This window comes from Cupressus sempervirens, chromosome 5, assembly GCF_028749045.1.
Source record: "Cupressus sempervirens isolate cs-2001-9-10 chromosome 5, ASM2874904v1, whole genome shotgun sequence".
Classification (NCBI taxonomy): Eukaryota; Viridiplantae; Streptophyta; class Pinopsida; order Cupressales; family Cupressaceae; genus Cupressus; species Cupressus sempervirens.
In genome coordinates, this window is record NC_143122.1 from 637232524 (window position 1) to 637376702 (window position 144179).

At 34.7% G+C, this 144179-nt stretch overlaps 2 protein-coding genes, 1 long non-coding RNA gene and 2 pseudogenes across 3 annotated transcripts; 4 read left to right on the top strand and 1 right to left on the bottom strand.

Annotated features, from left to right (window-relative positions):
• The first annotated feature begins 54626 nt into the window (after positions 1 to 54626).
• LOC149557514 (uncharacterized) lies at positions 54627 to 104344 on the top strand. The gene is made up of 3 exons (XM_089832173.1): positions 54627 to 55771; positions 76929 to 77107; positions 103701 to 104344. The coding sequence occupies exons 1-3, from the start codon at positions 55249 to 55251 to the stop codon at positions 104097 to 104099; spliced, it is 1101 nt and encodes a 366-aa protein (XP_089688299.1). The 5' UTR covers positions 54627 to 55248; the 3' UTR covers positions 104100 to 104344.
• On the top strand, positions 55786 to 76615 carry LOC149557515 (uncharacterized). The gene is made up of 2 exons (XM_089786053.1): positions 55786 to 57890; positions 76577 to 76615. The coding sequence occupies exon 1, from the start codon at positions 55786 to 55788 to the stop codon at positions 56440 to 56442; it is 657 nt and encodes a 218-aa protein (XP_089642179.1). The 3' UTR covers positions 56443 to 57890; positions 76577 to 76615.
• Positions 65169 to 68278, bottom strand: LOC149557516 (uncharacterized). The gene is made up of 2 exons (XR_016352399.1): positions 65832 to 68278; positions 65169 to 65665 (listed from the first exon to the last, which is right to left on the bottom strand). It is a non-coding gene; the product is annotated as an uncharacterized LOC149557516 (long non-coding RNA).
• An 11214-nt stretch (positions 104345 to 115558) lies between the features above and the next one.
• LOC149557517 (cysteine-rich receptor-like protein kinase 43 pseudogene) lies at positions 115559 to 117208 on the top strand (annotated as a pseudogene).
• Positions 117209 to 125850: 8642 nt separating this feature from the next.
• Positions 125851 to 127269, top strand: LOC149557518 (cysteine-rich receptor-like protein kinase 44 pseudogene; annotated as a pseudogene).
• Positions 127270 to 144179: the final 16910 nt, after the last annotated feature.

Below are 144179 nucleotides of genomic sequence, written 5' to 3' on the forward strand. Positions count from 1 at the left end.
ATGGTTTTTCTTCCTCTCTTTTTCATTTCATATCATGCTAGATAGTTTAATTGGGAATTGAAGGATAGATGTGTGTGAATCTATTAGTAACTTGCTGAATTCCATTTCATCCAAGCCTAATAGTCAAAGCAATTCCATTTTACCCTTATGTACATTTCTTCTTCTCTTCCTCTTTTGCATAAAGATGGTTAATATTGCATTTACAATCGAAGTAAGAGTCAAGAATCTCAAGATAGTCTATTACAGTCATTCCATTGGGTGTGATAGGTTGTCCAAATCTATTTTTCCTGAATTGTTTGTGCCTACAAACAAGTTGGTTATCCTTTACTACTCTCAGGTTAAGAGCTTATAATGTCAAGACTTCTGATCTCATAAAAACATATTCATTGCAAATCATAGGGAGTTGTACCTATTAATCCAGAGGGCAGTGATAGAATATATACATTGACCCATTTGTTGGTAAACACCCTTTTATCTCTCCAAAACATTAGGTATCAAAGAGTCAAGGCTATTAAATCTAATAGGAGAACAAATTGTTAACCAATAGGATTCGCAAACTAGAAATTGAGGGAGACTCACAAATGATCATTGAGGCTACTAACGGGTCCTATTTTGAGGGATGATCCCTTTATGGAATTATAAATGGCATCCAAGAAGATTTCAAATTGGAATACATCTACAGGGAAGGCAACTATATTGTTGACCACCTTGCCTTTTTTGGCACTGATTTGGATGGTATTAGATGTTGGAGGATGGATAATTCTCTCCCTTTGGGAACATTGACCCTGATGAGTAATGAAACACTACTTCCTTTATTATGTGTTTCACTTCAATTTTGTATTGGTTTATAATAGGGATCAAGCTTTTTGACAAGCTTTTAGTCACATGCCTATTAAAACCTTTTCCTAGGTTTTATTTGAATTGGATACATGGATGTACTTCAAGGATATGTGTAAAATGTAATCATCATTTCATAAAGAATTGGATTTATTATTTTTTGATTATCTTGGGGAAAATAACTTTCTAGGTAAGTTTGATATTTTCTCTAAAAATCATATATTTTGTAGGTTTTTTTGGGTCTTCTCACATGAGAAAAATGACACACTTGAGTTGGACAATGATTTTATTTGTAATTGTATTAATTACATTTTTAAGTCTCATATCACATACATTTTAAAAGTTAGCTTTTTGGTATTTTCTCTCCTCATTTCTCTGTGAATATGAAAGCCCTTCTCTATGTCTGGTTAATTTTCTACTTGTTTACCATGGGAAGTGATCGTGTTTGTGTTTAACCGCAAAAGATTAAAGAATAGAAAAATTATGAGACTGTCTAACACATTTGTTAAGCGGGCAGAGTTTCCTAGTTCATCAAATCCATGAATGGGCATGATGAAAGCTTTTGCAAATAATTGTCAGCTCCTAGAATGAATGGAGGGTCACTATAGTGGGTATCTCATTTGAAGTGAATTCAGATCTTATTGCTAAGGCAATGAGCCTTTGCATGGAGGGTCATAAATGGAAGAAAACGGTAACAGTCCTAGATACTACCAACATTAATCAATTCTTCCATGCTTGGGAGAATCCTGTGAAGCTTAGAGGTGGGTTCAATTATGACAAACTTCCTAAAACTTGGGACTATGTCTACCTCATCATTATGAGTTATTTCACGTTAGAAGGAAGGTTTCATGTTTATTACTATTATCAGCTCCTATTTCTTAATCATTTCTACAACCACATCTTTATTTCCTTTCCTTTTATCTATTGCACTCACTTGAAAGTAATACTCAAGGTGTCAAGGAGGTTACCAAGGTGAAAATTGGTGAGGGGGAGGGGAGATTTTCACAATTTTGCACCAGGGCCTAATGTTCTATCTTTACCACTTCCATCTAGTCTCATGTTCTCCTTGTCAAATTATTATTGAAGAAGTATTTATTTCCTCATCCTTGGCCTCTTGAAGCCCTTCCAACATCCATGGACCTAGTTGTAACATAGACATCCCTACCAGTAGTCGCATTACCAAACACCCACATCTTAAAATTAAGTTTGAATCCCCTAAGGATGACCCCAAGAGAAGAAAGAAAAAAGAAAAGAAAAAATTGACCCCTCCCAACAAACCCAAAAGCCTCAAAAAAGTCAAAATGATGAACCCCGATGTTCAATTTACTAAGGAAACTAAAACCCCTTGTCGCTCTAACAACCTCAAAGGAAAACCTAAACAAATAAATTGAGAGAGGCTTATGGCATGAGAATGCAAATTCTTAGAGTAGGGTGAGGAGGAGGCCTTTGACATGACCTTTGACAAGAGTTCCACTCATGTCTCCACTAGTATTAAGTCTAACCATGGCAAGATCGACCAAGATATGGTGTTTTCAGGGGTATCTCTATGCACTAATACCAAAGGTAAATGCCTAATTATAGAGGAACCAATGAATGAGACCCCACCTTTGGATGACTTGGAGGTTCTAAATAGATGTCTTGAGTGGTGAAGGATAGGATTGGGATAGTGAACATGAAGCTTGAAGAGCTGGATGTTAAATTGTACGATGTTTGTAAATTTTCCATAAAAGTGGTGTGTAGCTCAACTACTTCTCTCTGTTTAATGTAGGTTGCTAGAGAAAATAACTCAGAGGACACAAAGGAGTGCAAGGACATATTTGACTTCCTCATGGAGGACTGGAGCTCGAAGAAAAAGAAGATTTAGGGCCCTACCCTTTTTTGCGTCCTTTCTCATTGGGTTTTCAACATTGTCATGCTTAATTTTGTTACTTTTAATTATTGGACTTATATGGATTTTGGTGATGTCCTTGTGAGGACAGTGCTTAAAATTGGTATTCTATTGTTCTACTTTATTGCTTTTGTTACCATGATAAACTCTCTTCTTTTTTGGTAAGTTTATGATAAGTTAACTACTATTCTAATTTACATGTTTTCTACCAGTTATAGCTTAGTTGTTTATATTGTTGATAGTAATGCTTGGGTAAATAAAAATTGATTACTTTGGTGGTGGTTCCTTGTTGAGGTTGTCAATATGTTGACAATGTTACTTGACTCTTAGTTTGGTTATATGTTTTCTTGCCTTTGTGGCTTTCTATATAGGGCCAACACCCTTGTTTTGTTGCGTTACTTATCAAACACCCAAAGTAGATTGAGAGGCAATAGGATAGCTTTCCTCAAATAATGTCAACCACAAATTCTCACATCAAATGGGATCTTCATTTTCCCTTGATCTGTGTACTCACTTTATGTTAGGATCAACCACAAACATAAATAGCAGTTACATGCAAATGTATCAAGATTAACCATAGACAGAAATAAAAGTTACATGCAAATATATCCAATATCATAAAATAATATATCGCATAGAAGAGAACACAAGACACCAAGATTTAATGTGGTTCACCCAATCCCTGGGCTACGTCCACCAAACAGCAAGTCCAATATTATTATGATCCAGTGATTACAACTTGATTATAATCTATAATCCCTTATAGCTCAATACCACCGCAAGAACCAATTTTCACATCACACATTATGAAAATCCCTAACCTGAAGCCTTTTTATAAAAAAAATTTGCCACTTACAAAATTAGGGCTAGAATAATAGTAAACATAGTAGTCAACACCTTTTACAATATAAGGTCATTTTTGGCTAACCCCCGCAGAGGTGTTGCCCTTTGACCCCACCCTGTATTGTGATAGGGAGTGCACCTAGGGCGCTGCCCCTTGACCCTGTAGAAATAATCTGGAGAGAAATCATGCCCAATAAACCTTTGAGTCTGATTAGGCTCCACATCACAACAATCTCCCACTTGGAGACTGATCAGACTCCACAATAATAACCTCCCACTTGGAGACTAATCATAGCACTGCTAAACCTATAGCTCCCACTCGAATATCAAACCACCCGAGACTCTATTGTTCATTTATTCTGTTCAGTGTAGAAGACCAACTAAAGTTGACGAGGAATTTAGCTTCTTCCATGTCACTACCTTTGTAAACATATCTGTTGGATTGTCATCTGTATGTATCTTGTCCAGCTTTAACTGTCCATTATCCAAAACTAACTGAATGAAATGGTATCACAACTGTATATGTTTTGTCTTTGAATGTAGAGAAGAATTCTTCACAAGATGAATGGCACTCTAACTATCTGTAAACAAATAATTATCCTGCTATGGATGTCCCAATTCTTCCAAGAAGAACTAAACTCATATAATCTCCTTGACTGCCTCTATAGCAGCAACATACTTTGCCTCTGTAGTGGATAAAGCATTAACCTTCTCTAACCTAGAAATTGAGCTCACTATTGCCCCACCAATAGTAAATACATAACTTGTAGTAATCTGCCTGGTATCAATATCCCCTGCCAAATCTGAGTCGAGATAGCCTTGTAAGTTAGTAGTAGAGCCCCCAAAGTGTAAACACTTACTGGATGTTCCTCTCAAATATCTAAGAATCCATTTGACTGCATTTCAATGCTCAATTTCTGGATGACTCATATACCTGCTAACAACTCCCACTGCATGTGTAATATCTGGCCTAGTACATACCATAGCATACATCAAGCTTCCTACAGCTGAAGCATAAGGTACCTTGGATGTCGTATCCTCCTCTTCTTGTGTCATTGGACACATCTCCTTATTCAACTTCAAATGACCAAGTAAAGGTGTGCTGACAGCTTTAGCATTCTCCATAGAGAAATGTTGCAACACCTTCTCAATATAATCAGTCTGAGATAAAGTCAATTTCCTGTTCTTCCTATCTCTACAAATCTTCATACCAAGGATTTGTTTTGCTGCCCCCAAATCCTTCATAGAAAATGTATGTGCTAACTGGATGTTTTAAGGAAATAAACCCATACTTTTCACCTCTTAAAATAAACACAATGATCTGAATGACACCTATTATATCCATGCTCATGCATAAAACTATCAAATTTCATATACCATTGCCGAGGTGCTTCCTTCAATCCATATAAACTTTTCTTCAATCTACACACTAAGTTCTCCTTACCTTTGACCTCAAATCTTTGTGGTTGTGCCATATATATCTCTTCATCCAAATCACCATGAAGAAAGACAATTTTAACATCAAGCTACTCCAAACGCAAATCTTTAATAGCCACAATACTTAAAACAGTACGGATAAAAGTCATTTTAACAACATGAAAGAATATCTCATCAAAATCAATACCCTTTTTCTTTGCAAATCCTTTGACAACTAACCTAGATTTAAATCTTTTCTTACCTCCATCCTCTTCTTTCAACTTGTAAACCCATTTATTCTGTAAAGCCCTTTTACCTATAGGAAACTTGAATAAATCCCATGTCTAATTCTTTAGTAAAGAGTTTATTTCCTCTTTCATTGCAGACTCCCACTAAATCTTTGTATCCACCTGCACAACTTCATCATAACATTCAAGTTCACTGCATTAGTAAGCAAAATAGAATACAAAGAGGAAGAAAATCTTTTTAGAGGTTTACTTATCCTTGTTGATCATCTAACATTCACTGGAGTGTGTGAAATTTGTTGTTATGATTGTTGCACATCATGAGGAATTGTTGGAACATCATCTTTTGGGGTATCATCCAACACTACATAATCATTTTATTTCTTCTCATGTTGCTGCAATAGATCTTTGTACAACACTTTCTCATTGAATATGACATCCCTGCTTCTTACAATTTTATGATTTTCAAAATCCCAAAGCCTATTACCAAATTCATCAATGTCATATCCAACAAATACACATTTCTTTGACTTAGCTTCCATCTTAGTTCTATTTTCAAAATCAACATGTGCAAATGCTTCACAACTGAAAGTTTTGAGAAAAAAATAACTCACCTTCTTACCAGTCCATGCTTCCTCTGAAATACCATAGCCCAAAGGAGTAGAGGGACCTCTATTAATCAAATATATAGTAGTATTGAGAGTCTCCGCCCACATGTTTAAGGGCAACCCAACATGTAACCTCATGCTCCTTGCACGCTCCATTATTGTCCTGTTCATGTGTTCAACCACTCCATTTTCTTGTGGAGTCCTTAGAACAGTTTTCTATCTATTAATACCATTAGTGAAGCAATAATCTTCAAATTATTTTCTGCAATACTCACCACCATTATCAGATTTGAGACATTTTAATCTTTTACCAGTCTCATTTTCAACCAAGCATTTCCATTTCTTAAAAGTTTGAAATACATTAGATTTCTTTCTAAGAAAATAAACCCATAATTTTCTAGTTGCATCATTAATAAATGTAACATAATAATGAGAGCCACCAAGGGAAGATACCTGAGCTGGCCCCCATACATTTGTATGCACAAGCTCTAATTTCTCATTTTTCTTTTCCTTCCTAGCTGTCACAAAACTCACTCTCTTTTGTTTTCCATACATACAACTTTCACAAAAATTCATATTGACACATTTCAGACCTGGTAAAACTTTCTTTGAATGAAGTAATTTTATAGCTTTCTCACTTATGTGCCCAAGTCTATTGTGCCACAACTTTGTATCATAATCTACAACAGCTATTGTAGGATTTGAGCAAATAAGCCAATCAAATCCACAAAGCCTTCAAATCCCTGCATGCAAAAACCTGTCACAGAAGAAGAAAAAGACGAGAAGAGGCAAGGGTTTTGCTAAAAAATGGAGATAGAAGAAAAGTTGCTCTCAAATGAAAAATGCATAAGAGATAATGAAGAAAGTACAATGCTCATCCTTATAAAGGTGAGATAGAAACCCTAAACTAAAAAGCTAGGTTGCACAATATAATTAATAAAATATTAATTATATGCACCTACAAGATAGCTTAAGAAAACTAGAGTAATAGGCAAATTAATTAATTAAATCAAAGTGATTTAATTAATAAGTGCAAACAAATAATTACTCTAACAACTATTTGTTCTCCCTGCTCAACTGCAGTAATTGTTTCAGAACATTCATTTTTTTCTGAAACAATCAAAGTAGAAAGAACAATATAACATGTACAAAGATATAAGGTGCCTTCTTTCACACATTTTGCTACTACAAGTGAACCTTTTGAAACCTTCCAATTTTTATCATTAAAAGTAACTACACAACCCTCATCACCGAGTTGCCCTACTGAAATTAAATACCTACTCAGCCTTGGAACATGTCTTACCTCATGTAGTAGCCAATGATTCTCATTCTACAACTTAATCTTATTTTTTCCCTATCCAACAATCTGACAGGGCTCATTATCGTCCAAATAAACAAGCTCAAAATCCCCTTGGACATAATCAATGAAATAATCTCAATGAGATGTAGCATGAAATGAAGCACCAGAATCTAAAACCCATGAATCATCAACACTTTCTAAAGATAGAAGCAAAGCATCCTCTTCAAATTTGTTACTTACCACATTTCCTTCCTTGTTCCCATCTTGTTTATATCCTTCATTTTTCTTTCGAATCTAGCAATCTTTCTTCTTATGCCTTGGTTTCCCATAGTACCAACAATCTCTTGGTCCTCTGGATTGAGATCTCTTCCCCTTTGACTTTCCTCTTGATTTTCCACGATTTTTGGAATTACTTACTCTCTCAGTTGTTCTGCCTCTACTTTGTGCATTCAAAACACTTCTTGATGTAGATCCACCTGAAGAATTCCTACGAGTTTCCTCACTCAAAATAACACCAATCACATCATCATATTTTAAGGTATTAAATCTAGAAACAAAATTACTCACAACCATTACTAAGTCATTCCAACTTTCAAGCAAAGAACACAAAATCAAGAGAGCCCTAATTTCTTCATCAAAATTAATACCCACAGAAGATAACTGACTAGTAATAGTATTAAACCCATTTAAATGATCTGCAACATATCTACCTTCTGCCATCTTCATATTAAATAAACACTTCATGAGAAATACCTTGTTTGAAGCGTAGGGCTTTTCATTCAACGTTGCTAGGGTTTGCATCAACTCTTCTGTAGTCTTCACTTTTGTAATGTTAAATGTCACCGATGGTGTCAAGCACAATTGAATGCTTCCAAGTTCCTTTATATCTAAAATATCTCAGTCCTCATTTGCCATACTTCCCTGATTCTTATTTTTGTCCAATGGCTTCCATAAATCCTTCTGATAGAGATAGTCCTCCATTTGCATTTTTCATAACTGAAAATTCTGCCCATTAAACTTGTCAACCTTCAGCTTAACCTCATGTGTCAGTGCTCCTACTCAACTGTGAGATTCCCACTCAATTGTGAGACTTTCCTATAGAGGATTTCTATAAAAGAAAATGATGATGGTCTGGCTTAAAAAAAATGACGATAGTCTGGCTCTGATACCACTTGTTAGGATTCATCACAGACATAAATAACAATTACATGCAAATATATCCAATATCAAAAAATAATATATCGCATAGAAGAGAACACAAGACACCAATATTTAATGTGGTTCACTCAATCCCTGGGCTATGTCCAATATTATTATGATCCAGTGATTACAACTTGATTAGAATTTGTAATCCCTTACAGCTCAATATCGTCGCAAGAACCAATTTTCACATCACACATTATGAAAATCCCTAACCCTAAGCCTTTTTATACAAGCTTTTTGCCACTTACAAAATTAGGGCTAGAATAATAGAAAAAATAGTAGCCGACACCTTTTACAATATTAGGTCATTTTTGGCTTCAAGGGCACTGCCCCTGAAAACCCCCAAGGGGGCGTTGCCCTTTGACCGCACCCTATACTGCGATAGGGAGCACACCTGGGGCATTGCCCCAAGACCTCGTAGAAATAATATGGAGGGAAACTGTGCCCAATAAACCTCTGAGTCTGATTAGCTCCACATCACAACAATCTCCCACTTGGAGACTGATCAAACTCTACAACAATAACCTCCCACTTGGAGATTGATCATAGCATTGCTAAACCTACAGCTTCCACTGGAATATCAAACCACCTTGGACTCTATTGTTCATTTATTTTGTTCAGTCTAGAAGACCAACCAAAGCTGAAGAGGAATTCAACTTCTCCCATGTCACTACCTTTGTAAACATATCTGTTGGATTGTCATCTGTATGTGTCTTGTTCAGCTTTAACTGTCCATAATCCAAAACTGACCGAATGAAATGGTATCACAACTATATATGTTTTGTCTTTGAATGTAGAGAATAATTCTTTGCAAGATGAATGGCACTCTGACTATCTGTAAACAAATAATCATCTCGTTGTGGATGTCCCAATTCTTCCAAGAAGAACTAAAGCCATATCATCTCCTTGGCTACCTCTGTAGCAGCAACATACTTTGCCTATGTAGTGGATAAAGCATTAACCTTCTGTAACCTAGAAACTGAGGTCACTGTTGCCCCGCCAATAGTAAATAAATAACATTTAGTACTCTGCTTGGTACCAATATCCCCTACCAAATCTGAGTCAACATAGCGTTGCCTCAGGACCTCGCAAGGGCGCTGCCCCTTGACCTTTTCTTGGGGGTGTTGCCCCTAAACCCCCGTAGAAATAATCTAAATGGAAACCATGCCGAATAAACCTCTAAGTCTAATTAGGCTCCACATCATAACACTGTAGATATAGGCTCTTGTTGAACTTCCCATGAATTGATAAATCCCCTTTGATTAGAGTTCAAAAAGAAGCCTATATAATTTATTCCTCATCAGAACATTGACGAGTTCCTCTAAAATGGGACTGGAGCTAGGTGACAAAGGTAAAATATAGAGCTTTGCACTCCCCATTAGGCCTGGAATTCGACGGTCACCCCTACATGTCATATGATTTTTGTATGATGTTTTGATCATTTTAATGCCTATCATTTTATGTTTTATGAAAAATATTGATTGTCAAAAGAGACTCCCAATTTTTTTATTAAATTATTTTAAAATAAATTTTTTGTAAATTAATAATATATAATAAATCATATTGAAACTTTTAATTGCACTAAAAATAATCATAAATTATTAATATATACAAAATTCTCAAATCAACTAAACAAGTTGTATGTGGATGAAACATTATACTACATACTAAAATCAGAAATTAGTAATATATGTAAAAATCTCAATTTACTAAAAATAAATTAAAAATTTATATACTCTGAGAATCTGCGAGAAGTCAATAAGATTGCCAGATTAATGCTCGAATAACATTTAGCCGTAAAAAATCACCAGGATAATTGGTCTCGAAGGAATGGAAGGCCTGCCAAACTGTTAGGACAGCCTTCACTGGGGAGAAAGGTGTAATAACAGAGTTTTAATGTCGATTTGCACCAGCCAGGGGATAAACAGAGCACATTTGGGAACAATGAGAGAATGACAGTTCTTTTCATAAGAAAAGGGGCAAAATGAGTGGAGAAAAGGGTTTTTCCTTCACCAGTGCTCCCTGGAAATGTTTTTTATAGTCTCTAAAACTAACATCAAAATCCCATTCACTCACTAAATGATTGTAAGTTTTCACAGAACGAAGGGATAAGAAATCGTTCTCCAAACGAGAGGATTGCTTGCTGTTGCCAGGGAGCCAAAAGTTACCCAATTTTATTTATTTGTCAAAAATTTCCCTGATTTTTAAGATTCAATTATAGAATTATGAAGTCGAATCTACGAATCTCCCCATTATCGGGTTCAAAGTGGTGAGACTAATTTCCTGGGATGCACTCGCCTGCAGAATCAGTGCATCTTGAGAAGCAGACCTTCTGATTTGAACTCAATTAGGCTCCGTTTGGTTGCAGGCATAGGAATAGAAAATTAGAATAGAAAAATGTAATGGGAATGGAAATGAGGAATGAGAATAGAAATAGGCAATTCCAATCATGTTTGGTGCACTTGAAATTCGACAGAGAATATGTTAATCTATTGTTTGGTTGTACAAAAATAGAATAGGAATAAGGTTAAGTTTTGTATTTTAAAAAATATTTTTTCTAAATTTTATTTTAATTTATTATTTTTTTAGTTAATTCATTTTTATTTTTATTTTTTTAAACAAATAGATATAATTTTAAAAAATGTTATTAAAAAAAAATTTAAAAGTAAAAGTAAAAAAAAAAAAAAATTGAAAAAAAAAAAAAAAATTAAAATAATTTTTTTTTAAAAAAAAAAATTTAAATTTAAAAAAAAAAAAAATTAAAAATATTTTTCAAATGGAAAATCGGAATGGGAATGGAAATGGCCTACTCCAATAACAGATATTTTTTGGCATAAACATATGCTCATTTTAGGGGCAAAATTGGAATATGTCTTCCTATTCCCAATTCCGATTGAGCTTACCAAACAGCGAATATAAAACATATTCTAATTTCGTTTTCCTATTCCACTCATATTCCAGCAACCAAACGGGACCTTAGATTATGGGGAACTACCCACAACTTTAAGTCTTTTGCTAATATTTTTATTGCTAAAATATTATTCATTCTGAAATCATTGATGACTTTAATATTATTACAAAATGAATGAAAAATTGTACCCACAATATTGAAAATTGGAAACACAACAACATAATTTTACCAAATTGGTTTACGGTAAAAAAACAACAAAAATCTGCTATTATGTTTTAATAACCATATAAATTAAACATTAAAAAGGTAAAATCAGGTATTTCCTAGCTCTGGCTATTTTTGGAAGAACATTAGTAGCACTAGAGAAAACAACTTGAGGATCTACATGTGAAAAAACAGATCTACAGCACTTTCCCAACAATCGCCTGCCTTGCTATTTTCTTCTGTAGAAAGTCTCATTAGAAATAAGAATATAGAAAAATGTGATGGTGGATTTATCATCTGTTTGCTCTCTTTTATTCTCATGATAGATCATGAAGTAGGATCTTAAAACATTGGTAAAAAATCAAACTGAAACAAAATTTATGTGAATGAACATGTTCCTCTATGGCTTACACACTCGGGGAAGTGTATAGCTCATAGTTAAAATCACTCCTGAGATGAGTGTGCATATGAAGATGATGATGGCGTCTTTCCAATTCCAATGCCTCCTCAACCGAGAAAAAAATGAACTGACATTCTGAGAGAATGGCTCAGGCAGTGGTGGATATTGGGCTTGCCTTCTCAGCCCCATGAGCTGAACAATGTGTTTCAGATGCTCCCCCAAGCGAGAAAAATATAACCTCACATTTTGAGGGAAAGACTGAGGCCGGTGGTTCCCGATTCCCATGAGCAAACTACTGATTTTTCCTCCAATCAAGACAAACATTCCAACAAAGACAATGGTGGAAATAAGAAGAACTGCCCAGGCATATTGGCAGATGAGGGCGTTTTCATTCAAGCCTCCAGAGAGCATAGCCACCATCAGTAGCGTTTGCATAGCCAGGCAAACTTGAATGTATTCCCGCACAGATAAATCCATCGGATCTTACTCGGTCAAGAACCTCAAGCGTTTGGTTTTCAAGCTCAACGCCATTCGAATTTATAGAATTTGGATGACAGAAGAACACACACCGACATCTCAAATTTACAATCTTTTTGAACCCTGTCAACATCAAGCACCTTTGAATCCGCTCAATTTTACAATGTTTTATTTCTGAACAATATCAACATCAAGCACTTTTGAATCCTTTCAATTTTACAATCTTTTATTTCTGAACAATATCAACATCAAACACTCTTGAATCCTCTCAATTTTACAATCTATTCTTTTTGAACACCGTCAACATCAAGCACCTTTGAATCCTCTCAAATGTACAATCTTTTCTTTTTGAACCTATCTACATCAAGCCCCTTTAAACCCTCTCAAATTTACAATATTTTCTTTCTGAACAATATCAGCATCAGGCACCCTTTAGTTCTCTCAATTTTACAATCTTTTATTTCTGAACAATATCAACATCAAGCACCCTTGAACCTTCTCAAATTTGCAATCTTTTATTTCTGAACAATATCAACATCAAGCACCCTTGAATCCTCTCAATTTTACAATCTTTTCTTTCTGAACACCATCAACATCAAGCAGCTTTGAATCCTCTCAAATTTACAATCTTTTATTTCTGAACAATATCAACATCAAGGACCCTTGAATCCTCTCAATTTTACAATCTTTCTTTTCTGAACCCTGTCAACATCAAGCACCTTTGAATCCTCTCAAATTTACAATCTTTTATTTCCGAACAATATCAACATCAAGGGCCCTTGAATCCTATCAATTTTACAATCTTTTCTTTCTGAACACCATCAACATCAAGCACCTTTGAATCCTCTCAAATTTATAATCTTTTATTTCTGAACAATATCAACATCAAGCACTATTGAATCCTCTTAATTTTACTATCTTTTCTTTCTGAACACCGTCAACATCAAGCACCTTTGAATCCTCTCAAATTTACAATCTTTTCTTTTTGAACCTATCTACATCAAGCACCTTTAAACCCTTCTCAATTTTACAATATTTTCTTTCTGAACAATATCAACATCAGGCACTCTTTAGTTCTCTCAATTTTACAATCTTTTATTTCTGAACAATATCAACATCAAGCACCCTTGAACCTTCTCAAATTTGCAATCTTTTATTTCTGAACAATATCAACATCAAGCACCCTTGAATCCTCTCAATTTTACAATCTTTTCTTTCTGAACACCATCAACATCAAGCAGCTTTGAATCCTCTCAAATTTACAATCTTTTATTTCTGAACAATATCAACATCAAGGACCCTTGAATCCTCTCAATTTTACAATCTTTCTTTTCTGAACCCTGTCAACATCAAGCACCTTTGAATCCTCTCAAATTTACAATCTTTTATTTCTGAACAATATCAACATCAAGGGCCCTTGAATCCTCTCAATTTTACAATCTTTTCTTTCTGAACACCATCAACATCAAGCACCTTTGAATCCTCTCAAATTTACAATCTTTTATTTCTGAACAATATCAACATCAAGGACCCTTGAATCCTCTCAATTTTACAATCTTTCTTTTCTGAACCCCGTCAACATCAAGCACCTTTGAATCCTCTCAAATTTACAATCTTTTTTTTTTTGAACCCTGTCTACATCAAGCACCATTGAATCCTCTCAATTTTACAATCTTTTCTTTCTGAACAATATCAACATCAAGAACACTGGAATGTTTCTTAATATCTCTGACTCAGTAACCTCTCTTTTGTCAACACTAATTTTACATATTTTCATTAATAATGAATAAATTCCATGAAAGATTATAATTGTGCTGAATAGAGATGCCGCACTTAACTCTGCAATGTGCATGACGACTGCTGATCTATGGTTCCACCCTTTACGATAATGAAATGGCAATACAGGGCCAAAATGCACCTAATAAGACTATTTGTATTTATTAAATAAATTAAAATTTACAAAATAATTGTACTGCCATTTTTTTATTAAATTAATAAATATAAATTAAAGTGCAAATTTAAAAAGACTTCTTTAAAATTTAGAATGAGCTCTGTTATAATTTTGGATTTCATCTATAGGGTATTCAATACAAATATATATCCATTTTATCATAAATTTCATATATTTAAACAAGAGAATGCAAATACATCACGTGCATGCCATAATGTTGTTGTATTAAAGCTGAAATTATTGTAGATTGTAATAATAAATGGTAAATCATAAGGTGGTGTTCTTTGCATAATAAGTGTGATACTAAAATATTAATTATTTTGACAAATAGTAATGAGAAATGTTTGACTTTGAATCAATTAAATTTAAACATAAAATGTTTTCTTACTGAGTAAAAAAAGATGGGTTACATCTAATTCCTCTCAATTCATAAAATTTATAACATATTTCTTAGTTAAACATCATTGTAACAAAATTTCATAACATATTATTTAGTCAATTAGAGGTCAAATGTCATACACATAAAAGGTTGACATGCATCAATGAGTATAGACATTCCATCATGGAGGAAGTGATTTGGGAGACATGTGGGAAGGGGTTGTAGATGATGAGAAGGGGAGATGATCTAAGCAATGAAGAGATAAGGGTCATGGAGCGATAAGGAGTCAATGAGAGATAAGGAGGCGCTCAATTGACCAAAGTATTAAGGCTCACGAGGATATAGATATCAAAATGAGACAAGTCCAAGAGCTGTTAATGACTTAGCACTTGTCTATACCACCATGGGGATGGGATCCCCTAATATGACCTCATTGGTTCATGGCTCTTGTCAAGAGTATGCATCAAAAGTAAAAAATTGTCATATTCATTATTATTTGTCTATTATTTTAATTAATTATTATTTAATTTATAATTATATTGCTTCTTATACTATTAGTTATCCATGACACTTCTTATTATTCATGGTAATGATTCCACTATTTAATATAAATAACTACACTTTCAATAATAGGCATTTATTATGCAATTATATGTAATGTATATTTAAATAATAAATAATATTTATTTTATTAATATGTATAAAATATATTACATTCTTATTTATTAACAATTTAGATTTTTATCTCATAAATATATTTATTATATAATATTATATATAGGAAAATAATAATATTATTATTCATAAATGAGTTTATTAAAATAATTCATAATCTTTATAATTGTAGATATGTTAAATTGTCATTGTCAAAAATCAAGTGGCTTTATCATGGTAAAAAATAATAGAGCAAATAAATATTTGTTAAATTATAATCATAAAAAATAAATGACTTATCATCCACATATTGTGCAAAAAATAAAGGAGAAAATGGAAAAGGGAAATCACTATAGTATGCAAATGAAAAATAAATAAGAAAATGCACCAATTGATTTTAATTATTGTTTCTCATTGGTTGGTGGTTTGATAATTAAAATTTTGATGTCATCCCAATAAGACTGTAGTAATATTATTAACCAATAGAATTACAAATAAAATAATTTATATATTTCAAAATAAATTTGAAAATGTAAATTTAGAAAATCTTGTGAAATTTTTTTATTATTGTGGATGTTGATTGATTATTTGATTTTGAGTGAATACATTAGTATCCTGTCGATAAAAAAATTTAACAAGAGCTCCGTAGAGCTCAAGTCTCGCCTTATGATATTCTTATAGAAACATAATATTAAGTAGTTTTGATTAAAACCTAATATGAAAAACCATTCTAAGTAGTTTTGGTTAAAACCAAAAACCATACTACATAACTACATTACTCTAATTCAGTCACTATAATATGCCAAATTATTAGAAAATTTTATCTAGTCAACATAGAGGTGAAACTCTTCTCAGCAAATAACAATTAGAGATAGTATTAAGAGGATGACAGTGGACAAGACTTGTGACATTGATGGGCCTTAGGAAAAATAACTAAGATGAGAGCTAGAAGCTTTGGGTCATTTTGGTCTATACATGAAATGAGTATTCAGTGGTATCAATTAGCTGGATTCCCAAGAGAATGGGCAACTAGCCTAGTAGGAAGTTAACAAGCCCTCAAACTATATATCTAATAAGTAATATGCTCAATCTCCTCTATTTAAAATGATTTAGAGGCATAGTGCAAAATAGAATTATCAGTTGAACTCAAAATGGAAGTGGGAAAAAAGATAAACAACCTTTAGACCAAAACATTCGACCATTAAGTCACTCTTAGACATCTAATAGATAAATGAGATATATATTGTTGTTTTTTAAATTTTAAAAAGTCATGACATGGTTGGAAGAAGAAAAGTATAGAATACAATGGTAAAGTTGGGCATACCATATAAACGTATATCCTATATCCTAAACTTGAAGTAACATTATAGGATTTATTTGTAGGGCTTCACCAAAACCAAGATTAATAAAGCCAATAGGGTGCTCCTCAAGTGACATTGTCATCAAGCGAGGCCACTCATTGTCCAAACAATAGACAATATGAAAGAACAGAGAGATGAATTACCATGCAAATGTGTCAACTTGGCCGATTTTGAGACAAAGTCACTTTCACATGTTCAGTATCTCATTTTGAATGAGAAATTGACCCTCACCACTAGGCAAGAACTGGAAGCCTTTAAATTTAAAAAAAAGTGTGGATCCAAGAAAATATCTTCAAGCTTAAGGTCTCACATGTTTATCTACAAAATGAACAAAAGAAATAAAACTATTTTTGAATATATACTATAGCTAATGTCACAACATGATTACAAACTCAAACAAGAGTCATTTGGAATGTATAGGAGTGTCCTACATGCTAGAGGTGTTCATCATTAGAGTATTGTTTTTATTACTTGCAATGCCATAATTTCCTTATTGGTATGAGGTAAAAGTCAACAGAAGTCTGAAATAGGAACAAATAAGTAGAATCCAAAAGCATTTAAATAGTTTTAGAATGAAATCTTTATACACCTTTTTTACAGGCAAGAACCATGATACATTTTCTAGGATAGTTACAAAAATGAAAGACACTGAGAAAAATAGAAGCCCCATAATAGTAATAAGAAAAGAGTTGAACAATAGGATGACCTATAGGGGCCACTAGCTTATAAGATCTTTCTTGGCATCAAAGTCATCAATCTGACTATAATACATGTTGGTCAAACAAAAATGGCACGTCATCATGATCAATTATGTGTGCATTGACATTGTGTCAAGTACATTGATAATTGGAGAATTGACCCTATGCCTACACTCTTTAAATAAATAAATTTTTGAAACATGGAAATCCCCATCAAAATTAAAAATTAAAAATTTTAGAACCCAATAACAGTTTGATCATGTTGTCCTTGACTCACTCATGTTGCACTTAAGGCTCCCATTAAAACATAGTTGTTTAAGCTTTGAGGTGGTACAAACAAATTTTATGCAATGAAAATTGAAATTCAAACTCCAGAATCAATCATCAAGATTAGCAAAGTAGAGATTGGTTAGGATAAGCATATACTTATGTGAACATTGTGAAGTCATTTCTTTATCTGACTCAACTTGAATACAATGGGAATAAGCTAAGAATAACAAGTGGGAAGACGAGTGACAAATATTTAAAAACCTAAAAAAAATCTTCAACTTTCTGGTGTGAAAACTCAAGGCAAGCCAAGAAGGACCAACATCTTGCTTGTCTGCATTGAAAATGAGAGAAATTGGCACCCTCACATGTCTGCCAAATCCATGATATCCATGAACATTATTAGTGACATCCACCTCAAAATTCATGTCATCTACCTTGAAAAAGAAATCCACATTCGTAATTTTGATATTAGCCTTTGTATTTCCAACTTGCAAGCACACAGATGCCTCTAAAACACCACTAGGAAGGCCCCACACCCTTAACATCTCAACCTGTAACTCATTTCTACAATACCTTGCTCTCATTTGTCTTTACTACAGTTGTGTTTTGTGGATGCATTAATGTACATAGACCATCTACTAATTCGAACTCCCAATGTGTCACTACTTTAAGAAAAGCAAGGTGGTTAACTTTGTTCTATATTAGCAAAATGTTTATATATCTTTGTACCTATGGAGGAAATAAAGCGACAATAAATACCCCAAGATCCTAAATCACAAAATTCTGCCCCTAAAAACACACAAGCATTGTTTGCATTATTTGTATTTATGACTTCTCTACCAATTGGAAATGAAAAAAGAAGAAGTCAAGAATACCAGTAGTCTAGGCAATTTTAACTTCAATTGTCTTAGGTTTCTTTGGCTCAGGAGAAATGACAAGTAGTAGAAATGCCCTCCATGTTTTAGCCATCAGATAGGGTAAATTTAGGCATAAATTTGGCTGCATTGCGCTCCATATAGATGAATTTGACATTCTCCTCCTCCCTATTTTTCTCTCTGCTACTTGCCTACAGACTCTCATCCTCTACTTGAACCTGTTCAAACACACAGTAACCACTCGTTAGTTAGGCAACCGAACCTTTGTCATCTCCAAGATGCAGAGAAAAATAGGATTTTGAGATTTTGTTAGGGAGATACCTTGATGTCATTGGTTTTAAGGCCTACCATGTCAGTTATAGTGGGGTTATTAGTGAGCTATTGCACAATGCTCCATAGAGAATTTTTTTCTTCTCACAGGTATAATCTTTGTTCAAAATAATCCAAATTTCAAATAATTTCTTCAAACAATTTGCACAAAAAATACAATTGAAAGTCTTGAAAAATAAAGGAGCAGATTACTTACCAAATCTATTAACTATTATTAAAAGAAGTTACAGTAGAAGCACTTCTCTTAGGAGTAAGATAGAAAAAATCTTCACATCACCTGATTCTTAATACTCTACTCTGTAATGTTAGTACCTTCTAACCTGATAGTAATAACACTGGCTACAATCGAAAATTGGAAAACACAGACGAATAAGATAAACATACGAGCATTCAAAATGTTGAAGCACATTTAGACACGTAAATTATTCTAAGGTTTCCACTTGTTCCTATCCCTAAGCATGTGGACTATTAACTTTTTATCTCATTTTGTTAAGTTAAAAATAGAAAAGACTACTGGAAAAATAGTCATAGCCAACCATTAAATAGATATAAATACATGAAAATTTGTTTTAATAGAATTATTATAGGAGACAATAGGTTAAATAATTTGAGCATTGTTTTCAAAATACAGATTAATTGTTAAGAAGCATGTGAAAATTATAGTCTTCTCCTATATAGGTAGGACTAATAATGAATATGAAATCTACTATCATTTGAGTAGTGCCTTTTAAATTTGCAAATGCATATATTAGTTTGATTAAAAAATTGAACTAGGAGATTTTAAGAAGAGCATAACAAATCTAACGGGTTAGTAGATTCACATGAATAAATCTTCTCGAGGTTCGGTAGTACTAAATTTAATTTAGAAGAGGAAACATTACTTTGATAAGCAATAAAAACCTCTACATGCACTTATGAATTCCAAGGCTTCAATTATAGACTTAGAATCCTTGGTGAACTAGATATTGTATGATCTTTGAGGCAAATATAAAATGTTTTGATAACATTGTGAAAGGTCAACGATGAACATTTTCCTTACATTTTTATGCTTGTATACATTTCATAAGGGGCTTAAAGAAAAGTAAAATATCAAGGGAAAAATAGATAAAGGTATGATATAAAGGCATAAATATCCTATTAACTCAATATACAATGACAAATTCGAGGGAAATAAATAGGTCTATATAGCTATCAATAATTAATTATTGTAGATAGAATTAAAATCATAACTAATTTATAACACATCCAACTAACCACGGCTAAAAACCAATGTAGACTCATTGTAATAGGTAGACCTTATGCCATTGACATCTTTGATCAAATTTGTAATAATCACAAGTGATATATGCATACATATATACGTGTACACACACATGTTAGGTGGATAGTTTACAATTGGTAGTTTGTAGGATCAATTGCAAAATAGTGGTGTTGACCACAACATGTGAGACATGGTCTATCCTAATTAAGATACTGGATTTCCCTTCTTATTGCTACTTGAATCAACAAACCACTTAACTAGTTTTATTTACACTAAGGTAAAATAGGGTGTTACATCCACCTTATTCTCTTACGAAACTATCGTCTTTTATTTTAAAAGACATGATTACCCATGTGTTTAAAATTTTCATAGACTAGTGATGGTTCTTTACAAACAACAAGCTTAATGACCTCCATATAATATAATGACTATTATTTGTTAATGATGCCTATAGACTGTCATTTTTCTTTCTTTCATAGTCAAAATGAATGAGGCTCAAAGAAAATGAATTTTTGAATTGTTTTTAGAATGTTGATAGTGTTTAGACCCTACAAAATTTGGTTCAATTACCTTCATATTGGACTTTCACTTATTCCAAGCAATTATCAACATCTCTTTGGAGTACCCTATTTCTCTTGTGTTGTCAGTTTCATGAAACTAATCTCATTAGTATCAATTGTCCCTTGATATATAATCATTCATGGACATTGGAAAGCATCTCGTCCATTATTATTGTTTGTTTATTGTTCTTTGAATTCATGGTCTTTATGTCTTGTGGTCAGGTTTAGAATAAACCAAAACTTGTTGCACATAAACATTTTTAAAAAATTGTAATCTAAAGAAAGAATCTTGATTATAATTGTAACTAGTGAGCACAAAGGAAGAATATACCAAAAACCTATGATTTTTCCAATTGCAATTGAAAGTTAAATTAAACAAAATAAAGAGATTCCAAATAAAATGCCACCAAAAAACCTTATTTCAAAGGCACATGATCAATCTTTTAATAAAAATGTAGAGATTTGCATGTAGTAACAATTATCATCTACCAACTAAACACGAGGAAAATATGTTAGCAAGAACAAAAATGTTAGAAAAATGCCTAAAATATCCCAAAAAATGGCTCATCAAGTTGTTTGGGAAGAATTTTGACCCATGCTTGCCTCTAAAGTGTTTGACATAATCACAATCTTTAGTTTATGTGGATTATTAGAAAAAGAAAATATTAGAAAAAGAAAATACAATCTAGGTGTTTAAAATGACTAAAAAAAACTTTGTTTGGGTCTCTACATGCACAATGCAAGCATGAGTATGGAATCAATTAAAACAAGGGTCATTTTCTTTCATTTCAAGTTTCTCAATACATTTTATAAGAATATTTTATTAGATTTTATATTTTGGCTTATGAAAAATAAAAAATAAAAAATCATATTAGGTTGTTAAGTATATTATGTATGTTTTAAATAAAAAAACTTGCATTTAAAGCTTAAAAGTCCGATATGCTTGTTTTATACATTAGAGAATGGGCTTCGTGCTTACAATTGGATACATAAAGACACATTACAAGTAAAAATATTTTGGGATATGTTACACATTTCATGGCTAAGTGCACCAAGATGGTGTACACAAGAGGGGGTATAAGTGGCCACTTTCTTCTTAAATCAGGTAAATCTAAACTTCAAAGTCAAATTTGAGAGTCATGCACTCAAAAGAAGAAGACGTGCAAAGAATAATAATTGTAGTGCTCTAAATCTAATTTCTATACTACTAATTTTTTTAATTTTTTTTAATAAGATTAAAAGGGTCAAACCAATTGCACATGAAATATTATGCCTAATTTTTCAGAAAAAAATATAATAATATTTTTTGGTGCTCAAATCAATAGATTGGATTCCTATGAGCTTGCCTACTTAATGTTTACATATCCAATTAGATTTGACCAAATGACATAAATGATTTTTTATCATATTCCCCTGCACTTTTGGCTATGCAAGGCCAAGGATGGTGGACCTACTCCTCAACCTATATTTGTTGTTTGATGGTAGTTTTTAATTGCTTAGCACTTATTGACTCCATGGTGGATAATTACTTCCTTGGTGAATAAAGTAAACTATAAATTTTCTTATAGATTATAATGTTTGTTTGTTTCTTCAATGGGTTATGAATTAATGAAGATGAGGAAGTAGTGTGACTCTTAGATTGAAAGAGTTATCGGATTACCTTAAACAATATCAATTCAATTTCAAAAAGACTAATGCCAATGTATACAAATTGTAATTACACAACCTTAACATAAATACTTTAATGTACAAGTTGGTGATATGGTACTTTTACCATCAACCAAAGGGTTTCAATATGTTTTAATTCTTTGAGAAAATTACAATCAGTCGTATTGAGTTTAACTTTCTTTTAAAGACCAATAAGACAAAATGAAATATGACAACCACAATTTCAGTCTGATAATCAAATTGCAAAGGCATCAAATTATATCCACGTAAGACTACACAACTGATATTTATTTCTTATAATAAAAATTATCAAGAATAATATTTACTCAGAGCTATGTATTGTAAATAGCTTTAACATAAAGGTGATTGATTTATATTGAAAGTAAAAATATATTATTCATTGACAAGTAGAAAAAATTTCCATGTGATAATTCTGACAATTCAATCTCAAAAAGAAATTAATTTAAACATATTTATTTTTTTGTTGTGCAAAAACTTATGAAAACTTGTATTATCTTATATTTTTTGTCTCCTAAGACACAAAATGATCCTCTATATATAGATGAGGATACAGTGACTTGGTGAAGGGGCATACCCCTTCACCAAGGGTTACTATAACTTAATCCTAACTATCATTTTAACTAACATAAGTAATATATTATAAAAAGACATCATATGACATAATATTCTTTGAAACTTGGTGGCACAAGGTTTAATCTCCTGGGATCTATTGGTAGTCCTCAATGTGCTATAGGTACTTCAATGAAGGATGGATATTTGTGTCCTTAATGAAATCTTTGATAGTGCTTTCCAAAGTGACAAACTATTCCATGTGCATAGTAGTATCTTTCAATCCCAAGCTATCAGTTCAAGTAACATTAAGGACAACATATTACATTCATTAATCCATTTATCTTTGTCCTTAGTTACCTATTTTCATCTAAGAATGGTGGTAATCCAAATTTTCTTAGATCTTTGAATTCTTAAAATTCATCCCTAAGTTCCTCACCAAAATTGTCATGCTTCACAATCAGCTTCTTAACATCCTCAATCTTCTTAGCATCTGATCCTTCAAGTTCCATGTCATGCAGTAAACCTTTTGGTTTTTGCTTTATCCTATCATGTGAAATGGTACTACCCAAGATCACCCTATATGTTTTCCAAGTGTTGTTAAAGTAACCTTGTACCTTTACAAATCTCTTAATCAACAGGAAATTTCCAGTGGACATCAAATCTTACAATCTGCATCTGATGATTCAATTTCTAGTTTTCCTTTAAAAGATCTTCATATTTCTTCTTCGACTTTGTCTTATCAGGTGATGGTAGAAATGACACACGTTAACCACTACTTTTGAGACTCTCTTCATAAAGTGATTTATATTGATCCCTTTCTTTTAATAACCTTGATGTGTGATCTTTTTTTAATGTAGAAACATTAATACCTAACTCTAGTACAACCATGGGATCAACCTCTACTACTTTGATTTTCATCATATATCCAAAATATTTATCTACATAAATTATCTTTGGCCTTTTTCTAGCTATATATAATTCCCATAATAGTAAATATTCTTCAATCGAACCTAGAACCAATAAACACATCATCCACACCTTGCATGTTCAACTTAAATTCCTTAGTTTTTGACTTCATGGAACTATAAAAAAAATAGAAGATGCGCTCAAGCACCATCCAAGAGACAAGATTACCCATGCCTCAATAAAAAATTGTATCCCCCTTTTTGGGGTCATAGATACAATTTCATCCTTCAATTTTCTAATCACAAATCATTATGTTTCCACCAAAAATCAATGAAATTTTAATAGGAGAAAGATAATAGATTCTAGTTTTTGAAAAGGTTGCCACGCGTACATATGAGATTAATAAACATGGAAAACATGCATCTAACTTTAAAAATGGATAAGACCCATCTTAAAGTGATGAGATAAAACAATTTAAAGTACATACTTATAATAAGTGGCTACCATTAATTTTTTTTATAAAAATCAATTAAGGACAGATGATATTAATTGAAATTAATACAAATCCAATGAGTGTTGATAGAGCATGAAAATAATATGGGACTCCCCACATGATAAAACAAGGCTAAATTGAGCACCTAATTATAGATGCTAACTTATTAGGATGGTACACTTATCATATTCAATCATAATTGTATGATTATTAATAAAATCTCAAAATAGTGTTGGAATTAACAATGAGAAGTAAACTGTGGGGGGGGGTGAATCAACACTTTAAAACTTTAACCATAAAAAATTCACCACATATTCATCTCATAATTTGCATGTAAACTGAAATAGAAAACTAGAAATGTTCATCCATGGTAGCATGAAACAAATAACACATACGACACTAGATATTTGGTTACTGAGAAAGCCTCCAATGAGAAGGTAAAACTCGGGTGGGGATGACACCCACAAATCTTTACTGTTGCAACTATAAAGTGTAGCCAATGAAGGTTACAATAGTTTGACCATAAACTATGATCTACCCTGTGAAAGGTCTTCCCTATTTAAGGCTTACAAAGACCGTTAAGTCTCACCCTGCTAAAAGTGTGCCTTGTTAGATGACTTAAAATTTCAATAAAATAAGCACCATGTTAAAAGATTTATGACAACCTATTAAGACTATTTTGTTAGGAGATTTGGATTGATTCACCTATTAAAATGTCTTAGCATTGATCCTTCAATTAGCACCTCTCTATTATATATCAGGTCACCTTTTTCCTAATGTGTACTTGAGCCTCTTGATCAAATGTATCTCTTCTATCCTTTAATTGTTCTTCTTTATTCTCTCTAATTATTTTTGCAATTCAAATCTCTCTCACAACCTCCTTAGTCACCATGAATGCTCTTTTCACTTAGCATTCACCCTTCTCTTCTCATCCACATACACACATAAACTCTTTAGGGTTTGTGCTCCTTAAGAAGACCTAGGTGACCTAAGGTTAGGTAGGAATCAATGATTGTGATTCACCCATTTTTCCACTTAGAACATCCCTCAATTTGATTGTTTGCATGTACTACATAGGGATTCACAATATACAACTGTATAAATCTTCTAAAATCGTAAAACAATCATTAAGTCAGACCAAAAATGGTTTACATAGGAGTTTGTGTCATTACAAATAACTATGTCGAAGACTGTTCACTCTGCACTTGAAGCCTCTGATGCTCGACATCCACTAGAACTTCAATGTTGTAACTTGTCATCTGAATGACTTAGCATCCACTATTTTACTCGGCTCATGAGTGACTCAGTACTCACTACCTACTCAACACACACTGTTGCTTGGCACTAACTGTGTATATCATTTGGCATGTATTGTCTGGCAATTGATGCTCGACATGCATTGATCACTCAGCATACACTATGAATATGACTAAGTGTTGTGTCGCTCATTTTTCAAAACTAATTTGAGATTAATAATCTCTTCATTTGACATGAGTGGAATAACCACATTGTCATACATATACATCTTAAGTATGACCATAACTCAGATTATATATATATATATATATATATATACATACAAAATTTCAAAACCTTAAAATTTTGCAAAACTGTTGCCTTAAATAGTCACACCTCTTCAAAATTCCATAACTCCCCCTGAGTTGAGTGTTCCCTGTTGTGTCTAAATTTTGTAGAACTCCTAATGAGTAAATATGTTGTACTATTCTTGTCCCCTATTTCTATCAAAACTGTGCACTTCATGCTCATTTATCTTTTTGTTCACATTCCCTCTTATCATCTTCATTCCCCCTTTTTTGACACTTATGTTATGGGTGGTACACTTAGAGTGTGTTTTTCCAGAAAAGTTTTATGGACTTCCATGACGATCTTTAAAGTTGCATCCCAATTTTTCGCACACTAACTCTAGAAATTGATATTGTACATCTAGCTTGGAAGCAAGGTTAACTAAGCCATCATGAGTGGAAAGATGTGAATCTTTCTTTATCAAGATTTTAGCAAAGGCTAGTTCCTTGTGTAACACTTCCATGTGTGGGGTTAGCATGGATTGGATGTTGATCAAGGTAGCTCAAATGTTAGCATCTTGTGCTTTTAGCTGTGCAAGCCTACCTTGAACGGATAGCAGTCTCTAAAAATATGATTGACTTTGACCAAGAGATAGTTGTAAGGTGTTACCATGGTCTTTAGATCTCCCTCTAGTTGGTTAACATGCCTCTAAATTTCTTGTGTGAAAAGATTCACATAACATAACTTGGTGTAAAGAGAGAAAATTTTCTCCAACACCTTCTTCACATTTCTAATCTTGGTTGCTAACTCAACCTATCGTAGTGCAATGGCACTAGATATATTTTTAAGTACTTTGGTTTGAAACTTCTTTTCTAACCATTCTAATAATTTAGTTTTGGATTCCATGCCATCATCATTTATCTTGTCAACAATATTGATAAGTTGCTCAAGAATAGGTTTGTCCTCACTAGGGGTTGGGAGACTGAAAGCATCCATGAATATCTCTTTTATGTCATGAAGAACTTGTTTCTACTTATACTCCCTTCTGTGCAATTCTTGATGTTTCTTTCTTGCTAGAGCTTCTTGCAGAATGATCATCTTCTTAATGGTGATTGTATTTAGATAAAACTTTGGAAGTTAAATCAGTTGATCAAGACTGACATCTCGATAAAATATGTCTTCTAAGCTTCTTAATGTCTCTGCACTCAGCCTAGATATCTGTAATGGTGTGGCTTGAGTGCTTGGCCTCTGGAGAACTTGACTGCTAGTAGGAGTCATAGAAACGGGTAAGCTAACTAGAGTCTGGATAGCAACTTGTTCCTTTATGGCAAAGGTCACCTTCAATTCTTTAGGCTCATCAATATGACTATCATCTTTCTTCTCTTCAACTTGTGATTGTGATGTAGGTGCAAGACTTTCTTCCTGACCTAATCTTGTTTCAATTCCATCCTTCTCAATTGTGAGTAAGGCCTTCTTGTGTGAAATGAATGGGACGAGAGGTAATGTAGCTGATTTGTAGTAACACCTTGCTAATCATTGTTTACACTCTATTCTTCTGTGACTTTTACCTCTGGGGGTACATTAGATATGTTATTTTGTTTCTCCCCTACTACTTCCATATCTACCTTTTTAATTTCATCAGTTCTCACCAATATAGGATTTGTGCATAATAGTGTTGTTGTGGTGAACCTCTTCAATATTTTCTTCAAATCATCCTTAGTCAAAGGATTGATGTTCTGATTAGAATTTTTAGTAACATCCTTGATTTGTATTGAATCATGTTGACTCCCTTGGTCTACATGTAGAGGATCCTTGCTCGGTAGTTGTACCTCAGGTACACTTGGGTCATCTTGCTACTCTTCTTCAATTGTAGCCTCATCTGTTGTTGCTTCCTTAGTGCCTCCCATACTACCATCCTTGACTGACTCATCTTTTGCAGTCTTTGTTGCTTGTTCTATTGACTCTTTCTCGACTTGCTCAGGCTCTTGCAGTGCTTGCTCACCTTTTTCTATAATTTCAAGAGTGGGTAACTTATACATAGATCTCTAAATTCTTGAACTCTTGGTTACCACATCCTCAATATTCTTATTCAATATATGGAAATCTCTATATTTTGGGGAAAATTTTGTTTTGTGCTTCTCCATAGCCTTAGAAATCTATCTTTTGTCCAATTCTGGCATTGCTTGGGCTAAAGTTGATTCCCTAATTTGTCTTTTTGTTTGTAGACTGTATTGCCATTTCTGCTCAACTTGATCATATAGACTCTTAGGTAAGTTGGAAATCTCAATAGGAGTTGACTTGAATGTAGCCATCATCACATATATGCCTTCTTCTATAGTATTTTGTTCAACTTTTCCGATTTTTTCAAAATCTATGTGTACAAAGCTAGGAAAATATGCATTTTATTTTATATTGTCACACAAATTATCTAAATCAGAGGAGGGACTATGACTTACCACCTTGAATTAAATCATATCATCAGATTCAGTCTTCTCCTCGTCTTACTTAGTTGGAGCTATATATTTTCTCCTTTCATAGGTCTTCTTGATTGGTTGGCTTGACTCTACTAAAACAATAGTTCTTTCCTCTTTAGGTTTCTCAGCAACCTTGATTTCTTAGTGGTTTCCCTTGTGCTAAACCTGGTAACAGGCATTGTTAGCTTCTGTTGTGATAATTTCACAATCTTCTTCTTGTGTTTCTCTAGTTTAGACTCTTTAGCCTTTCTTTTCTTTTCAGTAGGCTTAGGTGCTTTCTCGGCGTCTTCTTCCTCAACATCTTCATCATGAGCTCCCTCATCTTCTCCTTGTCCTTGAGTAATTGCCAAGGGTACTTGAAATTTTTCTTCCTCTTCCTCATCTTCATCTTCTTCCTCATCTTCCCCTTTGCCAAATCTTTCTTTCACCTTCTTGACTATTTTGTTCGTCTTCCTAAGAATAGTAGTTGTTTTCAACTTTGTTGTGATCCTAGACTTGGTTACCTCATAGTTGCTAAAAGAGGTGGAACTTTTATCTATTTCCTCTGTTAGTAAAACTATAATAGCTATAGATGCTCAATATTTATCTCATATGGTAAGGGTTTAAGCCATCTGACTCTGGGTAGGACTGCCTATACATATGTATAATCAACATCAAATAGAAAGAAAACATCATTATAATGTTTCTCAACTAGTGAAATTAGAATCCTTAGTTTCTCTTTCATGAATTTCTTAAAATTCTCAAAATAACTTGTCATTACTTACTCAAAATTGTCTCCAAGTTACTCTATGTATTCTCTAATCTTAACTGCAATAGACCTATTGGACTTCCAAAAAACTTTAACAAATGAATGGAGTGTTTTTTGCGCATAAAAGAACATACAAACTAACAAATAGCCAAAATTTCAAGATGCCCTCTTATTTTTCCTTATGGCTTGCAAGTTTTCATATAGTTGTTGAAGTTGCAACTTAGCAAGGTCATAGGAGTGGTCTCTCTTTACTATTTTGTATCCCAAATCTATAGCCATGCAAGACACAATGTTCAATCTACTTGATTGAAAGAACTTGTGAGCTATCACTCTCACAACAAAAGAAATTAATGAGTCTGAGATAGAATCTATAGATATTCCCTTGTTATTCCATGCTACACCTGTGTTCTTCTCAATCACTTCCTTTGTATCACTTCTCATGCTCTTGGGTTTATCTAGGGTACAATACCCTAAAACTTGGCTAATGATCCTTTTAGTGATCTTAATGGGTCATTTTCTAGCCATATGAAGTTATCATGTATTCTACTGAGCACAATCTTGATCCATTCAGTCTTGAATATGTTAGGGAAATCTAGGACACAACTCAACCCTTTCCTTTCTATGATTTTATTCTCTTCCCTTAAAACTCCATTGTCACAAAGCTAATTGTACAATTATCTAATTCCTATATCACCTATACTTCCAACTTTGCATGTGTAGCAACATATGACATCCTGAATCATTAAGACTTATGGTGGTATCATTAATAGCACACTAGATGGGTCTCCTTTATAAGCAATTTTAGGTATTTCCCAAAAAGGTGGTTGTCTAATCTCATTAATAATCAATTTCACATTCAACAATTCCTTTCCCTCTTTTCTAAAATTTGCAAAAGATATTGCTTCCATATTTGATATCTAGGGTTTATGATAGTTCAAACAATGAAACTTGGCACTAATAAAATACCTTCACAATCTGATGAATATGTCAATTTGCAGTTGAATTTGGTTTGCAAGTGCAATAATTTCATGTTTCAATTTGGCTTTGTGCTCATCATGCTTTCTTCGATCTCCAATGAATGCAAATGAATCGAGAAGTTACTATATAACCAGGTCAAAACTCGACAATAAGTGCTCAGTGCTTACATAGCTATAAGCTTGACTATAATATCATTTTCTTTTCACTCTACATACATAGCATGCTCATCCAAAACTACCATACTTACTAGCTCAACTTCAACTAAAATTCCTTTCATGCTCGCAACCACAACAAAACTTTCGTGCTCAAAAACAACATGAAAACTAACAAAACTTATAGAGTTCTTCCATGTTCTAACCAATACATTGCATCTTAATTCATGCATATATAATATTTTTAGAACTTAGATTCTTGGAACTGATATATAATATATTATTGGAATATCAGTCCCACACATACCTTTTGATTGCCTAGTTGGGGTGACATGATCACTTGAGCCATTGGATGAAGTGATCTCATCTGAACTCGATGTGTTTCAATCTTCCTTTTTCTTCCATGTCTTGTTCATCTACACTATGACTTTCTCAACATCACCCTTTTCTTTTCCTTTATTGAATTCACTGCTTGGTGCCTTTGAGCTTGTTGGACAATTTTTGCTAATGTGACCAATCCTCAAACACCTAAAGCATGTAGTTTGACTCAACCATCTACTATAATCACTTGTAAAATGTGTTCTAATAAAATCCTTAGGAATATGTCCATAAGCTTGACAATAGTGACAACTATACCTCGTATTGTAATCCCAATTGTAGGATTTTCCATTTTGTTGTCCTTTTGTTTTCTTGTTTGATGTCCACTTGGCATTAGATCTGCATTCGTATGATTTATGCCCAGACTTCTGAAGGTTGTAGCAATATCCTTCAAATATTTGTGTGCTTGAAGTTTTTGTCTTGCATTCATGTTCTTGGTGTCCTTGCTTATTGCACTTATGATAGTAACCCTTGAAATTCTATCCAGGGTTCTAAATTGCATTATTTCTCCTACAAATATTTATTGTATGACCTAGCTTTCCACAATTATGACAAGTGGGTTTGTAGTTCTTACTTTTGTTGTTTCATTGTTCACCACTTTTAGGTGATTCTCCTTCCTCAGTACTGGTGTAACCTAATCCAACAGTGTCATTGTTAGATCTAGGAGATCTCATTAGTTTCTCAAAGTATTTTATAGCTTCACTAGTTTTGTTAAAACTTTTAGTAAGTTCCTTTTCTTTTGTCAATTCATTCCTCAGTTGTTCATTTTGTAACTTCAAGGTTGTGATCTCAATATCCTTTCCATTCAATTCATTATTGACCATCATTAATTGATTTATTGTCTCCAATTGCATGTTAGCAATCCTTTATACCTCTGATGTCTTTTCTTCTAGTCTGTTAGCTAGTGTTCTTATGTCATCTTCAATCATGAATTTGTCTTCCTCAACTTTCTTTTTTCTGTTCGGTCACATCACATAACAATATTGATTGGACTTCTTATTCTATTTTATGATTTCGGACCTCTTCAGTTAGGGTTCCATTCTTTTCCATCAGATCTGCAACAACTACATTTAACTCACTTAAGTTTCCATTTTCAAACAATCTAGTGGTGTCAACTTCTATGTATTATGTGTCATCTTGTTCAATAGCAATTTCTTTCCTTGTCTTTAATGAGTACATCAACTCATCTCTTTCTTCATTCAACTGATGTAGGATAGGTTTTATTTGAATTGCACTCCAAAACTTTAACCATAAAAAATTCACCACACATCCATCTCATAATTTTCATGTAAACTGAAATAGAAAACTAAACATGTTCATCCATAGCATGAAACAAATAATACATATGACATAAGATATTTGGTTACCTAGAAACCCCCAAATGAGACGGTAAAACTAGGGTGGGGATGACACCTACTAATCTTTATTGTTGCAACTGTAAAGTGTAGCCAATAAAGGGTACACTAGTTTGACCATAAACTATGATCTATCCTGTGAAAGGTTTGTCCTGTTAAAGGGTTACAAAGACACTTAAGTCTCACCCTCTTAAAGGATTTCAACATCGTGCTAAAGTTGTGCCTTGTTAGATTACTTTAACTTTCAATAAAATAAGCACCTTGTTAAAGGATTTACAATAGCCTATTAAAACTACTCTGTTAGGGGATTTGGACTGATTCACCTATTAAAATATCTCAACATTTATCCTTCGATTAGCACCTCTATGCTAGATATCAAATCACCTCTTTCCCATTGTGTACTTGATCCTCCTGATTAGATGTATCTCTTATGTCTTTAAGCTATTCTTCTTTGTTCTCTCTAACTATTTATGCAATTCATATCTCTCTCACAACCTCCTTAATCACCATGAATACTCTTTTCACTTAGTATTCATCCTTCTCTTCTCATTCACATACACACAAAGTCTTTAGGGTTTTCCCTCCTTAAGAAGACTTAGGTGACCTAAGGTTGGGTAGGAATCAATGATTGTGATTCACCCATTTTGTCACTTAGAACATCTTTCAATTTGATTGGTTGCATGCACTGCATAGGTATTCACAATATTCACTTGTTTAAATCTTCTAGAATCGTAAAATAGTCCTTAAGTGGGCCCAAAAATGGTTTATACAGGAGTTTATGCCATTACAAACAACTATGTCCAAAACTATTCACTCGGCACTTGAAGCCTCTAATGCTCGGCATCCATTAGATCTTCAATGTTGTAACTTGTCATCTGAATGATTCAAAATCCACTATTTTACTCGGCTCATGAGTGACTCGGTGCTCACTATCTACTTGTCACACACTAGTGCTCGACACTAACTGTATATATCATTCAACATGTATTGTTTAGAAACTGATGCTTAGCATGCTTTGATTACTTGGCTTACACTGATTACATGGCTTTGTCTGATCACTCAACATACACTATGAATATGACTAAGTGAGTTGTCACTCATTTGTCAAGACCAATATGGGATTAACAAATAGTATTCATCTAATCTACAAGAAAACCCTTAATGATAAAAATATGGAATCACCACAAATATCACTCTTTATAAAGTGTATCATGATAATGGTATCCATTATAAAAAAAATTGTGCTAAGTGTGTATTAGTTAAGGCCAATTTATATATTGAAGTATGAAAGATCAAGGGTAAGATCCATAGTAAAGACTTCGTATATTACAATACAATATTACTATGGGGTCTATAACTACCGTAATTTTATAATGTAATCATATTCCTACTGATGAACAATATAGATCATTATAATAGAATTATCTTCCCTCAACTTCTTAATCAAAACAACATGAAAGACACGGTCTTACCTTAAATCCTTTCAATAAAAATGCATCAAACATATAAATTCATACAATATTCTACATAATATTTGTTCAAATCAAAGTAGAAAAAGAAGTTACAATGTATATTTGTTTTCTTTGTGAGGTTGCTCAAGATGCAAGCTAAAGGAAAAACATGTGATTGTTTGCAAGGCTTCTAGAATTTCTAAGCTAAAAAATGACTTAAGACTAGACTCTTGATTCTAGACACTCAGTACTACATTCAACAAACTGTTTGATGCTTAAAATGAGCTCCCAAGACCTTATTTATAGCATTTAGAGGCCAAAGGTAGATGAAAGTAGTATTACTAATTGATGGAAGCAGTGGACCAAATCAAAAGTAATGAGAGGTGGATATAAAAATGTTAGAGTAATTATTTGTTTGTACTTATTAATTAAATCACTTTGATTTAATTAAATAAGTTTTCCTATTACTCTAGTTTGCTTAAGCTATCTTGTAGGTGCATATAATTAATATTTTATTAATTATATTGTGCAACCTAGCTTTTTTAGGCTTTAGGTTACCCTTTTCAGTTTTCGATCTCCTTTTATAAGGATTGATCTCTTTGTTTTTTTTAATCTTGCATCCGTTGAATAATATTTTTCTTCGTTTGAGCTTTTTAGATCAAACCCTTGCCTCTTCTTGTTTTTTTCTTCTCCGTGACAAGTTTTCTACATGCAAGTTTTCTTGGGCTTCGTGGATATGTTATGTGCTTTTGCTCAAATCCTACAAAGAGCACTAGGTGGAGTACTTGGTCGAATATTTGGTAGATATTAACAATAGAGTTGTAAGTGGTGTTCTGTACCTTTGGAAGCTAGTGGTAGTAGAATAATTACATACTTTTGAAATGAAGTAAGCTCATTTTTTAGAAGTTTATCAGCAAAGTTTTATATCATCTTGTTATATTTTAATATTGCTGACAAATATATGTCCATAAATTAATATTAATAAGAATGGAATATTAATATCTTACTAAGTACCAAAAAATTACTCTTTATTATCACTTTTATGGAGCTCAAAAAATGAGAAAGCTCCAACTGACACATGTATGTGGCTACTGGGAACTTTCTTTTTACACAGGTGTGCACATGTTCAAGGCTTAACATGGTTGACAACATGAAGTTTTGAACAACTTTGCATCTTGTTTTGGATCTTATTGTGGCTAATATAATGGCATTAACAAGGGCATGTCTTCAATTTTTTTTTCCCCATGTAAAGGGTTGAGATGGTAAAAGTTATTGGGATGTAGAGTTTGAAGATCTTTGTAATTGATGTTGTTATCTAAATATAAAAAAATTGTCCTTTATTTTGTCTAGTACCATCATACCCTATTCATTTCTTGTTGTAACTAGGACAAGGTAATTTTTACCATTCTCTACCCAAACTTCAGGATACTAATAATTTATTATGGGATAAAATTTAAGTTTTGGAAGAGTTTTAAAACTTGGTCTCACCTCCTTTGATTCATGATTTAACATCATCAAGAGGCTCATCTATATCAAGAGTGAAACATATTTTAGTGACATTGTGTAAAGTTAAAATTCAAATTGGGATGATGCTATGATATTAAATATCCCAAATAAATTATTTACTTTACTCTTTTTACACATGAAATTGGTGTACATCTCAAAAATCCAAATGCCCATTATGCAATATCTTAATAAAACTAAAATTAATGCATCTTCAAGACCAAAATATATTAAAAATATATTCCTCAATAATTAATATAATTTCTTCTTTATTTGGTGGTGGTAGTTTCAAGTATCATTTAGTATAGCTTTACATTATTATCTCCTTAAAATTCATGAGCATTTTTTCTAATAATCAACTGTTAGTTATGAGCCAACTATTGGTACCTATAAAAATGACCTTTATTGGAACCAATGAAAACTGAATCACCTAGTGGAATGAAAACAACTACAAATTCTTTAATCAAGTCAATAGGTTTTGTGTAGGATCTTTGTTGGAATATACAAATGGGAATATTACTTCTGAGAGTTGGTGGGGGGGAGGGTTGAATCAAAAGTAACACACTTTAATCATACAAACTTTTAACTAAAAATAAATTGCATGCATGCAAACATATCAGATAAACATAAAGTAAAGACATGCATCAAGACACATAACACCAAATTTTGATCACCCAGAAACCCTCCATAAATGAGAAGGTAAAACTGGGGTGGGGATGATACCCACAAATTATCACTACAGCAATATAGTTTGACCACTTCCAATTGTCTTCCCTGTGAGAGGCCTACCTTGTTAAAGGCTTTACACTCTGTAAAAAGTGACATGTTCAAAGGATTTACAACCACTTGCTTGAAGTGTTACCCTGTTAAACGATTTATCACCTTGTTAAAGGTTCTACAACCTAGTTGTTAAGCTAACCTATCAACATAGGATTTTCCTTGCTAATACAATTGCTAGAGAGTATTAGATTGAATAGACTTAATAGCTTACAATCCTTTATTGCTGATTTTAGGCTCTTGATCTTCTCTCTCTATTTTGATCCTTTGTGATTTGATGTCTGTGCGTAACCCTTCTACTCTATTATGATCAAATGTGTTTTCCAATGTTGATCAATCCACTAAGTCTTGACACCCTTGCTGTAATTAGCTTTCTTCAATTTCTCAATCCATAATACAACTCAACTCAACAACGCTAAAATGTGGGGTCTTTGCCTTCTTATAAAGACTTCAAAGACTTAGGATTAGGTTTGAATCCACGAACTAATTTTCCCACTCAAATCCTTGCATTTATCCTATAGGTTGCATGCATTCTCCATTTTTCTTATTGGTTGCATGTTGATTACATAGGTAAAGGAAAATATTTGATCTTATCTCTAAAATCCTTCATGATTCACCTTAAAAATAATTTACATCTGAGTTTGTGAAGGCACAAACTCATATGCTAATTTTGTGTTACTCGACACGTACTAATGTGTTGATGCTCAGCACATATAGGATTATGGCTTGCTTGGCTCCTATAGAAACTTTGACTTACTCGACATCCATTCACTTCTCGGCACCTGAAGTCACTCGACACATGTATCATGCTTGGCACCTGAAGTTCACTTGACACCTATTGAATTTCTGGCTTGGCACATACTGTGGCTCGACATGTATAGTGTACTCAGCTTCAACTTGAAAATTTGTTAAGTGTGTTGACACTCAATTGTCAAAACCAATCTGAGACCAATAATCTCCCCCTTTGACATGAGTGTCAAAAACACTTAACTAAGCATTATATCCGATCTTATGAGTAGAATATTCATTCTGTTCGGCATATGTACAAAACTTTTTAAAATTGTTCAAAATTTTGTACGAAACAATATACGTCAAATCTTGTAACTCTCCCTGAGCTGATGTGCCACTTCTTTATCCAAAAATTTGATACACTTTATGCTAAATCTATCTTATGTTGATATATCACTACCTTATCTTGTTGTGCCTAAGATGACCTATTCTGTCTGCACTATTTTCACATGTTCTTCACTTGAGATGTTTATTCTGTCTTCCCCTTTACATCATGTATCCCCCTTTTTGGCTATTATAGGGTATGTACATTCCTCCCCTTTTATTTATTCTCCCAAGAATGAAATAATTCAAATAATGTATTTATTCCTCCTTAGTATTCTCCCTCTGCATTCTTCCCCTTCAATTATTCTCCCCATTTAGTTATTCTCTCTCTTTTTGACACTTATGTCAAAGGGTCCTAGGGATGAATTAAATACTTAGCCAAAAAAAATGTGTTTACCTCCAAGATGATCTTTAGAGTAGCATCCCAATTGTCTAATGCAATTTGTAGAGCTTTAAACTGGATGGCTATTTCTGCTGCAAGGTGAACAAGGCCATCTAAAGTTGAAAGATTTGGATCTTTTTACAAAACATTCTCAGCATAGGCCTATTCCTTGTAAAGTACCTCCATGTGGGGAGTGATGGCTGACTGAATCTGTACAAGTTTGGCCTTTATGTTTGCCTCTTATGCTATTAGTATAGCTATTTCCTTCTATGTGTGAAGCCATGTTGTAAAATGCTTCTCACTCTAAGCTGGATTGTTTGGTAGCTGTGAGCTTGAAACCTTTAGATTCCCTTCCAAACTCAGTATTTGTTGGCTTGTTTCCTATGTGAAATATGATGAGTCACACAATTTGGAGTACAATGAGAAAATGTTCTCAAGTACTATCTTGACCTTTTCAATCTTCTTTGCCAGTTCCACTTGTATTAGTGCTATTTCACTGGATATATTTTCGTTGACCTTCATTTGGAATTTCCTCTCATACCATTCTAATAGTTTTACATTTGTATCTAGGTCTTCATTCTATACCTGGTCCACTATGTTGGATAGTTGCTCCATAATTGGCTTGGTTTCATCAGGTACTTACAGGCTAAAGGCATCAAGAAATATATCTTTGATCTCAACTAATGCTTGTCTTTGCCTATACTCATTTCTGAGTATCTCCTACTTCTTCCTCTTCTCTAGTGCCTCTTGCACTTCATAGATCTGTTCTAGATTCATTATTTTTGAGTCATAGCTAGGTATGACTATTTCTTCATCCAATTTAGGGTCTACATAATGAAGTACCCTTGTCACCTTTGTAGTGCTTGAGCCTGGTGCTGATATTTTCAAAGGTACCATATCAATGCTCATTTGTTTTGTGGGAGTCCCAGTTGTAGGTAGATTGACCAATGTCTGAATTACCTCTTGTTCCTTTTCCTTGGGGGTTTTCTCCTCTTCCTTATCCTCTTCTCTACTACCTCGATCAATGATGGTGATATGAGGAGGTGCAGCTTAACTTTGTGTAGTAGTGACATCTTGTCTTGTTTGTTCTTTTGTTGGTTCCTTGGCAATTATGGTGACTATTACTGATGAATCAACCATAGTAATTGTGTCCTTTACTTCTTGCTCTTTTGGTTGATCTTTTGTAGCTGTGGGAAGTTGTATAGGTGGTTCTTGTGTGTTCACCTTCTCCTTTGTGATTTCAGCTACAACTTTTTGCAGCTCCTCTACACTCACCATGATAGGGTTCAAGCATAACTATGATTGCATGGTTGTCTGGTGAAGGATCTTTTTGAGATCATCTACAATCAATGGATTGATGTTCTGACCTGAAATGTCAGGAACATCCTTAATAGTTATTGTATCTGTAGGTGCTGTATGTGGAGGACTTGGTGGTGGCATTTGGGTATCTTGAACACTTTGTTCTTCCTACTTCTCTTCAGTTGTTGCCTCCTCACCTTGTTGTATCTTCTCCACTGTTTCCTCTTCCTTTTCTTTCTCACCTTCTTCCTCTTTTTATTTCACCTCTTCTTTTTCTTTTTCTTTTTCCTCTTCTTCTTATTGTTTCTCTTCCTTCTCTTCCTTTTCTACCTCCTCTTCATCATCCTTCTCTTCAAAAGGATCTTCTTCTCCTTCCTTCATTTGCAATCCATATAAGACCTTCCACATAAGTGTAGAATTTTGCACAACATCTTCAATTTGATTTTGCAAAATTTCAAAAGCTTTATATTTGGGTGCAAATTTGCTCCCATGCTTCTTATTTGCCTTTGTAAATTGACTTTTAGTCAATTCTGGCATCACATGAGCTAGTGTGGACTCCCTAATCTCCTCTTCCATTTTAAGATAGTAATGCCATTTATTTTCTACAATGGAGCTTAGCTCCTTATGCATTGAATTGTCTAGTTTAAGTGGGGTGGTCTTGAACTTGGCCATCATAGTGTAGATAGACTTTTCCATTATGTTTTGTTCTTCCCTTGATAACTTATTAAAATCAATGGTCTTTAAACTAGATAAATTTGCATTATCTCTAATGTTATTGCAAACATTTTCTAATTTAGATTTTGTAGAACGTCTTACCAATCTATATTGTTCCTCATCAGACTTTGTCTTTTCTTCATCTGATTCTAGAGGTGCAACATATTTTCTTCTTTTCTTTGGTTCTGTAGTCCCTCCTTGCTCTGTTGCCTTTTGTTTTCCCTATTCTTTTGCAACTTGGGTAGTTGCCTTGGTGTCTGCCCTTGTAGTTGGCTTGGCCTGGGCTCAACTTTGTAGCTTTCTTCTTTCCCTTGGGTTGTGTAGCTAGCTATTTTTGTGCCTTTCTCTTCTTTAGCTTAGTCTTGGGTGCTTCTTGCTCAGCACCTTCCTCTTTTTCTGCATCCTCCCCCAAACCTTGTGTTAATTGTAATTGGCCTTGCCCCTATTCATCTTCATCACTTCCATCATCTTCTTCTTCCACGGCTCTTGCAATCCCTTCTCCAAATTTTGCCTTCAACTTCTTCACCAATTTTTCTTCTTTGTTGATGGTGGAAGCTGTTTTTAATTCCATATCAACTTTGGACCTTGCCACATGGAAGGAGATTCAATGGTGGTGGTTCAAGAGATAAGGAAAAATCATATTGCAACATGACACTTATAATTTTTCTAATAGCTATTAATGAGGAGTTGGAAATCCTGGAGGATTTTAAAGTGTGTCATGTGTTTCAAGAGGCAAATGCAAAAACTGATCAACTTTCAAAATGGGTGGTAGATTGGCTGGTGGAGGGATCATAATGCTTTGAATGGTGTAGCAGTTGGGAGGGGGTTGCATGTGATGATTAAAGGGAATTAAAAAAATCCAATTAAATATTATGTATGAAATGTCTAAGTGGAGGATGATGATTAAAAGGATAGTCAGATTGGAGTAAGGGGAAAAGATATGGATGATTACAAAAAAAAAAAATGCCTGCATAACAAAAAGATGGGCTAAAAAGAAAAGGATGAAATGATTACTTGATGTGGTGAATGAAATAGAGTGCAAGAGTGATCAAATCGAAATGCTATAAAAATGTAGTTGAAAAGGTAAATTATAACAAACCTGAATAGTAAAGTGCAGATTTGTGAAAGTGACTAGAAAGGAGATTTAAAAGCTGAATATGGAAGCTACCTTTACCTTTTGGATGGTTAGACAACATAAGGCACTTTTTGGCTCGATTCAAAATCAACTACTACACCTGATGCTTCAATGTCCATCACAAGGTGTTTTGGAGGTGATTAAAGGAACAGTGGGGGAACTGTTCTAAAATTCAAACCACCATTGGAAAATTAATGTGGAAATTGCAACTATGGTGATGGTGTGGGAAATGGAATTGGCATATTCTCGAAAGTAGAAGTGGAACAGGTGATGAAGTCGTTATTCCCAAAAGATTTGATAGTTGGAATTGACTCCTTGTTGGAATGGGCATGACCAAGGCAAGGTTTCAACTATAGCAAGTGCTATGCAAATGCAAAGGAAGGAGAAGCATGGGGCAAACTTGGTTTTATTTGGTGGCCAATTGGGGTGGATAAGGAAGCTTACAAGAAAAAAATCAGAGTGGAGTGGCTCAGGTTGATGGAGGAGATTCACAGTTTCAAGGAAAGGGAAGGACATAAGGTTAGAGGGTTCTTGGTTTGCCATCCAAGACGCCGAAGATCTGCAAGGAATAGGGAGAAACAAATGGTGGTGAAGACAGTGTTCCAGGCAAAGAAGTAAGGTAGATTCAAAAGGAAACAAGTTTTTTCCATTTGTTTTATTGTTGTTTTTACTTTTGTGAAAACCAGAGAAGGGTGGTCAAAAATTTGGGGGTTTTTCAAAGTGGGTTTTTTTAAGAGGTAAACATTTGGTTAAGAATGGCAACATAATTCAAAGAATTAAGTAGGAGGATGATAGTCCATAAAAAATGGTAAGAAGCTATGGGGATTGTTTTTTGTGGGTGAAATTCAGAAAGGCACAACACTAAAGATTGCCAAGGGCAGATTCATTAAGAAAAAAGTAGTCGTGGATGCAATGAAAGTGAAGTCGGATAATAATTTTTGGATCTAATCAATGAAGGGGATAAGGCAGGAGTTTCGAAGGGCTCTCATATAAAATCTTGTAAATTTCAAGTTGTAATGTGGAAGATGTTTAAGCCCAATAAAATGGGCAACAGTTGAAAATGTAAGTAGATTAGATGTTAAGATAAAGGTGATGTAAGGTATTATAGATGTAGGAAGGCTATTTTTAGCCTATATATGCACTTATGTAATTTTTTAATACACTAATACAAATATTATTATAGACCAATATATATATATATATATATATATATATATATATATATATATATATATATATATATATATATATATATATATATATATATATATATATATATATATATATATTTTACGAATATGTTCAATATATAAAATATAATCTATAATAATTATAATATAATAATAATTTTCTTTTCTATCATAAACTTTTTTATTGTAAAAAAAAATGAAAAATTCATTAAAGATATATTAAATTTAAAAATATGAAAAATTCATTGGAGATATATTAAATTTTATGAAATAATTTAAAGTCTAAAACTATAGTGAATTTGTTTAAATATTTTTAATTTTTAAAATTAAATATTGATGAAAGATATGGAAAAATAATGACTATAATTTATTTTAAATGAAATCATTAAGATTTTAGAAAATATAATTACAAATGTTGTATTTTTATTCATATATATTAATTAGTTTAAAATAAAAATATCATATAATTTTATTATCTATTAATTATAAATAAATATTGAAAATTTGTATTTGATAATTGTTTAGAAACTATTCTTAATTAAGTTGATAGGCTTATATGTGAGAGTTTTGCTCTTGGTTTTTATAATTTTCGACTGCAAAATTGTGAGACCAGTCTAAAAAACATTTTTCTTGTGAAGAAAACTAAAAAAATGTACAAAATACTAATATAAGTTAGTTCATTGTGGCTACTACTAAGTTGAATTCCTAAATTTATGGTCTTTTGGTTTGCATATGATCTTTTTTTTGGGTTGTTGTTGGAAGGTTTAGGAACCTGATATGAGCCCACACGTGCACTTCTTCAACTTAGAGCCAAGGACTAAGGGACATCCACATTATCAAAATCACCCAAGGCATGATCCTGGCCTCATCCCTTATGATATCGAGCCTTTGCACTCAATAAGACTTGATCCTTGGTGGGCTCTTTGTGAGTCATTCAACTTCACCAATAGACCAAGGGCCTTTCGACTTGATCGTTCTTATAACTTGCATATAAATTGTATTATTGCCTTTGAAAACATCATTTTTTCACGATTTCTTCCCATAATCATTTCATCCTTTGCATGGTAAACTTTATTTTCTTTTCAAGAATTTTTTTAACACAATTCATTATGAAAATGTTTATTTTTAATTTGTAGATGAATAAAGAGACTCATTTATTTTCTTAATTGATTCGTTTATTTTAATTGTACAGTTTAGTTTGAGAACAAAGAGATCTATTTTAGAATTCTTTTTCTATAAATATTTTTGTAAATTTGCAAATGATTTGATAGTCAACAATTACAAAAATGGATTTGAGATTACATAATTATTTTATGGGTTTTTCCCTCAAAATGTGCATTATTGCTCTCTAACATTTTAATCATTCTAAGTTGAAATTGATGAGTACATAAAGGTTGAGATTTACATCTCTTACGAAATTATATATTTATAAATAATATCATTGAAGTTTTTTTCCCCCCCCACCTCCTAATTTTTTTAAATTTTAATTATATTTTGTTTTGTTGTGGTTGATTCATTTTTAAAAATTGAATTATTTTGTTATTTTCTTTTACTTATTCATAATAATACAACAATGTACTAATTTTTATCATTACCCCCTAATACAATAATGTACTAATTTCTATCATTATCCCTTGTTTGTTTTATATTTTGTTATGGTAAATACCATTAAAGATTGTAGTTTTTTCTTTTTATAGATTGCTTTCCATTATTTTTATTTTCAAACCTTTGCTCGAAGTATAATAATAAATTAAAAGCATAGCCTAAACTTTAGATTGCCCACCTAAACCATAGTTGTATAGTACACGTTTTAATTTTTTTATATAAATGTAAGATGCATATTTTTTAATTTAATAAATTAAATTAATTAATTGTCTAGAGTTAGCTAAAAAAATAGTTTTATTTTTTGCTACTTTATTTTTTAAAGTAAGAAAATAATAGAGAATTATATATATTAAATATAAATATTTTAAATTATTTATTATTATTTTCAATTTAATAATTGAATTAGACTTTAAAAAAAATTTATCATTAAAATAAATAAATTTTGATACACTTAAATCTTATTTTTTAGAAATTTTTAATAATAAACTTCACTAATAATGAAAGTTTCCTTTATTTTGTTTTAAATTTTTAGCATTTCTAGTTTTAATTCTAGAAGCAAGTTTTTAATTTTTGTTAGGACTCTAATTTTTAGAGATTGTTTGACGAAAATGTCTTATACATATTTTAAATTTTAAATATATTATTCTTGTAATTATATAAAAATATATTTATAAAATTTATGATTCTTGAAAAGTTGCTTTATTTTATTTTAATTTTTTAATCATTTTCTATCAAATTTTATTCTTTTTAATTAATGATTCTTGGTGATAAATTATATAAAGTGATATAAAGGATAGGTTTAAAAAATTATAGAAGTGAATTTTTTTCTTAAATATAATTAATATTAATGAAAATTTCTATTTTTCTCTAAATATCTACTTATCATTTGAATTTAGAAATATTATAAAATGATATTAAAATTCATAGTACTTATTTTATATCATTAATTACTTTTTTTGTTTCATTATATCATTGAATTGTTTGAACATATTTTTAAAATTATATGATATCATATTGATAGATTTCTAGTAACCCCATATAAATGTTTTTATGAGAAATGTGATATCTTTAATATTTGTAAGATTTTTTTTATGTCTTATGAGATTTTATTACTATATGATTTAATAGAAGTGAGACAAAATTTAAAATTTAAATTTAATTAAATAACATTCATAGTAGCTACTTTATGTTATGTTTAATTGGTGCAATGATGCTAAGTGATTACATTGATAAAGATTGATACAAATTTGGTGAGAGATGAATTAATTCTTAGATTGTCATTGATGTCAATTGAGTTAGTATATTCAGTACATTACTAGATATTGTGTGACTAATAAGTTGCGGTATGTTTCTAAAGTTGTTATTCTAAAGCAAGACATTGTTATGTGTCATGATGTTACATTTGAGCTCCCAACTTTTGATATGAAGAATTTCAATTATGTTTGATGAGATGAAACTAAGTGATTTGAATATTATTCGAATAACAAGAGATGCAATGCGTCGTAGTTCCTACCTAATGCATAATGGTTGTAGAGGTGTAGGTGAGTGAGAATAAGGTTAAATAGTTCTAAATTAGCATTGTGAATGCATTAATTTTTACCCAAAATTGCACTTGTGATCTGATAGATGGCTTATATGTTTTCATAGAATAAAGTAATTTTTAATTATGAAATAACATGTATATAATTTAATATGTACATTTGTAAATAATAAATATATGCAATACATATAAATTTAATGTTAATGAATAAATATAATGTAATAAATAAGAAATAGAATATAACTATTTAATTTTAGTACATAGTTTAAAAAAACTTAATAATAATTTATATATCTTTTAGAGTTGAACTATTTTTTTGTGGTTATTTCCTTTAGTATGGTTTTTGATATAAAATATAATTATTAATTTAATATTAAAAATATATATTTAAGCTTTAAATATATTTAATCTAAATGATAAATTGTTTAAGTAAGAAATAATAATAAATGATATAATATTTAAATTGTAACACTTATCAATTATACATATTACAAACACTATTATAAAATATAATTAAAAAAGAATATTGTTAAAATTATTTTTATAAAAGTAAAATAATAGTAATAATTCAAGTACTTTTATTAAAAATCAAAGTTTTTAAAAAATTACATATTCAAACAAGAGACGCAATGTGTCATAGTTCCTGCCTAACGCATAATGGTTGTAGAGGTGTAGATGACTGAGAATCTAAATTAACATTGTGAATGCATTAATTTTTGCCTAGAAATGCACTTTTGATCTATAGGATTGCTCATATTTTGTTGTTAAATTCTCGTCCTAGAAATGTGCTTATGATTTGATAGGATGGCTCATATTTTGTTGTTAAGTTTTCGTGCTATATTATTATATCTTTGGGCATTTAAGCCCAAGAATAAGAGGCCAAAGTCCCCAATATGGCACTAAGTACTTAATATCATACTACGATCAATATATATGCTTTAGACAAATTTGCACCTTCTACATCGACAACTTAAATTATGTACAATGAGGAAAGATATCCGTACCAATATTTGAATTATAGAACCTGAAGAACTGATGAAGCATTTGGACTATCACATTATATGTTTAAGCATACCATGCATGCTACTAGAGAACCATAAGTAGTTGGAATAACTCCCCCAACTATGTATTATTCTCATCTTGATTATCAAATGGAGCTCACACTATTTTTAATCATTAGCATTGGACAAAAACTAGGATAGAGATATAGATAGAGATAAATAGCAATATACAACAATAACAACATAAACATATATGCATAGGGGAAAAAATGATAGATAATATAGAGAAAGAGGAAGAGAGATAAAATAGTAAGATAGAGTGATACCAACATAAGTTGTGTGTGTGTGAGAGAGAAGTAAATATAATTATTTTTCTTAATAAAATAAATAGTCAAAATAAAATCATGGTTATCATAAAATATTAAAATATATTATATTTTAATTAATGAAACTAAGAATTTAATTTTTATATTAAAACTCACATTTCTATAAGAAAAAATTGAAATTTATTAAAATATAAAAATATTTTATAACTAAAACTAATTGTTTAATTTTACACAATTATAGAAGGTTTACTATTTAATGTTTTGTATTTCCAAATTTTTCACAAAATTAAGTAATATATATATATATATATATATATATATATATATATAAAATTATAATTTAATATGTAAATTTGTAAATAATAAATAGATGTTATACATATAAATTTGATGTTGATGAATAAATATGATGTAATAAATAAGAAATAAAATATAGCTATTAATTTTAATACATAGTTTATAAAAACTTAATAATAATTTATATATCTTTTAAAATTGAATTATTTTTTTTGTGGTTATTTCTTTAGTCTATTTTTTTGATATAAAATATAATTATTAATATAATATTAAAATATATATTTAAGTTTTAAATGTATTTAAACTAAATAATAAATTGCTTAAATAAAAAATATTAATAATAATAAATGATATAATTTATAAATTGTAACACTTATCAATTATACATATTACAAACACTATTATAAAATATAATTTAAAAATAATATTGTTTAATTTATTTTTATAAAAGTAAAATAATAATAATAATTTAACTACTTTTATTAAAAAAATAAAGTTTTAAGAAAATTAGAAATTAAATACAAAGATATAACATATTGAAATTATATTAAAAAGACACACACACACACATGTATATATATATACAATTTTAACTTATGCATTACATGAAATTTTAGGAACAAGTTATATTAAATAGTCAAAAATAAATATCAATGTAAAACTAATAATAAATATATTTAAAATAAGAAATTAAAAATATTTAATAGATTGTGATAATGAATATTGATTAGACATGTTGTGTGAGGTGGAAGATAAAATGATTGAAAAAATAAAATATTATCAACTTGTCACAAATGTGGAAAAGATAAAGTTGTAATTAATACATTCATTAATGCAAGATAAAGTTGTTAGAAAATATTTGTATCTTTTGTTGAAGAAAAATAGTTTTCTCCCCCACCAAAAATAGTATGGACCAATAGAATGGATGAAAAATGTGATTTATAAAATAATGAAAAATTTAAAAAAAAAAACATTTGAAATCTCATATAATCTTTTAAATTTTTTGATTTGATTGGTTAGTGTTAATGTCATATTTACATTGACATGAATGCATAAGTATCCCTGCCAACTGAAAATACAAAGATAACATTAAACTCTATATTTGATTAAAAAATTTGGTAAGAAAAATACATAGTGATAATTAATATTGATTAGACATTCATTTGTGAGGTGGAGGATAAAAATGATTGTTTTTGAAAAGTTAATCCACTTGTCACAAATATAGAAAAGATAAAGTTGTAATTAATGCATTGATAAAATTTCTATAAATTAATGTATTTGCAAAGTGTTTGAAAATTTTATATTTATATCTAACGAAAATTAATTTTACTTCTTACTATTTTTCCTCCCAACCAATTGCAATAAAGATAAATAGCTTTTTTCATATTTTAAAATCATAGAAAATGTGTGAACATTACAAATTTGTATAAAGTGAAAAAAATATTTATCTACTATTGATGGGATGAAAAAGTTAATTGCATTTGACCGATGCAGGGCTAAAAATATATTCAAAAGCAAGATAAAAAATTAGAAGAATTGTATTTCTTGTATCAACAAAATGTCCAAAATTTAATTCAGATTGATATTAGATATTATATGTATTATTTGGGATGATTTTTATGCTACCTGATAAAAAATTGAGAGACGAAATTATTAAAATTTTATATAATTTTGTTAAGTTATAATCTGGTTGATCTTATCACTCCATTTGTATGTGTAGGAAAAAAATTATGAAAAATGATTGGTTGATGTTCAATAATATAACCACACTTCTCCAATCATTCTAGAAGGATATTCTCGCTTCCATATTTATTTTTATCGGTTGTGGATTGCAGGGTGGATTTGGCAACAATTGTTCTTCTGAGGTGAACGTCTCCCTTGGCTGGGCAACAGAGTTCTTCTTGCCGATGAGAGGATTTATTGCAGACAGGGTAAAGTTGTTGTAGTTGGGCGGAAGAAAAGTACGTCGTGCAATTCGTGGGTATCAAACTTGCTTGAGCACGATTTTTTTTTTATGAAGTGTTGGGCAACTTCTTTCTATAGCCAGGCGTGGCAATATCAGATAGATACCTCATATGCTGGTAGCGGCAAGAAGATTGAATGCGAATATTTGGCGTGTGAAATGATGCAGGCTGGTCATTTGAGTTAATCTCACATTTGGCCTGAAATTTTTTCCATTACTGGCATCAGAAATTACTCTTGTTGGGCAACTCATTTGATGATAGAATGGGGTTGATGTTTCGATGGGAGTTGGTGGCTGGAAGAAGTGGACGGTCGCGAGCTCTTTCTGAGGTTTTAGCAGCTGTCTGGGACCTTTGACGTCCTGGGGATCGTTGATGGTTTAGAGAAGTATATAGGTATTAAAGACTATCTTCCTTAGCTCTCCAAGTAATCAACCTGCTGTCATAAAGGTCAGCATCTGTATATCTGAATACTGTATTTTGAACAGTGAAATATGCATTATTTTCGGATTTGCAATGCAACCCCTTTCATGCTGTTTATAAGTTGAATCTTAAATTTATGTAAACGATAGGGCTTAATACATTTACTCAAAACAAGATGAACAAACACCAGCAAAATCAGAAAACCACTCTATATTACGTGCAAGGAAACTGTTCGACAAATTACTTGTTGGGAAAAAGTGTAGGAATTTTGGAAGGGTTCTTTACATTTTGAGCATCTTAAATGGTTGGATCTGAGTTATAGACTTATAGTCATACCAACTTCTGGGTAACATCATTGAAGGGTTTGACACAATATTTTGGAGGTAATACATCTGCACAAAAATCAGTATCTATTTATCAAGGGTTTTCATCCACATTGGTTTCTGTTCGCCTAGCATTCATTCTAGATTAATAGAATTACCAACACTTGATGGTCCCTTTCTGTTAGCCATATAGCCTTGAGACACCATTAGCCCTTTGCCTTTTTCCTATGTTGTGTACTAGAATCAAGGAAGGTTTGATAGGGTTGGGGAGTTGTACCGGCATTATACACTGTTGCATACATTTTACACCATTATACTATTTGCCAGTCCTAAATTCATTTGCCACAGTCTATAGCAGTTCATACTAAGTATTGGAGGGTTTCATAACATTTCCAAATCTACATTTTGTAAGCGATTTTTTATGGTTAAAATAAGAAGAAAGTAATTTTTTATGCGTTGTAATTGTTTTCAACTCAATACTCAAACAAAATCAGACCTCATAAGTTTTTCAAATTGACTGTATGATGTGGAAGATGGTGACATGGTTATTTTAATTCAGGTTTGAGTATTTGGGGTAACCTAGGGTGTATGGCAATTGTAATTCATGAGATTGATCGTATGAAGAGTTGTGTTAGCAATTGAGGTTTTTCTAAGGTGGTTCCATTCAATTGCTATTAGTTTTAGTTTGCTGTTCATTTAGGTTTGTTTTTCAAAATTCAAAAAAGGTATAGCAAACCATAAAGTTGCACAAAATATTGTATGATTTTGGTCTCTCTCTCTCTCTCTGACACACACACACACACAATTACCATACTAACTTTCCTGTGCCCCAGACTTGTACACATTCCTTTGCCAAAAAAAAAACTTATTTTAGAACCTACTAAACCAAGCTTGGAACTTGTTTGTGATTTGGACAGCTATTTGAACTATCTTTACCACTTTATGCGAGTTGAGAATACTAGGTGTTGAGTGGGAGAGGGCACTTATGCACTTGCCATCAAAATTAGTTTCATGTCAACTATCCCTCTTTTGAGGCTAATTTTGCAAAGGTAACAGTTTCTATGCAATAGGAAAAGCTGAATTAGAGAAGATAATAAAGAAAAAGGGTGGTAATGTTCCACTTCTTCAAATGGTTGATATTTTGATCTAGATATCTTATTCAATGGCACATATTAGGCTAATGCAAAATTCTAAATCAGGATACACAACCATTGTTTGTGTTGTCCTCTTCTCGTTTGCAAACTCTTCACCTTTAGCCTCTTTTGTCAACAACTCTATTTACCATATTAGCTCAAGGTTCTTGTTTAGGGATTATGTTCATGCACTCTACGTTGGAAACACTTACAAAGAAAAGAGAGGATTTTTCGTCATTGTAGAATTGATTGCCATTATATATTTATATAATATAAATTTATATCAGTATATTATATTAATAATAAATAAGATAATTAGTTTATTTAGACTGACTCCCACGGATCAATCATTAGGTCCCAACCCATAAACTAAAGCCACAAAAACATACAAAACACACAACTAAATGCTTTCATGAGGAGGATCTGAAGGGGAGTGGGCAAAAAGCAAGTAAATTTGACAAGGTGCCCAAGAAAAACAATCCAAACACCATAAGCCAACAACAAAACATAGCTAAGGAAGGTGAAAGATTCCACAATAAGCTATATGAGACCCATCAATCACATCCTATAATGTCCCCTTTTTCTAGGACATTATAATTATTTGTGGCCAGCTCACTTCGCCTAGGTTTCGGGGGCGAAAAGGTTCTTTACAGGGTCGTTCGGTTCGAGATTTGGCCTAGACATTTCCAGTTCCAGACCCATCGGAGCAGTTTTGGTAGGTTGTCCAAATACTTACTATTTTTAGTAAGTAATTAGAGCTCAGTATTTTCGGTACTTCAGTGTTGGGTTGGAAGCGTCTCGCCGAGAGCTTTCCAACAAGCTATTGCACGAGCTTAGCCGAGTTCGTTTGGTTAGTTATTTTAATGCCTGACAATTTTATGGTTTACTGGCTAAGTGACTTTAAAGGTTTATTTAACTCGTCACTTTATTTAAAAAGTACTATGTTCATTTAAGTGACTAAAGGACAAAAAGGTGCTTTGTCCCACATTGCTTAAAGATGCGTGCAACCTATTGAGAAATGGGATAAAGGTACAACAAACTCTTCATGGGAGATATACAAAGATTATAATATTCAAGCAAATATTAATCTGGAAGCTGGAAATAGTTGCTGGTTACTTCTTCTACGACGCAAACCTTTGAAGAAGCATTGAAGGTTGGACGCAAACCTAGCCTTTTTACAAGTTTCATTTATATTTCCAATCTGACTATCATTTTTTGTTTATAAGATTGGATTACTTGAGTTGTTGCACGTTATTGTATTGCTGGTGTATAATACAATAGCGCATTTTGAGATATTTGAGTTAACTCCTGATTTTAGTATGCACTTCTGATTATTGGAGGAAATAAATACATCTCTTTTCTGAAGTTTCTCGTATGTTTGTTTGTTGGTTATGAACGATTGATGTCCTCAAAATTAGAATAAATATTGGGTTACTGTCCGAATTTGAATCTGCACTTGAAATCTAAGGTTTTGGGAAAATATCCGTAAAGGGATATTACATTGGTATCATAGCCGTGTATTCTGTCAACCTATGTGGTTATTGGAAATCGTTATCAAAAGATTTAATCGAAAATTTTTTCAGGAATAAATTTAAAATCCGACTGAAGTTCACAAAGATTGCAAGAAACATTGTTGATCATCAATCTTGTGGTGGTTTTGCAAACAGATAACTCTGTTCTATATGATCGTCTGATTAATAGAGGTTACAGGGGTTGCCGTGGCACTGTGTTCCTCGTTAGCATGCGGAACTTGTGTTGAAAATCTTTAGAATCTGGAGTGCTGCTTATTTGTGCTCTTCCCTTACCTATCATATATGTTAGCTGAGGGCTTTGGCCTTTCTGGAATCATCGCTATACTGTTCTGTGGAATTGTTTCGAAACAGTATACATTTTCAAATTTATCAAAGAAGTCTCAAACTCCGACAGCTGGATTTTTTTGAACTAATCTCATCTTTGGCTGAGATTCGGGAAGAAAACACACCCAGTTTTGGTGGTCAGGATTAGGAAGTAAATCCGAAAAGAGTAACTGGTATTCATACTTTGCATGGTCGTCATTGGAAAATCCCTTCTTGTAGACGTTTACAGTTCAGACTGCTCAGTTGGATGCATCCAGCTTTCCTATACACAGTTGGATAGCATTGAGTGGAGGCGTGATAGTAAGGAAGGGATTTAAGTGAACCTCTTGTATCAGTGTTTCTCCTGGGATGTAATTCTGGAAGTCACCATTGCCATAGCTTTGACAGAACGACTTAATATTGTTGATGCATTGATAATACGACAATCTGTACAGGTGGATATACCAATTTGGAGGATGTTTTATTGCACAGGCATTTGGGACTGTTAATGGTGTTTAAGATATGAGAAAAAAGTGGGATATTGAAGACGATAGTTTTCCCTGTCGACTGGAAGGACTTCTTGATACAGTGTGAAAACCGCAGGTTTCTCTAAGGCGTCATCAGGAGCATTGGCATTGGCGTCACGTGCAGAGCAATATACGCACGTTTAGATTCTTCATAGCTTGTTGCCTTAAACTTGTGTTAGAGGGTGGAGCTGGTTACTGTATTTCGCTAGCAGCTTACAAATCTGGGCTTAATCATTTTATTCTGGAAGATACAGGAGATCGGGAATGCAGCTTGGACAGATTTCGCATTTTATGTGTGGGGAAAACAAGAGATTAGCACAGTTTGCAACCACGAATCTGGACCTCGACTAGTTGCAGAGACCAATCCTTAGAGCAAGATAGGTTTTACGCATAGGTAGAAGACTCGCGAGATTTCCGGATACAGATGCAAGTTGGAGTGCTAACCCGAGCTTGAACTTTTTCCTTGTCCAGTGAGGAGTCTACGTGTGGTTTGCAGCAAGTGTGGACGGTGGACAGTATATATTTCTACGCCCTGATTGTTGCCGACAGTCATCTTGGACAGGTCACGGGTTTGAACGTGAGGAGAAGACAATACGTTTGGTGGGTAAAGAAAATTTCGTGAGGAAAAACAGTTCGGGCTGCAGTCGTTTTGAATGATTCGCGGGTAAATAAGAGCACCGACACCATACAGGCGAGGGTACAGAGGTTATCGGCTTGGTTGCCATTTCAGGCGTCTTCTAAAATGCCAAATCATGCTTCATGGAGGTTTGATATCGCACAGTAGGAAGAATACAAGCCAGTCAAGTATTTGTTGTCGGGTAAGCACTAAACTGGTCGCTCCTCTTCTTCCAATATTTGCATTCACCTTGAACGCCCAGACTTTATATTATAAGGAAGTAAACTTAAAGAGGGGACTGTCATATTTAATCGCCATTAAGGAATGATCCCACGGTTAGATTATGTCTGCCAATTGTTTGGGTAAATACCTCCACTGTGATTGATCTTACAAGGGATTAATTTTTGTTGAATCCCAAACTGTTTGATAGCCTCTAAGCATAATATCGAAATCTATTGTAAGCGAACAGTCTTCTCCATTTTAAAATGTATTTGCAGTAATTTTCAATGGTACTGAAGTATATCAGACTTCATAAAACTGTTTGGTAAAATTTCTTTCAGTTGACTCACAACATTATAAAATAAACTTGAGTTCAGTTTATTACTGCTATCCGAACTGATTCTTAACGGGTGCCTTGATAATCTGAAACGGTTCAATCTGTTTTGTTTTGCAACCATAACATTTGAGAAGATTATTCTATCTTGTGGAGCATTGCTATGAGCAGCGTGAGCCTGTGCTTCTTGTTGGTGAAACTAGTTCTGGAAAAACTACTATTTGTCAACTACTGAGCCTTGATTTCAAACATTTCTTGCACATATTAAACTGTCATCAACACACAGAGTCATCGGACTTTCTTGGGGGTTATCGACCAGTACGTGAATGAAATAATGCTCAGTCTCAGTTTGGATATTATTAAATTTCTTGAGTTATTAATGTGGTACGGTCATCGGTTCTGATTCAGTGAAATTTCTGAGTAGTGGTGTTGGAAACCGAATCTATATTCATTGTTAGAAGATATGATATTCGTGGTTTTCCTTGGATAACAATTACCAAATATAAATGCTGAACTTGTGTTTGAGCTGGAAGTTTCCTTTAATGCTGAGACAGAGGTATATTCAGATTGTTTACGAATTGTTTGACGAAATTCCTTCAACAGTAAAAATACATCCAAATACAGCATTTGATTGCTAAACTTATGTGGTGATGATTGCATTACAGTGGTGATGATTCACCTGTCAATTTTCCTATTGGTTTGAAATCTGGTTATACTTAGAGATTGGCGCATCTAGGAATTTGAGGGCAAAACATGAAGGTTGGAGGAGTTTGCTGAGATAAGGACTAGACTCTTGTTGCTACTTAATCCAGTGGCATTGCTATATGATTATCATCTGCATCTCCCAGTCACGTTACAGTATAGAAACCTTGGTCATGTGAATAGACGGCTTTCAGTCTGCAGCAGTACAAAGCAGATCTTGATCAGTCTCTCAATACAGGTATAAAAAGCCAAGAAATTGTTGAAGACACAAACATGGCTACAACAGACTTTCAAAGAAATAAGTATTCAAGGTACACTCGTGATGGGCAAGTCAAAGGCCCTTATGTTCGTAAAACTGAAGTAAGGAGACTGTACGATGATTATATCAAATTTCCGTCAAAGCTTCAAAAATAATTTCCTTTCATTGATTATGTGAACTTTCAACTAGAGCTACAAAACAAGACGGATATGATAAGAAACAAATATTTTGAATTGGCTCGAGATCTCCTTGCAGAGGATAGTTATAGGAATTTGCATGAGGGAGGCATTAATCAACTTGATAGTAGCACTGAAAAAGAAGAGCCATCTTGGCATGATAATATACAAAACAATAACAATGACACAGGTATACTAGCAGGTAATTGGGAGATAGAAAACAACTTGTCTTTCTGATGAGCAAGTTAATAGCCCATGTAGTAGAGTTGACCAAACCGCCAACGTTGGCTACTCGAGCATCTTATTGGGTGACATGAAAATTAACTTGGATAAATTTTATGATGATACTAGGCTGAAAATTATATCAAATTTTTTTTTAGGAGCAAATGGACAGCAATGTTAGCAGGACAAATGATCTAGTCACGTTGAGTTAGAGTATATATCTGAAAATGTTGTTTCCCAAGGTGCTGAAAAATCAGAAGATTCTATGGAGAGCATCCCACTTGTGTGTGAAGGAGATGGTCAAAAACTATTTTCGCTTCTTGACTTATTGGATATGCTTTTGGTCAAAAAAGACAAGATTGTCCAAGTATTGACAAGAATGGATGATTCTTCCAAATTGGTTGAGGATCTCATGTGGAAGGTTGTGATAGAGAAGAAGCATGGGAATGTATGTGTTGTCACAAGTACTCTTTTACACACTATTTTAGAAACAATGAAAATGATGAAATATGAGTACTTGCAACTATTAATGGATAGAGATCTAACAATTAAATTTGGAAGGGACAAGGAGAGTGAGATAGATGAGCTATGTCTTCAATTGAGCTTAACACATTATTCCATCCACAAAGCTGAAAATCAAACGAGTGGGGCAGACACTTATGAAGAAGGCAACCATGGTTCAAGGGCACAAGAAATCATGCAAATCATTGAAGGAATTCATAAAGTGGGCAGATGTGAAGGCAAACAATGTGATTCAATCATGTATTTCCCGTTTGAGACTATCTATGGTGAGAAAAATTCTATGGATCAACAAGTTGATAAGACTGAAAATACTGATTTTTATGACAGCAGTTGTACATTTTTACAGGAGGACATGTTTAGTGATACAACAAGTGAGGATAATGCAGAGTTTTCAAGTAATGGTGAACCTTCCTTTTATGAAGACCTTGACATAAACGAGAGTACTTATGGTGGAGTGGGAAGTTTAGATTTATTTTTTGCATGCACTGAGGGATTTTTCAGCTTACCTAGAGTTTTATCACTTAGCTCTTATGAGATGGTCATGGGCTACTTATTGATTGGTGATTTCACTTGTTGGTATATTCCAGCTATTAGTGGTTTACCTGTGTATGTTGGTAATATATTCGCTGATTTTATTTGGCCTTCCAGGGTCAACGAGTTATTTGCAGGTGAGTGGGAACATCACACATTACCCTACATTCCACATGAGGTGTCTACATTTGTATTTCAGCAGGGTATTGAAGACAGGGTTAGTACGCATGATGTTGGTGATCCACCAACCGCTCTTTCATTTACCCAAGATCATGTTGATTGGGTGGCCGGGAATCCAGGTGTTACTAGTATCTTACATCGGGTGGATTATGTTGTGTTGTTACACAGTCACAAGGTTATGATCTTTGTGTTTCAGCCTTCTAACATTTCAGAGATCCAGAGATAAGGATTACTTCGTTTTCACCTTGGTGATATAGTGATTGAGTTAGATTGGCCGGATCTATCATAATCATCAGTACAGATATTGCAGGGTGGGTATAGTGGTACGATGGTGCAAATATTACAGGAGTTGGTCAGAGGTATCTCAGACAGTGCGCGAGTTCTCACTTGGGATCCAAGGGGAGCATCCTTATGTATTGCCTTTCATCGGGGAGCGAGGAGGAGAATTTGGATGTTATCATCTTGTGGAGGATATTGGCATATTGTCGAGCTCCCATTTTTACTTGACAATAGAGACTCCCAGGGTCACCCATGGAGTGAGACATTCATTCTGACTGAGGGTATCGGTACATAGGGTAGCAGTAGATGGCAGTTGGTGACCCTTAATGGTGAGCCTTGGGATCCTGACATTCAGTTATTTGGCACATCGATTCCTCTTGTACTATTTTGCCATTCGAGATTTGAGATGATGCATGCCGGGTTACATAGACGGAGGAGTGGAATCGCCTTCTCAAGGTGAGTATGGGATCCAGGCATTTGATTTCTGCAGGTATGAGCGGATTGCTTGAGGGCAAGCAATCTTTGAGAGGGGAGTGTTTACCATACTGGGTAAAGAAATCAACGCACAGACAATAGATAAGAATAGAATAGTAGAACTTCTTCCTTTATTCGCATATGCCAAAACATTACATTATGCTTATGATAAGATTTGATGACTACAATGCTTCCCGAAGGGGGTATAAATACTCATCGAAGGGCCTTTCGGAAGGTTTCCGAAGGAATCCCTCGGGCACAAGTCGGCTACATAACAAATAATACATACTATCCGACCCGTCGGCTCATTTACAATTATTTACCAACTACAGAGAGGCTTTGTAATGTCCCCTTTTTCTGGGACATTATAATTCTTTGTGGCCAGCTCACTTCGCCTAGGTTTCGGGGGCGAAAAGGTTCTTTATGGGGTTCAGTTCGAGATTTGGCCTAGACATTTCAAGTTCCAGACCCATCGGAGCAGTTTTGGCAGGTTGTCCAGATACTTGCTATTTTTAGTAGGTAATCAGAACTCAGTATTTTTGGTACTTCAATGTTGGGTTGGAAGCGTCTTGCCGAGAGCTTTCCAACAAGCTATTGCACGAGCTTATTTGAGCTTGTTTGGTTAGTTATTTTAATGCCTGACAATTTTATGGTTTACTGGCTAAGTGATTTAAAGGTTTATTTAACTCATCACTTTATTTAAAGTACTATGTTCATTTAAGTGACTAAAGGACAAAAAGGTGCTTTGTCTCACATTGCTTAAAGATGCGTGCAACCCATTGGGAAATGGGATAAAGGTACAACAGACTCTTCATGGGAGATATATGAAGATTATAATATTCAAGCAAATATTAATCTGGGAGCTAGAAATAGTTGCTGGTTACTTCTTCTAGGATGCAAACCCTTGAAGAAGCGTTGAAGGTTGGACGCAAACCTAGCCTTCTTACAGGTTTCATTTATATTTCCAATCTGATTGTCATTTTCTGTTTATAAGATTGGATTACTTGAGTTGTTACATGTTATTGTATTGCTGATGTATAATACAATAGCGCATTTTGAGATATTTGAGTTAACTCCTGGTTTTAGTATGTACTTCTGATTATTGGAGGAAATAAATACATCTCTTTTTTGGAGTTTCTTGTATGTTTGTTTGTTGGTTATGAATGATTGATGCTCTGAAAATTAGAATAAATATTGGGTTACTGTTCGGATTTGAATCTGCACTTAAAATCTAAGATTTTGGGAAAATATCCGTAAAGGGATATTACACATCTCACCATCTGTCATATGACCTCTTAAACACTTTCACTGTAGACACAATCATTATCTTGACCATAACTCCATCTTTCCCGAGAAATGCCTTGGGTCCTTTCAACAACACTCCTTTTATAACCTTGTTGGTGAACAAATTTGTCAATAAGTGCTTCTTCACAAATGATTCTGTTTGCCTTGTGGGTAGTGACAACTGTGCCAATTGTTGGAGAGATTGCAACTGATCGCTATCAGATTGCAATCTTCCACTGCATTTGAGAGGGGCAGCTCCCTTGTATGATAGGGGTATTTGTAATTTTGGTGTACTTTTAACCTGAAAGTACATAAATGAGAAAACATAAAACAAAGGCAAGACGGACAAAGGAATCCCAACAATAGATACATGAAAACTATATGAAACTCTCAAAGGATAGCTGATCAAAAAGGGGATGTAAGTACGGGATGGGTTGGACATGTGAAATCAATGAAAGAAATGGAACATGTCTCCACATACTAGAAACAAGTAACCTCAAAAACATTTTCTAACCAACACACTAGGGTATGAACATGCTTCATCTTTTACATATATCCAAAGTACCTTAAGGGATGATAAATTTAACATACGAGAAATTGATAATAACAATTTGAGAAACATATTCAAGACATACGAACCAAAAATACTTCTTATTATCCTTTCGAAAATCTAAAAGTTCAAAAGCCCTTTAGATACATAGAGTGAACACTAAAGTCCATAAAATTTCTCGACAAAAATCTCGCAGAGTTTCCTTGTCATAAAGTCCTCCTTCGCCCCCTCTCCCACCTTTTTACATTACAAAATGCCTCGTATTTATAGGCTTTCAAAAATAACTACCTCAACTTCTAGGATAATAACTATCTTATTTTTTTGCATGATTTTTAGAGGTTAATTAAGCTTTACAACATTAACCCAAAAGTTATAAAGCCATTAATTACAAATGTGAATAATTGATCCAAATGAAGGACTTGCTGAGTCTTTTCTCGATCCCAAAATCATTCATTCAACAAAAATATTGTTGAGGATGGTTTTCGAGTCACTTGACATCCTTCATTGGCATCTTGCATACCTTTTTATAAAGTCTTCTATATGTTGCTTATGCATTCCTGAAATATTGTTAGCACAATATGAAACTGGACAAGTCAAACGTTTCTGTTGTATAATTGTCCCATATCAATCGATACTTCCTTTTCACTTAGGCATGCATATCTTAGAACAATATCTTAGAACAATGTAGTAATCCATCGATCCTGTTATTATTTGCATTCAAATTTCAACCTCTTATAACTTCGCTTCATTGGGTTAGTGAATCTTAATCTGATAAAGATTACATGGCTATCAATGAAATGGGCACAATTGAACATTTGCAATCTTACAATGATCATTCCATTTCATGATTCTCAAGATCACTTAAGCTTGATACATGACAACTTCTGATGATAAGATCAACCTTTTAGAAATCATAGCCAACACTCTCTCCTTAAACCATGAAGGATCTGTAGGAAGGAAATCTCCATCACTTTGTAGAACTATGAGAACAACTAATTTTGCAGAATTACCAAAGCATATCTCAACTGACAACTATGTTGGGAGTGAAACCAATACGCTTTACATCCATCTCAAAGAGGGCAAGTGAATCTTGGATACGATCATAATCTGCATCATTTGGATCACAAGTTATTTCATCTTCCATTCGCGTACTGCTAGAACTTGATTAAAATAAATGCCTTTATCCATTTCTGCTGAAAGACCCAACACAACTGCAACAATATTTGCACTTTGAGCAGTTGGAAGCAGATGTGTTATGGTCTCCTTGTAATTCCATGCTGTCGGCATATCCTTTTGAATGTCATGGGACATACCGATATCATCATTGCTACTTCAACGACGATGATTTGATTTCCCCAAAATTGTGAGACCACCAACCTTTAAGTATTTTGTCAAACAACCCATGGAATCACTTCCATGTCTAAGGGATTCTGTTAAACAAATCAGAGGCCTTCCATTGTAATTGCACTTCTCCTGCAGACATTGTGCATATTCTACAAATTTTGTGATGCATCCATTCATTCCATTTTTGGTATAGTCATCATGGGAATATGTTTGAAGATAAAGAATTTATCTTTATACCAACTGACCACAATTGTTCGAAAGTTTAAAAAGAAATTTGGATAATATTTAATTATTCATATCTATGTGATCACATTCCATGAAATATTGATATATCTTTGAGCAATTTTATCAAATAGTTAGATGCCTTTGTATACTGACATGTATTGCACCTTTATCAATTTGCAGTCCAAGAGGTATCAGGTTTGGTCATATGGTTTTCAAAGTATTTTGCTGCGAGTTCTGCATCTTCATCTTCACCAATGACCTCTAGAATAGCATCCAAAATAATCTGGCTTTGAATGCCTTCCATAAAAATGATCTCTAACGGGCTGCCTATTCCATTTCCTTATTTGAGATAACATTCCTATAAGTCAGTCTGTCATATGGTTCGATGCCTTCCATATGGTGGTTGTATCCATAGTTGGTGCACTCGCAAATTAATCTGTGATTAGTAGGAAATCGCTGAGTTTTATAGCCTGGCAAGTTTTTGGCGAAACTAGTTGATAATTTCAAAACTTGTCTGCACCCAAAAAATCGCAGGAAATTGGCGAGATTTTATGAAAAAATCACGATTTTCTGATTAAAACTTGTACTCTCTCGCGTTAGGTTCTCAACTCTGTTCTCTACTATAGGCTCCTTAGCAGTCCACTCCTGCCGCATCTCAGGGGTCTCTGTGTTCGGCCATCCCTGTGCCTCAAAACATATTGAGAAGGTCGCTTGACAACCAACCTGCATGAATGACAAAACCTACTCCAACTCCTATACCATTGCCTCCAAAGCACGTGTTTGTGCTGAAATCACTACTTGGCGACCTTGAGTCACCACGCATGCCAAGCACATCTCAACATCCTCTCCTATAGCTGTCAAGGGGCTTGATGGTGTGGGGTGCTCCATGGCCATAATTGCCTCTACTTCTTCTACCATCCTCTCCACAGTACTCTTTGTCGGAGGTGAGGGTGGTGGCTCAACTGCAACAGTAGGATGACTCTCCTCTAGTGGGGCTAGAGGATCCATCGTCTGAGATACTTCTCTCATAGGTGAGAGAGTGGCAAATGTCGGTGTTACTGGTCTAATGCCAAATCTCCTACTCAAGTACGTGCTTAAGTCCCGCTCACTCAAATCCTGTGCTGCAGCACCCTCACTGGTAGCCAATAATGCATTATCTATTTTGACCACCACATTGGATCCCACTACCTCTAGTCGGATGATGTACATATATCTCTCGAAGGGGTGACTCAACCGTCACACAACCTTTCGAACCCTAACTAATCCCGTCGGCTATAGTATAGTTTTACCGACAACAAACACTAATGCAAGGTTTCTCAATATTGAGAATAAAGATGAGTAAAAAGATGACTATTTGTCTCTCCAATTGAGTACATGAAAAAACAGTCCAAGGCTCATTCCATCCCATTTCTATTAATCTATCATATGTTGATACTCATTTCCTTGCAATTGACCATAAAAAGGCATTGGCTCTTAGAAGACCAAAGCTAGTTTAAGTTTTATGCTGTAAGAAATTACTCCTATCGTTTTCCTCTCTACTAGAAATATGACATACACTCAGCATCTAGCTTGCCATAAATCCTACCGGTTCATACTAAGCTCTCTCACATCTAGAGATAGGGTAGGCCACTTGCTCGATTATGAATTTAACTGAGAAGCTGCATCCATTAACTCGAGTGGAGGTTCTTGAATCAATCTCTAGTGCTTAATGTATGCCATCTATTCCCTTAAATTTTACAATGTTGATCCTCTAGTGGAGGTTCTTGAATCAATCTCTAGTGCTTAATGTATGCCATCTATTCCCTTAAATTTTACTATGTTGATCCTCTAGTCTATCAAAAATATCCAGCTCAGATTGTGGAATATCCATTAACCATGTCTCCTCCTAGAAATCTACCACAATTCCATTTTTAAATTCATATTAGCTTGCTTATCAATAATCTTCTGCAAAAATTGGAAAATATAATCATTGATCGTTAAGGAAGCAATTTTTGAGAGAAGACCCAACCAACTCCAATTTTGTCCAACTTGAATGGAGAATTCTACTTTGTGAACTATCACTTTTCAAATATTTTCTCCACAAAAGCTTCATGTGCAACACTTTTATTTACAGTTATATTATTTTGAAAACCAAGACCTCCACCACATTTTTGGTGAGACACTTGAACTCAACTAATTTAACCATGCCTTTTTTCAAGTGAGAAGAAGACCCCTTATCTCTCGTGTCAGGTTCTCAACTCTATTCTCTACTATAGGCTCCTTAGCAGTCCACTCCTGCCACATCTTAGGGGTCTCTGTGTTCGGCCATCCCCGTGCCTCAAAACATACTGAGCAGGCTGCTCGACAACCAACTCGCATGAATGACAAAACCTGCTCCAACTCTTGTACCATTGCCTCCAAAGCACATGTTTGTGCCGAAATCACTACTTGGCGACCTTGAGTCACCACGCACACTAAGCACGTCTCGACATCCTCTCCTATAGCTGTCGAGGGGCTTGATGGTGTGGGGTGCTCCATGGCCATCACTGCCTCTACTGCTTCTACTATCCTCTCCACAGTACTCCTTGTCGAAGGTGAGGGCGGTGGCTCAACTGCAACAGTAGGATGACTCTCCTTTGGTGGGGCTAGAGGATCCATCGTTTGAGATACTTCCCTCATAGGTGAGAGAGTGGCAGATGTCGGTGTTACTGGTCTAATGCCAAATCTCCTACTCAAGTACGCACTTAAGTCCCTCTCACTCAAATCCTGTGTTGCAGCACCCTCACTGGTAGCCAATAATGCATTATCTATTGTGACTACCGCATTGGATCCCACTACCTCTAGTCGGACGATGTACATCTATCTCCTAAAGGGGTGACTCAACTGTCATGCAACCTTTCAAACCCTAACTAATCCCGTTGGCTATAGTATATTTTTACCGACAACAAACACTAATGCAAGGTTTGTCAATATTGAGAATAAAGATAGATGAGTAAAAAGATGACTATTTGTCTCTCCAATCGAGTACATGAAAAAAGAGTCTAAGGCTCATTCCATCCCATTTCTATCAATCTATCATATGGTGATACTCATTTCCTTGTAATTGACCATAAAAAGGCATTAGCTCTTAGAAGACCAAAGCTAGTTTAAGTTTTATGCTGTAAGAAATTACTCTTATCGTTTTCCTCTCTACTAGAAATATGACATACACTCAGCATCTAGCCTGCCATAAATCCTAGCGGTCCATACTAAGCTCTCTCACATCTAGAGATAGGATAGGCCACTTGCTCGATTATGAATTTAATTGAGAAGCTGCATCCATTTACTCGAGTGGAGGTTCTTGAATCAATCTCTAGTGCTTAATGTATGCCATTTATTCCCTTAAATTTTACAACGTTGATCCTCTAGTCTGTCAAAAATATCCAGCTCAGATTGTGGAATATCCATTAACCATGTCTCCTCCTAGAAATCTACCACAATTCCATTTTTAAATTCATATTAGCTTGCTTATCAATAATCTTCTGCAAAATTTGGAAAATATAATCATTGATCGTTAAGGAAGCAATTTTTGGAGAAGACCCAACCAACTCCAATTTTGTCCAACTTGAATGGAGAATTCTACTTTGTGAACTATCACTTTTCAAATATTTTCTCCACAAAAGCTTCAGGTGCAAAACTTTTATTTACAGTTATATTATTTTGAAAACCAAGACCTCCACCACATTTTTGGTGAGACACTTGAACCCAACTAATTTAACCATGCCTTTTTTCAAGTGAGAAGAAGACCCCTTGTCTCATAGGTTTAGAAATATAGTGTTGGTTCCCAAAACCACAGATTGGAATCCTACGAGTCTTGCCAACTTGATGCTGGGATAACCAATCAGTTAGAGGCCACTATGACGGAGCTGATTGATGCAATCCAAGTTCTCTGCACTTCTGGCTCTGCAAGGCCAAGGTGGGTGTACCTGATCCTGAACCACTCACTTGAATCCAAGATGCTTATAGCAGATCAACTTGAACGTAAATTCAATGAAAGTTTCCCGGACGTAGCAAGACATCTTAGAAAACTTCTAACTTGCTTTAGAGGTTGCAAAAAGTGCTAAAAATATATTGACTTCATGACTTCAACTTTAGAAAGTAAGTACTTCAAACTTGTATGTTCTGAATTGAAAACAAAACAAATGATTCTATAACTGTGAGAGTATTTGAAAGGAGAAGTAATTATGGATTGTTAAAACAAATGAATATATTAACTTGCAAAGGAAAGATCAGGAATAATTGCCGGCAAATGGATTATGAACTATGAGCAATTTAATGACCAGTGCCAGAATTCAAAAAAAGGGCAATACAGTCAATATTATAAGTTTTAATGTACAACTATACGAAAAATTATATAGATTAAACAATAAATGATTTAATTACCAAGATGCGATGAATCAATAATGCTCATGCAATTTCAAACTAGTCTAGATTGTTTTTAAGTCCTACGGAGACAAAAATGACACAAATATGGAAACAATTTAATGTTTCACTATATCTGTGATTATCGAGTTTGAAAAGCTACAATTGATTCAATCCAGGTATCCGATATTAAATTACTTACAGAAATAAAAATGCTCATAAATGACAAAGCTATATAATATTTTGATTCCAAAGCTTTATGGAAATAAAATAAAACAAACTCGCTTACTGGTTATGCCAGAAATACAAGTGCAATGAAGAGACTCAATGCTTAGTGCTGAGGCTCAACTCGTTGCAATTCAATCCCAAATAGCATATAAAAAATTCGCCCAATAATCCAATGTCCACCAGCTTGGTTCAAAAGCCAGACCTTTGTCAATGAAAGTATAATATGTGAGTAAAGTGTATATATAGTTTTCAGTATGCCAGAATTTTGGAAAAAGTATGAATTGTGTCCCCAAGTTGTATTTAATATCCCCTATTTATAATTTTGCAAAAAAACATGGGGGTGCCTCTTCAAAACATCACACCCCTTCGTGACAAGTAACTGAATATTTGTTACATAGCATGAGCCTTAATATAACTTGTAATATTAATCTGGTACTATTTAAAGGAATTGAAATCAACATTTTGTAGTCATCTTTATGTAATTGGAGCAATGGTATAAAGACGGGCACATTTTTGAACGACATAGGTAGTGTTGGAAACATATTATCTTTGAATCCTCCTTCAGTTACATGGATTAACAGACGTTGGTCCAATCATTTCACCCTCAAGAAACGCTCATATCATACTCCACAGCATATCATACTCCACAGCATCCATTCTCCAAGTCCGCATGTAATCCTTCAACCTGCAACAAATATGCAAGAACGTTAATTATCAAATAATGGCTGTTAAAAGTTAATATAAAATCCTTGCTTGGGAGGCTGCTGTGGGATACGGAAACAAAGATTTCCATCATCATAAATGAAAAACGACTCATGAATTCTTCCAAACTTTGCTGGAAAACCATTCACCTGCAAATGATAACATATCGCTCCTCCATAACAGTAGGCGAATAAGTTGTTATGGAATAGATAATTGCTTTCATAATACATAGGCTCGGGGTTTAAGAATAAACACTCTTTCTCAATATGTCATTCCTCCATAAAATGATTGGTCGCACTGCGATATGGAAGCTGCTCTGAGCTGAAAACACTAGGCACCCTCAGAATAGTATGTTTGCTCCAGCCTTTGCTAAGATTTAGACGCCTAATTCGTCAGAGGTTGCCGGAAGTCCATCCACAGTGATTTCAGAATTTGTATCTATACTTGACGGCTTACGCAAATCTCTTAGGCACATATCTTACATGGTTTCTGGCATATCATATGTGCATAATTTCTTTATACGGCATCTTACTTTACATAAATCTTCACCGCTAATTTCCAATATTAGATCACTGCTATTGTGGAATAAATACGTGACGTGGCACCTGCTGAAGGTGTGTGTTGTGGTTCCTTGAACATGCCTAATCAATATATTCTATATTGTTACCATATACACCTGGCTGCAATGTTGATGTCTCATATACACTCTCAATCCTGTAGGCGTAATGAAGTCCACTGGAATTGATTCCTTTTGCTGAGCAAATTGAGTTTGGTGTTGATATCTTTGTGATGTTATTTAGCACACGTCATTCATCATATGTGAGTGCCTTGTTCAACGGTGTCTCTCCTGCACCGGGCATTCCCAAATATATGCTGTTAATTTTAGAGAACTGGTAATGTGATTTGGCATGTTAATATAAACTCCCAAAGGAAATCAGAGACTGTTTTGCCTGTCACATCTTGTGAAACCTCTGACTAGCATTCAATCAATACTTTAATATTAGATTCACCGTTGCCACTTAAATTTGCATACATTCAATGTCACATGCTTTCGGTTTATAGTTTTAAAGTCCTATACTCATTCCATCTTCATCACTTCATGACTTGTACACATATGGTAAAGGTATCCTCCAATATAGCTCCTATTCTGCATCTGCATATTCATCCTGTAAGTGACCCATAAGCAACAAATCTGGAGCATGCAAAAATCATCTAATATAGCAAGGTGATAGATATGACAAAGCATGGCCTAATTTCTTTCTGTCCATTTATCACCGTGCTAGTTGATAAGAGAAACCTGAATGTCCATTAGGGTCCTGCTATACTCAGGAAATGTTGGCCTACAGGGCAAAATCTCTGGAGTTATGATGAACATTGGAGGTCCTTTAAGTTAGCTTCTCAAAGACTTAGGCCATATGAACAGAAACCTTTAATTTCCTTTCCTTTCTTGCATGATGTAAAATGTGAACCACTCATTCAAACCCTTGAAAAGTTTTGCAGGGGTTCAACAGGACAGATTGTATTTGGCTGCTCATGACATATGTTAACAGTTACACAAGTTATTATTTACAATCACAAATAGCATTTGAATCTGAAACTCTGAAATTTGGAACTTGGGATAATAACAAATGTCTAATCAGAATAGACTTGCATTCTCTCTGAATGCATCCTGTCTCCATGAAAGGCTAGGCTTTATCCACTAATGCAATAGCATCCATACTTCCAGATCAAGCGGCTTTTGTAGATGCCACAGTGATTATAATCTCCTCCTATAATCTGCCAAAGCTCATTTTGTATCCCTGTTCCAATGTGCTTCAAAATATGCATTCAAGATGTGTAGTTTTATATCTGTGCACTTAATCTACCTTGAATTATAATACATTGATATCAATGATCTTTTCAGGAATCTCCAACATAATTTCACAAATGGAGGCCCTAAATATTTTGCAAAATATTGGGCTCCATCAGATAGAACTATAGAAAAAGGTCAATGGAGTTTCCCCTGGCCCCTACTATTCACTAAACTATGGAGGAAGCTTCATAGTTAAGTGCGATCTAGCTGGGGTAATACTAGGATGGGTGACCTCTTGAGAAGTCCTGATGCTTCAATTTGTGAGCATCACCTAGATGCAATGAGCGCTTAGTGTTCCATTCATTCTCATGAGAAATGGGTTCTTGTGAACTACTACTCATGGAGTATGGGTCAATGAGTTTGATTAAAAAAACTACATAGTTGAATCTTGATAAAAGTATCACACTTCTAAGAGGATGTCTTAAGAAATAAAATGACGACTTACTCCAAGATGGTCATAGGAATTGAATTGCGAACCAATGATTTATAATTAACACATGACTTAAATATTAGCTACTGGGAGGTAAGATAAGATAATTTATGCAAACAAAGATCAAATAGAGGAAAGTAGTGAAGATTCTTAAGAGTTAAGACAATGGTTGAGAAAAATAGTTAATCGAAGTAAAATCGAAAGAAGGGTATTAACAAAAGGACGCATCCTTTCCAATGAGCTGCAATTGTTCAAAAGAGATACACCCCTTCATATGAAAGTATTAAGAAATAAATAAAAAGAAATTCATTCAAGGAAAACATCATTGAAAAAGGAGAAAAATACAAAAAGGACAGACGAAAAATAGTTTAAGACTATTGTTATAATGGCATGAGTACCATTTGATACAAATATTTGACAAGTACTTTGGTGATTATTATTGTTTGTGCTTTGCATATTATAGGGGTCAAAACTATAACAAGTGATTATTTATATATGCATTTCTATATTATATTAATAATTTAATGTGAATCTTATAATTTTCTTATTTAGTATTGATATGTATATTATTGGTGTGAGGACTTAATACAAAAAGTATGTATAAGCCATTCTTATTTGCTAACAGTTGTAACTAATCATGGTAAGGAAAGTAGTTGTCATGACTGGTAAAACGATGATGAGGCCAACTTCTAAGCACACCACCTCATATGGTTGTGACCGGAAATGCCGATGGGGCCAAAGGGGGACAAAGTTGATTTCCTTTGGACTTATGAAGGCTGGCTTTCAGGGTACCTTATTGTGAATACTACTACAATCCTTACCATGGTGAATGGGTGTTCAATCATTAAAAGCAAGTTAGAAATGACAAGATGAAGGGGAACAATGATAAGACACCTCATCAAGTTGTCCTACCTTATCACTTCTATGGTTGGGTCATCTACAACAATCAATCTAATTGTTTTACATCCCTTAGATATGTTATTTTATAACTTAAAACAAATCTAACTATGACATTATGATTATATGTGTACCCTAACTGTGTTGCAGGATTTCACGTTTGGGATAACATAACTAAAGAGATTTTATTTATAGTAAACTCTAACCCTAATCTTGTACAATTGTAATTTTAGGGTCAAATTCTAGGGAAAGATAGAAAAGGGACATTACAAATAATGAATAGGAAAGGTGTTATTGGATCTCCTTGTCTTAATCTTTGTCTAGTTGAGAAAAACCCAGAGAGGATCTGATTGATCAAAATTGAAATAGCAAGGAGATCAATTATAAGCTCAGTCTATCCAATTTTTTAGCAAAAGTAAACCTCTCAAAAAATTTCAGGAAAAAATGCGACCTGTTATCAAATGCTTTTATTCATATCCAATTTGATAACACACTCTTCAAATTCAATTTTTTAATTGACTGAATGGCTTACTGAGCACTACTCATAATATCCAAAATTCTTCATCTAGCAAGAAATCCACTTTGCTTATTAGAAATGATGGTCGGGATCTAATTCTTGAGTGTGTTGAATTAGATGCTATAGTTGCACAATATGCTAAAGTCTCTATAGATGAGGCATCTTTTGAATAGGATATGGCTAGTGGGGTGGCACTGCAGCTGTTTGTCTTTCAAATGAAATTGAACTAAATATAAACTTTTTTGCTCTCAATAAAGAGCAATATTATGAAAATTGTTGTGTATTAATTATAATTTTCATTTTGTATTGACATTTGAATCATTGAATTGTCATATTGTGAATTTAGTTAAAGCTTAAATATAAATGCTTTAGGCACATAGATTCCCTATAAATAAATTTATGTCTACTTGCTAAAAATATGTTGTTCAAACGTCTTATGAGAGATCTTGTCTGTGTAGGTAAACTGTCTTATTTTGTAAGGTTTGCAGACTTTATATCACAGGTCTTAGTAAAGTTGGTGATGTAGGCTTTGTATGTATTCTTATAGATGCCATTAACTATTTGTCTGTCACTTTTTAATTGAATATTTGTGAACTCAACTTTTTGGCCTTTGCTTTAAGCCAGAAACGTAAGCTTAATTAGCTGCAACAAACTATTTGCTTTAAGTTAAAATACAAAAGTCTTTTGTTTATGAAGTGATAATCGATTGATATTCAATTTTAAACAAAGAAGAGGAATTCTCTTTAATTAAACAATTCCAACAAGATCTTTCCATAATGGAAATGATCAAGAACTAAAGACAGAATAGAAAGTTACTAAACAAACTAAACAACTTAAAAAGCAACAAGCTAGTAAAAACTGACTGACTGACTTAAAAGAAAGTTATTTAAATCACTATTATACTAAATTACAATATTACTATAATACCCTCCCTTAATGGTCATTCTACTAACTACCCTATAGAAGACTTGACATAATTTGCGAGTCATTTGCCCTCTGATATCCTCGCTGGCTGGACTTCTGATTACCAACTGCTTTATACGAAACTTCTTCATATGATCAAGAATATAATCAAGTTGAGTGCCTTCCAACTTGATGCTGGGTAACCAAGCCATCCTTCTCGTTATCTAGAGACTGAGATTAGCTTCTCGAAAAACTTAAGTTTTTGTTAATAGAAAATTGCTGAAAAACTCTGAAACCATTGTATTGCCAAATTTTGTCAAAAGAAGTTGCTGCAAAACAGCACCATGGTTTGTGAAATTATCATGAAACCCTCGATACAATGCTGTGATCACATACAATTTATGTGGAAAAATTGTCAAAAACTCCAATACAAAAATTATTCCTTTGCACCATAAACAAGCCCCACAATTTTTGATGAAAAATAACAAAAAAGGCTCTGCACATCGAAAAAAGATAGATGCAAAAACCATGATTTTTTTCATAAAAAGTCACCCAAGAAAACTCCACAACTTTTGTTTTAAAAAGAACTGGGCAAAAAACTTATAGAAATTTCCTTACAAATATTATTGGAAAAATTTGCCATAAACCAAGTTCTGCTCTGATAGCATGAATTTTGATAATCGATTGATATCCAATATTTTAGTTTTTCATAGAGGATTTGTTGCAAATGTATTAGCACTGCCATTTTTTCTTGGTATGTGTTTTCCACTTTGCAGCAATTTCTTATTTATATTGATAATAAATCAAGAGGAGACATGTCCCTTTATGGGACATGTCTATTCATTAAAATGGTAACAACATATATATATATATATATATATATATATATATATATATATATATATATATATATATGAGTTTTAATCTCAAAGTTTATCCAGCTGAAGCTACCAAACATTAACACTCCCTCTTAGCTAGGGAGGATAAACGCAAGACATATATTAAGAATATTATCCAACATTTAGATATCACATTCATAAAAAGTCACCCAATAAAACTCCACAACTTTTGTTTTAAAAAGAACTGGGCAAAAAACTTATAGAAATTTCCTCAAAAATTATAAGTATTTGAACTAAAAATATTATTGGAAAAATTTGCCATAAACCAAGTTCAGCTCTGATACCATGAATTTTGATAATCGATTGATATCCAATATGTTAGTTTTTCATAGAGGATCTGTTGTCAAATGTATTAGCACTGCCATTTTTTCTTGGTATGTGTTTTCCACTTTGCAGCAATCTCTTATTTATATTGATAATAAATCAAGAGGAGACATGTCCCTTCATGGGACATGTCTATTCATTAAAATGGTAACAACATTATATATATATATATATATATATATATATATATATATATATATATATATATATATATATATATATATATATATATATATATATGAGTTTTAATCTCAAAGTTTATCCAGTTGAAGCTACCAAACATTAACACTCCCTCTTAGCTGGGGAGGATAAACACAAGACATTAAGAATATTATCCAACATTTAGATATCACATTCGATATCACAAGTATTGGCCTCCTAGAATATCAATGATATTCACCAAGTTGTCATGTTCCCATTTTGGAGGCAATTTGATTTAATAAATTAAATTAATTAGGTTGTCCAAAATAATGAATATTTTATGAGGATGACTAATTAATTATTTTAATTAAATAAATAAGTGGTATTAAGTTAATTATTTATTAAGTTATCAAATAAATAAATATTAAAAGGTAACTTTATATTTAATTAATTTAATAAAGTGACTTGAATTATAAAATATTTTATAAAGTCACTTTATAAAAAAATCAAGAGTTCCCCTTTTGAGTACATACATGGACTTTGTAAAAGAAAAAAAAAGAAGTAATATTAAAACTCATGTATTATCCCACATTGGCAAGACGGAAGCGTGGAGCAAGTGAGGAAGGGATTAAAAGAAAGAGGATAGCTCTCATTTATTCATGCTTGGAAATATCAAAGAAATTGGAAAATTTTCTGGAGATTATGTCTCAATAGTTTGGAAGACGAAATCCTTTCAAGCTGGAAATCTTGACGCCATTGAAAGATATGGTCTTGAGATTCAACATAGTAGCAGCTCGAAAAGCGGAACCGAAAAAGCAGGCTGAAAAAAGCGGGTACGAAAAAGCTGTCCGAAAAAAAGCGGGTACGAAAAAGCAGGCTGAAAAAGCGGATACGAAAAAAGCGGGTACGAAAAAGCAGTTCGAAAAAAGCAAAGTAGAAGGGGCAGCATAGAAGAAAATTATTACAGCCATCTACAACCAGGTTCTTTGTTAGTATTGTTTTTTAGGGTGTTATAAGCTTTCAGCTGTAAGTGTGCATTATATCAGCATTATCATTTTGTAATCCATGTAAATGCCAAAGTCTTGGCCATATTTCATGAGCATTATAATTTTCATTGCAATTAAGAAGATAATAGTTGCTGGTGCCATTTAAGCAATTTAATATCATTATTTATCAGCTAGTTAGTTTGCATACTAACTGTTTGTAAAAATGCCAATTGGCTGTAGGTGTTCATTTCTCATGCTTAGATCATATATATGCACTGAATATTGTCAAAATTAGTAGCACACTCATGTTAGGTCATTGTGTAGTCCATTGTAGTCTTCTAGCACAAGATTTTCATTGATGCAAATTGAAAAAAAAGTCATTTGAAGCTAGCTGAAATACTATATCAGTCATACGTCCCTTGCATGTGAATTGTTTGATGAAATTCCTTGAGCTTTCATCAGCATTTTTGAGGGCAGATTTGAGGAGGGTCATTACACAAGTACTCAAAAGGTTTTGATATCACATTTGATATCAAGAGTATTCGCCTCTTAGAATATCGACATCTGATATTCACCAAGTACTCAAAAGGTTTTGATATCACATTTGATATCAAGAGTATTGGCCTCTTAGAATATCGACATTTGATATTCACCAAGTACTCAAAAGGTTTTGATATCAAGAATATTGGCCTCCCACAATATTGACATCCGATATTCACCAAATACTCAAATAAAGTGTGATATTACATTTGACGTCATGAGTATTGGTCTCCCAGAATATCATACGATATTCACCAATTACTCAAAATAAGGTTTGATATCACATATGGTATCATGAGTATTGGCCTCCCAAAATATCAATGATATTCACCAAATACTCAGAGTAATGGTCTCCCAGAATGTTGAGATGCAAGACATTCACGATTTACTCAATCTATTAGATCTTATAATACAAGTTATTGTAAGATCGTCACCTTATAATAACTTCTCCAAATACAAGTGATGATCATTTGGAAGTCGTCACTTCCTCATGATGTACACAAGGGTAGGCCCATTAAAATCACATAGTCATGAGACATATTCATGAATCATTGCCCTTTGGAGAATCCACCTTAGCATGATTTACTCCCTTTTAATCAATACGACTGAGTTCACTGAACAACATCCCCAGTCTTCGCCCTCTCTTTCAAGGTTGTCTCTGGTAACATTTCAGGCTCCTTCTGAATCTCAATCTCCCTCTTCTTGCAATAACATTCTCAGAGGAAAAGAATCAAGGCAAATAATTCTTATAGTGTACATAGAAATACAACAAATAAGAGATTAACTATAAAAATAAGTAAAGGTAGTTCTCAAGATATAGTTATTGGAAAATACTTATACTTTGGCATATTAATTTCATCACTTCATTTGTAATCAATTTGTTGTGTATTGAATAAATGTATTTATTTCTTGTATTTTATCATTGAATAAGGCAAACTGAACTTTTCAAAAAATGACGTGGAGTCTATATCTTGAATCATAAATTGGCATCCCTGTTGCTTTAAGAAATGATTGCAGATGTTACTTTAAGCCTTTTGCCATTTTGAATAAGTCACTCCATTTTGTTTTACATATGATAATAGTCATTGCTTCCACTAATCACTGTTTTTAATGTATCGTATACACATTTTAGGTTGGGCACTGCCTATAACATTCAATGGCCTATCTAACAATATTCATATGTCGGCAGTATTCACTGTGAAGTCACGTGTTCTTATTTGATACGTTGATGTATAATTGATCCGTTGCCTTCAGCAAGCGCACAATATTATTACATATTGTTGTCTGGATGTATCACCTTCAAATATTAATCATAGTTCTGTTTTGTTTTGAGGCATTACGAATATTTGTTTGCACTGTTAAACTTGACTTTTAAAACTCTGATTTAGAGTCATCACTTTAGATCTGAAGTCGCAGCCATAAATTTAAACTTTATATTATTTACATCATTTTTGGATGAAGCCGATAATTCAAATATCAGTCATGTCTTCAATGAATCACTGCAACTAATAGTTTTTTTTTTTGGTTTTTTGTTTTTTGTTTTACACTGTTTGTCATTGATATCGTTGTTTTCTTCACCGTTGCTGTATTCCCATCCGTATGATATCCTTCCTTAATATCCAACACTGTATTCTGAATTCTAATCTTTACAGTTCTTCTATCGCTGTTCATATATGTTTCTGCTAAAAGAGGCTGGGCAATATATGTCATCACAGATTCATGGTGTTCAATTTTCTTTTCAAAATGGATATTCTATTGCTAAGCCATCGAACTCTTGATACTGCTGAACTGACCAAAGCACTGATTCAATGGGCTTCTTTGATTACTACTTTCATTCATTGTCTTGATGTAAAATTTTCCCATTATCAAGTACAGGCTTCCTTTTCTACATTTGTAACCTGGCTCTGATACCATGGTAGTTTTTCATAGAGGATCTGTTGCAAATGTATTAGCACTGTCATTTTTTCTTGGTATGTGTTTTCCACTTTGCAGCAATCTCTTATTTATATTGAAGGGACATGTCTATTCATTAATATGGTAACAACATAATTAATTAAACTACAAACATATATATATATATATATATATATATATATATATATATATATATATATATATATGAGTTTTAATCTCAAAGTTTATCCAACTGAAGCTACCAAACATTAACACAATATTTAATGAAGGACAAGAATACTCATTGAAGAGTAAAGACGGAATAGAAAGATACTAAACTAACTAAACAACTTAAAAAACATTAAGTTACCAAAAACTGACCGACTGAAAACTGATTGATTGACTTGAAAGAAAATTATTTACAGTACCATTATTACTAAATATTACAATGCTACTTTAATAGTTTAGAGCAGAAGTGTCGAATCACCCCGTGCCCTTGCCCGAAAACAAAAAAGTTGTGTTTTTTAAAATTTGTTGTAATGAATATTCAAATTTCTAGAGTTAAGTTGTCTATATTTTAGAATGCTAGAGGTCATGTCCACATGTTCCAGGGTTTTTGGCTTTTTATATTTTTGTTATAAGGAGCTTCCCTTTGTAATCCGATGAAAGGTTTTAGCTTACATGCTGTTCTTTTCTATATTACACTAAAAGGTGTAAATTAAAGCAGTAATAATGTAGAAATCAGAAATCATTAAAAAAGATAAATAATTAGCAAGAACATGAACCTAGTACCCCTCCAGATCAAATCAGTCATTTAAGGGAGCATATCCTAAAACAGGAAGATGAAAGTATGACATAAGAAGAGGGAGATCATCTAGTGATACTTGTTTCCAATGCAGAAAAGTGGGTTGTATGGCCTTTAAGTGTCTTCATGCCCAAAATGACTGTAGCTGAAGAAGAAATGAGGCAAACACACAAATGCAGCAAATTGAAGAGGAATCAGAAAGTCAAGTTGCCATATTATTGACAGCCTTACCTTCTCGCTAAGATGACAAAAACTAAGAAACACAAATTGAGATGCTTAAAGTTCATTTTAAGAAAGAAGACAGTGTTTGCCATTGAAAGACATACAAATAGAGCTTGCTTGTAAGGGTTAAAAACAACCCCCTCCATGCACAAAATTTTAAAAAATAAAAAAATGTGAAGGTGGCTATGACAATTCTTCAAACCTCTAGATACGAAACTGCTCCAGCCACATCACAACCCACTCACTAAGCATGCAAGAAAACTCTAAGCTGTTCCTCTGGCATTTCATCAAATAGATAGCCTTGATTTTGACGATTACATCTGAAATCCTTACCTCAAATAAATTTTTGTTTTGAATTTAAGCATGCATTGTTCAATTAAAGGAGAAACCCGGATCAAATCTATTCTCAATTTCTCTTAGAATCTTCCAGAACTTATCCTTCTTTTAGCTGGAATATGATTTCTTCTTTCTGCCAAAAACTGCAGATGGTTGAATTCAGGGTACAAATTCAGGAACTGCAAATGCTTGAATTTAAGGAACAAATTAAGGGCCCGTAGACAGGTGAATTTAGGGCATACAGTTTTGGATTCTTGACAGTTGAGTTATCAGATCTAACACGGTTTTTTTTTTTTGTTAATGTGGATTGCTAGTTTGCTTAGATGCTCCTGCATCAGTTTTGTCAAACATAAATAGTAGGAGATGTTCAATAAACCTTGTTAGTATCAGCAGATGGTAAATTTCATCAGTTTTTTAATAAAGAATATATTTTTAGTTGCTAGGTTTTTGTATGGAATTTTTCTCACTTCTCTAATTCTTTTTTTTTAAAATTGTAAGCAGAAAGTATGTCATGCATGGTGTTAAATGTCCCTTTTACATTGCCTCCACTACCCAACAGAAAAAATTCTCTGAGCTCAACTAGAGAAATTCTGAAATCCACTTCAAGGGAGTGGAATTCATCATTTCCATCTCTGCAACTCACAGTCCCCAACTGCGAATGTTTCCACTTGAAAAAAAAGGCAAGTTGGTATATGTTTTACAGTTTCAATCTGTTAAACTTATATCTTTATTTCTGATGTTAGCAATTGGTTATTTTTGTTATAGTCATTCAAGATATAACTGTACGGGATCAATTGGCTTGAATTTCCCCACTAATGCAATGATATAGATCACATTTGGTTGTCCAAATGTTTTTATGAATATTGTCTATGTTTCTTTTGATGTTGCAGACATTATCTCAAAATTCAATCCATTGCTATATGTGGTCCCATGGAAAGAAACCTTCAAAATTTTATTTTTCTCAGTAGCATAAACTGAAGCTTGACAGGTTAAGTCTCTTTGCCTAATTAATGACTTCCTTCTTTGGCAATATATCTGAATATGACACGCTGAGAAAATGAATGAATGTCTGAACACTGCACCGACCACCTGGTTTAAGATTCATTTTACAGTATTTCAAGTCATAACATGATTTTCATAGTACGAGCACAGTGAAAAGAACAAATTAGTGAAATATTAATTATGATTATAAGTTCCACAGTGTTTGTAGCCATAGTTACCAGGCATTAGAAATTCAATTTGAGTTGGAGGGCATAAAAGTTGAAAAATATGACCTCACTGTACACTTTTTTTTTGACAAGTGATAATTTTATTTTTTCAAAAAGTAAAGGTTTACATCAGCAAAAAGGCCTTTAGCCTTTATAGTCCATGCTTACAGCATCCACTTAGGCATCTACCATCGACACATCACCACCCAAACTACACTTAGGCAAATTTAACAATACAGCCCTACTAACAAAAGGGGCATGCAGACCAAACCCAACCCCACCACATGCTTACCCCATGAAACCCCACTTTGCTAGCATCTCCTCCTTGGATTCATTGATCATGATCCCATCCACTGTCTCTACTTTGGACTTCTTCCTATCCATCACAGGCTGTGACACCTCCCTCGGCAACTCTCTTGCCTCCTGTGCCTCCACCTTGCTTGGCGTATGCTTACGCTTGCATTTGCGCTCCTCTGCCAGCGGCCTCTGGTTTGCCTCCCACTGATCCATGAACCCCAACAACTCCATCCAGGCAGTCCTTGCTTCATCCTCACCCACCCTTTGCACCATGAGTGTCGAGGTTCCAAAATCCATAAAAGGCTTGAAGTCTTCCGTTGCCCCTTCAACACGTCGCCAACGATCCACATCAGTTCGGAAATCCGCTCCAATCTCAGCCATGTCCAGCCACCTCATGAAACCAAGTTGCCACTCAGGCTCCACACAAAGCTCTACCATTTGTCAAGCCTCCTTATGTTGAGCAAGCAGAAATGCCCATGCACAAAAAAGCGACGATATGTCCACATTGGTGCGTGGACGGAAGCCTCTAGTGATGAATTCTTTGCCAAACAATTCATTTAAAATGCCAATGAACTCATCCTCCCTAATCCTGAATACCTCCCCCAACCTACGAGGCGTAATCTCACTTCAGAAACCTGGCATCTACTTCTCCTTGCGTGTCTCAGGGAAGAAATTTGCCTCCATCTATAATATCCCTTTTCCGGATATTTACCAAAAACCCTTAATATTAAACGTGCAAATATAAAACCGGACAGTAAACCAAAGTTTGATATAAATTCCAGAACTTAACCAATTTGTAACCAGCACATATGCATTTAAGGAAACTCTGAAAAGCTTATTTGATTTCTTCAATATTCAGAAATATACATATAATCCATCAAATACTCAACATAAAGTCCTCAGAAAATACTATTATTCTTCAGTACAAATTATAACCAGCAATAGAATTATTGCATTATATAACAGCAACACAATAACCTTCAAATAACTAAGAGCCCAATCTTAAAAACTAAATAACAGTCAGATTGGTTACATATAGATAGAACTTGAAATGAAGGCTAGGTTTGCGTCCAACCTCCAAGGTTTCTTCAAGGGTTTGCGTCCTCAAAGAAATAACCAGCAACTGTTTCCAGCTCCCAGATTAATATTTGTTTGAATATTATAATCTTCATATATCCTCTCAAGTGGAGCTTGTTGTACCTTTATTACTTTTCCCAATGAGATGCACGCTCATTCAAGCAATGTGGGATAAAGCAACTTTTTGTCCTTTAGTCACTTAAGTGAACATAGTATCTTTTTAAAAATAAAGTGACAAATTAAATAAACCTTTAAAGTCACTTAGCCAATAAACCATAAAATCTTCAAGCATTAAAATAACTGACCAAATGAACTCAGATAAGCTCGTGCTATAGCTCGTTGGAAAGCTTTCGGCGAGACGCTTCCAACCCAACACTAAAGTACTGAAAATACTGAGCATCTGATTACTTACTAAAAATAGTAAGTATCTGGACAACTTGCCAAAATTGCTCTGATGGGTCTGGAACTGGAAATGTCTAGGCCAAATCTCGAACTGAACCCTGTACAAAACCGTTTCGCCCTTGAAACCTAGGCGAAGTGAGCTGGCCACAAAAGAATTATAATGTCCCAGAAAAAAGGGACATTACACCATCCTAGTTTCTGCACTAAATCGGCTTCACATTCAATGACATGAAATGTGAACATGTTGTATAAAAAGCCCTCTGTGTCTAGAAAATTCTACATGCACACCACCCGAAATATTGAATGCCTAGATTCATCATATCCAGGACAATCTTTGCTAGCGAAGCACACACATGCCCTCCTCAAGCTTACGCCAAAAAATGACCTTGAAAAAGGCTTCACCATCATTACTAAATCATCCCTAAGATACATGGGGTTAAAAAGGCAAATTTGGAAAACATCCATCTCAATATTTTCGTTTAGCTATACTCCCACATTTGCCATTTTGTCAATGATATAAGTTCCTTTACGTAGAGTATGGGAAACTTTATAATCTTCAAAACTTTCCAACCAACTTCCGACACGTCTAATGTGCTTGTCTAAAAACCATGTCTCCACTTTGCCCTTCACAATCCCCTTAATCACAATTTGTGAGTCTCCTTGAAGGTGTATTTTCTTACATCCACTTCGCTTTGCCACTTGTAGTGCAAAGATAGCAGCATAAAATTCTGCAACATTATTTGTAGTGTAACTCAGAAACTTGCACCCTGCCCCCCCCCCAACCTTGAAGTACCCGTCCTCGAGACCTCCCCTCACTGAGTGCTTGAGTACCCAAGCACCCCCACCTCCGCCATTCTGCAACCATTCCGCCGCCAGGATGTGTACTTGAATTTCTATTTGAATTTTGATTTTTGAATGTTACTATTGGGTATGTAATACGTTACTATGTTGAATGTCAGTGGTTCTAATTCATGTTGCAATTTTGCTATGTTCAAGTATTTTAATTTGGTATGTTCTAGTGAACTACTGAAACATCATTTCATAATTAGCATTTCAAGTTCTATATGTATACTATACAACACCCCTCTCTAGTCTGTCCTCCCCTTGCCGCCGTCCCTTGGCCGTCCCCCCACTATCCCGAAAGTGAGGCCCATTTTCCCCGTGTCCCGAAAACTCGCCCTGGCGTCCCGACGTACCGAAGTACCCCCGTACTGGTGTAACACTGATTATTTGTCCCGTCTGGGAGTGATTTTAGTCCAATTGTTAGTATGTTATCCTCTGCATCCAAGATAACACAACCCATACCACTCTTTCCCGGGTTTCCCTTAGACACTCCATCAAACTGTACTTTAACCCATCCTTCTCCAATCTTATCCCGAGACTCAGATTTTCCATCAACCCCAGAAAAAGGATTAACCCTTGCAAGCCTCAGGGCCATCACTGTACACTATTTTTATTAAAATTGTCTATGTTTCTTTTGATGTTGCAGTCATTATCTCAAAATTGAATCCATTGCTGTGAGTGGTTTCATAGAAAGAAACTGTCAAAATTTTCATTTTCTTTCGATAACATAAACTGAAGCTTGACAGGTTAAGTCCCTTTTTGCCCAACTAATAGCTTCCTTCTTTGGCAAATATATCTGAATATGACACCTACAGTTGCTGAAATTTCATACAACCATGCTGAGAAAATGAATGAATGTCTGAACACTGCACCGACCACCTGGTTGAAGAGTCATTTTATAGTATTCCAAGTCATAACATGATTTTCATAGTAGAAGCACAGTAAAAAAATTAAATTAATGAAATATTATGATTATAAGTTCCACAGTGTTTGTAGCCATATACACCAGGTATTAGAAATTCAATTTGACTTGGAGGGCAAAAAGGTTGAGAAATATGACATCACTGCACACTATTGCTGTGCTTTTCTTGCAAGTAGTCAATTTTTATGACATTCACAAAGTTCACGTATCTACTTCAGCTTGACAGATAAAAGGGGTCATTTCAAGTATGTTTGCAACATAACCCCTTTTATATAAATAAAATCCAATTTTTTTTAGCTCTATCATTATAATTTATAAAAACCTTGGGAACAACATTTTGTAAATATCTGTTCTAAAGCAACACTTATTGCCAAGATTTTTGTGACTTCTGTTACGTGACAGATTGCAAATGGCACTGTATGGAATGCATATATGTTGACAGCTTCAGTTGACATGTAATTAGTGTGATCACATTGGAGGGATGAGCGCACAAAGGTCTAAATCAATAGGAATGGAATCTTGAACAATGAGGACATTGCATTGCATGCTATTCTATTTACTTAGATCTGGTTGCGTACTGCTCCTGCCTTATTCTGGTATAGGTCTGCCTCTATTTTCTGGATGCACCAATCCAGATCCAAGTTTCAATCAAATAGGTTACCACCGGGTGAACCGAGATATTTCCCCAAGCATTATAACTCAATCTCCCTAGAACTATTTTGCTAAACTGAACAAATGAGTAAACATCAGATTTGGAATACTTTAATAGTGATCATTGATAAATAGTAAAATGCTAATTGTGAAAAGATGTTTTAGTGTAACACACCAAATACAATATATTTGAAGTTTGTAAATTGAAAAATTGTAAAACAAACAAGAACCATTCAACATTCAACATATTAACATAGAAATCAAATATGCAATAAATATTATGTATCATAAAGTCTAAAGATGATCATGATTACAATAACTGAATAACGAGAGTACTATGGCATGATATAATGAATCATGATCAATATCAAACTCAAAGTGAGTGCAAACTACAAAGTTCTACAAATTTCAAGGCTCAAAATCTAAAATCAGTGTCTCGTCAAAATGATAAAATGTATCAATGAGAGGCCTCTAATTACTAATCATCCCCAATGCCAAAGTCCTCATCACTAGAACTATTGGACTCAATATCCTCCTCATCCAGTGCTGTCAAAGGAATGCCAACTAGCCCCATTGGCTTCTGCTGCTGCCTTGTCGTGATCAACTTGAGCTGGATCCTTTGGCTCTACATCCCTTCGTGTTGCTGGGCTCTCTTTGTACCCACATGTCTTGCGATTTACAATACACAAGACACTATGTACAACAACTAGCTTCTTTGCTCTCTTAGAGGTAAGTTTGTTCCTCGTAAGAGAGTGGATCAAGCTGTAGGTAGACCAGTTCCTCTCTGCAGCCGAGGAACTAGAAACCTGAAATAACAAACAAATGGTCATTGTGAGAATCAGAAAATTAGAAAATTGAAACTCTAAAAATTGAAGTTAAAAACTTGAATAGGTATAAAGATGAGGAACTACAAATCAGAGAAAGAAATCGGGTGGTTAGTGTGGTAATCTTTGCCCTCTATGATCCATGGCATTTTCACCACAATATGGGATGCTTGTGTGCCATAGTTCTAAGATCTATTTTTGCCAAATCTAAGTATATTTTGGAACACTTAATGTCATGTCTCATAAACATACCCAACAATAAAAGTAATTAAATTATTTTACTGTTACTAATCTCTAGAAAATAGATACTAACGAACATTGAATATTGAATTAACGATTATTTGTAAGAGTCGCAAATTCTGTCCACTTTAAGCAAATCTGAGTAGTAGTCTTATCATCAAACATCTTACCAATGCATCAGAAGAATCCGACTTTCACCTCATCATCTTGAAGTGGTGTAACTCTACCAAACCTAGGAATGTACCACTTAGGATTCAAAGCATAGGCATGTACAAATGAGTGTTCAACCTCTCCCTCCTGTGGTGAATGACATGCTCAATGTGCTCAGTGTAGAATGCTAGAGTGGGGTACCTCTCACGCTCAACAACCCTCATTTGGCCAAGCATGAAATTAATGCACTCATAAACCTCTCCAAGGGTAGGAGAATCCCTATCACCGTATTTGATGATCTCAAAAACTGGAGAAATAATGGAGACTGTGTATTTTACATAAACCCATGATTGGCCACTCTTCATTGTCTCTTTCACCCTATTCCCCTCCTCTGTTTTGGACTTAGTCCACTGATTTCATTCATGTTCATAACCATGAGTTGCAATTGCTCTTGCAACTCAAGCATTCTCTCCAAGAGAATGTAATATGAAGCATATCTAGTCTCAGTTGGTTTCAGGAACTCCTTCGCGAAGCCCCATCAGAGTGCATGTGAAGTATGGTAATTGTAGATAAACATCTGCATCTCTCTACCCTTATTAACCACTCGTCTAATTTAGTTGATTTTCCACATGTCTTTGAGTGCATTGTTCATGGCATGCACACAACATGGAGTCCACCAAATATGTCTATAGGCTGCCTCAACAAGCCTCCCTGCAGCTTTGCACACGTGTAATATCTATCACTACTTGGACCATAATGTGGTCCAACCTCCTCAATGGCCTCCCTAAGGATGTGAAATTGGAAATCAGCATCTTTATGACGCCTTGGACATTCCACTGCCTTCAAAAAGTATGGGCCCTCAACGCATGTGGCCATGATGTTGATGAGTGAATGATGTCTAATGTCCGTCCACCCATCCTTAATAAAGCTAAAACCCAACTCCATCCAACTTGCCTTCATCATCTCCATCAAAACCCCAACCTTCTAATGTGCTTATCCAAGATCGTGGTTTGCAATTTGGTCTCACTAGGTGGCACAAATGATGGCCCTCCATCCTTTGCCACCATGGAAAACTTCTTTCAATGGTAGGGAGATCGAGTAACATGTAATGGGATACCATTGGCAAATAAGATTTTACCAATGACCACCCTCTATCTGATCCTTTACGTGCACATTAAACAAATCAGCAATGGGGTTATGTGCTAGAACTTCGTGCCTTCCTTTTCTCCTTGCTGCTGTCCCCTGCTGAACTATGAATGCATGAAGGAATGGAAGTTGATTTTGAATATGTTCCTTCTCTTTGATGCAAGTTGTGTGTAGAAGTATCTCGCCACTCCTGCAACTATTGAATAGATTGAACCTGTCGCCTACCAGCCAAAGATTTAGGCACTGGAACTGCACTATCATCAGGAATGTCCCACAATTTGTTTATTTCAATTCCACTTTTTCAGCATTTGTAAGGAATTTGCAAGAACTCACACTATATCTAGTCTTTAAAGAGAAGGTGTGAATTAACTCTAGTAATGTTGCCATACCATTCTTCACCACAAAAATTACATTTCCATTTCCATGTACCACCACCTATAGATGTAGGAAGTGATACTTTGATAGAAACTTGTTTTAGAGAGGATTTTGGATCAAAAGAACCCCTAGCAAGCGATGCCAAAGTATTAGAGGAACAATTAATAGAATGTGCTCCTGGTACAACTTAAGGAGGTTTGGTTTGTGCCTCTAGATCACCTTCATTCTCAGGCCCATACTCCGATAAACTGACACTTAGACTTCCCTCATGCACTTCCATGTCTTCCTTTGACTAGAGGCCATTTATACACTACATTTCACAAAATCACAGATTTCAGCATAATTACTAATTAGTAAATTAAAAAAAAAAACTACTTTCAACCTATTTTAGAAATTGAAATAAGTTTCAGCGTAAGTTGAAAACTTAAAACTTAATAACCAAAAGCTATTTTCAGCATAATGACATAATGATAATGCATTCAGAATTGAAATTTCAACAATAATAGAAAAAAAAAAAACAATGCATTCTAATGACAATTTTGAACATGTAATTTTTTAATTTTTTTGCAACAAACTAGAATGAAAATCTGAAAATAATATTTAAATAAAAATGCAAAACAAAGGAAATAGTTAAAAAAAAAAAAAAACCTACCTTGTGCTTGCTGAAATCACTTGCAAGATTGAATCTTTTTGCTCCTCTTCCTCCAAGAGATCTTGCGATCATTTCCAAAATCACTCTCCAAGCTCTTCCGGAATCTTCTCACTCTTTCAAACTCTTCTTCTCACTTTGCTCTCAGCTGTTGCAAAACTATAAATGCCAGAGCAAGTATAACATGCCTTTTGAAGACTTAGAGTGCCCTATATAGGACTCACATTGATTTAGGGATCACTAGAAAAAAATTAATTAATTAAAAAATCTAATTTTTTTGGTTACTTTTTGATCCCCAATGTTGGCCGCACCCTGTCACATCTCGGCTGCGGTCGAGGGACACTTGGGAAGCCCGCAGACCCCCCCTCATCCACATCTCGGAGTACCACATGGGGACAATTGCGATGTGGCAGTGCCGCGACGACAGTGGGGGTGCTCGGGTGCGCCGCATATTCATCCCAAGAACATCCTATCACCCGGTTCGGGGGGTCTAAGGCTGGGTGCACGTCCTCGTGTTACACTGATAAATATTCTTGCTTGTCAATGAATGTGGTGGTGGTTGATTTAATTGATAACTCTGACTTGTCAAGTATGTATTGAGTAGGTTGTGGCATATTCAATAATAATCTTTTATGAAGAACTCCGGCCACAATGGAGCTCAGAAACAAAAGAAAGCACACACAGGTCAATGCCAATGATATTGTATAGGTCATATACAACATACTATATAGTGATTGTAAAGAAACTATTGAAATCACTAATGGCATAACATGAGGAGCTTGTCAAAATGGTAACATGTCTAAAGGGAATATTTGGAGGGAACATTTTTCTGCATGCTATTGTTGAGAGTGTTCCAATAGAACACTAGCAATGCAGTTACACTAAGTGGCATCCTTGTGGTGGAAATACCTATCTTGACAAATTCACAAAAATTCTGGACAAATTAATCTGCCAATCATATGTAAAAATCACTGCAAGAAGGCCAACTAGGTGAGCTTGGAGCAATCTGGAATTCACTATGTTGAAGGATGTGTCCTTAGTTTCTTGTTGTTTTGTTTTTATGTTTGTTGTGTCTGATAGGAGATAGAAATGCAGAAATGTATAGCAAAGTATATAGATTTACTGCAGCCATTTAACAAAGGAAATAGCTTGCAAATACAATATTTTAATTTATATCACTTTAGAGATTATACCCCCTATTTTAATTTATACGAGTGGAAATATTGGTATTAAAACATAAAGTTATCAGAAAAGCTTGTATCAATTTTTAATATTTTCCAGATTTTCTCTATAAAGTTGTAAATTCATGCCTGTTTTCCCAGATATTTCTACCATACCTAATAGGCTGATACCATTGTTTTAGCTATTGCATGGTGAATAATCTCTATGGGTTCTACTTCTTGTTCAATTCAAACTATAGAAAAATGAAGGTTCTCGAATCCTAATCCTATTTTATCACTATCAAACTTGAAATCATATGAAACCCTTACCTATATGTAGCGCTGGTTTGTATTCTAGCAACACACAATGACAAGCATTGGTTTGTACTTTATATTATAGCAACACACAATAATCTGAGGCATTGGCTCATTCTGCCAGTATCTGTTGGATAATTACTCAGCATTTCATTGAAATCCCTATCTATGCAGCATTGATTTTTATTTGTGTAATTAAATATAAGAATCTGAAATGAGTTTAGTTCTGTCAAAAGACACAGTATTAGTGTCAACATAGTTTGAAAACTCTGCGAGTACTCCAATTTTTTTGTTGGGTGTGTTTTTACAAATTTGACTCACAAGTTTTTGTTGACACAGGAAAAACATGGGTAAAATTGCCAATGTGGGTAAGACACCTAATAAAATGTATTTTCACGTGTTTTTTCTTTAAAGCTATGCATTTTTTCGTTTGGATGTCTAATTTCAATTTACTACATTTTGTAATTCTATTTTGTACAAGAAAATGTTTCTTTAAGAGATTATAATTTTTATTACTTTCTAATTTGACGGGTTTTTGCGGAGTTTGTGCTGAGTTTTCTTGAGTTGAAAACTATTGGCTCGTCAAGTACTCTCCGAGTCCAAGTCTGCAAACTATGAGTCTAAACATGTATATTTATTAACGTAGGGCATTAAGCTTAGACAATTATTTATTGGTTTCCAAGTATTTCTTGCTTTATTTGCAAGAATTTATGAGAATTTTTCTGTGTTCAAATATTGGATGTAATCCAATGCATTAAACTGAGACCAAGACTCCTTAAATAAAGATTACAAGTCTGAAGTGCTAAAAATAGTGATAACTTAAAGTAAGATGACCATTAATAGAGTAACTAAGTAATGCTAAGAATAGCAGATTAAAAAACAAACTAAAAATAGAGAATATTATAATACCCTCCCTTAATGGTTATTGTACTACTCTACACAAGATTGACATGGCTTGTGGTCACAAATTCTTGAGAATATTCTTCTATTGTTGAGACCCTCCTTGGATCTATAGATTGCCATCGACCAAAAGTATCCAAAATCCACTTAAGAAGGAACAAAGAAGTGTGCCCCTTTCTTCAAAATACTCTGCAACAAGAGACAAAAGCTTGCCAATGACTCTACCACTGGCACTGCCATTGAGATGAGTTTGACACTAACCATACCAGAATTTGCAAAACCTCTGACCAAAAATCATCACAAAGCATCCAACCTGATGTTCAATAAAAGTGTTGTCCCTCCTTGGAGACAAAGATACACACCGAGAACAACTACTGCGATTTTGAGGAAAATCAACAAAGTTGCGAACTCTCCAAACTATTGTAGATCAGTAGGATGCCTTGAAACTCCCTGCAAGATACCATGATTTGATGTTCACAGCTTTTTTTCTTGAAAAGGGGTTTAAACATGAAAATAGGAACCCCTGACATAAAATCCTATGTGAACTTTGCAAATTACAGAAACCATAAACAGTTTTTGAGGTGAAAAATTGATTAGAACCAATAGATAGCTAGCACAGATTCTGAGACATGAATTAGCACACAAAAACATTATTTTAAAAAATGGTAAAACCTTTTCAGAGACAAGAGAGCCCTCCCAAACTATAGATACCTTGACTAGGGCATCAAGAGAAAACCTTTAAGTTTTGTGGAGACAAATATAAACCCTCTAGATAATTTTTTAAGGAAAAAAATAATGAAAGCCCTAGAATTTTCTTTATAGATAAAAAATTATGAAAAACCCACAAAATAATTGTGTAATGGGAAAAGTTATAAACCCATTAGAAGTTCTTTTTATTTCTTCAAAACCCAAAAATACTTATTTTGAACAAAAATATTAAAAATATCCAAATATAGGCCAAAAACCCACAACTCGAAATTCAATTATTAAGGGTTTGGTTACCCAAAAAAAATGAAACAATCTACCAATCTTGGCTGGCAAAATAATTTTGAGAAAATGATAATTTTTTGGTAAACCCTAACAACTGGAAAAATCACGGATTTGGTGTAACCGGAGCCAAAAATAGTGGAAAGTGGCGGTGTAAAAAAATCATGGGCAAATATTTGCATAGCTTGTAAAATAGTGGATGGAAAATGCCAGAAAAAAATGCAGGGACATGCATGTAAATCGGATCAGAAAACAACTGGAAAATGTAAAATAATCACATCTAACATGTACCCCAACAGACTAATAAGCAAACTAAAAACCGAGAATATTCTAATATCTTGTTCTGAAAAATGACTTGTCATCCTTGTCTCATCATATTCTTTTTTTCTCGATAATAGATTTTGATTTTATTAATAGTAAAGCATAAGTAAAAAGTAGTTTTTAAAACATCAGAAACCCTAGCTCACCCAACATTGCCAAAATGCAGTTCGTTAAAACATCTACAAACTTCATCAATCCTACCAACAACTAGCTCTTCCTTGGCATTTACAGAAATATCTTCAAATTTTCTCAAAAAAATAGGGCACTGCACTGTCTCATGTCAACCCCAAACACAATTACACTATTTACACAAATAAAGACCAAACCCATAATAAACATAAGAATTAACTTTCAAAAAAACCATCACCCAAAGACAAACATGACCTTTGGAGCCCTTGCAATCCCTGCCTCCCCATTGCACTCACAAAGCCATTCATTCAACCTCTCCTTATTTAACTTAGGTCCCCAAGCAACATTATTCTGACCCCACACTTCTTCGCACATCTGGAATGATAGGGAGAGGGGATGAACTAAATCACAAGTTCATGCTTCTAGGCTGCCTCTGAGACCTAAGGTGTCTTATAAGATCACCAAATGGATCTATAGGATCCCTCCTATGCAGAGATCCCCCAATCCTAAGCCCCACTCCTCTATCTTGAACAAACTTCACTTCTTGCCATTTGCTAGGTTCTCATTCTAGGTGGAGAACACTCTAGGTGTCTAACTAAACTAGGTCTTCCTAGGTCAATTCTTGTACACCAGTTGCAGGGTTATGGAGATGGTGAAAGACCCTTCAACACGTCTCTTCCATGGCATAAAGCAACCTTATGCATTTAAATTTCTTACCAATTTCACACTTTCCCTTAAAAATAGGGCTACAAGAAAGAGCCCCAATTAGCCCTCTTGTTCCTAGAAATCAGGGATTTCTTCAATTTTCCTCGACTAAGCAGCTTAAACTTCCTTCATAGACCTCCATTCAATTCATCAGTACTAACTGATTTTCAAGGTTTTGTGCCTCCAAAGTGCCGTACAGTACCTCTGCAAAATCTGAGGGTTTAAAGGGTTTCTAGGCCTTTATAAGACCAGTCTGCTGTTTGGATTCAATAGGTGTCTCAATGGATTGCTAGCACCCTTTCCTTCTTCCCAAAGGATCTCCACTTACTCCCCTTCAACCTCCATGTTCACTTTTCTAACAATCTTCACAACCCTGCAAGTTGTAAGCTCTGCAACTTCAATGTTCCCTAACTGGGCATGCTTTGGCTCGCCTAGGGCAAGAGCTTAAAAATGCCTCCATGGCTTTTGAGGGCCCTTCCTTTTGCAAATAGGAAGTACATAGAGTACACTCACTATCCCCAAGAGACCATACTGTTTCTACGGTGGGATAGTGAGTTACATCTCTTTAAGTGCCAACTGGCTGGTTCAGGACAGCAAACTGGCTGGAAATAAAAGATTTACAAAACACTGAAAAGAAACACAAACAAACCTAACCTATTGAAGCAAAAATGTCTTAAACTAGTCCATCTACAATGCCAAATGGTACAGTAATGAAATCAAATGCTCAAAAACTTTCTAAGCTCTGTATTTTGTCTTTTCACACTCAAAAATCATGCCACAGCATACAGTCCGTACACTGACTTCTAACCTCTGGCAACTTTAGGGTTTTAGAAGCTTATATATGGCTTCTTAGGTCTTTTCCCCATACACTTACGGCTTCCATCAGCCTCCATCATGCTTGGAAGGGTTTTTTCAAGTCAATCAAAATTGCAACTTTTTTTTGCATAGCGATTTTTGTGCAATTTTCTTGTTTGCATCTTTTAACCACTCCTTGCCAAATTAGCTATCCCTTAGCTTTTTAATGCTAGAGACCCTTCCCTAAGCTAGAGACCCATGCTAGGACTTCAATGACAAGGACTCCCTTAAGCTCTAAAGGTCACTTATTACTTTATGACAAGGAATATTTTGATTCTAAGGCCTCATATGACTTCCTTTCCCCTAGCCAATGTTGCCAAAAACACCCACCTAGGTCCTTAGACCCTTATTCTAATTACAAAAGCTCTCTAGGGGGATTTCACAACAAAAATTGAAATTCGTGAGGGCCCTATGTTTCAAGGTGCCCCTGCACCATACTCCCCACCAAAGAAGCTAAGTCCCCTTTGAAGACAAAAGGAGATCTATACCCTGAAGTTTGAACTGATTCTTAGGGATCCATGTAGCCTCTGAGTCTAGCTTACCTTGCCACTTGACAAGGTGTTCTTTGTATGTGCCATGTTTGGTCTTGGTATGAACCTGAGAGTTCCATATCTTCTCTACTTGGAGCTTGGGCTTAGGGGGAAGAGCTGCTGTCTGAACATCCTTTTGAGATTCCTCCACATGCTGATCTACCTCAGTAAGAGGTCCCTTATACCTGACTAAATCTGCTACATTGAAGATGGGGGAAATGGCTAGATCATCTGGCAGCCTAACTTTATAAGCATTCTGCCCATACTTGGCCAGTATAGGACATGGTCCAAGTCTTCTCATTTGCAGCTTTGTTGAGGTTCCCTTTTCCATTCTTGCTTTGTTTAAGTGAACCATGACCAAGTCCCCTACACCAAACTGTACCTCTCTTTTCTTGAGATCAACTTTGTCCTTGATCTACTTGGTGTTGTCAATGAGGGACTGTTTTACTTTATCATGCACCTCCTTCATAGATTGACTGAAATCTTCAATATAACCACTATTAGGTACTTGACCATCTAGGTTTCTCAATTCGCATACACCCCAAGGATGTATCCCATATAAAATCTCAAAGGGACTCTTGCCCGTAGTTCTATTTATGTTGTCATTATAAGAAAACTCTGCTTGGTGAAGGACTAAATCCCATGTCAAACCATATTCCTTGGTTAGGCATCAACAAGTTTCCAAGTGTCCTGTTGACCACCTCAGTCTGACCATCAGTTTGAGGATGGTAAGCTGAACTAAATGATAGAATGGTACCTAGTCTTTGCCATAAGGACCTCCAAAAGTGTCCCATAATTTTTTGCTATCCTTGTCAGATACAATGCTACTTGGCAAACCATGAAATCTCACACCTTTTTTCAAAAACAAATAAGCAATATGACTTGCATCATGGGTGACCTTACATGGAATGAAATGACTCATTTTGTTAAATCTATCCACTACCACATAGATGCTATAAAAACCACTCTTTGTCCTAGGTAAACCGACCACAAAATCCATACTTAAACATGCCCATGGTCTGTTTGGTATTGGGAGAGGCTGATAAAGTACTGCATTTGTAGAAGTCCCCTTTGCTCTTTGACATATAATGCATTGCTCAACATAAGCTTTGACATCTCTTTGCATTTTAGGCCAACAGTTGTATCTTTGAACCAATTCCAAGGTCTTATTTAAGCCAAAATGGCCACTCAAATTCCCATTATGTTTTTCTTGAATGAGGTTCTCCCTCATGGATCCTCTTGGTACACACAACTGCCCTCCTTTGAAGAGTAGCCCATTTTGCAATGTGTAGTCGACAAACTCACCATGAAAGTGATTTAGGTGCTCTTGACACACCTTGTATGCTGCTGCAAAGTCTCCATCAGTTTGGTAGAGTTGCTTGAAGTTATCCAACCGTATGCTCCTTATTTGGACTTCTTGAACAATGAGTAGCCTCCTACTTAAGGCATCTACTACTTTTTTCAGCTGCCCCTTCTTATGCTTTATGGTGAAAGTATAAGACTGTAGATACTCCACCCACTTGACATGTCTATGGCTTAGTTTGTCTTGGGAGTTGAGGAAACTCAAAGCTTGATTATCAGTGAACACTACAAACTCCTTGGGTAAAAGATAATGCCTCCATTTCCTAAGGGATTGAACAAGTGCATAAAGTTCTAAATCATAAAAGAGTACTTTTGTTTTGCTGCATTTAGCTTTTCACTAAAGAAAGCCACTGGTTTATTGCTTTGACTTGAGACTCCTCCCACTGCTATATTAGTAGCATCACATTCTACAACAAAAGGTTCATTAAAAGTAGGTAACCTTAAGATAGGCTTAGTAGCTACCTCTTTCTTCAATGTCTCAAATCCCTTATTTGCTGCTGGTGTTCACACAAATTTGGTCTTTATTCCACCCTTAATAGTATCCATAATGGGAGCACATATCCCACCGAAGTTCTTGATGAACTTTCTATAGTATTGAGCTAGGCCATGGAAACTCCTCACTTCACTGGCATTCTTGGGAGTTGGCCAACTCAATATTGCTGCAACTTTATCCTCATCCATTTTAAGATCTCCTTGAGATATAACAAAGCCTAAATAGACTAGTTCCTGCTTCATGAAATCACACTTGTCTAGATTGATGGTTAGGTGTTCCTCTTGTAACTTAGACAATACAATTCCAATATGCTCTAAGTGCTCCTCATTATTCATGCTGAGAATTAACATATCATCTAAGTAGACTACCACAAACCTACCTGTGAAGTCTTTCAACACCTCATTCATGAGCCTCATGAATGTACTTGGAGCATTGGAGAGGTCAAATGTTATGACTAGCCATTAATAGAGTCCTTTAGTGGTTTTAAAAGTTGTTTTCCACTCATCTCCCTCATTTATTCTTATCTGACATAGCCACTTTTAAGGTCTATCTTTGTGTAGTACTTAGCCCCTCCTAGGCAATCCATTAAGTCCTCAATCCTTGGTATGGGAGACCTATACCGGATTGTGATCTTCTTAATGGCTCTGGAGTCTGTGCATAATCTCCATGTTTCTCCATTTTTAGGTGTCAAAATAGTAGGCACGGCATATGGGCTGATGCTTTTTCTTATCAACCCTTGATCCATCAATTCTTGTACTTGCTTTGCAACTTCCCTATTCTGTTCAGGTGTTAGCTTGTATTGTGCCTTATTTGGAAGAGATGCCCTTGGAACCAAATCTATTTGATGGCTGATTGCTCTTTTGGGTGGTAGGACTGCAGGTGTTCCATCTGATATAATGCTCTTGAATTCCTCCAAAATTTGCTCCACTTCATGAGGTATTTCCTCCTCCTCAGTCTCTCTTTCTTCCTTGGGTTTCACCACAACAACATAACCCACTCCTTCTTTGTCAAGAGTTTTCATGAAGTCTTTCCCCTTCAACATCAGCACATTAGGTCCACTCCCTTGGTTATCTGATTCAAGTAATGACTGAATTTTATAACTCACTCCATCCTTCTTAAAGGTGTATGAGTTGAGCTCACTATTGTGTATGGCTTTTCTATCAAACTGCCATGGCCTACCTAATAATAGGTGACAGGCATCCATGGGTAAAACATCACATAAAATCTTGTCTTTATATCCTCCTATGGTGAACTCAATCCATGCTTGCTCATTCACCAAAACATGTTGCTCCTTGTTTAACCAAGTGACATTATAAGGAGTGCTATGAGGTATTTTAGGAATCTTGAGTTTAGCTGTGGCCTCCTTTGAAATTATGTTATCAGTAGACCCTGAGTCTATGATAACTTTGCAGATCTTTCCCATAATCTTACACCTCACCCTAAAGAGTGACCTTCTTTGCTTGGGCTCTCCTTTAACTGGCTCTTTAATCAGGATCCTCCTAATCATTAAATTCTCACCACTCTTTGAATCCAACTAAATATCAAGTGACTTCACACTTGAAGCATCTTCATGGATGTATGCTACTTTCTTTTCACCTTGTGATGCTGATCCCTTTTCAGGACACCTATAGGCTAGGTGCCCCAATTGCTGACAGTTGTAACACTTCATTGTAGCAAAGTAAGATGGTCCCCTTCCTCCTGGTGATCTACCTTTGCCTCTACCTTTGCTTGAACCACCTCTTTGACTGGTTTCTCCACTTTGTTCAGTCACCTTGGACTCACCTTGGGACCTACTATCATTGCTTCTACCTCCATAGCTTCCCCTATGTCCTCTGCTGTCTCTACCTCTTCCTCTGTTCTTTGAGGTACAGTCTTGCTTCCTCTTTCCTTTCTCTTCCACTTTTAGAGCCATTTGGTAGCACTGATGGACCATTTTAGGGGTGACAAGACTCATGTCTTCTTAGATGGACCACTTGAGCCCATTCAAATACCTTGCCAATCTGATGCTTTCATCTTCTACCACCTTGGACTTTAAGTTTAACTTTTGGAACTCTTTAGTGTAAGAGTGTACATCCATGTCTTTTTGCCTAAGATTCTGCCTTCTCCTATGCAGTTGTATTTCATAGTCTTCAGGGATATAAGCCTGCTTGATTTTAGCCACCATTCCTTTCCAAGTGACAATGGGGCTTTTCCCCTCTTTTTCTCTCTCTGTTTGAACAAATTTCCACCAGGTTAGAGTAGCTCCTCTTAACCTTGACTTTGCCACATTGACCTTTTGAGCATTAGAGACACCATCACATTCAAAATGTTCTCCATTCCTTCAATCCATTCCATGATGAGGTCTGGATCAATCTTGCCACTGAATAATAGGATGCCTTCCAAGGCTTTGCTATTTATTGCTTTTAGTACCTTCAAGAAAGGCTCCTTTGGTATAATAGGGTTTGGTGTTGGGGCGTCTTCCTCCAACTCAATCTCTTTCTCTTTGGCTTCCGGCTCTTCTTTCTGCTCCATCTTGTCCTTGACTTTATCTGTTGTGTCTTGAACTTCACTTAACAACTGTTCAAGTTGTGCTAATCTCTCTCAAAGACTTGTTATCTTCCTCTTGTTTGTGTACCTTCTCTTGTTCTTCTACCTTCTTGGCCAATTCAGCATTGGTCACCATCATGCTAGAACTATTGGATTCAGTAGGTGACAACATTCACCTTGTTCTGCACTTGATTTTCCCACACCTTTTATAAGGCTCTAATACCACTTGATAGGGAGAGGGGATGAACTAAATCACAAGTTCATGCTTCTAGGCTGCCTCTGAGACCTAAGGTGTCTTACAAGATCACCAAATGGATCTATAGGATCCCTCCTATGCAGAGATCCCCCAATCCTAAGCCCCACTCCTCTATCTTGAACAAACTTCACTTCTTGCCATTTACTAGGTTCTCATCCTAGATGGAGAACACTCTAGGTGTCCAACTGAACTGGGTCTTCCTAGATCAATTCTTGTACACCAGTTCAAGGGTTATAGAGATGGTGAAAGACCCTTCAACACATCTCTTCCATGGCATAAAGCAACCTTATGCATTTAACTTTCTTACTGATTTCACACTTTCCCTTAAAAATAGGGCTACAAGAAAGAGCCCCAATTAGCCCTCTTGTTCCTAGAAATCAAGGATCTCTTCAATTTTCCTCCACTAAGCAGCTTAAACTTCCTTCATAGACCTCCATTCAATTCATCAGTACTAACTGATTTTCAAGGTTTTGTGCCTTCAAAGTGCCATACAGTACCTCTGCAAAATCTGAGGGTTTAAAGGTTTTCTAGGCCTTTATAAGACCAGTCTGCTGTTTGGATTCAATAGGTGCCCTAATGAATTGTTAGCACCCTTTCCTTCGTCCCAAGGGATCTCCACTTACTCCCCTTCAACCTCCATGTTCACTTTTCTAACAATCTTCACAACCCTGCAAGTTGTAAGCTCTGCAACTTCAATGTTCCCTAGCATGGCATGCTCTGACTCGCCTAGGGAAAGTGCTTAAAAATGCCTCCATGGCATTTGAGGGCCCTTCCTTTTGCAAATAGGAAGTACATAGAGTACACTCACTATCCCCAAGAGGCCGTACTGTTTCTATGGTGGGATAGTGAGTCACATCTCTTTAAGTGCCAACTGCTTGGTTCAGGACAGCAAACTGGCTGGAAATAAAAGATTTACAAAACACTGAAAAGAAACACAAACAAACCTAACCTATTGAAGCAAAAATGTCCTAAACTAGTCTATCTACAATGACAAATAAACAGTAATAAAATCAAATGCTCAAAATCTTTCTAAGCTCTGTATTTTGTCTTTTCACACTCAAAAATTCATGCTGCAGCATACGGTCCATACATTGACTTCTAACCTCTGGCAACTTTAGGGTTTCAGAAGCTTATATATGGCTTCTTAGGTCTTTTCCCCATACACTTAGGGCTTCCATCGGTCTCCATCATGCTTGGAAGGGTTTTTGCAAGTCAATCAGCAACTTTTTTTTTGCATAACAATTTTTGTGCAACTTTCTTGTTTGCATCTTTTAACCACTCCTTGCCAAATTAGCTATCCCTTAGCTTTTTAATGCTAGAGACCCATGCTAGGACTTCAATGACAAGGACTTCCTTAAACTCTAAATGTCACTTATTACTTTATGGCAAGGAATACCTTGATTCTAAGGCCTTTTATGACTTCCTATCCCCTAGCCAATGTTGCCAAAAACACCCGCCTAGGTCCTTAGACCCCTATTCTAATTACAAGAGCTCTATAGGAGCATTACACAACAAAAATTGAAATTGGTGAGGGCCCTATGTTTCAAGGTGCCCCTGCACCATGGAGCCACTTGTTAATTCTCTCATCCTCCTTTGTCTAGCCAACCACCCGCTTCATTTCTGCAATGCCTTTATCCAGTAAGTGAATCATCACAACCAATTTTAGTGCTAACCATCCATGACGAGCATCCTTAAATCTTTGCCTTCGACGTTTCTCATCAAACTACCACACAAATGAGGTGTATTTAGTCCCTTCAATCTTCTCCAGTCCACCTTGTCGATTAGATAGATTTATCCCCACCTCAGAATTGACCACTTGAGAATATTATCCATGCCTTTGAGGAATTCTCATGGAATAGTGGTCTCCATCACCACTCCGATAACATACTTTTCTTCACCTAACTACAACTTCCACACTATAATCTTAGAGAACACATTTGTGTTTGTTCAATGGCAGTTTTCCACTTCATAAATATCTCTCCCAGAATCATCATCACATTTTCTATAAATTTTTTCTTTTCAAACACAAACATTTTATCTAATCTCTTCTTTGTGATTTGGACATGAAATGGGTTTTGTTGCTTGGAGGAGGTGAAAGTGAAAGTTGTTTCCATCCTTTCACACTCAAGCTAGAATACACATTCCAAATGACTTTACCATTGGTAAGTTTAATTACCAAATGCCAAGTTTTAAAGGCGGCAATATCGGACTTCCCCCTCAATAAATGCGATGTCTTTTAGAAGGCTGCATCACTTCATTCCCCATCCACAATAACTCCACCTTACCTAGAGCCACTGCCAAAACATGTAACATCTTTTAGTGCTTTTTAAAGGTGAAGGAAAGGTAACAGTTATTTAATTTAGATTCCATCATCCATCAATAGGTTTTCTGGTCTTTTCCATTTTAAATGATAAATTCCATTTTGATAGAATGTCTGCCTCCTTATTCCCTTGTCTTCAAACGTGCATGATTTTATAATCTTCTAAGGGAGCCAACTCCTCATTGATTTTATCTATGGGATTATGAAGATGCCAAGCTTGCTTGTCACCTTTGATTATTGCATTTATTATTATTTGTGAATCTCCTATAAGAGCTGCTAAACTTTTTGCTGCTTTGATGGCTAGTAATGTTGCTTCAGCCTCAACTACATTATTTGTTCCATCTGCTAGTCGTTTACCCGCACAAGCAATTAAGTTACCCTCCCAATCTCAAATAATAAATCTTGCTGCTGAAGGGCTTGGGTTGCCCTTATAAGCACCATCAAAATTGCACTTCCACCAACCCTCGGTTTTACCCACACTAGATCACCTACCACCTCATATGATGGATTAAATCATCTGAGCCCATTCACGGTTGTCTCATCATATTTTTTTATAAATACAACTTATAGCATTTACTGTACCACTTACAAAATGGAATAACCGAGTTTTGTTCAAATTGCATGCTAGATTTATGTAGTTCTATGAGGATTGCTAGAACAACTAGGATATTTCTAATTAACGAATATGAATACTCTCAAGTCATTAGGTTCTGGGTAATGATTATGTATTTATTTGAATCCTTACACTAAAATTTGAGAAATCGAATGATTTTCTTTGTTATTGGATCATTAAGATGATGAGGAGAATGTTGGTGTGTTTAAATGTTGCACCTAGCAAGTTCTTCTCCTAGGTTCTAAAAAAACATGTTACTTAAGTTTACTGAGGGAACACATAGGAATATTCCCACTTTCTATGGTTTTATCACGCCATCATATTTACACCTTAAGTGGGACTTACACCTTTGGTGCACTTATCACTTAATGGATTTTCCATCTTTGGAGGGTGATCCACCTTTAGTGAGTGCATTACACTATTAATTTTCTAATTTTGAAGGAGATCCACCTTTAGTGGTCATGTTATACTACCACTTTTATATCTTTGGAGGGTGATCCATATTTAGTGGACTTGTTACATTATTACTTCTTGACCTTAGGTGGGTAATAAGTTATCACCATATGTATCATGTCATAAGATAAAGATACTTGTCATAATCTTTTACCTTACTATGTCTCACCTTGGTCTATTTAACCAAGGGGTCTCCTACGTACTATCATTTAGTTAATTTGATTGATTCCATTTATTCCATTCTATTGCATTTTTTATGTGTATACATTTTATTCTTGTCATATCAATCTTCTCTAATTATTGCGCTTTCCAATAGGCCTCTAGATCTTGGGTGGCTATCTTAGTAGCCAAATTTTATAGAGAACAATATTCTCAGCTACAATATACTAAACATTATGAAGAACCATGCAAGCCACTTTCTCATAGCATGCCTTATGTTCTTTATCTGGACCTTCCATTTCCTATGTTCCTGGTATTTATAGTTGACAAACTATATGATGCTCCTGTTAGAATATTCAGAATAACTGAGAGGTGGGGTGAATCAGTTATCCTCAGGTCTAGATGTACCAATTCAACTTTCACTAACTTCAAACAACTTACACAATTTTAGAAAACCACTTGGTCCATATAGCAACTCATCAACACCTTAACATATTCATTCATCACTCAACTCTTTGTTCAGTATATGCAGACCAATAGTAAATAAACAATAGTATATAGCATGCATCACACATATGACATTAGGATTTAATGTGGAAACCCAATTTGGGGAAAACCACCAAGTAATAAGTTACCACTTTTCACTCTTTTGAATTGAACTCGGTTAAGAGCCAACCTTGTTAAAGGTTACAAAACACACTGTTAGGTGTGACCTTGTTAATAACCCTGTTAGGAGTGGCTTGGTTAGAGGACTTTGGATCATTCCATTAGAATGTCACCTTGGTTAAAGGAATTACAAAATGACTATTAGGTCAACCTTGATTAAAGAATTTTGACTGCCACAATGGTTAGAAAGTAACAACTAAGTTTGATCTGTTTAGATACGACTCCCTTTGCAAATTTAGATTTCCATTTGACTCATTTGCTAATTCATTTATTGGACTTCATTATCATCTCCTTCGTTGATCTGCTTGGCAACCCTACAAGTAATCACACCTCACCAATCTTCTCACTTTTCCTCTACTACTCTGTTCTTCACAATTTCTCCACAAAATCGCCAATCAACAATGAACCAACCTTAGAAAACATTTCTTATGCCTCCTTAAATAGGTAGCTTTGATCTTTTGCCGCTTAAACATCACCATAGATCTTAGGGTTTGATCAGATTCAATGAATCTATCCATCATTTTGTCCTTCTAATTTTTTCTTGATACTTCTAGAAACTTCTCAATGAATCCTTGTTGTTGATCGCATAACAAACTCAATTCGTGCATTTAATACGCTAGCTCATCAATCCTTATCATCTATGTGTTTTGCCTGATCCAGAAATTCAACTATGTCGGCTTCAAACTCGATTCTTTCACAAGCTGTTAATTTGCTGAGACTCGGTCATCACTATGTTCTTCTGCTCGGTCATCACTGAGTAGCTCGGTCTCTACTGTTTTGTCTCACTTGGCTTTCACTAACTTGCTCAGCCTTCACTACGCTCAGTCGCTACTACATTTTCTTCATCATCTTGCTCGGCCATAACTAACGCTCGGCTAATATTGTTTACTCGACTAACTCTTAAGTTCCTTAATCTTCTGTTTCAACTCCTTCATTGACCTAGTGAAATTGTCACTCGGTCAAGCTTAGTGTTTTACTCAATTTATTGTCTTCTCTTCTACACATCAACTCAATTGTTTGCTTCACTTCATATGATGATTAAACAACATATTATATCGTCAAAGACCAACTGATCAAGTGGCCATTGTAATTCCAACATACTTGCTTCTCTCTACTCAACAACTTCACTAGTTCATCTAGTTATCTCTCTTTTCAAATCCTCTTCATCAATCAATTGATATGGCACTCTACACTATTAGTAAATGTCTCTCCAGTAGGTTTGACATCAATGACAACATAACAGTTGTTCCAATTGTAATTTCCAACAGTTCCACCTTTGGGAAGTCTCTAGCAATGCTTCAAAACTTCTACATCAGTTGAATTTACGTTTTTAAGTGTTGTACAATTCTGACATATGACCCATAAGCATTGCCATCTGCAAATGGCAGCTAAGCACACTACTTGTTATGTTATTATTTCTTTTAATTATATTGTGATTATTTGACACTATACATATCCACAGCCGTTTAGGAAAGAATCAAGATGAATGCTGATATACATTTGGAGTGGTTTAATCAAGGCAGGGGGGAGAAGATGGATCATTTCTGCCCGTCTAGTCAATACTAAATATATTAGTTGAATGTTTTAACTATGAGTTTATATTTGTAGCATATTTAGTATCTAGTGAGCATTACCTTAGCAGTTTTGCATCTAATCGTAGTTCCTTTTTCATTATAAATAGTTGGGCTTTTGCCACATTAGTTGTCAATTCAAACTTGTGACTAAGAGATTATTTTTAACATATTTAAGTTGGGAACCAAATAGGAGAGGGCCTTTGCTATGGATTCCATCTCTTCTTGTTCTAGCATTCCGGAGTTTTTGTGAATGCGTTTGCCTATCTTGAGCAAGGTGCATCTCTTTTGCACATTCTTGGAGTTCAGTTTTAGAAATTCTGACCTTTACTCCTCTGCTGTATTGTAACCAGTTTTTAGATGTGTAAAATTTGGACTGGACTGAGAACTGGTATTCTGGAACTACTTGCTGGTGTGACATGAAAGTATCAATACCAAGAAAGACACGCATGGCTTCCATGGCTTGATAATCATAATGAACTCACTTTGATATGTTGTGTTTTTCACTATAGGATGTGCTATGAAAATTCTATTACAAAAAGCATTCCATCCATAGTTACACTGGCTTGGGGGATGTGGGGACAAGGGGGGCAAGTTTCCGGGACGGGGAACAAAGGGGCCTCAATTTGGGAATGGCGGTGGGGGACGGGAGGAGGGTATGGGGGTATATAGTATATACTATACATATGATACTTAAAATGCTAATTATGAAAGGATGTATAAGAATATAAGACATAAAGATGTAAAATATTAATTTACTAAAATAATAAAATTTAAATACTTGAGTCTTGAACATTGCATTGAACATTGAACATGAAAGAACTTTGAACATTAAATATCAAAATTTTATATACTCAAATGAGGAAATGAAAGAGCTCTAACTTCTATTATATAAATATTAAATAATAAAAGTCATAGATATCAAAAGAATGAGTATCTCATCATCAAGATGATTACATTGAGCAGCATGATATGATATTCAATACGCCCAATAGAATATTAAAACATGTTTATTTTAGTTTAGTTTTGGTTGGATAGGGCACACTCAGACATTCCTTGCAGAGGTCAGAGGACTTGTTCCTATCCACACATCCCCATAGCTGTTCCCGTTCCCCCGCCCCCACAGGGAATGCCGGGGCATCCCCCTGTCCCTGATGAAATGATGGCCAAATGGTGCACCGCTGGGGATGCGGGGATGCCGTCCCCACATCCCGCATGCGTCCTCGTCTCGGATGCGTCAGGGAAAAAGGGTGGGGACACGTCACCGTATTTCTATGATTCCATCCCTTAGTAAGAAGCACACTATCTCAGAATCATGATACAAATTTGTTTCTTTGCTTGGTAAACTCTGTATTCAAGAAGCTTTACAGTAAAGTGAATGAAAATGTACATTGGCATGCTCCATGTTTTTATTTAGATATGGTTTCCTCTATTTTTGTATTTCTGATGCCTGTTTGAGGGTTAGAGAGTTTGCACAGGATGTTGATGCAATAGATTTTGTCCCTTCAATTTTGTTCTAATGAGAGATTAGTCAAAAATTCCTGTCCCTCCTTGTGCGCACATATCCCTGTATCTGATACAATGTGGATACATGACGGATATCATACCCATGTGTGCCCAAAAAACATTGATTTTCTATCCATGCTGGATACTATCTGATTTGATTGTTTTATAAATTGACATGAATCTTCCTAAATTTAATTTTGAAAAACTGTATTCATGTATTTAAAAAAAAAAGTTTAAACAGAACCTACAGAATAAGAAAGATAAATGTTTTTTCATTTTAGCAACCCAGTTTTTGGGTTATCTTGCAATGCAACTTTACTATTTTTTCATTGTAGAGTGTTAAATTAATTTTGTAGCATTTATTTCTCTATATTGCTTTAGAAGTAATGATCTCCTCTAATAACTTCAAAGTTTGTGTTAAATATAATATTTTTTTTAATGTTGTATCCAGCCATATCCAAAAAATTGCCATATCTGTACCTGATATCATATTCATATCTGTGCATTTGTATCTGTATCCATGCAACTTTGTCTAATGATGAATCCATGCTTGGAATTGCACCTTATGAATTTTATTTTTCTTGCTCATTAATATACACATGCCATTTGAAAAGTTGATGCCAACGGTTAAGTTCCTGATTCATTCTACTTCATTGACACAGCCATTGATAGTGGTACAAGCAGCATGGACAAGGCGCTCTAAAAGTGAGTCTGCTAAGAACCCAAGAAAGAAGTCATGGAAACAACGGACAGATAAATACATGAGGCCATTTCTACTGAATGTATTCATCTCTAATAAGTACATTCATGCAAAAGTGATGCACAGAGTAACAAGTAAAGTTGTCTCTGTGGCTACTACAAATTCAAAGGATTTGAGGAACAGTTTGCCTTCTCTTACTGATTTGGATGCATGTAGAACTATTGGAAGGCTAATTGCTGAGCGATCCAAAGAAGCTGATGTATATGCAATATCATTTGAACCAAGAAAAGGGGAGAGAGTGGAGGGGAAACTTGGTATAATTTTAGATACCATTAAAGAAAATGACATAGTTTTTGTTTAGATGTACAATGTATGTCAGTGCCTTCTAACTGCACCAATGTAGCAATTTTGTAGCAAAATATTTGAACATAATAGAACATTTCCTTCAAATCTACCAACTAAACATGACAATCGTCTCATTCCTGAACAAATACAGCTTCGTTTGAAAATTTTCATTTGTAACATAAAATGGGTACCATATTTCTATTTCCTCAAAGTATGGTATCATTTGAAAATTGTCCTAATATCTGTGAATGTTTTAGACAAGATCTCCAATCAGTCTGGTCATACCCACATGAGATGTCAATAGATTTAGTGATGTGAAACCTGAGGAGGACAACCCAACACATTATTATTTATGATAGTTGACTGCAGCTGTCCAACACTCCATACACTTGCCAATCCATAATTAATTCAGCAGCAAAAGTAAGGCAATAAATAAATCCTGTAGATGCGTAAGTTTTATTTAATTTATGACTCGCTTTATTCATGGTTATGAACAATTACAACAATATTTCTGATGACAAAATCTCACTTTCTAATAAGTTTATCTATCGTGCTAGTTTTTATTGGCATCGTCATGTTTAGAAATTGTCATCTATATTTTGGGAAACTAATCCCTTAGAACATGTTAACCAAGCACATGAAGTTAGCAATAATCAATGGAAAAGTAATATCAATAATACATTCATGATTTGTTACGCACTGCACTTTCTGACATCTGCAAGTTCAATCAGAAATTTTCACTAGCTTCAATGAAATAATTTTATTTAGGCATATTAATTTTCATAAATAATAAATTGTGATTATGCAAGTTCCGTGAATGTTGCAACTTGCAAGCCATTCAAAGGAGCATGCTTTGTACCCCTATTATGAGATGCAAAGATGAGATTTATTTTCCTTTATTATCCTGTTTAGTGATACACAAAAGAAGCCAAAAATATTGTGTTTCTGAAATTTTGTTCTTCAACTTTAACTATCTAACTTAAACTAACTCTGTTAATATCATTAACAAAAATATTATGTTCAATTATGTCACAACATTTCATGGATGGGACAACATAGAATGACAGTTTATTTCCTTATCATTCAAAAAATAAGGATAGCAATAATTTCAAGGATAGTAGGCGGCATCAAGATCATTGTCTATATTTTTTTGTAGGGCATGTCTAGTCACCCTCAAGATATGAAGAGAATGTTGAGAAGCTCAATCCCATGCTGATTTGAAGATGGCTAGTTTTTATTGGCATCGTCATGTTTAGAAATTGTCATCTATATTTTGGGAAACTAATCCCTTAGAACATGTTAACCAAGCACATGAAGTTAGCAATAATCAAAATATCTTCTCCAAGCTTCAAATCTGTGAGGGATGTGAGACAGTGATGCAGGAGCATCACACGTCAAGCTCTCTTTGAAAATCATGTTTTATAATGTGAGTCTTTAGACTAATTTTGTTAGTCATTGTATTTGCTGATTTACCGAATATAGTTGCATGCTGGAGTGAAGATTCCATTTGGGCAAACACTGTTCAAATGGGACAATTCAATGGAGGTTAGTTACCTTTGACAAGGGGAGACAACAGTTGAGGATAGTTAGGGATTGACAGTTGAGTAAAAGAAAACAAATTAAGGAATAAAATAGAAATAGAGGGATGAGAGGATGGGGGATGGAGGTAAAGGAGATAGACCAAATTCTTGTGGAAGGCTGAACAAAACAAAAAGGTTGAGCAAGGAAGAGACCGAGTAGGGCCAAATTCTTGCAGAAGGCTGAATAAAAGAAAAAGGTTGAACAAGGAAGAGACCAAGTAGAAGTGGGCCGAGTAGGAGGAAGTCTATGAAAGAATATTAGGCCAAATTGTTGTAGACAGTAGAACAAAAGAAAAAGGCTGAAGAAAATAAGAGAAGCCTTAGGTGAGGTATCATCAGGTCAGGAAGAGAAGATAGAAAGATGTGGCGACAACATAAGGGAGAACGCTTCAAAAGAAAGGACAAGATGAAAGTCGATAAGACAAGATGTAGGGTTTGATAGAGAAATGACAGAGTTGAGAAGAGATTTCAAGATGTGTAAGATCAGAGAAGCGCTGTGGCTTGAGAGGACAAGAATATGTTTGGTATTGGCCAATGAGGAGGAAGGTTAAGTGGTCTATATAATTGATTGTGAAGAAGAGAAGGAAAATGATGGCTGCCTATAGAAGTAGGAGAGAAACCCCTAGAGGTTTAGATAGTAAAAAGTTGCCAAACAAGAAACATGTAAAGGAAGAGTTGAAGGAAGTTTTTTTTGGAGAACATGAAGGAAAACTATTAAAATAAGAAAGAATGTAAGGAGGAAGAAGCACAAAAGGAAGCACTCGGAGGAAGAAGTGAAGAGAGGAAAGTGTTTACGGAAGAGGTGCTCATGGAGACATTTTGGTCTCTTGTTTGATTTGATATTGTTGTATTTGTGCATGTGTATGAAAGAATGAGAAGTGTTATAAGGCAGGTCAAGAAGAAGATTTTAAAGCCGGAAAGATAAGGGGAAGGTAAAACACTCGTGAATAGTGATGAAGATGAAAGAGAGAAGAGACAAGTTTCAGCGGTATGCTAAGAGAGGATGAAGCAACAGTTTGCAGCAGAGGTACATTGAATTGTATTTTAAAATGAAGATAAAAATGGTATTGAAGATCTCCAATATGATAATGAAGATGATGAAGATGCACTAGAGTTTCATGATGCCTTAGGAGATGTAGATGAAGGAAAAGAATCCTGTAAAAGTGAAGAGTTGGTGAATAATGCAGTTAAGGATGGAAGTGAATTGGGACAAATTATTATTATTTAATTTATTTCCAGCTATGTAGGAAAACTTATGTATTGGTCTTTAATTTTTTTTGTTTTTAATGTTTGTGGCTGTGTTCTTAAATTTGTATATATTTTTAAAATGAAAAAAAAAAGTTTAATTGTCTCTATTTTCATTGGCTGCTGGAGAAAAAGGCCAGTAGAAAATTCAAAAATTCTTACCAAAAATATTAAAATTTCTCAATAGTCCATGACAATAAATTTATTTAATTCAGCTACTTTAAAAGAGTCGCACACTCAGCATAATCTTAAAAAATCTATTTTTCAGTGTCGGCACCACATATTGCAAATTAATTTGAGAAAACTTTTTGGCAGGTAATGTAAGTGAAGTTTTCTGAAAGCGGAAATCACAACACTCCCCAACGTCATTCTACCATCTGGTTCAAGGTTCACGATAAGGTTGTTTTCTAAGTTGCTGATTCGGGTTTGGGGACGGATTCGGGTTCTAGGTTCGGGTTCGTGGGTGGGTTTGTGAGTATATATATAGACACACACACACACACACACACACGAGAAACATGCATAGTTGCAAAACAAAGTCATTTCACAATATGAACAATTGTTGCTTGTATGCCAAATGTCAACGATAAACATTAAATGCTCACTCATTAATCTATCTTCATGATTGTAAAGAAAATTATACATTGAATTACTAAATTGCAAAACATAGACTAGTTTATCAAATAATACATTGAATTACTAAATTGCAGAACGAAGACTAGTTCATCAAATAATAAAGTTTGAAACATGATGATAGATGACAAGTGTTTAGTAGTTTATCAATAATCATAGTATCAAATGCCCTTCAAGGGTCAAATGGATCATCATAAAATGAGGGATCAATGGCTTCATCCGCAACTGCAACTATATCTAGATCCTCATCATTGGAACCCAAACTGGTTTCACTAGTCCCATATGCTGCTATATCATCATCCTCCTTTTCATCATAAGAGATTAGATGAGTGAAATGTTTTTTGTTAAGTTCCTTTTAGAGATACATAAGAAAACAATTAGAAAAACACATTCTTTGAAGTTGTTTTAGCCCTGGTTCACTGTGGGTTCGTCCGGGTTCGCTCCAGCAAGGACCCGCATGAATCCACAGTCCAAACTAAGGACCCTGCCCGGACCCGCAGTGAACCTGGGGGCGAATCTGGACCTGTGCGGACCTAGACCCAAATCCGGGCAATAGGGGATGAATCTGGCTTAGGTTTTTTGCCCTCTGCTCAATCATTTAATCAAGTATTAGTAGTGTTTGTAAACCTTCTTCCCCTCTTGGCAGAGAATGAACCTGCTGAACTTTAAATGCACTGTAGCAATACTACATGGTTAGGTCATTTCCCTCTTGTTTGAGTTCTATAAATCCTCCGAACCATCTGCAATTCCAGCTTTTACAGCCCCACATTTTGTTCTTAGAATTTGTTCATACCCATTATCTGCATCTTTGAACTTGTGCTTACAATATGGTAGAAATGGTGAATTTTTAGGTTTTCCCTATGATTTGTGAGAATCGCCATTGTGTTTCCATTACTAGACTCTATACCTGCAGCAATCACTGTTTGACTTGAATCTCTTGCAGAATCATTTCAGAATTTCCATTATTCTTAGTACATCTTAAGTTTTTTTCCTTTTAAAGGCACATGACTGGTCTCATAGCCAAAAGATAAGGGTTTCTTTCCAATATAACAATTATGCAGGTCAAGCTGATTACAATTTGTTGGTGGCTATGATACTTTTGGAAGCAGTACAACTTCTTTCCTTAATCTGTTGACAAATTTAAATCCTCACATCTCTAAAATTGTAAAACTTCTTTCCATTTGTAAAAACTAAAATATCTTTACTCTATTTCATCCTTAATTTGTTAGGGTTTTGACATTTTTTCCATCATAGTTTTTATAGGTTCACAACATACTCTGTAGCATAACAATTTTCTTTGCATGTACATACATTACTGAAAATATGCAGCAAGCATCTAATTTTTTTTCTTTTAAAGGCACATGACAAGTTTTATACCCAAAAGACAAGGGTTACAGTTGTTCTCTCTCTCGTCCTTCACAGTCTGTTTGGAACATTGCCCTCACTCAGGAAATAGAGGAAAAGTAGATTTCTGGTGGCATTGGAGGAATCTAACATTGCATGCTAGTGTAACTTGTACATATTTTGGAAAACCCCTTTTCTTGTAGTGTACATTTATATTTTTTGTTGTCTTGATTTCGTATTTTTTCCCGTCGCCTTATGTGCATCCTTCATGTTCACTTGTATTCATAAAATCTGAAAATCCTTCTTGTTGCACACAAAAACCTGAACATGAGAGGATATTTTGACAATAGGTTTGGGACTGGAGCTTTCTGAGTGCTTTGGCTTTGTGCACAAACTGAATCTAGTGCAATTTTTTTGAGGTTTAGAATTGAATAACTTCTTTGAGCTATCTGGGTGTTTATAGAGTGGGTTTCATTGTAATAGTTGCGTGTCTCTAATGTAATGCAAAGCGCATAATGCTTCTATAGATTTTGCAGGTTTGAAACTTTGAAATACCTTAAAGATTGGCCCAGAGGTATGGATAATACTTCTCCATGTCCTTTTTTGTGGGAAGTTATAGTTGCTGATGGGTACTGGTCTTCTAGTGTATGGTATTGGATACATCATGCCATTATATTATTTAAGACTTTAACCTCTGCATTTCTACTTCTTTTTGCTATAGAATGTTAAATCTTCCATGTATTTGGTATTTGGTTTATTATTTATAGCATATTTATTCTCTATTTAGTGTTCACCATATCCATTCCATGATACAAATCTTATAGTCTTTCACAAGTATTTGATGGATGTCTTTAGAGTCTACTTTTCTTCCTTAACATTTTTTCCTGTATAATAGGTATCTTGCCAAAACCCTAAGATCCTGAGCTACGAGGGCACTTAGGCTTCTAATAGTTATAGCTAAATTTGCATTCATTGCCAACATCTTCTATTGTGATGCCAAAATGAGAGATACAAACAGTTGTCTAAGCGAAATGGAACACATGGTTTAGTAGAGGATATAGTTGTAGCAATTTGGTGGCTATGGATAGAAAATGTGAAATCACTGAAAGGGCATGGCCGTTGTTTTACAAAATGCCTTAAAGAAATGAGGTTTTGTTGAAAGCTATAAGTTATTAGATATGCACAAAGTGAATTTTTTGAAAGGGCTATGAAAATTTCATGGTAGACTCAATGTGCAATAAGGCAAGACAAAAAAAATATTAGAGTGGTCATTAGACAAATTCGTCTAATGGGGTAAATCAAAACCCACTCACCTTTAGAAATAATTACAGAAAAGAGAAATGGACATGGGTTTGAAAAATTATAACCACCACAAGTTGTATACTCAAGTAAGGGAAAATAGCTTGGAATCTACTTGATTCTAATTAGCAATATACATGAACTTGAATTTCAAATCTTACAAAAATTGATGGAATTCCAATTTTTACTAGTTTTCTTGATCATGGCCTGGGCACAAATGCTGAGAGGATCTTATACGATGCCAAATCTATTTGTGACCGGCACAATGTAAACTTTATATGCATCATTTGTTTTTGAATTATAACCTGAGTCAGAGTCATGAGATGCAAAAAATGGCATTAGGCATGGATTCTGGTTTACATATGATGCAACAGATCCTTCATGAAAAAATGATTGTTACGGTTACATAAAACCAACAATTACCCTCTTTCTCACTTTTGCATGTCCTTTTTCTACAATAAACTTTGTTTCATTTTTCATTTTTTTCTTACCCTTAATATTCTCACTGCTTCCTACATGTGCCTATGCCATCCACAAATTTGTTTTGGGAAAGAAGATGCAGAGGTTGTAAAAAACAAATTAAAATTATAGTCATTCAGAATGCTTGGCCCATTTTTTGACCATTCTCCTAAAATTTTGTATGCTGTGAAAATATGATAATTCACCGTTTTCAAGGTACAATATACAATGGTCTCATGGCCCGCCTTCTCACAATGGTGGCATAGGTAAACTAGTGCGCAGAGGGGAATTGTTTGAGTCACCTGTTTTGGAATTGCACGTCCACTGACAAACACAACTGACCACATGCCATCTATCCTAAAGCACCAAAACTAAAAAATTGTTGCAATATAAATATTACAAGCTAAATTTATAAAAACTAAAATACGTATAACTGAGTTATTTCCTTTGCATTTAGATTAATGAATAATTGAAAGCGTGTGATTTTATTTTGTTCTGTCTAGTAGTGCATTAGGGGAATTGGAAAGTATAACATCTCTTTATCCAATATATTATCATATCTCACATCATATATGATTTTGAAAACCATATTAGAGAAAACATGCATGGTTTTCTTTTGGGAAAATTTCTCCTTTAGAGTTTGTATTAAGCTATTTATTTACTGATCAAAGTTTCAAAGTTTCTGTTAGCATTTGGAAATGTCAGTCCATAGAATTTTTAATATGGAAATAAGATGACTTTAATGAGATAATCAAATTGATCTAATGCACAATAAGAAATATTAACTAGCAATTATTATAATCAAAATTAATTTTTTCTCATTTATAAGGCTTTACAACTGTCTGCACTGCAACTGTAAATAAAATTCTTTTTACAATTTTGACATTTATACTTTTGTGGTCTGATGCTTTAGCACAGGTACAAACTTGTTTAATAAATGATTTTAGAAGAAATCATGCACATTCCATAGATGCATGGTTTGAATCTATTGTATTTCCAATCACCTGACAGTGTTATTTCAGCTACTACACATGTATTTGGATAATGCATGGTCTGAATCTATTTTATTTCCAATCACCTAGTAGTGTTATTTCAGCTACTACACATGTATTTGGATAGTTGAAGACCTATGTGATTCTTCTTGGGGGTTTTGTTCTTTTTCGCAATAATCCTCTATTCTCAAGTATTTGTGGTAGAACAACTTTTGGAGCAATGACTATTTACACATACCTTAACCTGCATGAAACCTACAAATCCATACAAAACAAAATTACTCTCAAGCAGAACTCTTTTTCTTCTCATTAGTAAAGTTAATTAGAGTGGAGGTATAAAATCCATGTAAATGGAACTCCACCAAAGACCAAATTTATAAAAAGTTAAGCATGCTCATGCTGTAGTAGTATTGGGATGGGTGACCTCCTAGGAAGTCTCGATGCTTCACCCTTGTGAGCATCATCTAGATCCAATGAGTGCTAAGTGTTCCATTTATTATCATGAGAGATGGATTCATGTTGAATCACTACTCATGAAACATGGGTCAATGAGTTTGACTCAATATCACATAGTTAAATCTTGATAGCAATATCACAATTTGACTTGCTGTGGAAATTATCTCCTACTTATCAATTGATGAGCTTAAGGGGCTTTCTAATGAATGGTTCATAAGGCACAACACTTGGTGAAGGTTTTGCAAATGGGGTTGCAAGCTTTGGGTTTAACCATGGAGGAAACTCTGTTGTTAAGCGCGCTCAAGCTGGAGTAGTATTGGGATTGGTGACCTCCTGAGAAGTCCCGATGCTTCACCCCTATGAGCATCACCTAGATCCAATGAGTGCTAAGTGTTCCATTTATTATCATGAGAGATAGATTCATGTTGAATCAGTACTCATGAAACACAGGTCAATGAGTTTGACTCAAAATCATACAGTTAAATCCTAATAGCAATATCACAATTTGACTTGCTGTGGAAATTATCTCCTATTTATCAATTATAAAAAGTTATCAATTCTTCATATTACATTCACAAAAGTCCATACCGTTCTAGGTGTTCAAATAGTAATTCTTTAACTTGCTTTTCAAAGATAACATCTATTACACAACCTCTATATAGAGTTCAAAAAATCTCCACTTTCTAAAATGCATAATTTGGTTCTTGTTTTCCTATCTAACCAATTTCCATCTCCATCTACAAATAAAGTCAATCTCATTAATGAATCAATTCCATTTTCTTCGAGCCCAAATTTCACAATTGAGAACCCATTCTATCAAGTTATTTTATAGTTTTGGGTTGTGCCTTATGCAAGGAACATAATTTTTAATTATTTTGTAGTGGATAAAGCTAAGAATTGCTTATTAGGCATTAGATGTGTTGACTCCTGAATTTTCCTGTAGGAGCACAACAATTTCTATGGGAAGCCTAGTGAGTGGGGGGACACTTATCGCGCGTCATTAGATGACCTCTAAGATTTTAGAAGCCGATTCTTCGTTGAGTGGAGGGGAGAACAGGTATAGAGGTTATGACAAAAACCAAGGCGATACGCCAAACTATTGATCGAGCACACAAACTACTTTAGTATGAAGTATCTAGACATGGAATGGATTCCTCTAATTGAAAATAATTATTGACTTCTAAAGGACATAACTCTTAAACATAGAACAAACCATACAAGATTAACTACTACTTATAATGCATTGTGCATAGTCTACTTAACAACTATCTATGAGTGCATTAAAGGTTGAGTTTGCACAAAAGATTATCATAAACACAATGTGATTTACTATAGAGACCAAAGGCCTGATGCATGATTGATTGTATTGAAAAATCTCAAAACTTGATTACAATATTAAGGCTTTACAAAGAGGAATCCACTTGCTTATAGTAACTATTCCTAGTTTGGATTCTTTGGACTCCCTTTACAATGAATTTTAGTCCCTATTTTAAAGGCTTGGGTGTAGCTTGTCCTCGATGATTGTAGGCAATGTGAAATTTAATGGTCACCCCTTCTTGTGTTTATTAGGTTACAATCATCCCTTGCTTATCCTTTGAACATCAAACATCTATTGAACAACTCTCTATCCTAGACTATAGTACATTATGCGAGTCATAAGTTTCTCGCCATTTCTCAACAAAAGCTCACATGCATATGAATTTAAAGGCACATGAAGAATGATGAAGAAGATGACTCATTTGTTGTCGTCGCCATGTGCGAAGACATATCTCAAGGTGTTAGAGACATGTGAGAGGGGGTGGGGGGGGGGATGAATCAATTATAATCAATTATCCTATAGGGCTTAAAAATGTTTTCGAAAACTTTAACTCTTTTTACTTTCTTATCATTAGCTCAGTAACTAGATCTAACATATAACTTAATCATCCAACAAACTTTTAACTTCTTCTACAGAGTGAATTTTCAGCTTATACCAAGTTGCAACAATAAATAGTAAACATGAAAGGAACATGCAACACAATTTTGGCACAAGTATTTAACCTGGAAACACTGTTTAGGGGAAAATCACCTCAAAACTGACAATCCAAAAATTTAACTTTATTGAAGTGAGCTCTGTCAAGAGTGTTACCCAGTCATCAAATGTTTCAATTTTGAACTTGTCGATTCCCTGGTTATGTGTGAAATTCGTCCCATTTTGGTCATTGAAATGATTATTTTGTCTTTGAGTTTTTTGTGAGTTTCTAAATCTTCATATCTCTGGCTCATTCCCAGCTCCGCCCAGCACTTGAAATTTTCAAAATCTGACTTCTTAGCCCCAAGTTATCGCAGGTTAATGGAGAAACCCAAATTACGCGTTTTCAAGTTTATCATTAACCATTAACCTCTCAAATAGGTTAATGATAACTTTCAAATTGCGCATTTTGGAGTAGGTTAATTAACCTCTCCAAAAACACATATTCATTAACCTCTCAAAACAGGTTAATGATAACTTCCGAATTACACATTTTGGAGTAGGTTAATTAACCTCTCCAAAAATGCGTATTTCTTAACCTCTTTGAGACAATCATTAACCTCTCTGTTTAGCTGATTAAGGTTAAGAATCGGAAGCAAGAAGATCATCATGTTGAACACCAAATGGAATTGGATGAGGAAGGTGGATTGTTTGCTAAGGATTGTTGAGGAATGGCAGGATGTCCACTGGCAACAACACTTTCACAGAACTTCACAGTATTGCTATTGGAACGAAGAAGGAACCCATGTGTTGGGAGAAGAAAGTTGCCTCAATGCAGAGCTTAACACCAATAGCAACACCTGAGTATGTCAAACTTGCCGGCTGGGATAGGCTGAATCATATCCATAGGAGGAGAGAGCAGTTACCAACACAGTGGCAGCTCTGATCCAAAGGCAAAATGAGTGGCATTGGCTCTACTTATCTTTAGTCCTCTTGGTCATTGCTTGTCCTTGCGCCTTGGTCATATCAACTCCAGTTGCCACAGCTTGTGGTTTGGCACAAGCTGCCAGGATGGGCCTCCTCATCAAAGGTGGAAACTTTCTAGAAGCCTTGGGAAGGATAGAAGCAATTGCTTTTGATAAAATTGGAACATTAACTCAAGGAGAATTCAGAGTGGTAGACATTTATGTGATATGTGAAATGTTGAAGCTTGTAGGATACACGATACATGTTTGACAAAATTCTTGAGCCAAATACGGTGTCCTGGATGGCGCCAATTGCAGGGTATGCGCAGAAAGGGTACACTGACGAGGCCCTGCAGGTGTTTGGGAAAATTCTCTAATGGGACGTGTGGTCATGGACAGTAATGATTGCAACATATGTGAGGATCGGATTTTTTTTTGAAAGAGCATTAGAGTATTTTTGGTCGAATGTTGCTGGCAAGCTTGAAACCTAATCAATTTAGGTTTGCATTTGTCCTACCTACATTTTCCTCGATGTCGTTCGTAGAGAGGGCATGGCAGTTAAGGCACTTCTCAAAAACTTGTCAGATGAAGCCCTTCATTCGCTTGATCTGTTTTCTTCTGGACAAACAAATGCCTCCATGACCTACCAAACGTTCGATTTCCTCCAGTGTTGGAAAGATATCACGAATCTCAGCGACTGCAGCTCATGCTTATCCACTACAATTATCCAAGTGTTGGGTGCAACTGAGAATGGAACTCGTCTTGGAGCTGCGGTTGGCTTGGACAATTGCATGGCACGATTATGGCTCAACCTTGCTGCCTCCTCCACCAAAAAAAGTCTTCGAGTAAAATAGTTATTCTTTTGGGTGTTCTCGATGGCTTCTTGGTGGTGCTATTGCTGATCCATATTTGCACTCCGAAGAAAATTGAAGTCTGCAGTATTAAGGAAGCGAGAAATCGTAAACAGAGGTGCAGATATGGACTCCATGTTCAACCAAGAGCCTGAATTGGTGTTTACCTTGGAAAATATCAAGACTGCAACTAGAAATTTCCATGATGATAATAAACTTGGGGAGGGAGGATTTGGCTTTGTATACAAGGGTACAATGCCAGATGGAAAAGAGATAGCAGTAAAGAAGCTCTACTTTAAATCTTCGCAAGGAAAAGTGGAGTTCTTAAATGAAGTCAAGCTTGTGGCAAAAATTCAACATCGTTATCTTGTGAATCTCCTTGGATGTTGTGCAAAGGGACCAGAACGCCTGCTTATATATGAGTTCTTATCTAACACAAGCCTTGACAAAATTCTATTTCATCTAGAGCGGAGAAAAGAACTTGACTGGAACAAGTGTTTGAATATCATACGTGGAGTAGGCTATGGTCTCCTATATCTGCATGAAGATTCTTAGCTGACGATCATTCACAAAGATAATAAGGCGAGCAATATTTTGCTTGATGAGAAATTGGAACCAAAGATATCAAATTTTGGCTTGGCAAGACTGGTTGGTCAGGACGAGACTTTTGTCAACACAAAGGTTGCAGGAACCTATGGGTATATGGCACCAGAGTATGCTATGCTAGGTCATTTATCTGCTAAAGCTGATATCTATAGCTTTGGCATTGTCATCATAGAAATTATATGTGGAGAAAAGAAGACTGATGTTAAGCTATTTCCCCAATTTTGCAGCCTATTAGATAGGGTATGTAGATATTATATCAATGGAAATATTATTGATGTAATTGACAATGATATACTTGAAAGTATTTCAACTGAACAAATATCAAGATACATTCACTTTGGTCTTTTATGTACACAAGAGAATGCAATCATTCTAGGGAAAGCTATTCATGGGTTTGGTAAGGAAGCCTTGGATCTCTTTGAGAAGATGAAATCTTTAAACATGAAACCAAGTCATATCACATTCATTAGAGTTCTTTTAGTTTGCTGCCATGCAGGGTTCGTGGATGAGGGCTGGAAGTACTTCAATTCTATGAACGAATACTATAATGTGACTCCTACAATAGAACACTACTGTTGCATGGTTGATCTCTTTGGCCGTGTTGGTCATTCGTACGAGGCATACAACTTGATTACTAATATGCCAGTAAAGCCTAATGCTACTGTATGGGCATCTTTGCTGGCTTCTTGTAGAATTCATTCCAATATAGAATTAGGAGAACGTGTGGCAGAATTCTTGTTTTAGTCAGATACCAAAAGTCCAGGGCATTATGTTCTTTTGTCCAACATATATGCAGCGACTGACAGGTGGATATGATAATGGCTCATCAAAATCAGTTCCAAAGGATTGAAAATTCTAAACCATATCAATGGGAAGACAAGGTTGTAGTATCACTATCTAGACTACAGTCAGTGCATGAGCAATTGATGTTGTGAATGATTGTTTCTTTGTCAAACTTGGCGATGATCATGAAGAAGAGTCTGAAGACATGTTCCAAATAACCTAACAAATCAATGATTCGACCATCTGAAGACATGTCCCAAGTTATACATTTCAATCAGTGATCTTTCATTTGAGGTTAATTTTGCGGAGGTTAATTAACCTCACCTAGATCACGTATTTGGGGGGTAGTTACTAACCACAGAAAGGTGGTTATTAACCTCTGTGTCTATATAAGGGCTCTTTTGGGCTTTGTAAAAGGACTTTTTGCTTTGAAAAATAAGGGAACACAATGCTGAAATTTTGATTGAGAGATAAATTTTGGAAAGTATGTACACTTTTTATCTCTGAAATCGAAAAATCTCTATTATCTTCTTTGTGCAAGAAAATGAAATGAGATGTGCTTTGGGTTTCTTATTTTAAAGTCAAAATTGTTATATGTTGTAGTAGACATTCTCATGGTACTATGCGGGTGTTTATGAACAATGAATGTGCTTGATAATACTGGTTGCTTTCAAGCGTAGTTCTTGATCACCTTTGTTATCATTCTTGTTTACCCAAGAAGGTTGTGAGGGCGTGTGGTGCATTCGTCCTGAATGACTTTCTCTTAATCTTTGAAGTTATAGATTCTTTATCCGAAAAACCCTTTAAAAATCATATCATACGATGGAGTTGCCCCTCTAAACGCAAAGGAAGGCCGCGTACCAAGGGCCTATCCAATTGTTGTGAACGGTTTGCCACACACTCTGTTGGGTAATTCTGTTGTGACAAATTTGTTTACCAACAGATTTTTGGCGACTCCACTGGGGAGACTGAACAAGAAAGATTGATAGTCGCCTGTAATGAAGCACAATGGTGCTTCCGCATGAGAACATTTTTCCAGTTCTCCAACCAAACCTCGGCTTCCAAGACACCCAGGAGGATATCATCTCAGACTTGAACACTCTAGCCTGGAGGTGTAGACGAAGTGCACAACAATATCATCAAGTAAATCAAGTTCTAGAAGAAGAATAAGAGTTCGGGGAAATATTGCAAAGGGCCCCTATTGGTCAGAACGTTGCAGTTGTTGAAAGAATAGTGGTCATTCCAAGAAGAAACAGACATAATCTTGCTCATATTCAAGGGAAAATAAATAACAACCACTAAGTTGGCTGATAAACCATACACCCAGGTTGATAGACAAAAAGGTCTGGTAGACGAAGATTTTGAAGCCCTTCGAAAATTAGATTTCAACCAGTTACTCCTAAGAAGAAGAAGAAGAAGAAGGTCAAGTCTGTTAGTAGGTCTTCTTCACCACCTAAGGCTATTGTTTCTCCTACAGCCTTCCAAGCTTTGATTCTTCTAGGTACTCTTGTACCTCTAGCTATAAATTTGCAGCCCTTGAATATCATTCTTCTGACTATGGCACATCAAGCACCCTAGCCACTAGTTCCTTGGGGAGCTGCTATTGGTCCTCTAGCTTTAGGGAACCAATTACATGACATGGTTGTTGGTTCTCGAAAAATTCTTCCTAAGTTTTCTGGTGATGGAAAAGTCACTACTGATCAGCATATAAGTGCATTCTTTATTGCAAGCAGGGTTCTTGCAATTCAACATGAAGATGTTTCTATTTGTCTTTTTGTTGAAACCCTCATCAAAGCCGCAGCTGAATGGTTTGGTCAGCTGCCAGCTAGGTCAATAACTTCATGGGAAACTTTAATTCAGGCATTCGAGAGGAGATCTAAAACCGCTGAGGATGAACATTTTCTCCTTTCCCAGTTGACTTCGATGAATAAAGAAATTCAGGAACCCATGCAGGAGTTCATTGCTCGTTTTAACCAGATAGTCAATCAAATTCCCGCTAACAAAAGACCCACTAAAGAAAATCAAATGACATTCTTCATCAGTGCTCAGCCCTTTGATATAAGCTTTCAGATACGAAGGGTGAGGCCTCCTAATCTGGCAGACACGCAAACTTTGGCTATTGAAGTGGAGGATGACTTGCTTAGTTCAGGAAAGTGGAGTCATGACCTACAAAAGGGGAAAGGTCAGCAAGCTCCTATTGCTACCACTGATCCTTTATATCAAAAATTGGCTAATGATCTGTTGCAACTCAAAAGGTAATTGCCCTATAATCCCCCACCTTTGTATCAGGATATTCCAAGGAGGAATTATGTGCCGTATCAGCAAAACAAACAAACTAAATGGTTACCTCAGCCAACACCAAGGTTAGCCATCAAACATCTTGCATCATCTGGTAAACAGGTTGCTATGTGTGATTTTCACTTGACAACAGATCATGATAGTGCAAAATGTCCTGAGATGGCTAGATTCATGCAAATGCATTTGACGACGGAGAAAATAGAAGAATATGTGGCTCCTGAAGATGTAACGAAACCTACTGTTGGGACCTCTTCTATTAACTTTCTGGAATATGAATTTGATGGTGAGAAAGTTGAAGATATTAACAATCACTCTTGCAATGCAGCTACACCCAATTGGAGACAGAGATTGGAAGAAAAGTGGAGTAAAGAAGTAAAGGAGAAAGCTTCTGATGAGAGTGCTAAGTGGATTCTATCTCGTAAGCATATTCCCGAAGAGCCTTCACAAACAAAGGAGACAGATAAGGGTAAAACTTCTCCCATTATGAAGACTCTTTTGAATTCATTGATCATTGTAAGAAGACCAAAGTGCAAATCTCTCAGTTGGACTACCTAAAGGAAAATCCTCATCAATTAGTAAGGTTTATTCAATGTGTTGGTAAAGGAAAGGGTTCACCAAAGATCACTATGAATCATGAGTTAGGAGTTTCTCTAGAAGCAAAAGATAATTTAGAAGGGCCCATGACTGAGAAAGAATCTTTTGTTGCAACATCTTTTTCAGACAAACCTGACCCTTTCTATGTTTCTCTTTATATAGCTGGATGCAAGTTGAGTAATTGTATCATTGATTCTTGTGCATCCAATAATGTTATGCCCTTGAAGGTAGCCCATGCCTTAGGAATCTCTCTGAATAAACCATCTGGAAAAGTATATTCTATGGAGGTGAAACAAGTCCCGCTGGTTGGCCAGTTAAAAGATGCTCAAGTAGCACTTGCAACACATCGTGAGAAGTTAAAACTAAATATCTTAGTTGCTGATATTCCCGCCAGTTATGGGATGCTTTTGAGTAGAAGTTTTTGCAAAGATCTCGGTGGTGAGATAAAGATGGACATGTCTCATGCCCTTATCCCAATTGGAGATAAAAAGGTTAAGCTTAATCCTAAACCCAAAGCTAAATATACAATCTTCAAATCAGATGATCCAAGAGCTGAAATATTGTATGTTGATATTGGGCATGGAACGTATATGATGACATCCATTGAAGAAGATGTGACTGAGCCTCTCATGCCTGATATAACCAATGAGTTATGGTCAATGGAGTTTGATGGAAGTTCTTCTTCTTCTGGTTCAGGTGCTGGGATAGTGTTGATATCACCGAAAGGAGAGAAATTCTCGAAAGCTTATAAGTTGGCTTTTGAGACCACCAATAATATCACAGAATATGAAGCTCTTCTACTTGGTCTTGAGTATGCAGAAGAAAAGGGAATCAAACAGTTCAAGGTATTAGGAGATGCAGAATTAGTTGTCAACCAAGTGCAGAGGCAATATCAAACAAAGAATGCAAAACTGAAGGCATATGGAAATAGAGTATGGGATGAGATTGAGTATTTCGATGCCTTTTCTTTATCTGCTATCCCTTGTGAACAAAATTCCAAAGCAGATTGTCTTGCGGTCTCTACATCTCTACTTATTCCTCACCCTGAGTTCAATAGAGATGTTTATATAGTAGAGATGATTCATAGACCCAGTGTGCCTGATAATGATCAAAACTGGCAAGTTTTTGAAGATGATGGGCAAATAATTGCATTTCTTGAGGGAAGACCTCTGTTTTTAGATTTAAAATTTGAAGGATTGTGTAGTAATAATGGAAAACTAGGAGATGATCCTAAGGTTATTCAATTGGAGGGTAATGTTATCCTGAGAGGACTAGTCACTCTAGAAAGTCTTTTTGATAAAGAAGACAAAAGGAAAGAGAAAGTTGAAGACACTAAACCTTTGAATTGTTTGGGTTATGAGAAAGTAAATATTGGTTCTGAAGAAAATCCAAAGATGGTTCTAATAGGGAAAAATTTGACATCAGAGGAGAAAGAAGAATTCACAAAGTTGTTGAAAACCTACCAAGACGTTTTTGCTTGGGGTTATGAAGATCTAAAGGAATTTATGAATGGGAAGTTTAAACATCAAATTCCTTTGAAACTTGGTTCAACTCCCTTCTAGCAAAAGCAAAGGAAATTCAATCCCAAGGTAGCTGACACTATTTTCAATGAAGTTGATAAGATGCTTAAAGCAAAGATTATCTATCCCATTCACCATTCAACATGGGTAGCTAATATCATTCCCATGAGGAAGAAGAATGGTGAGATAAGAATGTGTTAACTTCCACAATTTGAATCAAGCGTCACTTAAGGATAATTATGGACTCCCTATCATGGATCATATTCTGCAGTTGGTATTTGGTTTAGAACTCATGTCAATGCTAGATGGCTTCTTCGGTTATAATCAGATCACTGTTACATCCGAAGACCAACATAAAACAACTTTTACCACTCCACGGGGCACTTTTGCCTACAATCAAATGCCTTTTGGTTTGATAAATGTCGTAGCTACCTTTCAACGGGCAATGGATCATTCATTTACAGATCTCAAGAATAAGATTATTGTGATGTACCTTGACGATCTAACAGTGTTTTCAAAGCAGAGAAGAGATCATGTGCATCATCTTTGAAGCTATCTTGTATCGATGTTGAACTCATGGCATCTCACTCAATCCTAAGAAGTCTATATTTGGGGTGACATAAGGTAAACTATTGGGGCATATTGTCTCTAAAGAGGGTATTTGAATAGATCCTGAATGGGTGAAAGCTATCCAACAGTTGTCACTTCCCATGAGTAAACCAGGAGTCAGGTCTTTCTTTGGGTAGATAAACTTCATAAGGAGGTTCGTGCGAGACTTCTCTGAGATTACAAAGTCAATTGTGGATATGATGAAAGGGAATACGAATTTTAAGTGGACGAAGGAAGGTAAGGCTTCTTTCAAACAAATCAAATCTACGATTGCTAATGCCCCTACCCTTTCTTATCCCGATATTTCTAAAGATTTTCATTTGTATTGCTATGCATTTGAGAACACTTTATCTGCTATACTTACACAACCTGGCAAAGAAAATACCAAGGCCATGATAGCATTCATGAGTATCCCTCTTAAGAAACATGAATTGAAATATTCTCTGATTGAGAAGAATGCATATGCTCTAGTCAGAGTAGTGAAGCAATTTAGGTTTTACATCCTAAACTCTCACTCTAAGGCATTTGTTCCTGATTCGACGGTGAAGACACTTTCGACACAACAAGAAATTGGTGTGAATAAAAGGGCCTCTTGGATAGCTAAAGTACAAGAATATGATCTTGATATCAAACCTACAAAGCTTGTCAGAGGAAAGGGTTTATGCAAAGCTATTGCAGAAGGACCTTCTAAAGGTGAAGAAGAAATGGAAGAAGAAATGCCATTGGTTTTATTCATTGTTAATGTTGATGACTAGTTTTCCAATATTGCCTATTTTTTGACATACAGAGAGTGTCCTGCTCATTTATCACCTAAAGAGAAGAGGACCTTAAAATTGAAATCTACAAAGTATGTTCTCTAGGGTGACGCTTTATACAAGAAAGGGATAGATGGTACCTTTCTGAGGTGTGTAGATTTCGAACAAAGAAAGGAGTTGCTTCAATTGTTCCATAATGAAGCATGTGGAGGTCATTACTTAACATTAGTAACAGCTTACAAAATTCTGAGAAATTATTTTTACTGGCCCAAGATGTTCAAGGATGTGGAAGAAGGGTCAAGAAGTGTGACTCCTATCAATATTCTAAAGGAAGAGTCCAATTAGTAGCACTGCCCTTGAAGCCAATGGTAATCGAAGAACCCTTTCAACAATGGGGTTTGGACTTCATTGGTCCTATTCATCCCTCATCCATTGCTGGACACACTCACATTTTGATGGAAACTGATTATTTTACCAAGTGGATGGAAGCTATTCCAGTCAAACAAACAACTTCAGAAGTGGTGTGCAATTTTATCAAGCAAAATATTTTGGTTAGGTTTGGAGTTCCTAACAAGATTGTTACTGACAATGCTACGAACTTCTCCTCTCAAGAGATATTATCCTTCTGCTATCAATATGGAATCATTCTCTCTCACTCCTCAAATTATTTCACACAAGGGAATGGTAAGGCGAAATCAAGCAATAAAAATATTATGACCATTGTGTGAAAATTGATAGATGTTAATCAGAGGTCTTGGCACAAGCACTTGTATGATGCACTTTGGGTAGATCATATTACTAAAAAGAGAGCAATAGGACTATCACCATTTGAGATCCTATATGGAACTGAGCCAACTCTTCCTCTTCCTTTGGAATTATTAGCTTTGAAGCTATAGAATGCTATTGAGAACCATGAATTCAAAGATGCTCTTGAAAAATGAATGTTGTATTTGACAAAGTTGGAAGAAGAGAGAGATGTGGTTGTAGATAGAATTCAAGAACATCAATCTCACGTAAAGAAGCTATTTGATAAAAAGGCTAAGCAGAGGGTGTTCCAAGAAGGTGATCTTGTCTTGCTTTGGGATAAGCCTAGAGAACTAAAGGGCTTACATGGAAAATTTGACTCCTTATGGAGAGGCCCTTTCTAGATTAAAGAGGTATGCGGAAAGAACTCCTTTATTTTGTCATACCTAAGTGGTACACAGTTTCCCTTACCTTATAATGAGCAACGCCTAAAGCATTATCATCAGTAAAGGGTGTTATACACCTTTTGTATATAAGTTGTCCCATTTTTGGTGTGCTCCTATCAGTTTGTGTTGTTTTAGTTTTTCTTTTCTTTTGTCCCATTTTTGGTGTTCGTTCCCTTTTTTGTAAATTGGTCCCTTAGATGACTCTATTTTACAGCCCAATGGATAAGGCACTAGTTTATTCATTCTGGATTCAAGCTTCATCCTTGTCAATCCTTGTCCCCAGATAGAGCCAACTATTACCTAGTCATCAAATGTTTCAATTTTGAACTTGTTGATTCCTTGGTTATGTGTGAAATTCGTCTCATTTTGGTCATTGAAGTGATTATTTTGTCTCTGAGTTTTTGTGAGTTTTTGAATCTTCATATCTCCGGCTCATTCCCAGCTCCACCCAGCACTTAAAATTTTCAAATTTTGACTTCTGAGCCCCAAGTTATCGTAGGTTAATGGAGAGACCCAAATTACGCATTTTCAAGTTTATCATTAACCATTAACGTCTCAAATAGGTTAATGATAACTTTCAAATTGTGCATTTTGGAGTAGGTTAATTAACCTCTCCAAAAATACGTATTCATTAAAATCTCAAAACAGGTTAATGATAACTTTCGAATTACACATTTTGGAGTAGGTTAATTAACCTCTCCGAAAATGCGTATTTCTTAACCTCTTTAAGATAATAATTAACCTCTTTGTTTAGCTGATTAAGGTCAAGAATCTGAAGCAAGAAGATCATCATGTTGAACACCAAATGGAATTGGATGAGGAAGGTGGATTGTTTGCTAAGGATTGTTGAGGAATGCCAGGATGTCCACTAGCAGCAACACTTTCACAGAACTTCACAATATTGCTATTGGAACGAAGAAGGAACCCGTGTGTTGGGAGGAGAAAGTTGCCTCAATGCAGAGCTTAACACCAAGAGCATCACCTAAGTATGTCAAACCTGCTGGCTGGGATGGGCTGAATCATATCCATAGGAGGAGAGAGTAGTTACCAACACAGTGTAAGCTCTAATCCAAAGGAAAAATTAACGGCATTGGCTCTACTTATCTTTATTGCTCCTGGTCACTGCTTGTCCCTGCACCTTGGTCATATCAACTCTAGTTGCCATAGCTTGTGGTTTGGCACAAGCTTCTAGGATGGGCCTCCTCATCAAAGGTGGAAACTTTCTAGAAGCCTTGGGAAGGATAGAAGCAATTGCTTTTGATAAAACTGGAACATTAACTCAAAGAGAATTCAGAGTGGTAGACATTTATGCGATATGTGAAATGTTGAAGCTTGTAGGATACATGATACATGTTTGACAAAATTCTTGAGCCAGATATGGTGTCCTTGACGGCGCCGATTGCAGGGTATGCACAGAAAGGGTACATTGACAAGGCCCTACAAGTGTTTGGTAAAATTCCCTAATGGGACATGTGGTCATGGACAGTAATGATTGCAACATATGCGAGGATCAGATTTTTTTGGAAAGAGCATTAGAGTATTTTTGGTCGAATGCTGCTGGCAAGCTTGAAACCTAATCAATTTAGGTTTGCATTTGTCCTACCTGCATTTTCCTTGATGTCATTTGTAGAGAGGGCATGGTAATTAAGGCGCTTCTCAAAAACTTATCAGATGAAGCCCTTCGTTTGCCTGATTTGTTTTCTTTTGGACAAACAAATGCCTCCATGACCTACCAAACGTTCGATTTCCTCCAGTGCTGGAAAGATATCACGAATCTCAATGACTGCAGCTCATGCTTATCCACTACAATTAACCAAGTGTTGGGTGCGACTGAGAATGGAACTCCTCTTGGAGTTGCGGCTGGCTTGGGCAGTTGCATGGCATGATTATAGCTCAACCTTGCTGCCTCGACCCAAAAAAGTCTTCGAGTAAAATAGTTATTCTTTTGGGTATTCTTGATGGCTTCTTGGTGGTGCTATTGCTGATCCATATTTGAACTCCGAAGAAAATTGAAGTCTGCAGTATTAAGGAAGCGAGAAATCATAAACAGAGGTGCAGATATGGACTCTGTGTTTAGCTAGGAGCCTGAATTGGTGTTTACCTTGGAAAATATCAAGACTGCAACTAGATATTTCCATGATGATAATAAACTTGGGGAGGGAGGATTTGGCTTTGTATACAAGGGTATAATGCCAGATGGAAAAGAGATAGCAGTAAAGAAGCTCTACTAAAAATCTTTGCAAGGAAAAGTGGAGTTCTTAAATGAAGTCAAGCTTGTGGCAAAAATTCAACATCGTAATCTTGTGAATCTCCTTGGATTTTGCATAGAGGGACTAGAATGCCTGCTTATATATGAGTTCTTAGCTAATGCAAGCCTTGAAAAAATTCTTTTTCATCCAAAGTGGAGAAAAGAACTTGACTTGAACAAGCATTTGAATATCATACGTGGAGTAGGCCGTGGTCTCCTATATCTGCATGAAGATTCTTAGCTGACGATCATTCACAAAGATATTAAGGCAAGCAATATTTTGCTTGATGAGAAATTCGAACCAAAGATATCAGATTTTGGCTTGGCAAGACTGGTTGGTCAGGATGAGACTTTTGTCAACACAAAAGTTGCAAGAACCTATGGGTATATGGCACCAGAGTATGCTATGCTAGGTCATTTATCTGCTAAAGCTGATATCTATAGCTTTGGCATTGCCATCATATAAATTATATGTGGAAAAAAGAAGACTGATGTTAAGCTATTTCCCCAATTTTGTAGCCTATTAGATAGGATATGGAGATATTATATCAATGCAAATATTATTGATGTAATTGAAAATGATATACTTGAAAGTATGTCAACTAAACAAATATCAAGATACATTCACATTGGTCTTTTATGTACACAAGAGAATGCAATCATTGTAGGGAAAGCTATTCATGGGTTTGGTAAGGAAGCCTTGGATCTCTTTGAGAAGATGAAATCTTTAAACATGAAACCAAGTCATATCACATTCATTAGAGTTCTTTTAGTTTGTTGCCATGCAGGGTTCATGGATGAGGGCTAGAAGTACTTCAATTCTATGAACGAATACTATAATGTGACTCCTACAATAGAACACTATTGTTGCACAGTTGATCTCTTTGGCCGTGTTGGTCATTCATACGAGACATACAACTTGATTACTAATATGCCAGTAAAGCCTAATGCTACTGTATGGGCATCTTTGCTAGCTTCTTGTAGAATTCATTCCAATATAGAATTAGGAGAACGTGTGGCAAAATTCTTGTTTTAGTTAGATACCAAAAGTCCAGGGCATTATGTTCTTTTGTACAACATATATGCAGCGGCTGATAGGTGGATATGATAATGGCTCATTAAAATCAGTTCCAAAGGATTGAAAATTCTATAACCTATATCAATGAGAAGACAAGGTTGTAGTATCACTATCTAGACTATAGTCAGTGCATGAGCAATTGATGTTGTGAATGATTGTTTCTTTGTCAAATTTGGTGATGATCATGAAGAAGAGTCTGAAGACATGTTCCAAATAACTCAACAAATCAATGATTCGACTGTCTGAAGACATGTTCCAAGTTATACATTTCAATCAATGATCTTTGTCATTTGATGTTAATTTTGCAGAGGTTAATTAACCTCACCCAAATCACGTATTTGGGGGGTAGTTACTAACCACAAAAAGGTGGTTATTAACCTTTGTGTCTATATAAGGGCTCTTTTGGGCTTTGTAAAAGGACTTTTTGGTTTGAAAAATAAGGGAACACTATGCTGAAATTTTGATCGAGAGATAAATTTTGGAAAGTATGTACACTTTTTTACTCTAAAATCAAAAAACTCTATTATCTTCTTGGTGCAAGGAAATGAAATGAGATGTGCTTTGGGTTTCTTATTCTAAAATCAAAATTGTTATATGTTGTAGTAGACATTCTCATGGTACTATGCGGGTGTTTATGAACAATGAAGGTGCTTGATAATACTGGTTGCTTTCAAGCGTAGTTCTTGATCACCTTTTTTATCATTCTTGTTTACCCAAGAAGGTTGTGAGGGTGTGTGGTGCATTCATCCTAAATGGATTTCTCTTAATCTTTGAAGTTATAGATTCTTTATCTGAAAAACCCTTTAAAAATCATATCATACGAGGGAGTTGCCCCTCTAAACGTAGAGGAAGGACGCATACCAAGGGCCTATCCAACTGTTGTGAACAGTTTGCCACACACTCCGTTGGGCAATTCTATTGTGACAAATCTATTTACCAACAAGGAGCCAAACTTGTTAAAGATTATACACATTGTTAATGTGATCTTATTGGATGATTTTCACTAAAGATCATATAGACCTTATCACTCTTGAATATCTAAAGAGTGGTCTACTCTAAAGGACTTTTAAAATATTCTATACAATGTCACTATACAATGGATTTGCAAATAAGACTTTTTAGGTCCACTCGGCTAAGAAATTTTTTGCTACAATGGTTAGAGAGTAACAATGAAATGATTTATTAGGTTTAGCACTACCTTGCTTGTTCAAATCTTTGTGGTGCTCAATCTCTTTCCTCTATTCATCCTCTTTCTTCCTTCTAATCTCTTTTGGTAATCCACTCACTTACACATCCACTTAGTACTTCACTTTGCTTGATCTTCACAATGCAGTCCAACTCGATTATCCTCTGGCTATGAATCTTCTTCTTCAACTTGATCAATATCAATGAACATTGCACTAATTCCTTAAATAGAAACCTTTTTCCACTCCTCTAGAATCTTCCATGTTTTTTTTCTTAATCACAACTTTCAGATCTTCATCTAGCTAAGATTCATTGAATCTAGACACTTGAGTAACACATTTCCACCTTGAACTTTGTGCTTCAATTCAAATCATCAAATCTCCTTCACGAGACCTTTGAATGTCTCCAATCGTTAATATAGGAAATAACTTCATCTATATCTTTGAAACTTCTTGAACTATCTTTATTATCATGAAATGTTGGCCTCAACTTAAATTACTTCAAAATTGTTCTTCCTTCCCATGCTTTGTTAAAACTATACTTCTTCTCGGTCAATACTAGGCTTGGTTAACACTATAACTGCTCTATAAATACTATACATCCTTCACTTCTTCATTAGGTGCTTAGTGACAACTGTAGTAGGTCAGTTAATACTAGAATTCTTCATTCACTGACCAAATTTTCTTTTTTATACATGATCTCAATACTTACTCAAATCATGTAAAACAATCAAACCAACATTATACTGTCATAGTCTAGTCTAAGTCATTCAAGTGTCCATTGAATACCAAACACTCATCAACACTTACATCATCATTATACTTTCTTCAATTCCTCTTCATCAATCAAATGATATGTTCATCAATCAAATGAAATGATACTCCATTGGATTAGCATAATTTCTTACCAATTAAGGCTTCACATCAATGACAACATAACAATTGATATGATTTTTTCACATACATTAACAACATTATCAGTTGGGTCTAACAATCTCCCCCTTTGGCATTAATGGAAACACATAAGACATTATTACATAATATTACATTATGAAACAATAAAAATATGAACACTTCTTTAGCTCTCTAACTTCATTCACATTCTTTGTTCAACATTAGGTTCTCTTTCTCAGTCCACAACATTATGCTCCCCCTTAGGATAATCTTCTCTTTTTAGCAACATCTCCAACTTCAATCTCCTCTTTAACTATTTGTCCCACTTTGGGTGTACTATTCATTCATTCAAAAACATGTAGAACTCCTCCTTTGACTCATACCATACATCTGCTTTAGTCTTACATTCCCATTTGACATCAATCTCTCTCTGTTTTATGCCCACTACCAATCACTACCCCCACTAGTAAATTTAGGCCTAAATTTTGACGCAAAAAGGTCAAAATTGTGACCAGAGTAGGTTGAATAAGCGATTAAACTTGTCCATATTTTTTAGTCAATTTTTTGACCCAGACATTTTGCGTCAAAATTTTGACTTCATAAAGGTGGAGTTATTGACGTGAATTTTGTCAATTTCCTTAGTCCAGCCTGAACTATTATTTTTCCATTTGCGGGCATCGCCAGTCAAAATTTTGATGTAAACCCCTTAACTTATGATGACAAAATGACCAATTTGGCGTCAAAATTGTTACCAACACCCCTTAATTTTCTACACCGGTGCCATACATTCAACGTCAAAGGGAAGACATGTGCGTTGAAATTTTGACCAACAATAGGTAGAAATTTAGATGAGCTGTGCCAAATATTGTAAAAGCTTTGCTCTCATAGGAGCCTTCTAAACTGCACAAAATTTGATTCTAAAGCGTAATTGCTTCGTGCATGAGAGTTAGGGTATCGTGCACATTTCTACCTCCATACCATTGTTTCATTCATCACATGATTTGTTTCATACAAAACAATGGGAAGGAGGAAGAAATGTGCACGATATTCCGAGTCTCCACCGAGCAATTATGCTTTACAACTCAATTTTTTTGCAGTTTAAAAGGCTCCTATGGGAGAAAAGCCTTTGCAATAATTGGCACAACCCATCTAAATTTTGGTTCTTGAGACACCATTGCTTGTGAAGATTGCGGGGAAAAATAAAATTAGGAAAGAATTATTCATCAGGAATGAAAGCCAATAATTTCACTAACTAATTAATCTCTATTTTTCAAAGAGATAAACGTGAGAAAAAAACTTACAGTCCCAATCACATCATCATAAGAGTGCATATATAACTATAACTATAACTATAACTATAACTATGTCTAAAACCAACATAATTTACAAATATCCACAATTCAAATATTATCCCTTGATGTTTTCTTTAATGCAAAGTTTGAAGTAAACTATGTTATCGCCCTGGATGTAATACCAAACTGTTATTAGGCTAAAGACTGCAACACGATTTACAAATGCAAGGAGAACTACCTAACCAAAGTAGAAAATGACATGAAAAGTTAACAATCTATCAATTGACACCTCTAGATGAAATATTTCTAGCAATTGAATTGTACATTATAGAAACAAAAACTACCTTAAAATTGACACCTCACCAGTTGTAGTTCATTTGCATCTGTAATGGCTTCACAAAATTTGAAAGCTTATGATTTTTCAAGAACACAAAAGGCACTCATAGTTCAACTTCACCAATAAAAGTAATGTAGTTCAGTTGCACGGTGAGGGAAAGAGATTGTCAATATCGATTGTGGAGTTGCAGATAGGTAAGCAATAAACATAAAAAGGTAGTACAAGGCACCATTTTCCATGTTCTAATATGATGAACTACCTTGGAGCTGGTTCTAAACCTTGATTTCTTAATGTTGGATTTGATCCAATGGCACCATTATCTGGAGGAGGTCCCACACCCCACTTCCTTGTTGATTCTGAAGGGGCTAACAGAGCATCGTTGCTAGCTGATCTCCCTTGCAAGCTCAACTGAAAGAGAATTCTTGATTGAAGAATGCCAAAGATAGTCACGATGTGCCTATTAGCCGAAGATAGTCACGATGTGCCTATTGCTAATAGGCACATGGTGACTATCTTTGACATTCTCCTATGGCTCTTGTGGTTCTAATCTTGTAACATGAGGCTTGCTCTTCTTTTTTTGAGCATAAGGCTGATGCAGCCCTGTAATAAGAAATAAATGGGTTTAATTTCAATTATTTACAAAACAAAGAAAAGCAAAATGTAATATAAATTTTTAACAAAGAAATGAACTATATAAACTTATAAAGCTCATAACAATAGTAGGCCATAAACAAGAGCTAAATTCTAAGTAGAAAAAGTCTGGACACATGAAGCGTACCTGATTGATCAAAACCAAATCATTGCCAAGCCTTTTAACCACTCCTTAATAGCACTTGCTCTATTACCAAGTTTGCAGTAGGGTTTCTGTTTATTTTTGGATCTAACATTAATATGGCATCTCCATCCAAAAATTTCTTTAGAGCTTGAAAGATTTATACATGAAGAGATCAAAAACTCAAAATCTATGATGAGAAATAGAGCTCCAACACTGATAGTTTATACATCTATATTTAGAGGCAAGATAAATTCAACTAAATATTCAAGGTCAAACAAGTTCTTCAAAATATGAAATTTGAAATAGAACTATAATTCAAAAAATCTTCAACAATATTACACATTGAAATCCTAATTATTCTGTTGCCACATTGGAAATCTCTCTTAATTCCTTCACTAAAATTTTGTGGAGGAAAGTTAACAATGTATAAAATGATTAGATCATATAACAAACCGTGCTTGATGCAATGAAAAGTAAAGATCATGGTAACTTACCCCTCTCCCCTCTTGATATCTCCTCATCGCTCCCTCATCCTCACTTCCCTACTCTTCCTCTCTCCCTCTCATCTCTCACCCTTCCCACTTCCTTCCTTCCCCTCTCACACCCTCCCTCCCTCTCTCACCATACCTCCCTTCTCCCCCACTCCATGTCTTGTCTTCACTCTCTCTCCTCATCTCCCTCTTGTTGTCCTACTAGGCCTAATTTTTAATTAAGTCTCTAGTGAGCTTTTTTTTTTCCGTCCCAGATGTCCCAAAAGACTTTCATAATCGCATATTCTAATACCCAGTTGGCTATATTTCAACATATCTCAAAATTAGATATTGGTGTTTTGGACCAACTATCCACAATAGATTACTATCACTAGTTTTTGGCCTATTTGACCCCACTTTTACAAAACAAGTGTGTGACATATGTGGCTTTTGGCCCTCAAGCTTTCAACAATGTTGTTGTTTAACCCCAATCAAAAGTAATTGCTTTCTTGACTTCTAATTGCTCATGGCATATTTTTTTGGACATGACTCAATGACATAAACTCCTCTGTCAGTCATTCCAAGAGTGAACTGATTTGAGTCAAATGGATGTGATGCAATTACTAGAGGATAGACACTGCATGAATAATCAAAGGATACATTTTGGGTTAAATCATAAAATACTTGGGGATCCATTTATCCATACATAACATAACTTTTTCCTCCCTGGGCCAACTTACCTATTCATGCCTAAAGCTAAATATGCAGAAGGTGCAATACGACATCGTGGCCTCAAGCTCTTTGCATCAAATACTCCAACGACACCATCACAAATTTAAATATAAGGTCAGTGTAAAGGTAGTTGAAATTTTAAAAATAAAAAGAGAAAAGAAATACATTATACTCACCCAATTAGTGATTTTTATATGTTGACTATAAGATGCTGAGTCATCTACAAAGTGAGGATGTTTTCCAGTAATAATTTCGATAAAAAAAATCCCAAAACTATAAACATCACTCTTTTCCAGTCAGTCTATTTGTAGTCTAATATCTGTTTAAAAAAAAAAAACAATAAGCCTATGTTATCATTATATATTAATGAAATTAAATAGATATCAACCATTTAAAAGAAATTTTCAATTCTCTATATAGATTGTTTCGATAATAACAAGTAATCCTCTAAATAATGCCCACATTAATGTTTCGGATCATACTACATGATCCATCATCAGGATGAGAGAATACCATCCTGATGATGGATCATGTAGTATGATCCGAAATGTTGATGTTATTCTAATCTAGAAACATTGCTTGCATTATTAATGGATTGTGGAAATCTGATAATATTAATTAATTCCCACATTCTTCTTTTAATCTCTTGAAGTAAGCATTTAACCTCTCATTTCATATGACTAAGGCATAAATGATTGGTCAAATTAATTTGGTATAAGACTTAGGGCATCTAACCGTTCAACACCTTCTTATTGGAAAATAATTGTAGATATTACAAATAGACTTGTATACTAAGATTATGCATTGGTAGTGTAGTTATGTGAGACCTTTTCCTTATTTCAAAGGTAACTAGGTCTGACATAAACAAAGCAGGGGTAGGGTTCTATACATCATACTTGGATTTTGTGGATTGTAAGAGTTGAAGGATTAAAAAACTCAAGTAAGATATATAATTGAATTGAGATCAATGAAGAACATAACATATTTACTCTGGAGCTATATATCTAGTGGTACCCTTGACAAGGGTAGATACGTGTGTCCATCCAATGGTCCCATCCTTGATAACCCAAAATCTGCTATTTTTGCTTCCATTTGGTCATTCAACAAGATATTGGAGCTTTTTACATCTCCATGAATAATGCTTGGTTTGCAACCTACGTGCAGATATTCCAACCCTGCTAAAAGACAAGGAATAGTTAAAACACATGAAATTCTTTTAGTTCTCTCCCATTCTTAGCTATTTTAGCTATTTTTTTAATATTTATTTAAAACATAAAAGATAAGGAATAGTTAAAACACATGAGATTTTCTTTATAATTTTTAGCTATTTTTTTAATATTTATTTTCAATATAGGATTGTGCAATAAGCTTGCACAATCTTAGTGTGCAAGCTTATTGCACAAATTTCCACACTTTAAACCTTAAATCAAGATTTTTTTAACATACTTCTATTAAGGGTAACTATCAAGGGTAACTATCAACTAAGAATGAATCTTCTAAAAAGTTGTCCAAAACTTGTTGCTTTATAAAAGTCGTCTAAGATATGTTTCTTAAAATATGACAATGTCTTTGAAAACAAGAATGACTAAAACTAGAATGGACTATATATAACTTGAGTTAAAAATTGTCAATTTGACATTGGCTCTTTGCATTGGTTTTGATGAAGCTATTTTGTTTTGACCATGGCAGATCCTTTGAAAAAGCCTTGAAACTTTGACAATTTACTAAACAACCTTGGTGATGCAAATGATTTTGCCTCTTTAACTTCTCTATTTTACACCAAACCCTAGATCTTGTAACCAATGTCCTCCAACAATCTACCTTTCATCTTTGCAAAATTTGTAATACCCAACCTCTACAATAATCTCCAATGATGAAAATCTATGCTCCCCCAAGTTTTTGGGATAGTGATAATAGGCTATGTGTTAGGGATGAGATTTACTTTGGCTAATTTTGCACTTGTTTTAATGAATTTTACATATTTATTGGCCTACCATGTATGCTTATATTTAGATGTAAGTTACTGTGTGTGTATATAGTGCCAAAACTTGAAAGATGTTATATATTCTACTGAAACCATTTCGACATGGTCCACTCTCTTTGAGTCAATAAGACCAAGATCTTTGAAAATCAACTAGAGAAAATCTTCAATTGCTCCCTTTGTCATTGAGGCATACCCTTTTTCATGTGTATGATTTTATAGCATGTGGAATCAACTTTATTGAGATAGGCAGCTTCTCATACGATCAAACACATAATAGAGATCCAAAAGTTGCTTGCTTATTACGAATGACTTTGCAAACCTATAGGCATTGCTTCCACCATGTTCCTTTTCCTAGGTATGTAGAAACCAAGTAGTCCTCCTGTAAGTTAGGTAAAATATACTACATACTTCTATAAGTTATTTCTCATTTGTTATATTACAGACATATTCTTGAGGAGGCTTGATTGGAAACATATAAAAATCCTTTCAACCAGTTGTTCGAGTTTAACATATTTTGGGATCATAACCAATTGCTTCAAAGCTTGCATAACTGAACCCATCCTCGGGAGTTGCATGAATTGTAGAAACATCATCTCCTTCATGGAGTATCCAAAAGGATCAGATTCAAAGTCACAAATGTTAGAGCTAGGTAGATTATCACACATCCCTAAATAAAGAGTCATTTCACTTGTAGAATTGTAATTGCTCTTTTAAAATAGAAAGGCCCGACCATAGTCGAGTTGTATAATACATATCTCTAGAGTAAATATAGTTTTAGAGTCCTCATTGGATGCACTATCAAAAGAAGAGACCACTTGTTCTGAAGAATTTGTAAGGTTTAGAACAAAGGTTTATTATTTATATCATCTGTTACTGATTATTGATTATTGAGATGCTTAGTAAGTATTCTTCATTCCTTTCAAACTACATCCGTATTATCTCTATCAATACACCCTCATATTTTTTTACTCATTTTATCACAGAAATACCCAAGAATCTGATTTTTTCTCATCATGAGAGGTAACAAAAAAGGACAAAGCAATCACAAGCAGTTGAACATGTTCCCAAAACATATTGAAATAACATATACATAGCTTTGAATAACTCATTCCCAAATTTGAGCTAGTTTGCATTAAATAGTTGAGCATTTAAAACCTTAATTGATTCCAATCAATTGGCTAGAGATAACCATTGGTTGAAAGGCTGTTAGAATGCTCCATCAACTAGAAAGCATAGATTGCTGACCTATTCTACTAAATTAAAATCTCCAGATATAAGTTAATCTCCTAGTGATGAATAGGAACTTGAGCCTAAAAATTATATATATTTACTATTTTACCAATCATTTATACAGACATGGTCTCAAGGGTGAAATCTCTATAGGTTCCAAGCTAGACCTCAGTTACTTTAAGGAGTCATATAATCATGGTATCTGCAATTAGTTGTGCCATTGGGTCTATCTAGTACATGCCAGGAAGGGTTGTAAACACAAGGACCACGAAGTATTCCAAAATAACATTATCTTCCCAAAATTCTATAGATTCTATAATAGCAAATAAGTCACTACTTTTCAGATCATTTTCAAATAATTTCACTTTTTATTAGAAAGAGATATATTCCAACAGAAGACATGGTTCACTATTACACATCATTTCAGCATCAGTTGGGAATGAAGTGACACTTGAGGAGCCAAACATTGATGCTCTTGGACAAAGTGGAGATTTAGATAATCCATTAGAAGGCAATAAATCATATGTGTTTGGCTTATTATCAGAAACTAAATCACTTGTTGTTGAAGATCCTTCCAGTTTAGGACAATCAATACCCACTAAAAATATTAGTAGGAATGGGAATCCAAGAGTGCCAAATGAAGATTTAGTTCGTGGTGCAACTTTTATAGGGATAGTGAGAAGAATACAGTCATTTGGCACTTTTGTTGATTTTGGAGCTCTCATGGATGAACTAGTACATGTATCCAAGGTTAGTGATATAGCTTTGTGCACTCAAGATCATCATGAGGCATTCCACAAGGACCCTGCACTACACCACCTTCCTAGAGAATTCATGAGTAAGATAACAAGGTTTTAGGATGTTAGGAATATTATGAATCTAGATACTGAGTATTTATCTAAGAATAGTATCCTAAAACACTATTGAAGATAATAAGGTTTTAGGTTGTGTCTAGACACTGAGTATGAATCTGTACATAATGTTCACCTTTCTCTTTCTCCTTCACAATCAAAACACTCAATCTTAAATATCAATCCATAACACAATGTATAACTCTTTAAAGTTATTCAATTTTATAAAAGATATTTTTTCTAAATTGATCATAATTCATATTATATATATAAACTAAGAAAATAAATAAGAATTAATCTAATTGACTTTACCAAGAAAACCTAATTCTATATAAATAAAAAGAAAATTCTCAACAACTTAAAAAATAGAATAAAATATACTAGAAACAATAATTATGTGAAATTAAGACTTAACTACTTGAAATGGTTATTATGTCTGATGCTGATGACATTCCTTCACCCATTTCATTCTCTATCCAAAATCTACCCAGGAAGAACATTTATTTCAAACAATATGCAAATTAATTCATAAAATGTACTACAATTGGTCAGAAAAATATCTCCCAATTACCTATAGACATCATCTAGAACCTCTTTTATCTCATGTTTGAAATGTCTTGCTATACCCAAGCTCTCCAAATGATTTACAATTGAGAGGCCAAGAATCAAATTGATAGGATAAGCACCAAGCACTGCACCGACAAACAAATGTCTCTTACATTTACATGATCATTATAAAAATATCATCAAACTATATAAAATAATATTTAAAGACCAACCTATATCATAAGTAGAAAGAGATGAATATGTCAAATTTTATAGTGCAACTTGACTTGAAAGGCATAGGTACTATCTTCAGTTTCTTAGCTCCTATTATTTAAGTAGACTTTGATGCAATGAAGCTTGAACTCTATTTTGAAAAGAAAAGAGTTGTAGATTATTTAACTTCCACTAGTGCCACTTATCCAATTTATATAAAAAGAATACCATCAATATTTGATAATAATTTCCACGATAAGTTGATGTAAAAAGAAGTAGAACGAAAGTATAGTAATAGTCCAAATTGAGTTGAAGACAAATTTATGGTATTCATTGATTGTGAAGGATATCAAAATCATATATTATAGTTCAAAATTTTGAAATAGAAGAAGATGTGAATATTAACTTTAATTCTAATCCAAGATATAGTTCTAGATATTTTTAATGGTTATATACACTCTTGTCAAGAAATAAGGTTATTATTTTTAAAATAACATTTAATCTTCAAAGCCACCCAAATGAAAACACACAATATTTTGGTCTTTTTGTTTCAATAATCCACTTATCCAATGAGCAATCATATCATTAAAAGCTTCATTACAGTATTTATAAAGGTCTTAAATTTTGTCAATTACAATCTTCCATAGAAAAAAAAGAAGTTACCGATTGCCCAACCTAGATAATTTTGTTGAAGGAGATCTATGTTGTGGAACACTTCCAAGAAATGCAAGTTACACTTCATAACAAAAAAAGAAACACAAAGTTAGATGGTACTTTCTACTTCTATAAATTCCATTTAATCCTAATATTAACATAACATAGAATGAGTTTAAATGACCATAAACAAATTGGCTTTAGAAACTTTCATTAATTCTTGGAAAATTTTGAAACATTTAAATTGAAACCCAGAGTAACATGAATATTTGGACTTAGTTATCAAACCTTATTTTAGTAGCATATTGAGGACTCTGAGAGCCTTACAACAACCAAGGAGGGTGGAAGTAATCCACCATTGGTAAGAAATAAAGATTGCATGTGCATATAGTCTCAATTAGAAAGGATGATCTTAACAAGAACATCACATAAGAAATAAGATTAAATATTAGAAACAATGATAAAAAAAATTAGACTGGCCATTATATCAAGCCATCATTTGGATAAAAAAGTGGATCATCACATACACAAAATTGATGAACATCAGAAACAGTGATGAGCATATTACTTTTAGATTGATTTAAAGTTCTATATTTGATTGATACAATATAGAAATAATATTCAACAATATAAAACCCTTTGCCAATCAGTAGTAAAAACTTCAAGAGATGATACCAAACCTTGTTGTAGCCCTAGGCTTCTTATAATTTTTGTTGATTTTTTTGTGTTCAAATTCAATTAGGGTTCAAATACACTTTTCTATTTTAGTGTTAGTTCTCACTCTAAGAATGATGTCATCAATACTTCCTGATATTGTAGTCAATGTCATGAATCTCTCTTATCAGTGACTTGAAAACCTCACTTTTCTTTTATATATGCCTGTTATGTTGCTGAAGTTTACTTAAAAATGTTGTCCTTAAAATAACAATTTTCTTGACATCTTACTTCTATTTGATCAATAATTGATTGTCTCATACATCTTTATATGCACATTTTTAGAAAATTTATGTGATTTGTTTTGCATGGTGCTTCCAAATTTGATAGTCTACACATACATGTTGAAACTATCAATGCTTATACGTTAAAAAAATGTATCACAAAACCACCTTAAAAGTGCATATAAACAGAATAGTCAATTAAACCTGCCTGATGTACCTAAGAAGAGAAAAGTCATCAATCCTTAGGCTCAAATTTAAAAGATCGAAAGAAAATTTTATAATATGCAAAGTCTTGCCTCAAGAAAGTCTGTCATTATTTCCTTAGAATGCTTCAACAAGAGAAATGGCTCAAAGAATGAGCGGTTTATAAGATGTGTAGACTATCAACAATTGATAACTTATTATGAAATATATAATATAAACTACCAACAATTATGCATAAATATGTATAATACATAAAACTAATAACCAATGTAACCTACAACATGTGCCTAAGGAAAGAAAGTTTCATCAATACATGAGAATGTTGTAATGTGTAAAGTCTTCTATCAAGAAAGTCTATGCGTATTGCCTAAATATGTTTTCGAACATGTAGCAGTTTACCAAACAATGGTTGGTTATAAGAATGTAGTTATCAACAATAAATAAGCATTAAGACATTTGTGAATGCAATACAAATTTTATTGAACATTAAAGATCACGATGATGCATAAAATTTTTTACAGTCATCTCTCACAAAATTGTGTCATCATGTGTGTGTAGTGTGTATGCCTGCACATTTAGACAAGGAAAATTGTTTTATGAGAGGTGATTGTAATTGTTTTATGCATCATAATATTCTCCAATATTTATTCATCACTTTTATTATACTAATTCATACTTGTATATTGTCGATGGTTATATTAAACATCCATTGTTTGATGAAAGAAACTAGATATATCCATAGTGATGTTGGAAACTAACAACTATGTGTGTGTGTGTGTGTGTGTGTGTGTGTGTGTGTGTGTGTTGCTCTTTGTTACTATAGGGGAAACCCCTACTTTCCATAGACCAGTTCTGTGAGAGCATCAAGTTCTAGTCTGTACTTGTATATAAAGATATATAAATACACTAAGTGTATAAATTGTGAAAGGCCATTGCATCTTGTTTACTGCATCATTATGATCTTCACTAATCATTTAAAATTCCTATTTCTCTCATTTGTTTCCTTTTCCTACCCATATATCTATGTTGATTACCTATAAAATACACACTAATTAATGAACTATTTCTCTTCTAAGCGTGTGTGGACAAACTTTTTGTAAAAAAATGAGAGAGAGACAATTCCAGTTCATTTCTTGCATTATCATAACTTCAACATTTTTAGTGCACCATCAATTTTCTTAGACTCTTTGGATTAGCCTATATACTATGCAGCTAAACACCAATAAGAAAAATAAATTACTTCTTGTTTACACCCCAACTACCATGCACTCTTAACTTGTTCAAACTAGGTAAGTGAAATAAATTGTTTACTATTCACATCCTAGCTACTGTATATTCTCAACTTTCTCATATTGGGATCTCAATGATCAAAAGAAAAAAAAAAGTGTTATCATTTGTATTCTATTTCTAAAAATTTAGAAAAATAAGCTAATACATCACCGTGGGACATTACATTGCAGTACTAATTCTCTAAGATATATTTATTGGAGATCCTTCCCAAAGATGGTTTGTAGTCAAAGTTCATTAAATTTAGATACCAACTTAATGCCTTCTAAGTTCTATAGTTAACATGTATCTAGATTCCAATGAGAAAATGGAGATTATGCCTTCCAATTGATCACTGACCATATTGATTTTGTACATGTGATTATGCCTTCTAAACTTGACAATAGCACTTATTGCTTTAATCATAGTACCCAGAACCCTAAACCCTATTGCAACCTCTTCTACTACATCTTGAGGACCTAAGGATGGATCCTTGGATAAATCATCTAAAGCTCCCACTTTGGCCATGGTCAATTTGTTTGCACTATTGAATTTTGTAATCTCAATCAAGAAACTAGAACAAGTGATGTTGCATTTAATTGACTTGGCATAGGCTTAAGCTTCTCAAGCTCCCATTTTGTCCATGGCCAATTTCCATATTGCATTTTGAAATCTTAGTCAAGAGAACTAGACAAGTAGAGTTGCATTTGATTGATCTAGCATAGGCTTAACTAAACAAAAAATAGATTTACAAGTAGTGGCAAACCACCATAATGTCATAGACTTTAAAAAAATATTTATCATCATCCTAAAAAAGGTCACACAAAAGAAAATTCTTTAGATAATGCATCAATTATTGATACATTCAATTTCTTACAGCCAAGCATTGATGTCAGACCTTTGGCTACTTTTGAATTCTCGTTCACCAAAACTGAACTGTATATGAAAGAGCAAGTAGGGTAGATGAAGAATCAACACAAAGAAAAGATTTGAAACCATCACAATCTGATGCCCTCAATCTGCCATAAAACCCTCTTCCAATTTTATCAGCTCGAGAAGGAAAAGTGAAGGATGAAGTTAGCCGCATGGGTTGCCAAACCCCAATCATATTCACATTGCAAGCCATTTACAAATAAACTCTATGTAACAAGCCACATTATAAATTGAAGCTGTATATACCATAGAAACAGTTGCATTTTCCCCGTACCTTTGATGGTGGTAAGTCTTCAAGTGGCCCTATATGCTCGAATGATGCTCCAATCGATGAAGAATGCTAAATTCTCTACTCAAGCGAAATGCCCTCAAGAAAAATGACCTTACGAAAAATTTTAAAGCCCTTTCCTGACTGCATGAAATTAAAGGGGAAGAAATTACTAGAGCATGGAAAGCGAAGGATCTCTTCTAGCAAAAACCTCTAGACAACATGGGAAAGTAACAAACCTAAGGAAAACCCATCTACTTGGTAACCACTAAAAATCCCTTAGAAGCAATCTATCAAGGAAGGAGATTCAGGAGAAGGCTAGCAGATCGTTGGCAATGAAAAAAATAAAAAGAGTAGAGACTTTTCCAAATCTCACAAATAGGACCACTCTTCCCTCATGCAAAATGCTGGAATGCTTTAGAATGCCCTCGACACTAACTTGCTCAAATAAAATGTGTTTTTGCCCTTTTTTTTGTCTTTATGTTGCCATGTGCATCACAATTGGGACCAACACAAAATAAAAATATATTATCACAATTGTGACCAACATGGGCATGTTATTAAAAAAAAAACAAAAGTTTTCTTTATAAATCGACCAACCAAGCCATTTAAAAGAGTTGGTCAAAATTTAGGGTTAAATGCACTAGTGCCCTTAGGGTAACTTCTCTTCCTTAGGATATCATCTCCCCCTTTGACGAAAATGCTAAAGATAACTATAAGATTCAATGAGAAACTTATAAAACCTTGTAGTTATACCTTGTACCTTGCATGTACTGATTACATCTACTTCGTTACAATCATTTTCATAGCTTTAGAAAATATTCCCTAAATAGTGAACTCTTTCATCAACTCCAAAAAAATGTTCTAATCATCTATGAATTAATGCACCATGCATCTTTACCTATTGAATCTTGGATAGGGGAAGGACCCCTAACTTACCTCCTAGATACTCAAAAGTATCCTTAGGCAATGACTTTGTAAATATATCTGCAATATGCTCCTTAGACTTCACTTACTCCAATCTATCTTTTTTCTCTTGAACTTGTTCCCTCAGGTATGGATACTTGATATATATGAGCTTAATTTTTGCATGCATCATAAGGTTCCTTGATACGTTGATAACACTTGTATTATCTATTTTGTTCTATGATTTCCTCTCACATACCTTCTAACAAATGCTTCATCCAAATAACATTTGAACAATTAATAAGAACAACAACATACTCAACTTCAACTGTGAACTAGGAAATACAACTTTGTTTCTTACTTAATCATGTAACAAACCTTTCTCCTAAAAAGAAAGCCCCACTAGTTACACTCTTTCTGTCATCAACATTTCCTACCCAATCAACATCAGTATCAAGTCTTAGCTCAAAATCACCTTATTTCTTGTACCATAGTCCACAATCTTCTATTCCTTTTAGATAATTGAATATCCTCGTAATTGTGGGCATATGTATCTCCTTAGGATTAGATAAAAATCTTGTGACTATTTCAATTACATGTGCAATATCACGTCTATTGCATACAACATACTGTAACTTTCCAATCATAGATCTGTACCCAGTCTCATTCACTTAGCAATGTTGTCTTCCTTAGATAATTTGCATCTAGTGGCCATAGGGGTGCCAACAGGCCTTGACTCATCCATAAAAAATGTTGTCAATATCTCCTTAATGTACTTAGACCGGGTCGCATATATTCCAATTTTTGTTTGATGAACTTGTAAACCAATGAAAAACTTAATCTCATCAAACATAGACATCTCGAATTCTTTGCTCACCTGATCAACAAATGAATTGCACAAAAAATCATTCCTACCAAATATTACATCATCAACAAATATTTGAGCAATTATGACCTTATTCT

Bases quoted from the DNA above. Each gene is read 5' to 3' on its own strand.
- LOC149557514 (XM_089832173.1), top strand. From the start codon at position 55,249: ATGGAGAGCATCCCACTTGTGTGTGAAGGAGATGGTCAAAAACTATTT. The intron at 55,772-76,928 runs GTGAGAAAAATT...AATTGTAAGCAG, and splicing joins CCCGTTTGAGACTATCTATG to AAAGTATGTCATGCATGGTG. The intron at 77,108-103,700 runs GCAAGTTGGTAT...TCATTGACACAG, and splicing joins GTTTCCACTTGAAAAAAAAG to CCATTGATAGTGGTACAAGC.
- LOC149557515 (XM_089786053.1), top strand. From the start codon at position 55,786: ATGGATCAACAAGTTGATAAGACTGAAAATACTGATTTTTATGACAGC.